At 52.3% G+C, this 113,443-nt stretch overlaps 2 protein-coding genes across 13 annotated transcripts; one reads left to right on the top strand and one right to left on the bottom strand.

Moving 5' to 3' along the window:
- The first annotated feature begins 325 nt into the window (after positions 1–325).
- On the top strand, positions 326–62,806 carry ATP2C2 (ATPase secretory pathway Ca2+ transporting 2). Of its 2 annotated transcripts, XM_027618608.2 has the most exons (27): positions 326–492; positions 19,307–19,417; positions 21,977–22,093; positions 27,919–28,008; positions 29,239–29,274; positions 29,373–29,434; positions 32,818–32,926; positions 38,958–39,107; positions 39,186–39,254; positions 39,611–39,686; positions 43,050–43,116; positions 46,871–46,995; positions 47,128–47,225; positions 48,078–48,179; positions 49,086–49,175; positions 49,816–49,917; positions 51,967–52,123; positions 53,327–53,497; positions 54,231–54,328; positions 54,421–54,471; positions 55,378–55,544; positions 56,369–56,437; positions 56,529–56,645; positions 57,784–57,931; positions 59,219–59,317; positions 59,409–59,550; positions 60,204–62,806. In XM_027618608.2, exons 1-27 carry the CDS (start codon positions 394–396, stop codon positions 60,320–60,322), a joined length of 2,841 nt encoding a protein of 946 aa, XP_027474409.1. In that variant the 5' UTR covers positions 326–393; the 3' UTR covers positions 60,323–62,806. The 2 variants fall into 2 exon arrangements, with proteins under 2 accessions (XP_027474409.1, XP_027474408.2); XM_027618607.2 differs by lacking the exon at positions 60,204–62,806 and having other exon boundaries at positions 59,409–59,954.
- MEAK7 (MTOR associated protein, eak-7 homolog) lies at positions 59,961–87,574 on the bottom strand. 11 transcript variants are annotated; one of them, XM_027618613.2, is made up of 11 exons: positions 86,906–86,942; positions 84,990–85,164; positions 83,284–83,318; positions 81,034–81,211; positions 78,571–78,801; positions 78,099–78,243; positions 75,583–76,011; positions 73,327–73,410; positions 72,756–72,874; positions 71,076–71,255; positions 65,929–70,583 (listed from the first exon to the last, which is right to left on the bottom strand). In XM_027618613.2, exons 4-11 carry the CDS (start codon positions 81,184–81,186, stop codon positions 70,470–70,472), a joined length of 1,455 nt encoding a protein of 484 aa, XP_027474414.2. In that variant the 5' UTR covers positions 81,187–81,211; positions 83,284–83,318; positions 84,990–85,164; positions 86,906–86,942; the 3' UTR covers positions 65,929–70,469. The 11 variants fall into 11 exon arrangements, 10 of the variants coding, with proteins under 10 accessions (XP_027474410.2, XP_027474417.2, XP_027474418.2 ...); XM_027618615.2 differs by lacking the exons at positions 84,990–85,164; positions 86,906–86,942 and adding an exon at positions 87,454–87,574; XM_027618612.2 differs by lacking the exon at positions 84,990–85,164 and having other exon boundaries at positions 86,906–86,956.
- Between the last annotated feature and the right edge of the window lie 25,869 nt (positions 87,575–113,443).

The raw sequence follows: 113,443 nt of genomic DNA, 5'->3' as shown, positions 1-113,443 counted from the left end.
ACCCAGTGACACAGGGTAAGGCGACGTCCGGGAATCCGCATTTTCAAGAAGTGTTCGCTCGCCCACCTCCACCCCATCCCTCGCTCCAGGTGATTCTTAGGATCTGGCAAGATTGGGAAACAGCCGGAGGTCTCAGACGCCGGCGCTAAGCCCACGGCTAGCTCCCGGGGCGGGGCCAGGTGCGCCGGGTGAGGCCGGGCGCGCCGCTCCGCCCCGCCCCGAGGGCGGGGCCCCACCTGCGGCGGGCAGGTAGGCGGCTACCTGGTAACCTAGGCCTGGCCTTGGAGGTTTGGGCGCGCGCAGCCAGTCCCGGCCACGCCAGGGACCGAGGGACGCGGGCAGGGCGGCCGCCGGCGGACGGGAGGCTGAGCGAGGGGGCTCCGCCTGGTCATCATGGTCGAAAGACGCTTTTCTCAGTTCCTGCAGAAACTCGCCTTCTCGGGCGCGGGCCACCTGTACGAGCCCCTGGAGAGGAGCGAGTTGGAAATCTTGGTGAGTCTGGGCGACCGGGCGCGGGCCGTGCGACTTGACTCTCCGCCCCACCGCAGCCCGCCCTCCCCCGGGACCCCGTCCGCGTGCTGCGGGCTGCGCTCCAGCAACTCGCCCCTCTGCCCCTGGCTCTGGAAAGAAACCGACTTCGGAGCAACGCCAGCTCTCATTTCTGCCCTGAGCCGGGCTCGCGCTATTTAACTCTCTAACGACAGCCCATTTTGTGGATTTGATACTGAGGCAGAGAGAGGTTACACGTGTCCCTTAAGACGCACCCAGCTAGCAAACGACCCAGCTAGGAACTTCACCTGGGTTTCTCTGACTCCAGACAATTTAAATTCCTAGTTCTCCGCACTAGGGCTGCTATATGGATTTTTTTTTTTTTAAGTTACTTGAATTGGAAAAAAAAAAAATCAAAGTGATGAAGAAAAAAAAAGCCAAAACACCTGGGGAACATGTTCTGGCAGTAATAGTAGTAATAATGGTGGAAATCGGGTAAAGAGCAGCCAGGCCTCCCAGCTTTGCTTCCTATATCTCCAACGCAGTTTTGAAAAGCACTCAAGTTTGTGTGTTGATTTTGAAACCTTCACGGGACCCTCTAGGATAAATCAACAGGATTATCAGGCTGGGGCGTGGGAGGGTTGGGGAGAGGAGGGGTTTCCCAGCGGCTGAACTGACACAGCTGTCCAAAAAAAGCCCTTCCACTTGGTGAAGCCAGGGTCAGTGGATGACCCGGCCCCTTTCTCCATAGCTTTGTGAGTATAAGCTTTGCATCTTGCAGGATATGAGAGCAGAGAGCACTGAATTCCTGCAGAAGCATCTCGGGGGCATTTCACTCTTTTTCTTTTCAGCCTAATCAGTCATTCAAAAATAAAATTCCTGAAATAGTGCTTTGGGTGTGCTCAGGAGAATACAGCTTTTGCCATGGCGGTCTGACTGGGGAAGGGAAACCTCTCATTACATTTACTTTTTTTTTTTACATTTACTTTTTAATGGAAAAGATCAGATGGAAAAAAAAAAACTTGATTTAAACTATTTAATTTTCCTCCCAAAGAATGAAAACAGTCAAAACGGTTTGGTGGTATGATTCCTAAATATTTGTGCATTAGAAAAATAGTATTTTATACATGAAGGTTAGCATGAGAATTCCGGCTCCCGGGTGGTAGGTCCACAGGGCTGTGTAACTAGCAGTTCTCATGTCATCTCTCTGTTTCTGAAGTGACGTGTGGGTTCAACAGGGATTGAAGGTAGAGTTTGATTATTTTGCTGAAATCGATTTCTCTACCCACGTGTCACGCCCTGGGTTCTGCTAAATGAGTTTGAAGTCAGTTTGCCAATACTGTTGCCTTTTCTTCATTACTTTTTCTATTTTTTTCTATCTTTTGGTTTTTGCATCATGCTGGGTATTTTCCAAACACTGCTGGTGTGTAGCTGGTTATGATTAGATTTAACAGGATGGCCAGGTGTCCCAGGTGTCCAGCTGTGCCAGGTATGAGGATGATGTAACATGACTAGAGATGCTGGGGTGAATTTGACCTCTGCACCAAAGTGGACTTCAGACTTCTGGATTTCTCCAGATCTTTTGCGAGGGGTCCTCGAGCGTATGGCAGGTCTTCAGCCTGAGGGGTCTCACCCATCTGGTCGTGGACCTGGATGTTCTCTGTAGCACCCTGAAGGGTGGGTGATAGGTGACATGGCAGCGGGGAGTGGAGGGGAGACTGGTGACCCAGGTGGCCGGTAGCAAAGGCTGGGTGAGAAGCAAAATGTCCTATCTCTGAAGGCTCCTGGTACAAACCCAGGAGATTGCACTGAAAGGAGCTGGGGGTGTGATGGGGTGGGGAGGCGACCTGTTTCCCACCAGCTCAGCTCAGAGCCTGAATCTTCTTTGCTCTCAAACTTACTTCCCCCCATTTCAACCTTTTTTTGCCAAGAAAAATGGAAAAAGAAGCCAAGTGTGATCACAGTGATCATTTCTACAAGAGCTGTAACTCTCTCTCATGAGCACTTGTTGTATGCAGTGTTCTGGGCAGCCTCTGAACCCCCCGCCACTTTGCCCAGCCACCTCACTTATAATACTAATTATTACTGAGAACTTGCTGTGTCTTCTTTTGGGTCTCTCTGTGCCGAGGTCACTTTTATTACTATAATCATATGATAGATGAGGACATGGAGGCTCACAGGTGGGGCCAGGCGCTAAGGATCCAGCTGTGTACAAAACTAAGTTCGTGGGGGAGGCCCACAGATGACAGAGAAACCAAGAGATGTTTAATTGGAAATCCAGGGTCTGGGGTGTGATGGGGAACAAGAAAGCAGAGTGGCCAGGCAGGGGACATGTGGTCGAGACAGGGGCCAGGGAGGACCCAGTTAGCAGCCTCAGAGGTTGAATCTGAGCTTAGTGCTCATGGCTCTGAAGATCTCCATTCTTGCCTTGTCACGACAAGGAAGGGGTTTGAGAGATCCTCTTCATTCAGCTACTGGAAAAAAACCTTCTCTGTGTTAACCTGAATGGTGGGTGAGGAGAATGTTGGACCAGAAATTCCTGCTTCCCAATGACTCGGTGCCAACTCCAGGGAAGTTATCTTTGACCCTCAGGGCTCCCATCTCTTAACCAAGTCTGGCTGGGCTCCACCCTGTGCTGCCTTCCTGGTTGGTGAACTGATTCATCCTCCTAAGGCTCTCCAGGGTGAAGATGGGGTTCCAGCAGACTGACGTGGTGGTCACCCATTCATTCAGCCCAGATTCACGGAGCATCTACTGTGTGTCGGGCCAGTGCTGCACGCCAGGGATGGGGCATAGAAGAAGCACACGCTCCCTGCTCTCCTGGTGGCAGAGATGGGGACCAAACTTCAGAGCACTGTTTAATGGTAGATGTGTAACAGCTGGGAGGGTGAGGGGTATTTAAGATTCCTAAGAGTGGCAAGGATCTGGAGGAGCGCGCTGGGAGAGGGACAGAGGTCATGGCGGTTCTGGGCCAAGGGGGTGAGGGGCAGGGGTGGGTGTGAGGATGAGGAGGTTGCAGAGGTGAACCATGAAAAGCCTCTGGACCATCATGAAGGATTTGGGCTTTATCCCTAGAGCAACAGGGAATTATTGGAGGGTTTAAACAGGTCATGACAGTCATTTCACTCATTCACAGATGCGCCAAACATTAAGAATGCAATCAACAAAACAGACACAATCCGATTTGCGTTTTGAAGAGATCACACCTGGGTTACAGGAGAATCAGGCACAGGAGGGCCTTATGAGACACACACACACAAACAAATCCTTAGTGTTTCTCAAAATCTAGCAAGATAGGACTTCTTCTTGAAGTAATGTACTGCAGCCTTCCAGTGTTGTCTTTTTTTTTTTTTTAAAGTTTTTATTTACTTATTTGACAGAGAGAGACACAACGAGAGAGGGAACACAAGCAGGGGGAGTGGGAGAGGGAGAAGCAGGCTTCCCACTGAGCAAGGAGCCCGATGCGGGGCTTGATCCCAAGACCCTGGGATCACGACCCGAGCCGAAAGCAGACGCTCAACGAATGAGCCACCCAGGCACCCCCAGTGTTGTCTTAAATTATTTGTATCAAAAAGTGACTTAAAGAAGTATAAACATAAAACTTGCAATAAATGTAGCTGTGTGTGTATAACACAACTCAAAAAATCAAACTAAGTTTATAATAAAATCACAAAGTACAAATGTAGAACTAAATTTTGATATGACTAGTAATTTTTTTCAAACTCAGCCACTGATGTTGAATGGTTGTATTGGTTATCTATTGCTGTGTAGCAAATTACTCCAAAATGCAGTGGTTTCAAACAACAAATGATCATCATCTCTCAGTTTCTGTTGGTCAGAAATCTGGGTGCATCTCAGCTGGGTGCTCATGGATCTGGTCTCTCATGAGGTTGTTGTCTAGCTGTTGCCTGGGGCTGTGGTCTCATCTGAAGGCTCACGGTGTGGAAGGGGGAAGGATTCACTTCCAAACTCATTCTTGTGGTTGTTTGCAGGCCTTGGACCCTTACTGTATGGGCCCGTTTACAGAGCTGCCTCATGGCTCAGCAGCTGGCTTCCCCAAGAGTGAATGATCCAAGAGAGATTGAGAAAGCATCCATAAAAGCCTAGAAGCCACAGGCTTTTTATAACCCAGTGTTGGAAGTGATATCTTATCACTTCTGCCATGCTCTATTCATTATAAGTGAGTCTAGGGACTCCTGACTGGTTCAGTCGATAGAACATCCAACTCTTGATTTTGGGGTCATGAGTTTGAGCCCCACATTGGGTGTAGAGATTACTTAAGTAAAAAAGAAGAAGTGAGTCTAGGTCTAGCCCATGCTTGGGGCAGGGTAAGGGTTTGGATTATACAAGTGCCTGAAGATCAAGAGGCAGGGATGGTTGAGGGTGAAGGCTGCCGGTGGTTGAAAGGAAGAGTTTCTTATATGAGATCTGTCACAGAAAAAGCAGAACCATGCCAGGTGCTTCGTCTGCTCAATAGTTATCTTTTTCTTACTGTTTTCATTGCTCTTGAATTCTAATCTTTATTTAGGCTCCTTTTGAATTTTGATTTTGATAATGCTTATGCTGAGAATGTCTAATTACATGTATGTGTACAAAATGCCATTTAAATATGTCCAGAGTTTGCTAGTTTAGGATAACCAGCCTCTTACTTAAGCACAGGGTACAGCAAGTGACCTGTGAATGTCAGTTTTCAAGGCTGTCACTTGGTAACTCTAGAATTGGCTCGTGACCTTGAAGGTAAGGTGAGTGTCGGGTATTGTGGGAAAAATATTCTTCCCTTGGTATTGATTACCACACTTGGTGCTCATCAGCTATGGCAAGTAGGTACGTTTGCAGACTGGATTCATGTCAAATCCCACTTGCAATGTGACTACACTACTCAGTGGTTCGATACTGTCAAGTTGACTTGTCAATACTGTGTGTTGTGTGATGGTTCCATTCTCCTGCCAGTTCCATTCTCTCTGAGCCGTGGAGAACCTTTCATCCCTGCAGGATGTCCTGTGATTGTTGTCACAGATGCACACATAACAGTGCTTTGTGATAAATTGGCCCCCAGAAGGTCTATATTAATTAGGGTAATCGTTGAGACACATAGTCAAAGTTCAGAAGTTCTTAGAAAACTGTGGGCTCTTGAGAATATGTCCAAAGCTGCCATCTTAGAAATCCTGCCCCAAATCCCAGTGTCATGAGCCTTGTTCTTAAGGGCGGCAGATCCTAACACCCCAGAGCTCCTCTGGGGAAGGAACTAGAAGGCTCGTGGATGGCTGTCTTCTCTCTCTGTCTTCACGTGGTCTTCTCTCCGTGTGTATGCGTCCAAATGTTCCTTTCCTACTAGGATGCCAGTCATATTGGGTTAAGGCCCATCCTAATGATTTCATTTTTACTTAATCACCTCTTTGAAGGGCTTACCTCCAAACACAGTCACAGTCTAAGGTACTAAGGGTTAGGACTTCAACCTATGAATTTTGGAGAGATACAGTTCAGCCCACAGCACTATCTATGTTCCTTATAGAATCTTGAAGGGTATTGGTGAGGAGGGACTGTGGGCCGTAATGGGGAAATATATAATCTTCTATAGGGGTTACAGATACTCTTGAAATTGTGTTATTAACTTAACCCATCTGGCCTAAGTCCCTAGGTAGGATATGGATGGACTGTGTTCTTGAAGCTCCACCATCTTCCCACTCTTCTTCCCATTGGTAGGGAACAGAGCCCAGCAAAACACATGTTTGCCCAACTTGAAACTCAAGTACACAATGGGGAAGAATTGCTCAGGATTCATGATTCCAGAGTTGCTGGGGAAAGGAAGACTTGAATCATCTGGAACAAAAGCAGGCACTACATATAATCATTCTTTATATTTCAAACCATTGAAACCAAACCACCATGTTAATTAGATCTGGTTATTTCACAGCTGACCCCAGGATTATACCACGTACTCCTCAGGAACCTCTTTTCTTTGCGGAAGGCTGAGCTTGGGGGTCCTTGTGGGTAGGGGGAAAGAATATTGACCCGGGAGACCATTCCTAACCAGGAGATCTTGGTTAGGGCTTCGACCGGGACCAGAAGCCCAGAGTTCCAGCCTGGAGTCCATTATTTATGGCAATGCAAATTAAGCATATTTCAAGTGTCATTGCCTGAAAGTGGAGACATTTGTTGTAAGAATCTGTGAAAATGTTGGATTCCCTTTCTGACTTCTAGGTTCCTCACCAGTGCCTTTCACTGGCTTTCTGTGAAGCCGATTAGATTATGTAATGTATGCAAATGCTTGACACACTTCTTGGCTCAGGAATATGCCTTCCTTCGGTGAATGTAGCGATTAAAAAAGAATAAATGAGCATTGTTTAAAACTCTCTGCATATGCCTCATCCAAAAAGTGATCATTTTTATTAAAACTCTTGGTACAATGCTTAGTTCAAAAAGTGACAGCAATTTTTATTAAGAATCTGTCACTGTCTTGGGGCACCTGGTGGCTCAGTTGGTTGAGCAACTGCCGTCAGTTCTAGTTGTGATCCCAGGGTCCTGGAATCAAGTCCTGCAACGGGCTTCCTGTTCAGCAGGGAGTCTGCTTCTCCCCCCTCCCTGCTCATGCTCTCTCTCTCTAAAAAAAAAAAAAAAAAAATCTGTCACTCTCTTGTTGTCTGACTTGGGTCAAGCGTGTGGCCCTGTGCCCAGAGAAGAGCCCAGTGTTAGGGACAGGACCGGCTCCATCATGTGTGGGGTCCAGTGCAAAAGGAAAATGGGGGGGAAATGACCAAGAATTTCAAGAGGACAACAGCAGGGCATTCCATGAAGCACACACCCTTCTGAGTACACCCATGGGGCTGGCCCTGCTGGGCGTCCCTGGGCATGAAGTCAGTAGTCAGACATGCTAACAAGTTCTTACTGTTTGGTTTCCCCCTTTTCAGCCCCCACACAGACTATACTTCTGGCTCTCCCCTACTTTTGTCCATTCTTTCTGTAAATCAGCTATTCTCCAGATGCGGTCTGGTACCCGCAATCTGAGTCTTAACAAGCCCTTGGGTGGGTCTGATGCTTGAGTTTGAAAACCACTGCTCAACACAGTTAGCTTCTCCATTCCTTGGACAGGCATCCTCCTGTTTGCCAGACCATTTTGGAGGCGCTGGAGACAAAATAGTGAGCAAAAAACACCTTACCGAGTGGAGCTTGCAGTCTGGCGGGATAGACACATCGTTCTCAAATAATTTTAGTAGTAGGCATAGAATTACAAACTGAGATAAGCCCCATGAAGGAAAGCACATGTAAGACGGGGGCTGGCCACAGCCTGTGTACGGGGGAGTGGTGGGGACTTTACTGCTGCGGTCTGGGTGCAATCCGGGGAGACTTCTCGTGGCAGGGCTTTGGAGGGTGGAGACTTGCATTCAAGCTACCACAGATTTCCCCAAGGCAAGCTGGCCTCCCTCCTCTGATCTGGGAGGTACCTGACGCCCAGGGGGATTCTGCAGAATTCTCATTCTCCAGTTTCAGGAACCCCCTCCCTGCAGCTGTCCCTCTCTCTGTCCCTCCCGCCCCCACATTCCAGCATTGAAATGTGACTGGTAGTTTGCCTTCCTTGATCACTGAAATCCGCTAATAGTAGTTGCTATTCTTTGACTATCTTTTATGAACCGGGAGCTATACATGTTTTTCTTTCCTTCCCTCCCTCTTTTTCCTTTCTAAACTTTTTTTCCCATAAGCCACAATAAAAATGTGCACAATAGAAGATGCCTCCTCCACCAGGCACTTGTTTGCTCCCACTTTCCTCCTCCTCGGTGGGGGGTGGAGGGAGGTACTGTTGGATCTGATCAGATGACTGCTTGCTTGGGCGTTGGAGGCCCCATTTGCTATGCAGTTCCTGAGAGGCTGGGTAGGAGCACTGACACCTGACCACTGACACCCGTAGCCCAGGCTACCTGCGGTAGCCTGCGTGCAAATTCTATTCTGCCACTTGCCAGGGGTGAGCCCCAGAGCAAATTCCTTAGTTTTCTGTATAGCAGTATTCACTGCAGTGATCCAGATCCGTTGTGGAAGGGAATGATTCAGTATGCGGAAAGCATTTAGGGCAGCCCCCATCTCAGTAATTATTATTTACATACAATTATGTAGCGTCTCTTTAAACAAACAAACCATAAAATCATCCTGTGCACACCATCTGCAACCCTTCCAGCCTTTCCATGCCCCTGCAGTATATACAGATGGAGAACATTCTTCAATGGGCTACATAAGTGTTTCTATGTAACCCACCCCCTGCTGATGGGCATTTAGATGGTTTCCTTTTTGTTAATGTTTAGAAGAATGTTCCAGGGAACATCTATGGGTGCACCACGTTATTTTGAATCCTTACAAAAAGCCCTGCAGAAATCTGAGGTTTGGGGAGTGCCACAGCTTGCCCGGGGTCACGCAGCTGTCCTGGGAATTGGGACCTGGGTCAGCCGGCATGTACTGGATGCTGGAGTTCTCCCACCTCCTCCTGGTCAGCTTTCTCTTCCATAAAGTTACTGACCTCCCCCATGATAGTTAGTAAGTATTTCACGGAGAGTCCTGTGAAGGCTGTGTCAGTACCCTGTTTCTCATACCTTTTCACTCTGGTTCTAGCATCTGTGGATTGTCCCTGCGGGGATCGATTACTTGCTGATCTTCTAGTTCCTTCGCTCGCTCCTTTCTTCCTTGGTGTGCTGGGAGGAGGGAGAGCTGCCCCTCTGCATGCTCGCTCACTCATTCATTCATTCATTCATTCATTCATCCATCTTATCATGAACTCACGAGTTCCTGTTTTAAGAAGTGTGCCAACATTCGTTAACACCATTTCTATTTTGATGTCCCAGATCTGGTGAATGGGAGCTTCTGCAGGGCGCCTGCTCTGCCCTCTGGATGTTCTTTCCATTGCTCTCTGAGCACGTCCCTGCTTCCTGGCATCACAAGAAAGTCTGGGCTCATTGGATAGTTTCCCTGCCAGACCCCAGAAGCAGCCATTTCTCCCCGGATTCTTGGCTTTTTTTGGTAGAAGAGTGGTCGTTACAAATCAAGCTCTGATGTCAGGTGTCCTCACGCTCCTGTGGTGTTGGGGCGGCTGGGCTCTCCCAGGGGGTGTGGTGTGTGTGTGTGTGTGTGTGTGTGTGTGTGTGTGTGTGTGTGTACACTGTGAAATCCGCATTTATAGCTCTGTGTGTACTATAAATACCTATATGTGCATCGATTCCATCCAATCCAGTGGATACCGCCAGCTTGGTGCCGCTCTTTCTAGATCCGTCACTCCCTTCCCCAGTGAGAGTGGCGGCATGTTTACTTATCGCACAATTGCCCTGCATGTACCCCTTCTCCTCCCCTTCCTGGTGGCCCCCAGTCACATTGGCCACCACCTCGCTCGGGCGTCTCCTCGTCGGGTCCCTGATCACCCTGGCCATCCCCGCAAAAGATGCGTGCGCCGTGTGTCTCGTGGGGTCACAATGCCATCCCACACACGCAGATCGCAAACACTGCCTAGATAGAATTTCAGGGGCTGGAAAATGCATCTGGCACCCACGTCGACCTGAGGCTGGGATTTAAGAACCCTGCCTCCGCAGTCCAGGGTGTGGGGTCTGATGATTCCCATCTTACAGAGGAGAAGACCGCCTCAGAGAAGTCGAGGGCCTGGCAGGGGGGCTGCACAGCTGATAGCTGGGGGAAGTAGAAGAGAGCCCAGATCAGTGAGTCGTGGGCCAAGCAGCCTTCCCTCTGCCCGGTCTGCTCATTCAGGGTTGTTTCCCCGTAACATTGAGGAGTCCTGGGCGGGCCCCTTGGGTTACCTGCCTCCGTCCTCCCCGATGTGAGAGTCCCCATGTGAGCCTCCCTTTGCTCTGTGCATCCCAGGGGGCTTGTCCTACCCGCCTGCCCAAGCCCCTGCGTGGTCTTGGATTCTCGAGCACTCCTTCCACTAGGCAGCCCCCTCTCCTCCTGCACAGGCTCTGCCCCCCAGGCTTGGTCTGAACTGCCTTTCCTCCTTTGAATCAGCATTTCAGGCTGGTGACTCAAGATTCAAGAAGGTGCAAAAGGGAGTACCTTAGGAGTCTCTGGCCAGCTCTGTCTTCCAGCCACCCCCTTCCCAGACCCAAAGGCGACCCACCCTGGTTTCCTTTCCCTTTTCATTATCTGTAGGCTAACTTAGTACTCACAGTATCATGCACCTTTGCCCCTTCTCTTGTTAATGGGACCACTGCTTGGAAAAACCGCCTGGCAGTGTCCAGCATCACTCCAGTCTCATGTGCTGATGACCCAGCATCCCACCCGGGAGAAATGAGGGCTTGTACCTGCTTACACAGACCTGCACATGACTGTTGGTGGAAGTGTCACGTGTAATAGGCCAAACCAGACACAACCGAGATGCCCAACCACATGCAAATAGTTGAGTGAATTCTGGCATATCGGATCAGTGGAATTCTGGAAATATGACAGAGCAACAAGAGAGGATGGATTACAGTTTTTCATCCCTGTCGTTCATAGAGCAACACAGGTGCATCTCGCTGCGGTAACACTGGGTAAGAGGAGGTAGACACAAGAGGACATATGTATGATTTATATTCATTTCTGTGGTGTTCCAAAACAGAGTAAGTCCACGTGGCTAGAAATCCAAATGTGGCTCATCTTCCAAGGGGCCACTGACGGAGAGTGGGCATGGGCAGCCTTCCGGGTGCCAGAGAGGTTCTCCCCTGCATCAGCGTGGGGGGGTCCCTCAGGGGTCCACGTATGCCAGAAGGCATCCAGGTGCACACTTAATATTTGTGCACACAACCATATGTAGGTCATACTTCAACATATGTTTAATATTTTCCATACAGGTAAATAAAAAGCTTTCACCATCTGATTTTAATGGCAGCACAGTGTTTCATGGACACGGGGGTTTCCAAAAGTTGGCTGTTGTGAACAGGATTGCCGTGGATGACTTTGAACAGGTACTGCGCTGCAGTTAATAAGTGGGAAAAAGAGATTGCTGGAACTGGGCAGTTTTAGAGCCCGAGACTGCCCGATTCCTTTCTGAAAGCTCTGTCCCCTGGCACCGGGTGCCAGACTTGCGCCTCCCCCAGGAGACAGGTGACGCCCTTGGGCCGTTTTCAGCCGCACTCTGGTTTTCGGTGAGTTGGAGTCTCTTTTTACATGTCGAAGTTATCGCCCCCTTTCTGGGAACTCTTAGTTAATATCCTGCGTCCCTTTTGTAAAAACATGAGCTGGTGGTCTTTTGCTCCTTCATGAGTCAGAGCTCTTGGTTTGTGCGCAGAATTATTCATCGTCAGTGTTAGGAACCACAGGTACTTTCTCCAGCGTGGTGTTTGTCTTCGGACCTTGCAGAAGACAGTCCCCTTCTGCCTTTGTCTTGTGCTCAGAAAGTCCTTTCCGTGCTGAGATTTAAAACAAAACAAAACAAAAAACATAGTCCGTGATTTCTTCTCGTACTTTTAGGGTTTCTCTTAATTGTTCCTAATTGTCCTGGTTATTCTTTGGAACCAACTTGCCTGTGTAATTCCTCGATTTAGGGCAAGGACCATGTCTGCTTTCCTGAGGTACCAGGCCTGGGTTCCTGCACACCTTGAGCGGTTGGGGAGTGGATGAGGGGACCAACAAGGGCTTGAAGAGGGGACGCTCAGCAGAGAACTCGGGCTGGATGCACGGGCCACGGTGCGGGGCATTTTCTCGGCTTCCAAGGGGAAGCCCGTCGAGTTGGGAGCACTCGTTCCGTAACGTGTGACCAGACCTCCAGCTGCTGCCCCCTTGGCCGTCCGCCCAGGCTCCTGTCCTTGGCAACCCTCCCTCCCGTCATGGCTCCCGGCGCCTGGGGGCATGGAGACCTTCCAGGCGGCTCTGCTGTGTGCCCCTTCTTCCCTCCCCGCCTCCCTCCCTCCCTCCCACAAACATTTTTGAGCACCTTTTGTTTGCAGCACTGTGCGGGGCACTTGGGTGTACACCGATCTGAGCAGCCGCTCCCCCGTGTGGCTGTGGGTCCAGTGCTGGAGGCGGGCAGGTGGATCTGCGGTGTGCAGGCTGTAGGGAGGATGGGGAGTCTGGGAGCTCAGAGCCTGGGTTCCTTGTGGGGCCCATGGTGGCTGGTGTGTCAGTGCCTTTGGGCTGCTTTAACAAATGACCACAAACAACACAAGTGGCTTAAAACAACACAAGTTCAGGGCGCCTGGGTGGCTCAGTTGGTTGAGCGACTGCCTTCGGCTCAGGTCATAATCCTGGAGTCCCGGGATCGAGTCCCGCATCGGGCTCCCTGGTCTGCTTCTCCCTCTGACCCTCCCCCCCTCTCATGTGCGCGCTCGCGCTCTCTCTCTCTCTCTCTCTCTCTCTCTCTCTCTCTCATTCTCTCTCTCTCAAATAATAAAATCTTTAAAAACACACACACACACACACACACACACACACACACACACACACACACACACAGGTTCATTGTCTCACAGTCCTGGAGGTCAGAAGTCCCACACGGGTCTCACTGGGGTAAAATCGAGGTGTGGGCAGGGCTGCGATCCTTCTGCGGGGGTTCCGGGAGGAATCTGTTCCCTTGCCTTTTTCCAGCTTCTGAGGGCGGCGCACATCCCTTGCCTCGTGGCCCTTCCTCCACCTTCAGTGCTGGGAATCCTGTTGCCTCCCCACCCCCTCCTTTCTACCCCCTGCGTCCCTCTGACAAGGACCCCGTGAGTACCTGAGGCCCGTCCGGATCATTCAGGATCACCTCCCCAGCTGAAGATCTCCTTCAGGACACCTGCAAAGTCCCATTTTCTATGTGAGGGCACATGGTCACAGGCTCCAGGGATCAGGACAGGGACATCTCTTGGGGGCATCATTCAGGCTCAGCTTCTCCCCTGCTCCCACCAGCCTCTACCCCTACTCCCCTTGGGGGTTCCAGAAAGTCGTGTTTCTCTATGTGCTTTCTCCCTTCTGCCCTTTGCTCAGCACAACTCCTGCCAAGATGTTTTCTCGTCTTTTATGGCACAGTGACAAAGTGCTGGTCTGGGAGGCGGCCAGTTTAGCCATCTCCGCATTTGTGGGATGGGGATTAAAAGTGCACCCACCTTGGGGCGCCTGGGTGGCTCAGTCGTTAAGCGTCTGCCTTCGGCTCAGGTCATGATCCCAGGGTCCTGGGATCGAGCCCCGCATCGGGCTCCCTGCTCGGCGGGAGGCCTGCTTCTCCCTCTCCCACTCCCCCTGCTTGTGTTCCCTCTCTCGCTGTGTCTCTCACTGTCAAATAAATACATAAAATCTTTAAAAAAACAAACAAACAAAAAAAGTGCACCCACCTCAAAGGGCTGCAGGGATGATTTAATGAGACTGTGGATGTCAAATGCTGGGTAAGATGTCTGATATCAAAATGTTAGCTGTTATATCTGCTGCATCATTGCATTACATGTTATTGCTGGGGTTGTGATATATTATCCTCATTATGACCTGTTAACTGTTCTCAGCCACCCCTTCCTTGGGCATCTCCTTCTCTTGTCTGCCCAACTTCTAGAAGGACGTGGGGGCACCTGCTGCCTCAGGTCTCGTCCTCACCCCTCCCCCGGGAAGCAGAAGGAACCCTCCCTGCTTGAACTGACTCCGCAGCTCTCCCAGCCCAGTGCTCCCAGTCTGGTGCTTGGTCCATTGGCCCTGGCCTTCTCTCTCTAAGATGGCAGCCCCTTAAGACCAGGACCGTATAGAATTGCTCTTTGAGTGCATCTCCCAGCTAGGCATCCTCAGCTCAGCTCTGGCTGCATATTAGAATCACCAAAAAAAAGGGGGGGGGGCTTTTAGGACTCCTGCTGGCTGAGTGCCACCCCTTAGTTGGTTGGCCTGGGGATAGGCCACAGTAATGTATTTTTACAAGACCCCAGTGGTTCTCCAACTTTGGAGTGCAGTGCTGTCCCCTGGAGAGCTTCTTAAAGCACAGATTGCAGGATCCATGCCCAGAGTTTCTGATCCATTAGATCCAGGGTAGGGCCTGAGAATCTGCCTTTCTAACATGTTCCAGGTGATGCTGGCCTGAGGACCACTCATTGAGAACCACCAGGCTAATGCATAACCGGGTAATTCACAGACATGTGCCTTAGGAGAGACCGTTGCACAAGTCTGGGAAAGAAGGAAGAATTTGCATTGAGTTGGGTCATTGGCCCCTCCTCTCAAATGTCACCTCCTTAATGACCCTGGCTGCCTGATTGTTCTTGGGTTGCTGTGACCCTTACATTGTTCCTCCCCAAGTGCCTTGATTCCAATGACTGCATCCACCCACATTATGAAATTCTTGAAGAGTCAGGGCTGTGTGGCTCCCTGGGCCCTCGACTTCCTCTCTGGCTCCCTCCCTCCCTCTGAAACCTGTCAGAGCCTCACTCTGTCACTACTTCAGGGCACTTGGGGTTCCCCAAATGGACCATTTGCTCTGCTTGGCACCTTCCCGCCTTTTCTTCCAGAGCCCAGCTGGTCCCCTCTTCCCTCCGAGGGAACTCACTCCTCTACCTTCTTCAAGGCCTGAGCCCCACCCCCACTCTGAATCGCGCCCCTGCATGTCTCCTTTCTAGAATGAGGTGTCCCCATCACAACAGTGCCACCTGGGGCATGAGTGTCTCTTGGCTTGTTCCTTCCCAGTGTCACCAGATTTGCACAGACACCCGGTTGCATTTGCATTTCTGATAAAGAGTGAGTAATGTTTTAGTATATGTGTGTCCTGTGCAATATTTGGCAAGCTCCCCTTCTTTCTGTTCACTTATGCTTCCCAGGGGCCAGACCCTGCACTTGGGGCTCCGTGTCCAGTTTTCTATTAGCCCCCGGAACCTTATGAGTCTCTGCTATTGAAACCCTCTCTTTCCAGAGGGAGAAATGGAGGCACAGGGGAGGTTTTGGACAAATATCTTAAAGAAATCAATGTCTAAGCCCTTTAAACAGGGAAGCAATCACTGGGGTCTAACGCAGTAAGTGTTTGCAATGAACTGAATCCCCTGAGCCGGACGGGAAGGCAGAGAAAGCCTGGCTTCTGGCTCAGCGTAGGCTAGTTGCCCTGCAAGGTGCCACGTGAGCACCTGCCCTGCAGTGAGCTCCCAGCTCACTCTGTCAGCCAACTCATCTTTCAGCAAATGTCATATTTGTCCTTGGTGGCTCCTCTGGAAGCCCCCCCTAGGTTAAACGTCAGCTCTGAGCCATCTTTGCTTAGTAAAAACACCCTAAGAACACTCTAAGTCCTTAAGTTCCAGACCATTTCCTTAGGGGTTGGGAAAGCCCCACATCATCACCAGCCCTGGCAGGCCCGCGTGGGTCTGTTTGCCATGGGCAAACAACACCTTGGATATCACCCAGGGGGCACAGAAGATCACATATTGTATGATTCAATTTATATGAAATACGCAGAATAGGTAAATCCCTCGAGACAGAGAGAAGGTCGGTGGCAGCAGCGAGGGGCTGGGGGAGGTGGGGGGGGTGACCAATCGATCGTGCACCCCAGCTCTCCTTTTGGGGGAATGAAAATGTCTTGGAACTTAGATGGACGGGGTGGCTGCCTAACATTGGAACTATACTAAATGCCACAGAATTGTTCCCTTTAAGATGGTTAATTTTTTTTCATTTTATTTTATTTTTTATTTTTTAATTTTTATTGTTATGTTAATCACCATACATTACATCATTAGTTTTTATGTAGTGTTCCATGATTCATTCTTTGTGCATAACACCCAGTGCTCCACGCAGAATGTGCCCTCTTTAATACCCATCGCCAGGCTAACCCATCCCCCCCACCCAAGATGGTTAATTTTATGTTATGTGAATTGCATCTTAATTAAAAAAGAGAGAATAAAGGAGAAGGGAGAGTTGCCCCCCGCATCAGGTTTGATGGGAAGCGAGGACCAGGGGTGCTCCCAGAGAGAGCGCCTGTCCTCAGTCAGGATGAGCCACTCTAGTGGCAGTGGGCACACGCTGAGATTCTCACCAGATGGACGTAGATGAGTGTGTGTTCTAGAGGGAGTGAGCCAGCCACATGTGAGCATCCCGGGCAGAGGTCCCCCGCACGCAGGTGGGGCTCAGGGGGCATGCGCTCACCCCCGTATCCAAGGGCTCTGCTTTCTGAAACTGACAGCCCCACAGCAAGATAGAGTGAGCCCTGACTGATGGTGTTCTGGTCCACACCATGCCCCAGCAGCCGCGGAACCTGGGAGGGAGCTGGCCAAAATGGGTTGGGAAGGAGATGGGAGGCCAGAAGGCGAGTGTAGACAACTCCTTCCTAAGCTCCACTATAGTGAATGAGAGAAGTGAGTGCGTACGTCTCCAATGTGTAGCCCAGAAAGGAGGTGGGTCTAGACTGCATCAAGCCCTCCACGTGCCCATGCTTGCTCGATTCTACAAAAGCACTATGAGGGAGGCATCATCATGCCCATTTTGCAGATGAGGGAATTGTGATCAGAGAGGTTGTCACTTGCCCGAGGGGACGTGCTGGCAAGTGGAGCTGGGCTGTGTGACCTGGACAACACTAGGGTGAGGGTAAACTGAGGCTTGTGGTTGAGAGCATGCATCCAGTCATCCATTCAGTGGAGCTGAGGGCGTGCGCCTTTCGAGTGGTGTCCTCTGCTATGACTGAGAAATGCTCATGGCGCACTCCCCACGTCCCCCAGGCACTGGTTGCCACCCTGCAGAGTGGCCGCACTGTCCGCGGATAGCGGCATTTCAGTGATAATCTCTTGCTGGCAGTTGTACAGGTGCCATCAGGGAGAGGTCCAGGATGCTGAGAGGGTGGAGCGGGCTCTGATCTGGCCTGGGAAGACATCAAGACAGAGTAATCTTTCCACGTCTAACACGGGGTTTCTCACCCTCCGCATTACTGAGGTTTTGTACCACGTCATTCTTTGCGTGCCCGATGCATGGAGGATGCTTGGCAGCCTGTCTGGCCTCCACTCACTCACTCTGGTCAGCAGCACCCCTGTCCCCCAGTGATGATCTCCAGACATTGCCAGAGTCTCTTGGAGACAAAGCTGCCCCTGGCTGAGAATCCCTGATTGAAAGTAACAGTGTCGTGACCATGAATGTGCCACCAGGACCCCCCGCAGGAGCCCTGGAGCAGCCTATTCCTGGGGGGCACAGGACTCCTCCAACAGGCAGCATTGTGTTTCATGGGTCTAAGAGTTAGGGTTTTAGCAGGAGGGTGGACATGAGGTGGGGTCTGCTGCAGCCATATGGAAAACCGTGGGTTTTATCCTGACAGCAAGTAGAATCTATCCAATGTTTGAAGCATGGTGCATGTGTGTGGGGTGGGGGTGGGGCAGGGGGACTGGATTTATGATTTTCAGGGTCATTCCGATGCTATATAAAAAATAAATTGGGTGTGGTTATGGCCAGAAAGAAATGGCAAGACCAGGAATGGCCAGCCGGGCAGGACTGAGTCCACGTGTGGTGTGAACAAGAACGGAGTGTCTGATTTGGGGTGATGGAACCAGAGCTTATGAACAGAAAAAAAAAGTTCTGTCTCATTTTGTGATGCACGATACTCTTAAATGCTGACCTAAGGAGAGCTCCTGAAAGTTGGGGGCGCCTGTTGAATGTAATCATGTCCGTGCTTTGTGGTCATGGCACAAGTGAGAACAATCCCAGGAAGTGGATGTGGTTGGCATAGCGTTTCTAAGCAACAAGGCATTTGGGAGACCCTACTGGGGATGGGGGGCCAGCAAGAAGGAAGAGGGGAATTTGCCATCTCTGTTCTAGCTGAAGGAAGAGGTTGGCCACTGACTCCCTCCCCTTCCTCCTTCCCAGTGCCTGACAACCTGCTGGAAAAGGAAAAGATGATTATCATGTCCTGGGGGATTGGAATACTAGGAATCACTTTGCAAAAATACCTAGCATTTTCCTGATTGAGATCTCCTGTGCTATGGTGTCTTCCCATGCCCTTCAGGTATTTCATATGAGTGCTTCCCAGGCCTGCCAGATACCCAGAACTCAGCTGGGTTCCTCCCTTCCCTTGGGTTATTGCAGATGAAACACAGAACAGGCCTTGATATCACCTATCATCATCAGGGGGCTTCCTCTACAATGTGGCACATACTTGACCAAGATCCCACAAGTTCAGGAATCAGGATTCTAAATGTGTTCATTATTGCCCTCCTCTGTCAGCTTGGTACATTCCTGCCTGTTAAATAAGTTTGCTTAAAAATAGATGCATCAGCGGGCGCCTGGGTGGCTCAGTCGTTAAGCGTCTGCCTTCGGCTCAGGTCCTGATCCCAGGGTCCTGGGATCGAGCCCCACATCAGGCTCCCTGCTCGGCGGGAGGCCTGCTTCTCCCTCTCCCACTCCCCCTGCTTGTGTTCCTGCCCTCTCTGTGTCTCTCTGTCAAATAAATAAATAAAATCTTTAAAGAAAATAGATGCATCAGTAATAACCAATAACTGGAAACAACCCAAAGGTCCATCAAGAGTAGAACATAAATAAATTGTGATAGGCTCAGTCAGTGGAATACTAAAGAGCCATGAAAATTAGCAGCCATCCCTGCGTGTAGGTCATGCGTGAATCTCACTAACACCGCCGAGTGGAAGGAGGCAGACATGGGAGAGTAGCTACTGCAGGTTACTTTTTATATATAAAGTTCAAACCTGGCCCAACCCACCTAGGGTGACAGAGACCACGACAACCGTAACCCTTCCTCCAGTGGGAGGGGAGCACGAGTTGCTTCTAGGGGCCGGTAATGTCTGTTTCTTGATCTGGAGGCTGGCTGTATGGGTCAGTTTGTGAGAATTTGCGCCGTACTTAAGATATGTGCATTTTCTCTGTGTGCATTAATACTTTGAAAATAGCATATCAGTACAAAATTACAATTCACTTAATAGCAATCCTACTTTTTTCACAGATTGGTGGGCAGTGTGAATTGAAAGCCATCGAAAAAGAGAAAACAGTTGCAGCCCTGTCACCCAAGGAGGCAAGCAAATGCCACAAAGAAGACTTGGCCAAAGCATTTTATGTAAGAATTGAATTTGCCTTTGAGGCTAGTATGGTAAGGTTTTTAGCTTCAGAAGAAAGCAACACAAATTATACATTTTTATCATCATTGCTAGAAAATGCTGCTGATGTTGACCTGTTTTGATATCCCACGTGGACTGTCGTCATCATTGTTGTCAACGGAACCAACCCTCATGGGGCCCTTGCCAGAGGACAGACACCCTCCCCCATCTCTATATCCTTGTTTCTCTTACTCGGAGACCCAGAGAACATGGGAACCCACATGGTTCCAGAGGAGCACAGTGAGACTCGAATCCAGGTGGTCTGACATGAAAGTTCAAACTTTTTAATCACCCCCTGTTCACACACTTCCTCCTTTATAATCCAGGGTGTTTGCACTTACTGAAACCAAACCCTTACATGTTTCTCAAGTGAATTTGATTTCCTGGCCAATGCAAGAAAACGTACACAGAAACACCCAACCAAACAACATCTTCCCTCCATGACGCTCTTCTCTGAGGCTAAAGAATGTTGCTTGCCTTCTGTTTTTAATTTACTTAGAAAACTGAGCATAGTGATGTGTGTGTGTATGTGTCTGTGTGTGTGTGTGTCTGTGTGTGTATTTACGCATAATCCACCACACTTTGGGAAAGCAAATAAAAATCCACTAATAAAGGGGCATAGGCCATACTCTCAAGACAATTAGAAATCAGTGTTTCGTGCCAGCCTTTTTTCCTCCCTCCCTCCCTCCCTCCCCCCTCCCCCCTCTCTCCCTCTCTCCCTCTCTCCTTCTCTCCCTCTCTCCCTCTCTCCCTCTCTCCCTCTCTCCCTCTCTCCCTCTCTCCCTCTCTCCCTCTCTCTCTCTCTCTCTCTGTCTCTTTCTTTCTTTCTTTTTTGGAGAGAGAGAGTCGGGGGGGCGGGTTGCAGAGGGAGAGAAAGAGAGTCCCCAGCAGGCTCCATACCCAGCCCAGAGCCTGATGTGGGGCTCGTTCCCACGACCCTGAGATCATGACCTGAGCCAAAAGCAAGAGTCAGACCCTTAACCGACTGAACCACCCGGGCGCCCCATCATGCCAGCGTTTTCTTGAGAGTAATTCAAACATCTGTTTAAAGTCAAGTCCTGCTTGTTAGTATTAAGGGAAGGAAATAGTCTTACCTCACCTAGATGTCTTCCCTGTCCGGCAAACAAGTTTGGGTTTCTTTCTCTCTTGAAATGAATCTAGAAACCAGTTCAGCTTTCCCTGTCATCTCTTTCACCCCGTACAACTTTCTTGTTGCCGACTTTTTAAAAACAAAGATACCTGTGCTGCAACCAGAACAACAAAGTTGCCTTACATAATTATCAATTTAATATTAGTTAGTGTAAAGGGCTTGAAATTGTATCTGGCACAGTGTATGTACGATTTAATAATTTTAGCTATTGTTTCTAAGGAGGGGCCTTTTTTCTGTTGTTTTCTTTTTAATTTTTAATTATGGTAAAATGCACAACGTAAAATCTGCCGTCTTAAGCATTGTTCATGTACAGTTCAGGAGTATTGAGCCCACTTTGTGCAGCCAGCCTCCAGAGCTCTTCGCATCTTGCAAAACTGAGGCTCTGTCCCCATGAAACAGTGACTCCCTGCTGCACACCGCGCAGCCCCTAAGCACCCGCCTCCGCCTCTTCACCTTTGGGAATCTGACTACGCCTCCTGGAAGTGGGATCGTGTAGTCCGCCTTTTCCTGACCGGTGTACTCAGCCACCACGGGGCCCCTGGGCTGTTCCCACCTCTTGGCTATTGAGAATAGCGCTGCTAGGGGCGCCTGGTGGCTCAGGTGGTTAAGCCTCTGACTTGACTCTCGGTTTCAGCTCAGATCATGATCTCAGGGTCATGGGATGGAGCCCTGTGTCGTCCGCCTCCACGCTCAGCAGGGAAATCTGCTTGAGATTCTTAACCCCCTCCTTTTCCCTCCCCCTTTGCTCCTCCCCCCATTCATACTCTCTCTCTCTCTCTCTCTCTCTGTCTCTCTCTCGTGCGCGCGCGCGCGCTAAAATAAATAAATAAAAATCTTTGGGGGAAAAAAAGAGAGAATAGCAGTCCTGTGAACATTGGTGCCCACACATCCCTTCGAGACCCACCTCTTTTGGTATCTCTTCACCAAGAAGGGTAACTGCTGCATCGTGTGGGGACCCTATTTTTAATTCTTTGAGGAATCCCCATACCATGATGTATAGCAGCTGCAGCATTTCAGGTTTCCAAGGCCTGTTTTTTTTTTTTAAAGAAGAAAATAGAAGTGTTTCTGTATTTCTGGAATTCCCTGCTACAATCCCACTCATTGAAATTTAGGCTTAAGGTTGTCTTTTCTGCTGTAATTAGAGGGCAGAAGTGCAGTCTTAATTGAGAAAGAACTGGCCTGTGGGTGTTCTGCTCTCTCTGTTCCTATTCGCTCGGGGTCTTCGAACAAGTTCCTTCTCCTTCGTGGACAGTCCAATTTCCTGGTCCATTTTGGACGCGACTGGCTTCTGAAGGGGGAGTTCTGTGAGGTGGGCACCCTGGTCGCTCAGGGCCCAACGGTGAGCCCGTGCCTAACCGTGTCATTCCAGGTGGACTTAGAAAATGGGCTGTCTGAGTTCTCGGTGTCGCAACGGAGACAGGTCCATGGCTGGAATGAATTTGTCGCTGATAACACCGACCCCGTGTGGAAGAAATATCTTGATCAGGTAGGTGTCATTCCTTGCATTGACTTGTGTAAGCCAGAGAGGGTGGAGTAGTCATTCATTCTTTAAATATTGATTGGGGGTGTCCTTGGACCAGTCTTGGGGTGCAGGGGTGCAAAGATGAAGAAGGCTCCCTGCTCATTCAGGCTGGTTTTAGCCAGCAGGAGGGATGGCCATGAGTAGATCTGTAACTACCCAGGCAGCCTTGATCATGAATAATAGTTGTTACATTCATAGAGGGTTTTTCACATGCTGGGCACCATGCTGAGTGAGTAAATAAGTAAGCATTAACTCACTTCGTCTTCCTTTTTTTTTAAGATTTTATTTATTTATTTGACAGAGAGAGACACAGCGAGAGAGGGAACACAAGCAGGGGGAGTGGCAGAGGGAGAAGCAGGCTTCCCGCGGAGCACGGATCCCGACGCGGGGCTCCATCCTAGGACCCTGGGATCATGACCTGAGCTGAAGGCAGACACTTAAAGACTGAGCCACCCAGACACCCCATCACTTCATCTTCCTCTTAACCTTCATTTTGAGATGAGGAGGGTGAACAGAGAAGTTGAAATATTTCCCCCAGGCTGTGTAGGGTTGCTAGGTTTAGCAAATAAAGATACAGAATGCCTTGTTAAGTTTGAATTTCAGATGAATACAGTTACTTTAATATAAATATATCCCAAATGTTGCATGGGACATAATTATACCAAAAAAATTGTCCCTTGTTTATCAGAAAATCAAATTTAACTGACTGTCCTGTAGTCTGTTTGGCAGCTGGAGTCTAATGTCCCACGGCAGTTAAGTGGTATGCTAGGGAGTAAAGCCAGGCAGCTGGCTCCAGAGCCGCTGCCCTTCTTGGCCTCTGCCCTCGGTGCTGGCACCGTGCCGAATGGATGGCACAAGTCGGATGCCTGGAAGCCACTGGGAGGAGGAAAGAAAAATTTGAAAGACACCTGGCTGCAAGTTCTGGTCTAGAAGTCAGTACCCCCACCACCTACCCAGGATCCATTCAGAAACCCCAGTTAATGGGCTGACTACCCCGGATACCTGAAGGCATTCAGACTGCCTCGTTTTCCCCTCCTGGTCTCCTGAACTCCCTCCCATCCCTGACACTTGTCGCTCCAGCCTGTGGTTCCCGGGCTGCCCCAGGCTTCAGCAGCCTTCCTACTGGCTCAGCGTTTAAAGCTTCGTGATTGGTCGGTTGGGGGACCAATCACAGCCCTCCTTGCGGCATCCTCCAGCTCTACTCTCCTCCAGTCCCCACGCCACTCGTTGGGTAGGTCTCTGCCCACTGGGGATGTGATTGCTTGACGCATTTGGCCCCAAATCAGCTCCCGGGCACGCAGGTGGCTCTAGCCAGCCCGCAAGCTTCCCGGAACCCCAGGGTTGGAAGGAAGCAGCGGCGGCTCCTGGAAGCTGGAGTTCACGGAAGCAAGCTGACACAGGCGGTGGGGATGGACGGTCTCCCTTCTGTCCCTGGGCCTCGGTCAGCCCTGCTCTGGCTGCCCCTTCCACCAGGACCGCTCTCCCGTTTCCGCAGCTGTGCTCCTTCCTGCCTCTGCCCTGTTTAACACTCCTTCAGACGCCAGCCAGGGCCTTTCCAGGAGTGAGATCTCTTAAATTTCTTAGAGCAGGGAACCTGCTTATTCATCTTATATTGGCATATATATATATGGCATATTCATCATTGGAAAGCTGCTCCCAATGGCCGTGTTTTTCCATCCTCGACGAGTACGGAAAATCGTCTGTGCTCACTTAGTAATTCTTTACATTCGCTGAGCCCTTGCTCTGTGCCAGGTGTTATGATCATTCTGCCCATGTCCTCCAGTGACAGGGAGCTCTCCACAAGGCTGCCCTACCTCTCTGTCTCAAGAGAATCACCACTAGGAATTCTGCCTTGGCATGACCCAAGACATGTTGCCCCAGAATCATAAGGCAGAGGTAGATTAGGGTCCAAATCCCAGTTTCTAGCCTTGTGACTTGGAGCAAGTTATTGAACCTCCCTGAGCTTCAGTTTTCCCTGTCCAGAAAATGGGTCTCATACCCACTGTTCTGAGTTTTACATGAGAAAAGGACAGCTTAGCACATGTTAAGGACTTAACAAATGTACCCCCCATGCCATGTCTATCAGTTGGCCCTAATTGAAGTGTAGCAGTTAAGAACACAGGTTTTGGATCGGGCTAACCTACGTGAATCCTTGGACAGTTCAGTTTCTTTCCGAGCCTCAGGTTGCTTGTTTTTCAAGCAGGGATACTGAACGGTACCTGTGTCATTGGGTTAGGAAGAAGCTAAGAAATGGTGCAGGTGAAGCATTTAGCACAGAGCAGGGCACATGGGAAGCGCTCAGTAAAATGTCGGTTGGCTTTATTGTTAACTGTAGCAGACCACCTTTCTGCCTGTCTTCCTTTATGTGTGGGCTTAGAAGGGCCCCAAGCCAGGAAGAGTCTAGCCATCCATGGCCAGAACGGCCCTAGTGGCATGTGGTAGGACCTTCCCGTTGGGTCTGGCATCTGTTTGCTGGGTCTCCAGGTGACTCGCTTGTGTTGGATGAGACTGGGCAGGTGCTTGGAATGGTCTGAAGATGGGGAAGGAGGGGAACTGGTGATGTCAGTATTGAAGTACTGTCCAGGTCCAGCTCAGGCGAGGGCTGAGCCTATGGGATTGGAATCGGGGTTCAAGGTGGCACTTGATCCAGGCCTGGCTAGAGACCAGCACCTGGTCCCAGCACTCAAGAGTGGCCCCAGCCAGGACTGCACACCCCTGAGCTAGCCCTGAGCCCATGGCTGGAGGGGCCTGTTGTCCAGAAATAGACCTGCTGCTCCCAGAGTCCTGGGTGGGTGTAGCCTGAAGGGAAGGGAGGGCAGGGAGCCAGGTGGCATTATGGAAGTGACCTGCACAGGAGGACTTGCACCTGTGCTGATCTCTGCTCTGCTAGGTGACCTTGAGTGGGAGCTCTCACCCCACCAAGCCTCAGGTTTCCCTGCCCCAAACTGGGTGCCTGCAATTTCATGGACTCATTCGTTCTAGGTCAGAGCTTTTCATGTTCCTGGCCATGGGCTAGGCACTGTGCAGGGAGCGGCAGCCAGACCAGCTTTGCTTTGGGGCAGATGTCATGCATCACCCAGTGAGTGTGGTGGGGAGAAACGAGTCCGGACAGGTGCTAGGAGAAGTGATCGCGGGGCAGCTGTTTTGGACTGTGTGCTCAGGGGAGCCGTTTGACTGGTTCCTGAGAGGCGGTCTTTGAGCAGAGACCTGAATGAAGTGAAGAAGGGAGCTGCGTGAGGGTCTGGAGGAAGGATATGCAGGAGGGGGAAGTGCAAAGGCCCTGAGGCAGGAGAGGCCGGGCTCATGTGAGGACAACCGAGCTTCAGAAGGTGGCGTGGAGAATCCCGGTGCCTGGTGCGTGCTGGTGTTCGGCCCCTGTTTGTGCATCTCTCACCTCACTTCTATCCAACCGGGTGGCAAGTCTGTGTTGGGCTCAGGGCTGAAATGAAACCTTATTCTTCGCTCTGCTGGACTGAGGTGTTTTTCCTCTCTGTACTAGGTTGAATAGTGTCCCCACCAAACTCATGTCGACCTGGAATTCAGAATAGCACCTCATTTGGAAATAAGGTCTTTGCAGGTGTGACTCGTTCAGATGAGGTCCTACCAGATTAGGGTGGCCCCAAATCCAATGCCTGGTGTCCTTGATAAGAAGAGGGGAGATACAGGGAGACAGCCACAGGGAGGAGAAGGCCATGTGACCACAGAGGCGGAGACTGGAGGGGTGTGTCCACAAGCCAAGAACAACATGATGGCTGGCCACCACCAGAGGCTGGAAGTTGCAGGAAGGATTCTCTCCCAGAACCACCAGAGAGAGTCTGGCCCTACCAACACCTTTATTTGGAATTCTGGCCTCGGGAAGTGTGAGAGAATCTGCCTACAATGTTCTTTTAAGCCCCCAGGCTGTGGTCATTTACCACAGCAGCCCTGGACCTAATGCACCCTCCGCTGGGCTTTCCTGAGCTCGAGTTTCCCTCTGCTCTTAGACTTCATCCTACCCGGATTTCTGAGGAAAGGGTGTGTCCACCTCCACCGGCAAGTGTGTGGCCTTGGCCGTGAGCTCCACCAGGCAGCACTGAGTGCAGCCCCTCCCTCTGCAAGCCCCCCAGACCCACTCACGTCCAGCGCTGTCGGATGCTCTCAGAACCGAAATTGGGACTTCACTGGCCAAAACCTTTTTAAAAATCTTTCATTAGGGAAATTTTCAAAAATATGCATCAGTAGAATAATATAATGACCCGCACATGTCCATTATCTGCCATTTGACCCACTTTTATCCTTCCCTTTTTCTCTGCAGCATTTTAAAACAAATTCAAGATACTCAATCCTTTTGCCATCTGTACTTTGCTATGTATCTCTATCATTAGAGGACGTGTTCCTTTTTCTTGCCTCCCCCCTTTTTTTAAACCATAACGACAATACTCTTGTCCCGCTAGTACCATTATCACTTCATTGGCCTGGTCCCCTTCACGTGCCGAGTCCGCAGTCCGTTTTCCCCACAGGCCTCAAAGACGCCGTGTTACAGTTTTGTTCAAAGCGAAGTCTGAACAAATCCTACCCTTGGCTTTTGGGTGACGTGTCCCTGAAACCGTCTTAATCTAAGGCCTTTTTCTAATCTGTGACTTCATGCTCATGGAATGCTTTACGGAGTCCACAAAATTAACTGATGGTTTATTTATATCCGGAAGCCTTCACCCTTCGGGATGGTTTATTTATATCCGGAAGTCTTCACCCTTCGGGAGAAGCCTGTAGCTACTTGAATAAGGTCCATCTCAGAAACTTTAATGCATGTTTCAAGTTCTTGATACAATCATAGAAAGATTGTAGCTAAGAAGGTGGAATGTCTTCAAGTTGTTCAGTCTTGAGGATTCAAAATAGATGCTGTGGCTAACTCAGGGCTCCTGGTGACCTTACCCCAAAATGTCCTGTCGCTCGTTCAGAGGAGATGAAGCCCAGCAAGCCTGGGGTGGGGAGTAAGGGGCATTAAATCCTTTCATGCACCACACTGGTATGACATTGATGTGCTTCTTTTCATGAGCAGCATGAATCACACATCTGATCTTGTTTCTCTTTTTGCCTTGGCTGCTGGGAAGCTCAAGGCCAAATGCACAGCCCCCTTTGAAACCACAAAAATAGGACTAGCATATTGGTATTTTAACTCCTACTTTGATCCTGATCTTTGGTCCAGTCTCTCTCTCTCCCTGTTTTTGTGAGTTTGTCTTTATGTTTCCTTTCGATGGGCTGTAACATGAGCTACTATGTAATAGATCTGTGAAATGAGGGAGTAGATACATAAGGCAATAAAGTAAAAATCCTTTTGGGAAGTTTCTGCGGCACCCGTTCTCAGGAGGGACACCCCTGGAGCCCCCAGAGGCAGTGACAGGAGCAGGTTGGTGTGATTGGGATTCATGGCCCTGGGGACCTGGTGTAGCAAAGGGGACCCCTTGGCCATGCTGGACCAGAGCTGGCAAGCCACCAGAGGGGCTGGGACCTGGAGTGTCATGGAGACGCGACAGGCTCAGTGTCGTGGAGACCAAGAACTCCAAGGCAGGGCCAGGGCTGCTGTCTGGACAGGCACAGTGTTGGAGGACCCCCCAGGAAGTCAGTGTCAATGAAACCGCGGGGGTGAGGGGAGCGGATTTCGGGTGGAGGAGAACCTTTGGAGGGGGTGGTCTTCCTCCCGAGCCCTGGGGTCGCTGTAGTGCTGGTCTTGAAGCCCGGCCCTGAGCGCAGAGCTAAGGGACTGGAAGAGAGCCCCGCACCCTTACCCGGCCACCCTGTGTTCTCTGCAGTTTAAGAACCCCCTCATCCTGCTGCTCCTGGCCTCCGCCCTGGTGAGCGTCCTCACGAAGGAGTATGAGGATGCCATCAGCATCGCCCTGGTGAGTGTGGGGGGGGGGGGTGGCGGGGCAGAGCCTGCACCGGCTCCCAGACCCCGCTGCCAGGGGCCTTGCAGAGTCTTGGCATATTTTATTATACAAGGAAAAAGAGCGTGGCTGTGGAGAAAAAAAACAGGAAATAACAGCAGGAAGAAAGGAAGGCAAATCGTCATCCTTCTGTGCGCCCCCCCCACCGCCAGAGGTGTCCTGGGTCGTTTTGCCATCACTGTCTTGGTGGATACCCCCGGGGGGCTTCTAGTGTCTTGCTTTGGGGAACAACGTTGCAGTGAAGTCCTCTTCCATGACCCCGCTGTGCATGCCGCACAAAGCTATCATTTGTAAGCCCTTCCCCAGATGTAACCGCTGAGCACCTATTTAAAAAGAATTTTTTTTTAATTTAGGTGAAAGTCACATGGTTAAAAAATTAACCATTTTAAGGTGTACAATCCAGTGGCATTTAGCACATTCACAGCGCTGTGCAACCACCACCTCTAGCTAGCGCCGAAATACTTCACGGCCCTAAAAGGAAGTCCCCCTCCCCCAGCCTACCTCCCATCCCCTTCCCCACACCCCTCCCCACCCCTCCCAGACCACCTCCCCAGACCCCTCCCCTTCTGCCTCCCCACCCCTCCCATCCCCCTCCCCACCCCTCCCAGCCCACCTCCCAGCCCCCGGTAAACCCCAGTCCGCTCTGTCTCTGTGACCTCTGTGGATATTTTATATAATGGAACCATAGAATATATGACCCTTTATATCTGGCTCCTACCGAATACCTTTCAATGACTGTCATTCCTGCTTCCCTCTGTCTGTCATGTGCTCTTTTAAAATACAAAAGCAGGCTTCTTCCAAGCAATAGTATTTGTTCCTCTGTTTAAAAGGCTGAAGCTTCGTCCATATCTTCTGATATCGTGGAACAATATTTACAATATGTTGTGTGAAAAGGCTGTTTAGAAAAGAATGTGTCTGTATCATAGGATCCTGTGTTGTATGTCTATGTGGAAAAATCTGAAAGGGTACCCTAAAATGTGAACCTTTGGATGCCAGATTTTGAGATGATTTTTCTCCTCTTTTTTGGGGGGGTGGCTCATCTGTTTTATAAATTTCTTTGTGCTTGGTTTGCAAGAAGAAAGGAAATTTATTTGGAAAGGGGAGGTGCTGTGCCCCACCTTCCATGGACTCATTCACTCACTCACCTGACAGCTGGGTGCTGACGCCTCCTCGTTTGTTCCCTAGGCCGTGATGATCGTGGTCACTGTCGCCTTCATCCAGGTGTGTAATTAGTTCCTGTGGTCTTGGTCAGGGTAACCCGGGTGTGGCAGTGTGGAGTTCCCACCCTTGATTATCATGTTTGATGTGCTGCCTGCCAGGAATACAGGTCGGAGAAATCACTAGAAGAGCTAAGCAAGCTGGTTCCTCCCGAATGTAACTGGTAAGTCAGAGTTTCCCTGGAACTTTCTGGTTCATCAGAGGAGCCGGTGGGCTGGTGAGTTTGGCAAAAGTTGGGCAAAGTTTGTGTCCCTTGTAGCGTGATGGAAGAGGACCATGTCTTTCCGGGGGTTGGGAGACCTGGTGCCTGCCCTGCCAACAGATTACTGTGTGTCCTTGGGCATGTCATTCTACCTCTCTGGGCCTCGAGTCTCCCATCAGGGTCTAATCAGGGTGCCTGGGCTGGGGCCACAGCCAGCGGGAATGGCTTGGGGAAGAGGGCGGTATGGTGGGCAAAGCTGTGCCCATTTTTCCTGCAGAGAGCATTCAGAGGTTGCAATAAATTCTCCAAGAGGGAATGAGAGGAGCTGGTGATGCAGGGCTGGAACGGGCCAAGGCTTCAGGCCGCTGGACTGTGGGGCAAGATGGCCCAAGGGTGACCGCCAGCTGGCCACGTGCCCTGCAGCCCCACCAGCCTCTTTCCTGCCTGGTCATTTCCACGGGGCCTCCTGTTATCCATCACACAGCCCTCACCAGAGATATTTAAAAAGGAGAAAGGAAGGACCAAACCGCAGTGCTGTGTGCTAGAACTTGCTGGGTTGTTCTCTAACCCGCGCTGTCTAGTGCGGCACCATTACTCACATATGACCCCCGAGGACCCGGCTGTGGCTGGGGTGACGGGGGAAGTGAGTTCTTCATCTCCCTTAGCGTAACTGGCCGGCGAGGGCTCGGGGCTGCAGTCGTGCACAGCGGAGGCTTAGAGCAGCGGCTAGGGCCCCCCACACGGAGGAGAAAGGGTTTGGTGCCTGGCTTTTTCTCCATGCAATTTCTAGTACGCCAGTAATCCACATGCTTACTCTCCTCGTAGAAATGGACTGATTTCAGAAAAGGTCCAGGTCTGCGCCCCCTCCGCTGACCAGCTCTGCTCAGGTCCGGGCTGTGTGTCTTTCCCAGATATGCACCTGTTGCTCAAAAGACAGTAACTGAAAGTATCTCACGACCCCAGGGGCTTCAGAAGGGTTTTTAAACATATGGTAACTCTGTTTCCTGAAAGGTGATGTTTGGGTTGAACCTTCACATATATTTGGATATAAATGGCACAACTGTGCCCCACGGCTGGGAATAGAAAGATCTGGTGGGATGAGTTCTACCTCTCAAGGAGCCAGCAAGCGAGGGGCGTGTGTGTGTGTGTGTGTGTGTAATACGAGGCAGAGAATAATGAATAACAGAGACAAAAAGGATGATGTGGAAGCATGAGAGAAGGTGAGTCAATTCTAGAAGGTTCACGGGGGACACTAAAAATGTCTGGGCTTAATAAGTAGACGAACAAGGCTGTCAGAAATCCAGATGTGGGATGTGTGACATCATCATACGAACAAGCAGAAATGTAAATGATTTATGTGATTTGAGGATCTGATCTTAAGTTTAAATATCAAATCTTGGCCTTTCAGGTGAATAGTACGCATTATTGATGTTCCCGGAAGTCACTTCTAAAAGATGATTTTATGTTCAAGGACAGTGGTGGCAGGCAGGCGGGTAGGGCACCGAAGATGAACAGCCTCCGCCTCGGCATCTGAGGCCTGTTGTACGAGCCAGAAGAAACACCTACCACATAGGCCCCTCCTGGGTTCCCTCCATCCTCTGTGCCCTCAGTGCATCTTTAGTGAGCGCCTGCTGTGTGCCAGGAGGAATAGTGCCGGGGTTACACGGGTGAACCAGAAGGCGAGGGCTGGGCCTTCAGAGCGCTCACATTCCTCCCAGGGGAGGCAGATAATACAGTGAAGGAGCAAGTTGCCTTTGGACTGTGGCAGGTACATTAAAGCCAAAATGGGGCCCGAGACCCGGAGCCTCAGAAAAACCTCCCGGAGATGCCGTAGCACGCGGTAGAAGAGTGGGAATGGCTCTGAAGAGCTGCTGATCGGGCTGCCCTGACCTGACGTTTGGGGAGGAACTGACATTTAGGTTGAAACCGGAGGAACAGCAGGAGACAGCCAGGGGAAGAGCTGAGAGAACAGCAGGTGAATCTCTGACGGGTGCTCTTGGCTACACGGACAGCTCAGCCGCACAAACCAGAGAAATCGTGTCATCTCATGGCAAGGGATGTGAGGTGGGAGGGCCAGTGAGGTCGGTTAGTCTGAGAAGGCACCAAGGACCAGGTCCTTTGATTTCTTCACTCTTCCATCCTCGGCTCCTTGGCTCTGTTCTCTGGCTGGCTCCCCTTGTGCTCTCAAGACCCTTGCCACAGCTCCTGGCGTCAGAGGCACACATGGAAAGCTCCAGCAGAAGAAGGGGTCGTGTGTGTGTGTGTGTGTGTGTCTACAGAATGAAGAGACCTTTCTCTTGAGCCCCCAGCAAATGTCCACTCATGTCTCAAAAACCAGTGTTACGGAACATGCCTGTGCCTAAGCCAGTCATGGGAAGGGGATGGGGTCACCCTGATGGTCTCAGTCGGTCAGGACCCCCTCCCTAGAACAGACGGCTCTGGGGGAAAGGGTGGATGTCTGAATAAGAGTCAGTTCTGTTAACAAAGAAGGAGGGAATGCCCTCTTCAAGGTCCAGGGTTGGCCGAGACCTTGAGACTAGAAAGAGCTGGGTGTGTTCAAAGGCTGGATGGCCTGACAGGGAGCAGCAAGAACAGGGGAGGAGGCAGGTCTCAGTCAAGGGGGTCTGAGCAGGGCTTTTGGGTTTGAGTCCAAGGTCATTGGAAGCCATTGGAGGTTTGGAGCAGGAGAGGGTTGTGACCTGATTTTTGCATTTTCAGAGCTCTCTGGCCACTGGGTAGGGGGCGAATCCAAGAGGGCCAGGGGTGGGGCAGGAGTCCAGCTAGCGCTGCAGCATCCGAGGGGGGGGGGACTGTAGCCGGAGCCTGTGCACAGAAGCACGTGCATTGTCCCCGGCACAGCCGGGAGGAGGGGTCATGGCCCGATGGGAAAGGAGGTCCTAGGCTCCTCCGGTACTTACGATGCTCCGCCCCCCAACCCCGGCTCTGATGAGGCTCTTCCATGCTACTCAGCTCTCCATTGCCACAGTGCTGTCTTCTTTGAGGACAGAAGGGCTGCCAGCTACTGACTCCATTAAGGAAGCTTTAGAGCCACTGACCTACACCTACAGAAGCTTCTGGAGGCCATGCGGCTCCGCCTTTTTTCCAGGCAGGGTAAACAGTAGTCACCCCATTTTTCAGATGAGGCCCGGGGTCTCCCAGAAGCCACACACGTTTCCAAAAGTCTTTCAGGGTATGTGAATTTAAAATATAATAAAACCATGAAGGCACAAGGGTTTGTCCATAACTGAAAAAGTGTGATTCTCTATTCTGTGCTCAGGTTTATTAAACTGTGCAAAAATGGGATGTGATCAGTGTGCTTTTGCCTTTTCCCATTTCAAATGCAGCATAAGAGAAGGAAAGCTCCAGCATCTGCTTGCCCGAGACCTGGTTCCCGGAGACATTGTGTCTCTTTCGATCGGAGACCGGATCCCTGCAGACATCCGTCTCACTGAGGTGAGGGGTCCCGAACCCTGGTCTGGGCGATACGCAGACTCTTAGCTTATCTGAGGCAGGTATTCTCTGTTACACACACACACACACACACACGTGTGCTGACACACATGCACATACGCAAGGCATGAAGTTAGCAAGCAAGGTCATTGTAAACACAAAGCCCCTCAAATTGTATTTCATAAAATATTTATTCCCATTTTCAGTAAAAGCCTAACAAAGTTTGGTGACGTGAGTTTCTGGTTTACAGCAGGTTGCAGTAGCAAATTAAGCCAGGCTGGGGCTGACAGATGAGGTAAGAGTTGCTTCTAGGAACAGCTACTCTGATGTCAGAAAGAGGAGACACCAGATTGCTGAATGACGAGGAGGGAAGCAGACTGATGAAGATGTAACTCGTAGCCCAAGCTTCTACAGTTGTGTAGTTTGGGGACATCAGGCGGGGTTGGGGGGCAAGCTGTTTCCCTGACCTTTGTGGGTGTCCAGGTGTCACCGGTTTACAGGACAATCCCTGAGGCTCTCAGAGATAATCCCGGATTCCCGAGAAAAGGTTAAGTCCAGGTCAGAGGGCTCTGTTGATGGGGTAATCTATTTTATGAATTCTTCCAAGAATACTAAAGAGTTGTTGAAAGTTCTCAGTGAATCAGGATTGGGCAGGTTATCTCCCCGATGTATTTCTTTCCGGAGGATGTGTTTTCAGGAACTGTAGGATCGTTGGCCTGAGTTTGAACCGAGGGCCTGTCATTCACAAGCTGGGTGACCTGGAGCAAGTTAGTTAACCTGTCTGTGCCCCGGTTTCCCCATGTGTAAGATGGGGGATGACAGTGCCTGTAGGGTGACATTACATGACGTCAGAGATGGGGAGTGCCCCGAGCAGTGCCTGACACGGGTGAGTGACGGGCATATGTTGGAAATCAGGGGGCCCTGGGTTTCACACCCTTGCCCTGCACCTCCTGGTATATGACTTTGGGGAAGGATTGGCCGCTCTGGGCCTTGGTTTCCTCATCTATGAAAGGGGACAGCATTTGTTCCACCTTGAGGAGGTAAGACCTGCAACACGCGCTCAGCCGGGTGACCGGTCATTGCGTATCAGCAGTGGCTTGCTTCACTGTGCTCTCTTCCCCGCCTCCCCAGCAGTCCCTGAAACAGCGTTTAACCCCCCAGGTAACTCTCGGTTTCAACGAGTTTTCTTCCTGACTTGCTTATGTTAAATTCTATTCTATTCTGTTAAATGCTATTGACAGCACAGAATGCTTTCTTCCTTGCCACCAGGCACAAACACTACGGATTTCCCTTTTGGCATTTTGCAGCTCCATTGAACAATCAATAGCTTTGTTTATTCACAGTGGGATATTTGTGTCAGCTATTAAATTCTGAGATCCAGGAGAGCTTTATATGTTGTGTAAAGCTATTTAAGTCCAGGAAACGGCAGGTTCAAGAACGTTCTTAAAATAAGTCCCCCAAATACTAGTGCTTTTTGCATCCTGTGGGGAGGGGGTCACAAAACATTTTTCTCTTCCCACAGTTAACCAAGGTCAAGGCCTAGGGGGCAGGCTAACCTGGACCAGCCAGTAGAGCAGGGACACTGCTCCTTCTTTTTCCTCCCCCATTTCTGGCATGAAAAGGGTATTGAATGAGATCTGTCAGGGCTCCAAGTAATGCTTTGTGTTCGAGGTGGGAGGCTGGCTGGGTGTGAGGGGCAGGAGAAGTCTTGCCTGCACATGAGCAGGAAGTGACCAGAGCGCTTAATTGTCTTCAGGTGCAACCTCCTCTGGGTGACCACTGGTATCGTGTGGGTTCTGTGCTTTGACTACTTTCAGCCACTCACCCCCTCAGCTGACATGGTGCCTGGGAGGTCACCAGAAACTACTCACAAGCACGCACGCGCACACACACACACACGCACACAACCAGCTTTGTTCCTTCTTGGTCCAGACACTCCCTCTTACTCCCTGCCTCCCTGGAGAGAACTAATGTATGTCTGTATGTATATGTGTGTGTATATGAAGTCAGGTCTGTGCTAACCATTGGGTAGAAACTCCCTCCCTCCATCTCCCAACAACCTAAGGGAACACCACTCAATTTTCTGACTTGAGCACAAGGACACAGAAGCCTGGAGAGACTGAGCAGCCGACCTGAGGTCATGCAGCCGTAAGTCGGGGAGGAGGTTTTAAATTCAGGTCTGGGGGCTGCAGAGCCCCCATCCGTCACCACCCACGTTGTGTGCTTTCCTGCTGCGATCAGCTGTTTTTTCTGACTTTTTCCAGCTCCCTGCCTCTGCCGCTGGGTTCCGCCCATCTCTGTTTCCTATGGCTATTGTAACAAATGACTACCTACAGAGTGGTGTAAGACAACACAGGTGTATTCTCCTACAGTTCTGGAGGTCAGAATGAAAATCATGTCACTGGATGGGGAAAAAAAAATCAAGGTGTTGGAATTTAAAAACAGAACGAATAAACCTGAGGAAGGGTTAAAGCTCATGTCTTGGTTTGGAAGGTTGGGGTGTTGGTCGAGTCTCAACCTATAAGATTCCTGCCCATCCCAAATGGACTTTAATGAAATATATTCAGGATTAAATATGCTTAATTGAAAGATGTTCTGCAGACCAGAATAAGCTCTGAGTCTTACCTCTGCCTATTTCCACGTGCCTACTTAGTTCCACTTACTGCCAATTCTCCTGTTCCTCCTGGCTGGCTCTTCTGCCCACGCCCCCCGCCACCCCTCATCGAGAGCCTTCCGCTGTCGCGCTTGACTTGGATCGCTTGGACCGTAGGCTTCCCATCCCATTGCGGCCAGCTACCTCTTCCAACATCTAACATGATTTTGTGACTCATTCACCCCTCTTCTCTGCTCAAGACTTTTCCTGGTGCCTCATTACTTACACGGTGCTATCCAAATTTCTTAAGCAATGCCAGATGCAGTTGAGTTCAGCCACACCTTCCACAGGTGCTCTGCTCCACGGGGACCAAGCCCCCTGTCTTCTTGCCTGTGCCCCCTCCATTCAGTGCTGCTCAAGGGCAGGGACAGCTCTCCATCCCGCCATGGCTTCACCAGGGACGCAGCCCCCACACGCCCCAAGAATCTGTACCCCAAAGAGGGTGAGTCGGTGCCCATGCTCAGCACACGGGGCTGCTGCCCTGTCAATGCTGGTGGGGTACTAGGGTAAGAGAGGTCTTCTCTTTGCCTCCCCCTCCTCTCAGTTGCTTTGACCCAGCATGTTATTACCAAGTTCGAGCATCGTCAGTCCCCCACCTTGCCTTCTTTTGCTTCCCTGTCTGATTCACTCACCGAACGTCTGGTCATCCTTCAAGACCCATTTCAAGTCCCGGCTCCCTAGGCACTCTCCTCTTCCAGATCATCCCCCCAACCCCATTCCCAAGCCTTCTGCTGCAGATCAGACCTGACAAGAACATCAGATTGTAATAATACGGCTCCCAGATTCAGTCAATAGAGGGCTTCCCTTCCCACTGTGGACTTACTGTTTTTGTTATAGGGTTACTTAAATGTGAACAAACATAAATTTAGGTACAGATTCCATGTGCTTCAGACTTTATGCAACTGTAAACCTAAGCCAGATTTTCCAAGTAAGTACAACTGATTCAAATTATCACATGTCCCATTAGACAGTGTTTTCTGGAAACCAGATCCCTGCTTTCCATGGGGATGTGCTGATTTCTGCTTCCTGCAGTCTGTGGTGTCGGCAGCCGGTGGTGCCGGGTGACTCCATCTCCCCATTTCTTCCTTCATTGTGTTAGGAGCTACTCCAGGAAGTCCTTTGACTTGCCCTTGATGTCCTGGAGATAAAAAACACAAACTCAAGATCAGTTGGTGGTTGTCTTTGTGGTTAATAGAGTTAAGAGAAATATATAGGCTTCAATGGGTCAGGGATTTACTCCTCTCTCGAATAATGAGAGACCGGAATTGGAGTGTCCAGAGCCAATATGGTGGCTCCAGCATGGAGCAAAGGGCCAGGGCTTCTCCCAGCCGCCTCATTCTGCCCTCCCATGCTTGTACCATGGCTCCTGGAGCTACTATAATGAAGGCCCAGGTCGGGAGAAGGAGGAAGCTGGAAGGGTAAACAGGGCCTGTCAACTCAGCCACCTTCACAGATCCTACCCAGGACTGTTGGTGACTTCTCCTTATGTCCCGTTGTCCAGAAGGTAGAGACACTGTGAGTTGCAAGGGAGGCTGGGAAGTAATATTGTGTGTGTGTTGGGGGGGGCACCTGGCCTCCCCCAACCCCCGATACCGTTCCCAGTGGGGGTTCTGTTAGGAAGGGGGGGCATGGTTATTATACATTCAGTGAGTAACCTTTGTCGTCCTTGGGGCCTGGGCTCCCAGGGCAGTGTGCGTATTTGTAAAAGGGGGTTATGAATTTTTAAAATTTGCGAGTGTAGAGAACTCACCAGCCCCTACTTGAATAGTGCTGATCTAACTGTTCTCTTGGGAGTTTGTAGGAAGAGGGTTTCTCTAAGTTGGTCTTCTTTGCTGAAATGGCAAGGTCCTGAGGGGCAGAGACCACCCTGGACCCCTTCTACGTCTTCCATAGTAACTGGCACAGTTCTGGTTACAGGGGACTTACCTCTTGAGTGATACCTACTGGGTCTGTGTTAGTTTTGCAAGATTGTTAAGAGTGCAGTTTCTGGAACCAGAGTCTTGGGTCACACTTCTGCTCTGACACGAAGTGGCTGTATAACCTGGAACACGTTACTTAATTGCTTCATGCCTCCGTTTTCCCATATGTAAAATGGAGAAACCAAGAGCATCTTTCTTGGAGGGGGTGGAGACTAAGAGGCCTTGTGAAGTGCTTTGTGCAAGGCCTAGCACATCATAGGAGTTCTGGAAATGGGAGCACCTCCCTCCTCCTTTCCTGGTGTGTGTGCGGGCTGTGCCCGTGTGTGGTTTCTGGTGTTAACGTAACCTCAGGCTGTCACTGAATAACCTGGTTCAGTGATGCTCAAAGCACAGGGATTGTGTGGGGGTCTTCGACGTGGGCAGGACGTGGAGTATCCGGAGAATGACACAGGTGCTTTGAAAGGTACATTCTAAAGTAACCATTGCCTAAGTTTCTTCTAACATTACGTTAAAATTTTAACTAATGTTACAGAAGATATGTTTTTCAAGAAGGGCTACACATTCAAAGCTTGTTCAGTTCCTCGAGGCATCTGAGGCCATGTTCTGATCCTGGTTCCCTGATTTCGATGTGTTCTTTGCTTAATTGTGGCAACATTTAAAACAAAAACACAAAACTTTGTTACATTCTAAAATGTGATTTGGATTACTCAGTGGCAGAACATCCTCATGAAAACAGCTATAACTTTATGGCCGAGGTTGAGGAGGGCAGTCTGGCTCACTTTCCAAACCAGACATCAGAGCCAGCGTCTCTGGAAGACAGCTGTTCGGGAAAGGCAAGCACATCTGTCCTGGGTACCAGCAGTCCCAGCTGCTCTCCAAAGGCATCTCCCGGGCCACCCCTCTGTTCGACATGGTCAATGCCAGACCAGTCATTTTGATAAATTGGCAAAATGACAGTGATTTCTCAGAACCTAAAGATCACGCTCAAATGTAAACATAGACACAAGCTTTCTTTAATGCACCTAAGAAAAATGTCTGAAGTTCCTGAATTCTATATCAAACTCAGGGGCTTCTCGTTTGTGATTTTAGAAATGACCCTTAGTATCAGGGATGGTCCCCAAGAATCTAATTTTTTCTCCCTGCCAACACAGTCTTAGGAGTTTGTTCAGGAAAGACTTCATTTGAATATCCTGCCAGGTCAGTACAGGTAACCCAGGGAAAAAGTAGTTTACCACCCAACTCTAGGTCCTAGCAGAGGGATGTTTTCTGCTTAGAGATGCATGCCTGCTATATAGATGCCCAATGGTCAGACTTCGTTCTTGGCAGTCAGGGGCACGATCTCTTATGCACAGGAGACTTTGCCCAGTTGAGAAGTTTTACAGGGGAAGGGTGGTCCATTCTGTGCTTTTAAAATCCGTTCTCAGGGTGAAGGGGCAGAGTCCATCGTCTCTTCCCCTTCTAGGTCACGGACCTCCTGGTGGACGAGTCCAGCTTCACAGGAGAAGCCGAGCCGTGCAGTAAGACAGACAGCCCGCTGACAAGTGGAGGGGACCTCACCACTCTGAGCAACATTGTCTTCATGGGGACCCTGGTGCAGTATGGGAAGGGGCAGGTAAGCCCCAGGGACCTTGGCCGCCCTCACCAGCAGGCTTCCAGCTTCACACCTCACACTCCTCTCTCCTGAACACAGGGAGTCGTGATTGGAACAGGGGAAAGGTCCCAATTCGGAGAAGTGTTCAAGATGATGCAGGCTGAAGAGGTAAGGGCCAGTGGTGGCTTTGGTTTTCTGGTAGGCTGGGGTTTGAGATTCCTCTTAGCTACCTATACCGGCCCTGCCCACTCCTTGGGAGTGAGGACGATGTGGTTAATACAAGCTCATGCTTCTCACGCTTTTAAAAATTTATTTTTATTGAACAACATTTATTAGGATTTTGTTGTCAAGATATGTTACAGACAGTAACATGCACAGCCCTCAAGTGCAGAGGTCAGTGAGTTTGTATATATGTGCCCCGCTGTGGAATTGTCACTCCACTCAAGGTATAAAGAAAGCCAGGCAGAAGCTGAGGGGCACTCCTGGGATCTCCTCTCACAAACCCATTGTTCTCATCCTTTCAGACGCCTAAAACCCCACTACAGAAAAGCATGGACAAGCTAGGGAAGCAGCTGACACTTTTCTCGTTTGGCATCATTGGTGAGTGAAGCATCTGTGCTGGGTCCGGGGGACGGAGGGGAGCCGTCCTGAGCAGCCGTGGCTGCTTCTCGAATATCTTGCTACTGACTTGGGTGAGGACCGAGGGATGGGACTGGAGACTCTGATCATACCAAGAGGTTTCTCTCTCAGCCCAGGCCAACTGTGACATGCAGCCCGACATTGTAATGGCTTCCCATGGTCAAGGTATAATTCTTGCTCTCACCACCGTCCATGGGCACGTTCCTGATTGAGTGGCTTTCCTGGGTAGGTCCCCTCTACACACCAACTCAGGATCTCAGGCCCCTACCGTATGATTGCTCTCCCTCCCTCCAGGGCCTCAGAGGCTGGCCACTCTCCCCACTTGTTCAGCCAGCAAGTGGGCAAAGTGGGAACGCAGAGGCTTGTGGGAGAAATGCTTAAGGCATGGACCCGCAAGTGAGGTCATTACCTTGGCCCATTGCCCAGTCTTGATTGGCCAGAATGGAGTCACATGGCCCACCCAACCGCAGGGGAGACTGGGAGGTGTGGTTTAGTGGTGCATCCAGCCATATTTCCCTGCTACTGAGCAGGCTATCCCTGGGCTCGTGCCTCTTGGCCTTTGGCAACACACCAAACAGCATCCACATGATGCTGCGGCCCTAAATGTAGGTCTTAAGCCTGAATATCCCCATGGGGCCACCCTGGTCCCTTCATTGACTCCTTCCTGCTATCTCCAGCTCTGGCTTTGATTCTGTGTTCTTCATTCCCAGCTTTAAAGACCCACTGGCTCCTGGCCCATGGCAGATTCTCGATCAACCAACAAACCACTGCCCGTAGCACAGGCAATGATGAGAGGCTGTACCAGTGAGTCTCCCTAAAATGTGGAGCCAGAAAAAGTTCATGGGAGAAACAGCTTTCCCTCCTGGAAGCACTTTCATTGTGCCTTGGGCCACCCAGATGCATGAATTCATTTAGCAAGTGTCTTATGACACGCTAGTCATTGGGATACGGTCAGGGGCTATCAAGATGGACCAGACACAGCTTCTGCCCTCTGAAGGACCCCAGGCCAGTAAGAGAGAGACAGCCGAACAAGCATGAATTGTGAAGGTAGTGGTTAATCTTGAGTGGGAGAGCTGGGAAGGTTCCAAGGGGAATGTGACATTAAACTGGGTCTTGGAGGATAAGTAGGAGTCTGCCAAGTGAAAAAAGAGGGAATTAAGAATTCCAGGCAGAGCAAAGGGTATACTCAAAGGCATGGAGGGGATCTGCACTCCTTTGCAACTTCTAAGAGGTAGTAAATTTTGCAGAGAAGTTAAGAGGATGTGGTCTGGAGTCAGGGCTTTCAGTTCTGCCATGCTGGGGACAGACCTGCTCGCCCTTTCTTGCCTAGGCACCCCTTCCCAAAATTGCAGCGTCTAGTCGCCTTTCCAAATTTCAGCTTTGGCTATAAGTGCTCAGAGTTGGCTAAACCACTAACTTTACCGTTGTGAAGGAGCTCTATGCCTTCTTCCCTCCTTCCCATCCTGTTTTGTCCTGGAGCCATAATGGAAGATGGGTCCTATCTTAACCTGCCAAGTCTGATCTCGACTAGTGGGGGTCTGAGCTGTGACAACATTTTGAGGTCATGCTCCTGCGTGGTGGCAAGGAGGACTGTGACAGATTCGTGATGGCTGCCATGGACACGGGTGGGGAATGAGGCCCATGCATTGCCATTCACTGGCCATCCTCGGGGTTGCATATTGACCAGACATCTCTGGAAGGGTAGAATGCCCACGCGGTCCTGGCTGCCCGGAGGCCTCTTTTGCTCTCTAGTGCAGGGATTGGAAACTCTAACTCCTGGACCAAAATGAGTTTGCCACCTGTTTTTGTATGGCCCACAAGCAAAGATATTCTTTTTTTTTTTTTTTTTTTTTTAGAGATTTTATTTGTTTGAGAGAGAGAGAACGTGCGCACACAAACGGGGAGGGGCAGAGGGAGGGAGAAGCAGACTCTGCTGAGCAGGGGGCCCGATACGGGGCTCGATCCCAGGATCCCCAGATCATGACCTGAGCCAAAGGCGGACGCTTAACCAACTGAGCCACGTAGGTGCCCTTAATAAATATTTGAAGAGCTGCTCTAGCATTGTGGGCGTTTTGGAACTGGGTTCCGCCGATCCCTGCAGGGCCCACAGGGGAGATGCAGGGAAGCTGTGGTGGGCTGGTCAGTGCTTAAGAACCGACTTTCCCAGGAGAGGAACGTTTGCCAGGCTCCGTGGTGTAAATACCCTCCACGTGGCCACTTTCAAACCACCCATGGACTGAAGTCACTGAGTGTGGGTTTGGGAAGAGATGTGCTGCGCCAGCCCTTGGGGGTCCCGTGGGCATGCTCCAGCTTCCGGCAGGGGCCTCCAGGGCAGGGTCGGGGCCCAGTGCCTGGGGCGGCAGGCTCAGCACCCCACCCCTATTTCTAATAGAGTTGCCCCTCCAGTCTCTGCATCTGGATTCATTTGGGTTCCAGCTGAGATTTCATTTGCCTACCACCACTAATTACTGTATGGAAAAAAACCCTAACAAATCAGGTCTTGTGACACCGCCCCCCAACACACACACACCCTACACACGTACACACATAGCTGTCACCCAGCACAGAACCTGCCCTGGCTTCCCGTTCCCTGTGATGTGAAGCTGCTGTTCCTTGGCAAGTCCTCCGAGGCTGAAGCTGGCGACTCCGCTCACCTTCCCGCCTCTTCCGACCGACCGCAAAGACAATAGCAGCCCCCAGGAGCTGTGCTGAGCACTTGGAGGGGATTGTTACCTCTTAAATCCCGAAACAACTCTTTGAGGAAGACATGGTCGTTATCCCCACCTTACAGATCCAGACACTGAGGCTGCACCTGGCGGCCCCAGAACTTCTCCCCATTGCCGGAACGTCCTGTGCATTTTCATGGGTCCCAGCGTGACTTGCACCCCTTCTGTGACCCGAGGGTCCCTCTCTGGCAAGTCCTCTAAGCAACGGGCCCATCTGCGCATCAGCAGGAGCACTCGTCAGCTGCCGCATCCCACGCCGTGGGGGTGTCCCCACACATGGGGCACCTGGGGAGAGCGTGGGGATCACCTGTAAACATTTGCAAACAGCCCGAGAGGAACCAACTGGCTGATCGTTTCCTTCTTGAACTGGCTTGGTCCTTGCCTGAAAAAGTGAAACGATTCTTTTTCGCAGGTGTGGAAGGTCTTAGAAACAGGAGAATGGTTACAATACTTGAGGTTCTTACTCGTCGCCTTATGCATCTAGTCCTGAACCTCTTAAGGGAATGAGTTAGAAACACGTTTGCATGTCTGAGGACGTACGCGTGTGCACATGTGTGCGTGCGTGTGTGCGCACATACACTTCTTGTCTCTTCCCCAGGCTTGATCATGTTCACTGGCTGGCTGCAAGGGAAGCAGCTCCTCAGCATGTTCACGATCGGGGTCAGGTAAGGGCACAGCGCCGACCTCGCCTCGCCAGGGTGGCAGGGAAGGTGGACCGATGGGGGAGCAGGACCCTGGCCCTGGGTCAGAATGCTGTGGGTTTGTTTGAAACTGTCTCTTCTGCTGGCTGATTCTGTGGCTCTGGGCAAGTGTGTTGGCCTAAACAGAGCGGAGGCCGGCCTACCCCACACGGTGGTGCCCTCGAGCGCGGCCTCTGGGGCAGGGCAGGAACTCTCTCGTGTGCCACCACCCCCTAGCTGGCCCCCCGGCCACTGTTCTTGGCCCTGCAGATACTCGTTGAGCGCCCGTTGACCCAGGGTGCTGGAGCCAGATCAGAGTTTTCGGGCTGGTAGAGAAAGTAAGTGTGAACGAGTCAAGTGAACGCTGATAAGGGTCATCATAGCTCACAGTCAAGGCTACAAAAGAAAAAGCTGCAGAGAGAGTAGAAGGGGGGGCAGGAAGAGACCTGTCCTGGAAGGGTGGCCGGGGAAGGTGCTTTGAGGGGTGGGAGCGGAAACGAGGAGAAGCCTGCTCGAAAAGGCAGGAAGGGGGTTCAACGGGGAGGGCCCCACCGCGATGGGGGGTGGGACCGAGCTGGGGGCCTCTGGGGACACCAGGAGGGACTGGCTGGGCTCCATGAGCAGAACTACACAGTGGAGTTGGGTAGAGGGCACATGGCGCTAGTCGCTTATGGGTCCCTTTACTCCTGATTCTAAAAAACATCAGCCGAGCCCTCCACATGGCATGCTGGGCCATTGCTACCCTTGTTTTGGAAACGTGTTGGCCATTCTTGACATGGACACAGGAGGTGACAGGGCTGTGAGCCCTAGCTGGCTGCAGCCGAGAGGGGGCCCCGGGGGGCGTGGGGAGCTGGCTGTGGAATGTGGGGTTCGAGGCCAGCACGCGCATCCTGGAAGAGTGGGTCAGTGTAGAGTAGGGGTCTCCAGAATTAGCCTAAGGATGGGAGGGTCCCGGCGAAAGTTTGTTCACTGGTGCCCTGATTCGGTGGGTCTGGGGTGGGGGAGAGGCTGAGATTCTGCATTCCTGACAAGCTCCCTGGGGTACTAATGCTGCGGTAAGTGGTGGCCCAGTTGCAGCTCCTGCAAGAGGCAGGGCCAGGGAAGAAGGTTGAGCCCCTGACAAGAGTGCTCAGGTGACTGAGCCTTCAGAGGCAGGTGTGGTGGAGGAGGGACAGAGGAGCCTGAGCCCTGGGGTGGACTTCCAGAAAAAGCAGAGCACTCAGAAGCCGTGACACCTAAGAATGTCCCCCAAATAATGGCACTTTCCATTCCCACTTTATAAACCATAGAAAGTTCTTTATGAGCCAAGATGACTGTTTTCAAGTAACAGAAAAGGCCCCCATGACCCTCCCTGCCCGCCCTTCCCAGTACCATTTGCTGGTTCCTTCTGGTTCCAGGTCTCCACGTCCCTTCCCTCCCACTTCTCCCACTAGATCCACGGTACGCTTGCCATCCAGAGAAAACTTACTCTGCCCGTTTCACTTGTGACTTTGCAAAGATGAACATTTTTAGCGGAGTCAGCTGCTCGGAATCACTGCATCAGAAGGTAGAAATAGCAGGATAGCTGGTGAGGAAGAGATTCTCCAAAAGAAGTAACTTGAGAATTGGTCTTTTAAACACTTTATCCTAATTCCCTCTGCCTCAAGTGACATTCAAGATGATCCAAAGTATACTCGCTTTTCCTGGCCCATGCTAATCTTTATTAGTTTGTAGATTAATTTTTTATTATCATGCAAGCGTCCAAGTACCTGTAAAAATGCCCTTCCCACACCATATGGGGGAAAGTCCTCGTGCTAGCCCTCTGCAAATGTTTGCTTAGCTAGTCTTGTCAACCTGTGCCATAAAACCAAGGAAGCCTTCTTGCTGTCACCATAGAAACTGGGCACAGCCCCTTGACCAAATTCAGTAATCCTGGTTCATAGAACTTGCCCCTGAATGTTCCATTGTTTCCAGAGAAAAGGCCTCCATTCATGTACCGTATTTCTTTGATTCTAAGACGCACTTTCTTTTTTCACACTTCTCTGAGGACAGACTGCCTCTTACAAATGAGGAGACAAGAGAGCGCCCTGTGTTTAATTAATTGGCAGCATTTTTTCTTTCTGAGTGGTACACAGATAATGGTCCCCTTCACCATCAGCCATGTCTTAGCTTAGATGAAACAGGATAGCCATGTGTGACACAGCCAGGCTTTCTGACGGTGAGGCGAGCCCGTAGGACACTCGTCGTGTGCTGGGCCGGCGCGGCTCTAGCCCCGTGCTGTATACGTGCAGGCATCCCTCGTTTTATGGTGCTTTGCAGATCCTGCGTTTTTCACCATGTCAAGGTCTGTAGCATGCCTGTGTTAAACAAGTCCATTGGGCCATTTTTCCCAATAGTATTAGGTCATTTCACATCTCTGTCATATTTTGGTAATTCTCGCAATATCGGAGATGTTTTCATTGTCATTTTTTATGGCAATCTGTGATCAGTGGCCCGGTGTGCTGAAAGCTCAGGTGATTGTCAGCAGTTTTTAGCAATAAAGTATTTTTAAATTAAATTCTACACATTGGGTTTTTAGACATGATGCTCTTGCACACTTAATAGATGACAGTGCAATATAAACATAACGTTTATGGCCACCGGGGACCAAAAGGTTCATCTGACTCACTGTATTGGGACAGTCACTTTATTGTGAGGGTCTGAAGCTGAACCCACAGTACCTGTGAGGCGTGCCTGTATTCACTCATTCCTATCTGTTTGTCCAGCAAATATTTGCTGAATGCCTACAGGGCTTTGCTGGATGTCCTGGTGCAGAGGGTGAGCCGTAATGGGATGTGGCTGGCCGCGCTCCCCCACAGCTCTGCCCAGAGGCACCCTCTCCAGTCTGGCCCCAAAACTCCAGCCTCCCCCACTGGCTTGAGGTCAGCCTGAAGCCCCACTGCAACTGCTCAGGGGTGTGGAATGGGAAATCAGTCTGCCATGATGTTCTGGAACCGAATCTGAGGCAGAAAGAGCCCCTCCTTAACATCCCATCACCTGTTGACAAACCTCCCACAAGAAGGGATCCACCCTCTTTATCCCAATTCAGATTCCCAAGAGAGAAGCTCACTAGTTCAGCTGGGATCGCATGTTGTCTTCTAAACCAATCAGCCGTGGCTATGTGAGGGTGGGGTCACACGGTACAGAAAGAGTTGGAGCGATAATGATGAAACGAACGGACACCCAAATGGCTCTGCTACAATAGTCAGAGGCACAGCTTTGTCACTCTACCTCCCTTCAACCTTAATTTCCTCGTTTGGCTTCCTCACCAGAAGCATCTACACAACGAGACCAGAAAAGTGAAAATCAGGGGAGTCAGGGAGGATCCTCTGAGCCAAAAAATTATATATACCACTTACTGCCTAATTCTGGAAATTTCTTTCATAGGACCCAAAAGCCTTTCTCTCTAATAAACAATAGTAATTTAAGTGCAAAAGTGCTTTAAGAGGCCAAACAACTGAGGGACTAATTTATGCTATAGTGTGGATGTCTGATAGGGGAGGTCCATTCCCAAGAGCAGGGTTTTGCAACAGGAGAACTCAGAGCCGTGGATGCTGGAGGAGACGGGTGTATCATGGGATTGGGAACAGAGACTAGAATGGGGATGTTGGGGGCACCAGAGACATGCCTCACCAGGTCAAAGTGTTGGCGACCCCAGTTGGGAATCACGTCCTCCTTCAGTGCATGTGTTAAAGGTGACCCATGTGGCCTTTTGATCCAGCCTGGCTGTGGCTGCCATTCCCGAGGGTCTGCCTATTGTCGTCACGGTTACGCTGGTCCTGGGAGTGCTGCGGATGGCCAAGAAGCGCGTCATCGTGAAGAAGTTACCAATCGTGGAGACCTTAGGTAAGGGACTCTGCTGGTTGGAATCTTGTAAGTGGGATTGAAGGAGTGGCCGTTCAGCCGGGCTGTTTCATTAGCCTGAGGATGAACAGTGCTGGTTTCTCTTTCCTCTGAACTGGGGTTGCCTCGTGCCAGGTTGCTGCAGTGTCATCTGTTCGGATAAGACAGGGACGCTGACCGCCAATGAGATGACCGTCACCCAGCTGGTGACGTCCGATGGGCTCCATGCTGAGGTGAGCCCCGTGCCGCGGACCTTTTCCTTCCTAAAAGTACACGGAATCTTCTAGAAAGCAATAAGGAAGAGACAAAAATGGGTTATTGTACAGTTTCCTTGCTACAAACAGCAGCAAGGAACGTGACCAAGTTAAGGGAGCCTACTTTATTTTTTTGCGATTATCTTTTAATAATAATCTCGTTACATGACGTAGAAGCAAAGAAGCAGTTGCCCATAACAGCCTGTGATAAACTAACCATGACGGTCCCCTGGGGTTTTTCAGTCTCTCCCCTGTGCCTCTGGCACAGTCGCAAGCCCCCGGAACGTGCTTGTGTATCCTGCGGGGCGTTTCACAGAACTTCCAGACGAAGGTGTCAGCAGTGACATCTCACGGGCCAGGGCCTGTTTTCGTAGATAGAATTTTGCCGGCCGGCTGGCGCACCCTTTGGTTTACATGTTGTCCGTCGACGGCTCCCTTTGTGCCCCAGCCACAGGGCAGCATGGCCCTGACAGGCTGCGTGGGCTGCAAAGGCTTACACATCTGCTCTCTGGCTCCCTAGGGGAAGGTTTGCCCCCCTCTGTGCTAGAACGTAAGCTCTCTTGTGTGCTATCACTTCGTTTTCTGAAGCACAATTTTCCCTGGCTCCTGAATATCCCGTTGAGGAAGCTTTCCGCGGTTTCTAAAGCATGGCCCTTTTTGAGGTTTTCTGATGAATAAAAGTGCAGGGAACATCCTCATGCTTAAAGCCTTTTTTGTGGGTAGGAGTCTGTCCCTGGGGTGGGTCCCCCAGAAAAGAGATGATAGGACAACCCCGGGGGGAAGGGTCTTATTGACACGCGGTGACATCCTCTCTGCGGCTTTGCCCTGCAGGTCAGCGGAGTTGGGTATGATGGCAAAGGGACTGTCTGTCTGTTACCCTCAAGGGAAGTCATTAAGGAGTTCAGCAACGTCTCGGTGGGGAAATTAGTAGAGGTGAGTGTCAAAAGCCCCACGGTGGAAATACGCTTTTAAGAGGAACTGATGGGGATTCGCCCTGAAGAGATGGCCAGCTGGTTCTTGGCGACACCTGGGCCACACCCCCGGGGGTCAGGTGTCCCAGTGGCCCAGAAACAGGTGGAGACCCTGGAGGTGAGAGAAGAGCTATATTCTCTGTCCTCCCTACCTGCTGGAAAAGCTTTAAAGAGACACCTGCCTAGAGAAGGTACTCAACGAAGGTTGGACAGTGAGCCGGGTTGCGTTGTCGATATGAGCAATATTAGCTGGACTCGTCCCTCCCACACGCGGGGTGCCCTCCGAGGTCCAGATCGAGATGTTGTCTAACGGGCTCATGGAGGTGACGGGAGTGTCCAGGATCACCCAGCCAGTGAGGGAGGGAGCCGGGATTCACCTCCACGCTCTTTTTGTGTGTTTCTTTCCTTTTTTTAATTATCATTTTTTATTGAGATGTAAGTCCTATAGCACAGAATTCACCCCTTTAAATTGTACTAGTCCAGTGGCTTTAGTACATTCACAAAGTTGGGCAGCCACGGCTGCGTCTAATTTCAGGATAGCTCATCACCCCAAGCGGAAACCCGTACCCATTAGTGGTCACCCCATCACTCCAGCCTCCCCACCCCCCATGATACTGCCTTACAAGGGCCTTGTGACAGTCAGCGCTCAGCAGAATCAGTAAATATTTACGGTGTTTCTTTTGAAGAGCGGGGGCTCTGATGTACTTTGAGGAGTAGATCTTGTCCTTCACCCCCAGCCCAGCCCCCGCCCCCAAAATAGGTCAAGCCTTCAGCATGTGACTTTTTCACGTGGATGAGTGAGCCCAGGACCCCAAGGGGTGCCCGCTCTGAATATTAACTACAGACGTTCAGAAATCCCCCCTTTCAGGCAGGCTGTGTGGCCAACAACGCCATCATCAGAAAAAACGCCATGATGGGACAGCCCACGGAAGGTGCGCTGATCGCCCTGGCCATGAAGGTAGGGACCCTCTGATGGTCTGCACCGGGAGTTCTTGCACTTGGGGCTGAATTAGTGGCAGAATTTGAGCTCGTGTCTGAGCAGATGAGGAATGGGGAAGCTTAGTAATAACAGGAGAGAGTGGCCTCAAACGTCCTCGGGCAGTCACTGACATGCCATGTGGTTCTGGAACATTCTCCATGCCACCCTTCCTGGCAATCCCGTACGAATCCTCGGGTGCCCTGTGGCTCAGATCCCATGGAGGTGCTGGGGAGACAGAGGAATGCAACCCACCTGGCAGCCCCTGAGCTCCCCCTCCAGGAAAGACCCCTTCCTTTTAGCACATTCGACTGATTGCAGGACTCTGAGGTCAGACCCTGAGTCTGGGACTTGGCAGAAATACCCCCACTCTGTGGCCAGTGCCACGTGCAGAATGACTACCCCTGGATGCCAAAGGGGTGGGCAGTGGGGTGGGGTGCCAGAATTTAGAATTTTTTCTCCGGGTGGGACATTTCATTTGAAAGCAAATGGCCTTTCTCTGTGAGGTTGGATTTCTCATCTGCCGGAAATGGTTTGAATCATGAATAATTTAAGTGCTGTGCACTTTGCATAGAGATTGGTTTAGGATGACTCTCTGGGAGCTTGCATGTTATTATCCTAGATGGACTTAAGTGATACTAAAGATTCATATGTGAGAAAAAAAGAGATTCCATTCAGTTCGGAGCAGAAATGGATGGCAGTAAAGTGCAGCCCCAAGAATGAGGTGAGTTTGCTTCTCTGCCCCTTCCCACCCTCTCCCCTACACCCCAGAGGAACGAAAATGCAGGCATCAAGCAGGAGAGTTTAAAGCTCCTAGCTTCTATGAAGTTTCAAATACATGAAAATACATTTGATAGCAATTAGATCATTGATTATCTTGGGTTCTCTTCTGAGATTTGTCTGAAACAGTAGTTCTCAGAGTGGGGTTTCTGGACCAGCAGCATCCCCTGGGAATTTGTTAAAAATGCAGATTCTCAGGCTCCACGCAGAACCTCAGAGTCAGAAATATCAGGAGTGCGGGGCGCCTGGGTGGTTCCTTGGTCAAGCATCTGACTCTCGTTTTTGGCTCAGATCGTGATCTCAGGGTCATGAGATTGAGTCCTCTCTCAGGCTCCACACTGAGCGCAGAGTCTGCTTGAGAGTCTTTCCCCTCTCTCCCCACTCTGCTTCTCACCCTGCTCGCAATCTCTCTTTCTCTCTCTCAAATAAATAACGAACGAACGAACGAACGAAAGAAAGAAAGAAAGATAGAGAAAGAAAGAGAAAGAAAGAGAGAGAAAATCTTTAAAAAGAAAATCAGGAGTAGAGCCAGTAACTTGTGTTTGCTGGGAATTTTGATGCACGCTCCTACCATTGACAGTGACCACCCCCCCTGCTACCTTGGGGGTTTTTTTTCACACCCTGGTGCCGAGTTCTTCACAGGTACGAGCACCTTTGATCATCACCAGGTGGGGACAGTCCTTCCTTCCTGAAGGGGGATCAGGAGGCACATCCCAGCACCCAGCACAGACAGTGTGAACAGTGAGCTCACATATCACATGGGTGCATATAGACGCGCATGTGTGTGCACCTGGTTTGAGTGACCATAGGAACATAGACCAAACTATTCATGGCTACCCTGCTTGGGGATGACAGTTGACTTCTTTTTCCCCTCTTTTTCTTTTTTAACCTTCTGTAGCTTTTCAGATCTTCTACAATAAAAGGGTTTGTTTTTTTTTTTTTTTTAGTTTTTTTGTATTGCTTTCCACCTTTTTCTCCAGCCCTTTACTTCTCTCCTATTCTTTCTGGAACCTGTCACATCTTGCTCGTGCTGAGATTCCTCCTCTGTTGTTCAGGGTAGTGGGCGGCTTGGCCAGCACGTTTCAGACCTTTGCTATGAGTAGATGGGTGTACAAATACTCTCTGCTTAAAAGGGGTTACAGATTTTTTAAATGTTTTAATAACTTCAAATCTTTTTTTTTCTCCAAAGACAATAGTAATATATTCTCATTGAAATAAATTATGGAAGTATGACTTTAAGAATGGGAGCTCCTTAAAACCCTGCCCCTCTTCTCTCCTGACCCATCACCAACCCCCCCACCCCGGACCCAGCAGTCTGGAATGGAATATTCCAGGTTCTAAATATGCACACAGCAACATATGGGGTGGTAGTTTTAAAACTAGGTCGTGCTGTAGATAGTGTTTGTAATTTGCTTTTTTTTCCCTTACGGTGATGTCTTAGACACCTTTCTGTATCCCGTTCATACAAGCTCATTCCCTGCCCGCCATGAGCATTCAGGCTCAGTGCTCATGCCGGGGACAGAGTGACCCACACTGGCACAGCACCTTCTGCCCAGAGCTTACCATCTACAGGAGATGGAGCTTAAATACACAGGAAAACAGTTAGGGGCTTGTTTGGGTTCCCTTTTATGAGCCATGGGCAGCGGTGAGCACAACAGAAATGGTACGTGCCCGTTAAATAGACATCTAGCACGCAATCCCACACATAGAGGTGTAACGGTGCCTGGGGGTTGACCGGTTCGTGAAATGCACTGACATTAACAAGGGACTTCACATAGAGTCGGGTGCGGATCAAAGATCCACCTCCATCCTTCTATGGGCTGTGTGGTATTCTGTCATGTGGCTTTCCTGTAATTTATCTAACCCATCCTGTATTGGTAAGCAATAACGGTCCACTAGAAATAGCCCCACCGTGAGCATCGCTGTGTGCACGAGGTGACAGTCACCAAGAGCTGAAGCATCCAATGACAGCGGACTTTTTTTCTTTTCCAAGGACCAGGAAGACATTTACTTCATGAAGGGGGCCTTTGAAGAAGTGATTAATTACTGTACCATGTACAACAATGGAGGCATCCCCCTGCCACTGACACCCCAACAGAGATCCTTCTGCCAGCAGGAAGAGAAGAGGATGGGGTCACTTGGCTTGCGTGGTCAGTACCTTTGGTCCCCAGCCCCGAGCTTTAAGTTCAAGTGCACCACTGACTTTAAAGTGCATTGATGCAGGGTTCTTAAGTAAGGGGATTGATCAGAGCAGCAGTCGGGTGGTGTGCTAATGAAAGTAAGGCAAAAGGGGAATTAATGGGCAGATGAAAGACAGACAGCCACCCCCCCCCCCACCCACCCCCAGCAAGCCCAGCCACCAAATGACACCTGTTAGTCCAGACGCAGCTCATGTGTGTGAGAAAGGCTGGTGCCTCCCTGCTGACGTTTCTAAGACAGATGAAGGAGGCGTACCAGAAACACTGATTTTCCTCATTGGTCTTCTTGCTCATTGCTTACCATCAGGAAAACCCAAAGCTCTTTGAAATCAAGGCAGACATTTCATTCCTTGGCCATTTCCAGTTTTCCGCACCAGGGGCAACACCTCCCCTGATGAGCCGAACATTAAAGCTCACGTTTCCCAGAGTGCCATTTGTCAGCCCGTCCACTGTCGGAGGAAGTATTTAAAAACACTCTGGAACCCTTGTCTTCTCTCTCTGGGGAAAATGAGAAGCTTTGGGCCGGGTGCCAGTTGCCTTGGTTTTTCCCTTCAGGAAAGAGACATGATAAATTGCTAGCAGCTTGCTGACAAGCGTACAAGGTGAGGATGTCCCAGTCTGCTGAGATGGAGCCAAGCAGGGTGGGGAGGGTAGCTTTGGGAAAGGGAGGAAGGGCACCATGGCCCCTCCAGTATCAGGAAAGTGACAAAGTAAGGTCATTCTCACAACACCCCCTCTGGGAGCACTGGTTCCCCAGAATCAAGGCCAGGACAAGCCAGCACACAGAGCCTGTACCCCGTAGTGCCCTCCTGCACCTTTTCTTCCCCTGCAGCTCCTCCCCTACAAGGGCAGGTGGCAACAGCAAAGACAAGAAGAGCTGTTCGGACCGTGCCATTGCATGTCAGCTCGCAGATTTCCTTCTGGTCCCTCTGGTTGGGGTGTGGTTGGGATTGATACCACCAGCGGACGAGTGTCTTACTTTCTGCTGGTCAGGTTGTCTCTACATTTCTCTCTACCTCGGGGCCAGCCATCCAGAGCCCCGGGGAGCCCCGCGCAGGCAGAGGAGGATCAGGGCTGTAGAGGGGCCGGGCTGACTGGGGACTTCACGGCCCTCGGCCCCCGGTGGACCCTCTGTGGCTCTTGGTGTCTCCTCAGTGCTGGCCCTGGCCTCTGGGCCCGAGCTGGGGAGGCTGACTTTCCTGGGGCTCGTCGGCATCATCGACCCTCCGAGGGCTGGCGTGAAGGAAGCAGTGCAGGTGCTCTGTCAGTCGGGCGTGTCGGTGAAGATGATAACGGGCGACGGCCTGGAGACCGCCTACGCCATAGGTAAGCGGGGAGGGCGGGCGGCCGGTGGGTCCTCGTCGGGACTGCGCTCGGTGACTGTGAGCTTCGAGGACCAGCGCTCCACCTTCACACGGTTGGCCCTAAAATGTTGGCAGGTCCTCCGAAGGGGGCAGAGCCTTAGTGCCCACTGACAACCTCCCGCGTGCTGGGAGCCTTTATCCCCGAGCTTGCTTCCTCTTCCCAGGCAGCGTCATTCCTGGTGTTCACTTCTGGGCTGGCTTCTGCTGCGTGCCGTGTGCCCACAAGTCACTGAACCACTCTGACCTCCAGGCTCTTCGCCTGCAGAGGGCCAGTAGCCCTCCTGTGATTCTACTTACTGATATAATGAGGGAGTCACACCTTGGTCTGCTCCCTGCCCTATCTCAAGGCACCCGGCCCCGAGAAAAGATCAGAGGCTCTGGAATCAGACAAAACCACATCTGGTTCCAGCATCACCCCTCACCAGCTCTGTGACCTTGGGGAAGTCCCTGCCCTCCCTTGCCTTGCCTTTAAAGCAGGGATAACAAGGCCTCTGTTGCAAGTTAATTGCGTGGATGGCATCGAGATCATGTGACAGGGCAGGTGCTCAGTGCATGATGCCATCATGGTTTTCTTCTCGTCATTCTCTGTGGCCCGGGCAGGGACCGGGGGGCAGGCAGGGGCAGTGAGGGGCGGGCGCGGGAGCGGTCTCAGGCTTGGGAGCAAGTGCTCAGAACGGATTCTCGGCACCGTGCAGGAAGGAACATCGGCCTTTGCAATGGGAAGCTGAGAGCCATGTCCGGGGAAGAGGTGGACAGTATGGAGCAGGAAGAGCTGACTGAGCGCGTCGGAAAGGTGGGTTCCTCCTAGGGGGTTTCACTGCGGGGGAGGGGGGGAGTTTCAGCTCCAAGTTCATGGATTCCGCTCTTCTGCGCCTCTGTGTCCAGGTATCTGTGTTCTTCAGGACCAGCCCAAAGCACAAGCTCAAAATCATAAAGGTAAGCTGGGTGCCTCATTTGTCTGTTAGGGTCAGTCCAGGACGATGGAGGGCTCTGCTCCAGGGCTGGTCCAGGGCCCAAGCTGGCGGGAGCCTCGGCCGTCCTCCAACTGTGGGGAGGAGAACAGGGGGACCTTTGCCACATACACCAAAAACAGGAGCGGGGATTGGGTGGTGCAGAGAGAAAAATAAAAAGCAGCTAGCCTCTGTTAGCCGAGTGCTCTTTGGCATCATTCTCATTACTTACTTCCAGGCCTCAGTTTCCCCATCTGTAAACAGAGGGTAGTTTGAATGATGTCAGCTAATTCCCAAGGCTGGTGAGCGGATGAGAGGAGGCCAGGCCTGGGAGTGCCTGGCGCAGCGCCTGGCACGCGGCGGGCGCCCAGCCGAGAACGGGTGTGGCTTTCTGTCGCGCAGGGAGGAGGGCCCTGCTGCTGCGCTCGGCCTCCCACCTGCACGCGCTTGGAAGATGTGCTCTGTAGCTCCGGGCCGTTTTATCCTTTATGCTATTTGGGGGGTTTTAGTTCTCGGGAGCAAATCTCTCTGCACAGTATTCCTAAGAGAAAACATTAGTACTTGGCACTGCATGGTTTCAGGGGTAAGGTGACTTTTCTTTCTTAATGGAGATGGACAACACGCATGAGCCTCACACCCGCGGTCTTACTGTCGCTCTCAGGGGAGGAGGGACAAGTTGCCCACACTTTGCCAATGGAGAAGCTGAGGCTGAGAGGTTCAGGGCTTGCCCAATTCCCACAGCTGGTGCAGGTGGGGCTGGGGTTCAGACTCCAGCCAGCTGACTCGAGAGAGGGGCTTCTGCTGTTGGCCATGCGGTGGGAGAGGCAGAGCATCCAGAGAGAAGCAAGGTTCTGGAAGGGCTGCAACCTTCACTCGCCTCTTCCTTACCAAGGCTTTGCAGGAATCGGGGGCAATCGTAGCCATGACAGGGGACGGGGTGAATGATGCGGTTGCCCTGAAGTCCGCGGACATCGGCATTGCCATGGGGCAGACGGGGACAGACGTTAGCAAAGAGGCTGCCAGCATGATCCTCGTGGACGATGACTTCTCAACCATCATGTAAGTTGCTCCGTAGGTGTTTTGTTTTGTTTTTTAGTGGCAGAAATGCCCGGCGTAACCAGCTGCCCACCCCCCAAATCTGTTCTGCTAGAGATACGGGTGTCCCAGGCACACACAGCACCTGGGGGGATGCTACAGACACGTGCAGCAGACCCTACTTGCAGCCCGAGGGTGCACCTGGCGGGAGGGCCGGGATCAGGTGCGCAGATGGAGGCACATGCCCGTGCGGTCGCTGCAGCAGCATTTATGGGGATATCCTAGACCACCCTAGCTGCCAACAGCGAGAGCAGGAGTACTCCGAGGCTATTAAAAATGATGCTTTGAGGGATGTATCAAAGACACAGAAATGCTCACACTGTAGTGTTAAGTAAAAACCACTAAAAGTGAATATGCGTGGTTTGAGTCTAGGGTCGTGTTTGCACCGACACGGATGTTTCACGCGTTGACGGAGATGAGGCAGGAATGTCTGCATTGCTGATGTGATCTCGAGCTGCCAGGATGACAAAGCACCTGTTTTCTTGCTTCACTTTTTTGTTTTCTTAAAAAAAATTTTGCCTGCCCTCTAGATCTAATTTTAATCCGTTCTAGTTAAGTCTTTCCTCATAAATGAATTGAAGTAATTGGGGGTGGGAGAGCCCGAGGGCGCCGGTCAGGACATCATTGTCCTCCGGGGGCATGGCCTGGAGCAGCGAGGGGAAACAGGAAGTGGTGCCCAAGCACGAGGCCATCTCTGGTGACATCGCTTCCTGTTGCGGCTAACGCAGGTGCCTGAACCTTTCCACCAGGGCCATCTTTGTGCATAAGCACTTTCTCCTCTCCTGCAGGAATGCGGTGGAGGAAGGCAAGGGGATTTTTCATAACATCAAAAACTTCGTCCGGTTTCAGCTGAGCACGTAAGTCGAGGCCAGCAGCTCCTAGTGCCGTCAGGTGCTGTGCGCCCGTCTCGCAAGCAGCCATCGACCGTGCCCTGTGTGTGCCCCGCAGGAGCATCTCAGCCTTGAGCCTTATCACTCTGTCCACGGTGTGCAACCTGCCCAGCCCCCTCAACGCCATGCAGATCCTGTGGATCAACATCATCATGGACGGGCCACCAGCACAGAGGTGAGGCTCCGGGTTGGCCGGGAAAGTGCGCCATTTCCACCGGGCTGCCCCCCTCTGCAGCCTCGGGCCCCTGCACAGAGTGTGGGTGCAAACACAGTCACTGTCCCCAGGAGTCCTAGAACACTTGACTATGGTGCATGAGGAAGATGGACAGCGGCATGCCCTGGGCGTGGGAGGAAGGGCCTGTGTGGGCAGCCAGGGTCGGTGGGGGATGCTGTCCCTGTACAGCTCCAGGGCTCAGCCCCTCTCTTCAGGTCACCACCTCTGAGAAGTCCTCCCTGAGTACTCTAACAAGCAGCCTCCTGGCTCTCATTCATCTCCCTGCTTTATATTTCCCTAGGGGAGAAAATATACACGTATGTCCTTGTCTCTAAGATCCGTCTCCCCTTGGGCAAGGTTTGTGGTTATGTTCCCGACAGTATCCCCAGCTCCTAGAAGAGTGCCTGGCACACACGGGCCGGCCAATGAGTGAGTTGTTGGATGGATGGATCAGAAGGGAGTGTCAGGCTAGCCGAATGGTGCAGGAGAGAGAATGACGTCTGCCGGGGCACAGTGTTGTTTCATCTGATTATATTTGATACATATTACGTTACTAATATTAATTCAGTATCACCAGTTGCAGCTGCCAAGGGCAAGAGTCCTCTTTTTATGCTAGGAATGGGGCCAGGAGTGAAGCGGGGTCCCCCCCACTGCCCTCCGCTGCTGTAGCCCCAACGCCACTGTTTCAGTCTGCTCAGTCAGTGAGGGGCTCTGTGGTGGATCCCATTTCTCCAGCCCGCTGGGGGACGCGGGGTGGTTCCAGGACTGTGGTGTGGCCAACCCCAGGGGAGGTTTTCTTCCACTGAGCTCAGGGATGGGTGGAGGGTAGGGCTGCCCGTGGGGCCCAGGCTGGGGGGGGGGGGGGGCGCGCACCATGGAAGGGGCTGGGCTGTTAGGGCCCCGGCTTGCGTGGACAGCCTGGAGGCGCTGGGCCCCAGCTCCCTGAGCCCCACAGCCCCGCTGTGCCTATGGAACTGACCAGGGAGCCTGGAAGGTTCGTGCTCCACTCCAGATGTGCTTGTTCAGCCGCTGCCCAGCTGTCTGAAGTGACTCTTCTCAGTGGTTTACGTCAGGGCGCCCCATGTCTTGTTCCGAGCAGCTTGGGGGTAGAGCCGGTGGACAGAGACACCCTCCAGCAGCCCCCACGGAACGTCAAGGACACCATCCTCGGTAGAGCCCTCATCCTTAAGATCCTCCTGTCGGCTGCCGTCATCATCAGCGGGACCCTCTTTATCTTCTGGAAAGAGGTGAGGCAAGTCCTCCCTGACTCATTAAGCCGGTATTCGCGAAGCCCCTGACTGCGAGACTCGGGGCCGGGGCTGTGGACAGTCCCTGCCCCGCCGTGGGGCACAGGCTCCGACCGGGGAGACGCGTGTACACGTACAGGGGCTGTCAGCGAGGGAAGGCAGGGGAGCAGGAGCTGTCCGCAGAGGGGGGCGGGGGGGGGGGCAGGAGGCCTCCCAGGCGTGGAAAAGAAATGAGATTTTACTCTAAACGGGACCCGATGCCGCTTTCTGTTCTCACGGCAACAACTTGAAATTTACGGAAAGGAAGTTTATTCCCTGGAGGGGATTATTTGCAGGAACTCATGGGCCACCTATTGGTGGCCCCCGTGCCAACATGCAGTGCTCTGGCTGGAGAACCGGGCAGGTGCCACGTGCAACAAGAGGGACGGGACACGGGGTCCCCCACAGATTCTCAGTTTTTCTCCAGAGGAGCGGCCCTGCTTTTTCCCAAATTCTCACCTGCCAGGCAGGTGAGGCCTCACCTTCCTCCAGCCTGTGTGCTGCACTTGGTGGGGACAGGGACCCAGGCCCTCCTGGGCTCACACAGCGGCCCTCAGCATCGGGTCCCCACAGCAGCCTCCACCTCTCCAGGACCTTGGGGGAAATGCAGATTCTTAGGCCTCCACCAGGACTCCGGAGTCGGGCTCTAACTCACATGCACCCCCCGCCACCAGGGGAGTCTGCAGAGAATCCTGGTCCAGCCGACAAGCCCAGGCAGGGAGAAGTTTGGGTGAGAATGTGCGTCTCTCTCACCTGCGGCTCCAGGCCCGGCCCTGAGAGGTCAAGGGGAACGAGACCTGCCTCAGGTCCTGAGCAGCAGTGCGCGAACCAGGGAGGGTCTCCGTTCCCTATCTTCCTCTAGGAAGGGATGTTCTGCTCAGGGGCTGAAGCTGTAGCAATGTCCCCTCCCAGGAGACAGGGTCACCTGCTGGAGGGAGGGACATTCCCTTTCTCTGCACAAGGTTTCAGCTCGGGTGTGGGAGGCAGCCAAAGTTCCTGGAGGAGGACTGCTGGCCCCCCCAGCTGTCGGGGTTGATGGGGAGGGTCCTGAGACCCATGTCCCCTGTTACATCAGCCGCTGCCAGCCCGAGGGGAGGTTCCGGTCAGTTCCCGGTAAGGGTGCTCCCCGCGGGGCAGTTCAGGCCCACGCTGGAGTTGCTGTTCCCTTGGCTCGAGGACGACGACGAGTTCATTGCGGGAAGCGCACAGCCTTCCTGGACCCGCTCAGCCCATGCCTTTGTGTTCCAGATCCCCGCAGACAGGGCCAGCACCCCACGCACCACGACCATGACCTTCACCTGCTTTGTGTTCTTTGACCTCTTCAACGCCTTGACCTGCCGCTCTCAGGTGAGCCCCGGGCTGCCTTCTCCTCCCTTCCCGGCAGGACCCAATCCTGTTCTCAGAAGCGCTGACGACACGCGCCCTCCTCCTCCCGCAGACCAAGTTGATATTTGAGATCGGTTTTCTCCGGAACCCCATGTTCCTGTACTCGGTGCTGGGGTCAATTCTGGGGCAGCTGGCCGTGATTTACATCCCGCCCCTGCAGAAGGTCTTCCAGACGGAGAACCTGGGCGCACTCGGTGAGTGGGAGGGGTCAGCACCTGCCCCCCCCGCCCCCGCCTGTGCCCTGTGGTGGGCACGGAGAGGCACCGCGGGCAGCAGGGGACGCGGCCTCCTGGCCTTGTGCCAAGGCTGGCAGCTCGGAGCATATACAGCAAGGCCCCGGGTCTGCACCGTGGGGGGCAAGTCTGGGCTCATTCTGCCCCCAGTGGCAATGGGCACCATGTTCGTACTGAAATGTTGGCAACGGGCAGCCAGGGAAGGTTCTGTGGGGTCAGGGCAAGGTCTAGGGATTGACCCACTGGAACGAGTCAGTGTGGGGTGCCCGGGGCGCCCGAAGCAGGGGTTGGGGCATCTGCCCTCATGCTGGATGAGAGGAGGGATGAGGGTCCTGTTCTGAGGTGGGTAACACCTGCCCCTCCGCCAAAGCCACCTGGAAACAGAGGGTGGTCACGGTGGAGCTTGCTCTGCCGCGTCGTGCGCGCTGGGTTGAGATCTGCTTCCGGGAAGGGAAAGGTCTGGTCCGCAGCTCCTGGGTCCTCCCTGCTCACCTCTGGGGTCTCTGTGACTAAAGACAAAATGGAGGAAAAGGAGCTCCGGGCCGAGGTTCCCGCAAGCTGGTGGGCAGAGGCCAACCTGTGCTGACTCCTTTTTTCCTTTCCCCTTTTGGCAGATTTGTTGCTTTTAACTGGATTGGCCTCATCTGTGTTCATTTTGTCAGAGCTCCTCAAACTATGTGAAAAATTCTTCTCCAGAGCCAAGAAAGCCCAGACTCACCCAGAAGACATCTAGTGGCCCCCACCTGTGTAAAATCCCTAAATCTCTATTTTTTTCATGACTGTGGCCCTTCCCCTAGCCCCTCGTCAGAGAGGTGCTCTTAGGACACCGTGCGGCCGGCCCCTCACCCGGCTCCACCCCTGGCCTCGGAGACGGGCTGGGAGCACACGGCACAGAAACACCCCGCTATTTATTAAACCACAGTGATTTGTATCAACCATCATGGGTAAGATGGGGGGCCCGGCCTAGGGGCCACGGCTTCTGCTCTGAGGCCCTGTCTCCTCACCCGTCAGGTGGGGGCTTGGAGGCGTTTTGTGGAGTGCTGGGCCCGCGCCTGGTTCGCGTTTTCCCTACAAGCAACCACGTGGGAAACCTTATGCCGCGTCTGGAAATCCACGAAGCCTGTTGTTCACAACCGCGTCCAGGGCGACCAACGGTCCAGCTCTGAGAGGCCTGAGCCAAGCCCCCGTCCTCTACGATCCACAGTAAAGGGCCTTTCCCTTGGGCCCCAGGACCCAGCACGTTTCCCAGCTGCCGGAAGATGAGAGCCAGGACTGTTTGTTCGTAAGGGAGGGCAGCAGCCAGGCAGGAAGCCACCACGGAGGAGGAGCGTCTGTGACATGAGGCCACAGCTGTGACCACCAGCCCCTGCCCCCCCCCCCCCCGTTATTAGGATGGGGACAAAGAGGAACACAGCCGTGTTCTAAGAGACCGGCTCACGCTACTGCGGGGGCTGGCGGCTCAGGAGCACGCCGCCATGGGACTCCTTCCTTCCCGGGCATCCCAGGCCTCCCTCTCAAGCCTTCAACTGAGGGGATGAGGCTCACCCATGTTATGGAGGCAACCTCTGTGATCCAAAGCCAACTGATTGAAATTCTAAGCACACCTAAAAAATCTCTCACGGGAACAGCCAGACTGGTATTTGACCAAACAGCTGGGCACCACAGCCCGGCCAAACTGACACAGAAAAGTAACCCTCTCGCCCAAAACCTGGGCTGCCTGGGGTGGTGACAGACACCTGGGCCAGACCAGGGAGAGGGAGGTCAGAGTGGACCCCTGCAGCTCCCAGGCAAAGTTTGGAATCCTTGGAAGGATGATGCATGGCCTGGGGTGACTATCCTCCCTCCACAACCCCCGCTGATGACACCAGAGCTAAAGGAAGACACACACATGGGCCATCCCTCCAAAAAGATGATCGAGGGGGCTGCCCGAGAGGAAGCCATTCGGGCAGGGGTGATACCGGCTCAGCAGCTGCCACACACGCAGCCTGCCACACACCGTGGCTCTGAGGGGCACCTCCAAGCACCATGCTGCCCCTTAAAAAATAAAAACAATCAGGGTCGACGGATACTTGCAGTAACAACATAAAAAAGTACTCAATCCTTAATAAATACCATACAGAACAGCCCAGGGTACACTGTCAAGGTCAAAGATAAAATAAAGACTAACAGGGACAGGTGAGGGACAGGTGAGATCTTACTGCCCAAGACCCAACACGCTGACCACAAAGTAAAACAGATAAATCAGACCACACCCAAATGTAAACCATCTTTTCATCAAAATATAGCAGACTTGAACACTGTTAAGCAACTTAGCTTGACTCCCATTTTTATAGAATGCTCACCCCTCAGCAGCAAAGGGACATTCACCAAAATAAAAATGGGAAACAGCAGAAATCAGTTAAGTCAAAGATTTTTGATTTTGAAAAAAATCCAAGAGCTAGTTCTTTTAAAATATCAATAAAATGGCCAGTCTTGCTAGAGGTTTATCCAAGGGAAAAAGATACAAATCGTCAACATTAGGGACGAAGGTGGTTGATCACAACAGCTCCCTCAAGATACTCCAACAGTAATACTGAAAATCGCAGGCACAGAAATTCAACAAGGAAATAAACCAATTCCTTGAAAACCACAAACTATTGCAACACATTAATATGCAGTAATCTGATTAGTCCCAAAACTTCTGAGGACAGTGATGCAGTTTAAACCATTCCCCCAAAAAGGAAATGTTGTGACTCTGGACAATTTAGAAGTTAATGAAGAAAACATCGTCATTTCAATAAATGGTGTTGGAACAGCAGAAAGAGCCACCCTCGACTCAAGCCTCATGCCTTCCACAAAAATTAACTCAAAATGAGCCACAGATCTAAACCAGAATAAAAACAGGGAAAAAAAATCTTTGGGATCTAGGATTAGGCAGAGTTCTTAGACCTGACCCCACGAGACCATCCCTGAAAGAGAAACTGAGTAAATACACCGTAGTGGAATTACTGGGTCATATGGTAATTCTGTTTTTAACTTCCTGAGGAACGAATGAAAATGAAAACACTAATTCAAAAAGATGTTTGCCCCCCTATGTTTATTGCAGCATTATTTGTAATAGCCAGAACATGAAAGCAGCCTCGCGCCCCTCCACAGATGAATGGATACAGAAGGTTAGTACATACACAATGGAATATTACTCAGCCAGAAAAAGAATGAGAGCTTGCCCTTTTTTTGAGAGAGAGCAAGTGAGCACGTGTGCTTACATGCACAGGGGAGGGGGGCAGAAGCAGGGAGTGAGCGAGCATCTTAAGCAGGCTCCACACCCGGCATGGAGCCTGACATGGGGCTCGATCTCACCACCCCGAGACCGTGACCTGAGCTGAAATCAAGAGCTGGACGCTTAACCGACTGAGCCACCCAGGGGCCCCGAGAGTATTACTCAGCTATAAAAAGAATGAGATTTGGGGGCACCTGGGGTGGCTCAATCAGTTAAGCGTCTGTCTTCGACTCAGGTCATGATCCCGGGGTCCTCAGATCGACCCCGTGCTGGGCTCCCTGCTCAGGGGGGGAGTCTCCCTCTCCGGCTCCCCCCACCCCCACCCCTGTACTCATCCTCTAATTAATAAAATTTTAAAAAATAATGAGATCTTGCCATCTGCAGAAACATGGATGGACCCAGCAAGTGTAATTCTAAGGGAAGTAAGTCAGAGAAAGACAAATGCCATATGATTTTGCTCATAAGTGCATCTAAAAAACAAAGCAAATGAACAAAAAAAAGACACAAACCAAAAAACAGGCTCTTACCTATAGAGAACACACTGATGGTTACCAGAGGGGAGGGCGTGGGGGATGGGGGTGATGGGGGGGGATGGGGATTAAGAGTGCATTTACCATGAGAACAAAGGAATGTACAGAAGTGCCAAATTACCATATCGTACACCTGAAACTGATACCACACTGTATCCTCACTATCCTGGGATTAAAAAAAATTTTTTTTAAGTACACTGCACTTAACGAACACTGAGAAATACATAGAATTGTTGAATCGTATTGTACACCTCCAACTAATATAACACTAAATTATACCTGAATTAAAAAAGTTTAAAAATCCAGGAAAAAAGAAAAGCTAATTGAATTTCATCAAAAATCAAAATGTTTTGCCCAGGAAAGTCACTATTTAAGAGAATTGGGGAAAAAAAAAAAAAGGCTGGACAAAAAATATTTTCAAATCTCATACTCAAAAATAGACTTTAATCCAGGATATTTTTTAAACACTTAAAATTTAACACTGAAAAAAAAAATAGGAACAGGGCAAAAGTCTTGACCTGAGTCTTCACCAAGGAGGACATACAGATGGTACATAAACACAGGAAATGATGTTCCGCCTCAGCCTGCAAGGAGATACACTACACACCTATTAAAGTGCTGGCGAGGACAGCAGCAGGTGCAGCTCCCGCATGTTGCTGGAGGGCAGGTGTGTGTCACGGCCACTCTGCAGAGCAGGCTGACTGTGTCCCGTCAGGTTAAACACACACTTAGCTTGTGACCCAGCAATGCTAGGTCCTAGGGTCCTACGTACGGACCCTCACGTGCACACAAAAATCTGTACATGAATGCTCAGGGCAGCTTTACTTGTACGAGCCAAATCTTAGAACAGCCCAAACATCGTTCTGTGGGGGAACGGATGGAGGAACTCGGGAGCACCCCCACGATGGACAACTCCCCGGCCATGAGAAAGAGCGGACATGGGAGTGGATGCGTGGCATCCTGGGTTGGTCTCATGGCTATCATGCCGAGTGAAGGAAACCAGTCGTACTGGTTACGTACTATATGGTTCCATTGACCTAACATTCTCTAAGTGACAATAAGGGTGACGGAGAATGGAGGAGAGGCCACCAGGATGCAGGGTTAGCAGGGCGTGCCTATAAGCAGCGGAGCAGAAGGGAGTTTTGGGGGCCATGGAAGAGTTCACCTCAACAGTAGTGATGGTCACATGAATCTATACACGAGATCAAGTTTCACAGGGCTGGTGCCGGAGGTCCCCAGGGCCACCCTCAGGCTTGGTGATTCTCTAGAAGGACTCAGGGGGAGGAGGCCCAGGAGCCCTGTTCGCGGAACACTCTCAGATTCTACCCCTGGCTCGTTCTGATTTGTACCTTTCCCTGTCATAAGCCTGACCAACAGTACAGTGGGTTTCGGTGAGTTCTTTTTAGTGAACTGTCCAACCCAAGGGTAATTTTGGGAACGCTCTGAACTAGTAGTGGGTATCAGAAGGCTTGGGCAGCTTTGCCAACCAGGGGAGGACTGTGCCCTTAGCCTTGAGTTGGCCTAAAATCAAGTGCTATGGAAAAACCGGTGGCATTCAAACAAGGTTGGTGTTTAGCTGAGAGTATTGTACCAACGCCAATGTCCTGGCTTGGGTAACTGTGCTAGGGGTAGGGAAGACGTTTTCATTAGAGGAAGCTGGGTGAGTAGTCCACAGGAACTCCCGGCACTCTATGTCAATCTACATTATTTCAAAGTTTATAAGAAAAAAACAACAAAACAGACTCAAAATCGAGCTACAATCATCAGGCAAACACCACACACACTGGGGTGACACAATGTCAGACAAGGTGAAAATCGAGGCCAAAAGCATTAGGAGAGCCAGGAAGGGAATTTAATGAGACGCAATCACCACTAAAACCTGAAGAGGCCAGGGCATGCACCAACACAGCGTCCAAATTCACAGAGCACCATGTGGAAAATGAGGCAAAGCGTACAGAAAATTCAGTAGCAGACCGACTGGCCACGTGTAAGGACACAGCTAAAACTCAATTCTTCGAATCACTAATCAGCAAAACTGAAAATCAACACCACCATTTGTAGGAAAATTCTGCAGCACACCAAAGTTTTAAACCTCCTGGGTCTAAGTAGAAATCGGAGTAAGAATGGCAGAAAATCTAGAAGCCAACCATGAACACACGCCCCTCAGAATCGACGCAGTGCCAAAGAAGACAGAGCTCGAAGAAGAAAGTAACATCTCTACTTATATACTTACTTCCACTCTTTTTTATTTAGTAATTTGACAACTCAAATTTGTAAAACAAACAAGCTGGAGAAGATACTATGCAAGCACAATTAACTTCAAAAAACAAAACTGGTACAACGTCATGTAGGAAAAGTGACAGCAATTAAAAACCCACAACTACAGAAGATTTCACGTACTTCGGTCAGTCCTACGTAATTTGAAGACTTATATAAAATGAAAAACTTACCAGGAAATTTAAAAATCTGGGACGCCTGGGTGGCTCTGTCGGTGAAGTGTCTGCCTTCAGCTCAGGTCATAATCTCAGGGTCCTGGGATTGAGCCCCGAGTTGGACTCCCTGCTAAGCGGGGAGCCTGCTTCTCCCTCTGCCTCTCCCCCTCTCCCCCTGCTCCTGCATTCTAATAAATAAATAAAAGCTTAAAAAAAAAAAAGGAAATTTAAAAATCGTCAGAATGAACCCCAGCAGACACCTAAAACCACCCAGATGATAAGAGACATGGATGAGGTTCTCAAGTGCTCACCCCTCCTTGCCCGCCAAACCAAAAAGTTCCTGCAGAAAAGGAAAGTTCTAAATTGTTTTTGTAAGCTTAGTCAGCACAACTTTAAAGCATGACTTACATAAAATCAGACCCAAACAAAACTACACACCAACTCCTTTGTACACACGGCTACAAAAGTGCCGAACACAGTCTGACTGAATTCACACATTCGAAGCGCGTCAGTTAACATACAAACGCAGCTCAGTGTTTGGCGCCCTACTGACTTGGTATTCCTTATTCAAAAACTCTGAATCAGACAATCATGGGTGTTAAAAAACTTTTTATAAAATTCAACATCTGGACAGAAACTCTTAACATAAATACAAACAAAGGATTATTTCTTTTACACGAAAACCTATCCTGCTTCGTGACAAAAGACCAGAGGCGTTTCCATTTAAGTCAGGAGTAGGAAGGGGGTGTCACTGCTACTGAAATTCTGAAAGTATTTGCTGATACAATCAATCAAGAGAAAGAAAAGGTCTAGAAATTGCAAGAGCAGGGAAGCTATCCCCACTTCCAGGTACACAATCATAGGAAGTGCACTCAACACGTTGTAGGTATCAGTTATAGCTCAGTTAGGCTGCAGGGAAAAAGAAGAAATCACGGGAGCCCAAAACCAGCAGCACCGGACCTGGGGATTCATTAGAAATGTCCACTCTCAGCTCCCTCCCCAGCCTAAGGAGTCAGAAACTCTGGGGGTGGAGCCCTGACACCTGCCCTTCAGCACGCCTTCTAGAAGATTCTGACACAGACCTAAGGTTGAAAACCCCCAGATCAAAGAATTCAGCAAAGTAGCTGGGTACAAAACTAGGTAGAAAAACTTAAAAACCTTCCTATGTTCAATCAATCATCAGGGAAAAAAGTCCACGTACGGTACCAGCAGTAACAACGAAATCTAGGTGGCACACTTAGATGTTCCCGTCCTTGGGGGCAGGAGGAAGCCACCTCTGCCAGGTGTCAGTTCTGCCTACACTGATCCACATTTAAGGCTATCTCCAAAATGCAACCATCAAACTTTTTAGAAGGGTTACCCAAGGTCAGAGAAAACAAACAGGCAAGCATAGGAAGGAAATTTCCAAAACAGAGAAGTCATCAGTGAATAGCTCTTACCTCTTTTTCTCATCAAACTCCAGTATTTAAAACATGAGGCAGAGACTGAAGTTCATATAGAAATGCAGGGGTTGAGAAAGTGGTCCTCTACTCCCTCCCCCTCCCCCTCCCCTTCTTTGGGGGTGGTGGGGAAAGAGCAGAGGGGGGGAGAGAGAAAATCCCAAGCAGGGTCCATGCCCAGTGAAGAGCCTGACATGGGGCTTGATCTCACGACCCTGAGATCATGACCTGAGCCAAAATCAAGAGTCAGAGGCTTAACCGACTGAGCCATCCAGGCGCCCCCAAGAAAGTGTACTTTAAGTCAGTGGGAAAGAAACATACCATTAAATATAAAAGATACTGGAATTCATTTGGGGGCAAGATAGAGGTACATTTTAAATTACATTGTGAATGGATCAAAAATTTAGAAGGAAAAATGGAAAGCAAAGAAGCAGAAGAAAACACAATTTTTTTTTTTTTAATCACAGAGTGGGGAAAAAAACTTTCTAAGCAAACTACAAATCTCAGAAGCCTTAAGAGGAAATGCTGATAAAAAAGGACAAAATGCGTAATTTACACATAGGAAAATAAAGCCAAACAAACTGGAAAAAACACTTAGCAAACAAATGCTTCATTTGAAAAAGCACTCTTGCAAATCAGCAAGAAGAAAACCCACATCCCAGAAAACCAGGTGAAGGGTAGGACACAGACGGCGTTTGAAACCTGAAGCCCTTCACTGTCATTCAGAGAAAATACCAGGTCCACAAAAACTAAGCTTTAACGGAGTGTCGGCATATACACGGCCAACAGGCACAGAGGGACGTCAGGAGTTATCAGCTGAACTCAAGAGGTTTGCTCATTTGTCAGCATCTAAATTAAGAAGCATCTTTTGATCCAACAATTCAACTTCTGCGAGTTCATTCTTCCGGACAAAACGCACACCGAGACACACATCCGGACCAGCCACAGACAGTCCCCGGCCGCAGAGGCTGGGCGCCAGCAACAATGGGGCGTCCGCATCCCGGGGCATGGCACGGTCCGTGACGTCAGAGAGGGAGACAGATGGGTCGCTTTGAAACCACCTCCACCAACAACAAGCAGGGCACACACCACTGTAGCAGACGCAACTCTGCTGGGCGCGCAGTGGGTCCCCTCTGGCCGGAGACCTAAGCGGTTTTCTCCTGAGTGGCTTTGCCTTTTGGGAAGGAAAATGGCTGCAGGAAGATTTATCTTTCAAGTTACATCCTTCATAGTTCAACCTTTTTTACCATGTCCACCTATGGCCATTGTTTTAATAAAGACAACATGGGTGGGGGGAGTAACGGTAGCCCTGTTTGCATCATGAGCCCCATCCCTTTACGTCTTCCTTCCGGCACCTTCCGGGGCCCTGACTGGTCTTCATTCACAGGAAAACCACTGGCCCTGAATTCTTATTTCTGTTGCATAAAAGAACCACCTCTTCACCGTTAAAACCAGCACCGCGTGTTTCCCAGGCCCGGGCGGAGGGAGGGTGGCCAGGTCTGGTGGCCTTCACCGTGGCCACACCCTTGACAGGTTTGTGTGCGGAGAACCTCACAGCGAGAGAAGCCCACTGGCAGGGCTGCACCCTCCAGGTGGCCAAGCGCCTGGGCTGGGCACCCGCCTTTCCCTGTGTGAGCGTGCCGTCCTGGGAAATGGGTCCCTGCCTGTCACCTGCCCTCTGATAAGAAGAGACACAAGGCGAGTGTGCCCACAAACAAAATCCAAGCCTCTCTGAAAGCCCTGAGCAGAGGAAGCAGCAATGGGACTTAAGGTACAAATACCAACAGGCCTGTTATTAGTGAGGTATTCAGTTGCTTTTTTAAAAAAAGAAATTCCAGAACAGATGAAAGGTGCAGGACTGACCTAACTCTCTGGATTTATGGTAAGGATCTGAGGAGCCTCACCCTCCCATCTGCTAACCCATCGGTTGGGGGGATCACACGATGTTCCCCGAGCAGCTTATTAAAAACTGGCTTTTCAGGAGGAAAATCAATTATGACTACGTCTGTGCATGTCAGTCTGCTGCCCCTCCGCATACTGCCTGGGCACGCACTTTTCTTTTTTAAAGCTCATTTGCAAGGCCTTCTGCTCAATCAGGGTTACTGCTAAGTGCCAAGTTGGGGGAGCCTCCTGGGAGAAAATGCAGCACCTGCAAAATGCAAACGGCTTGGTTTACTATGGCTTATAAGCAGGCCCATTCTATAGTAAAAGGCCCCATTCTCATCAGATGTGCAGAAGGTCCAATTTTACAGCAAAAGACCCAGGAGGCGGCGCAGGTGTCCAAGCCGAGCCCACGGCTCCGTCCATGAAGGAGGGACTTCTCACGGCGGGCTTAGATTCTCCTGCCCGGCCTCAGACACCCACCCAGGTCATCGGTCAGCATGCCGGGGTCACTCGAGTCCGTTTCAAGTGAGTCCCTGCTGTCAAATGACCCGTCACCCCTTTGGGGGCCACTGAGCCGGAGGCAGACACTGAGGAGGTGGTGCCAGGGTCAGGAACCCAGGCCAGTACGGTCAAGTTACTCACCACTAATCCATGCCACGGGATGTCTCGGAGCTTGCGAATTCCCCACATTTAGGTTAGTAACAGAACCACCTGGAACCTCCGCAGACCGTGGCACAGACTCATTTAAAAGCAGCTGAGAAAGGTGGGGGAGGAACCTTATTACAAACACCTATGCAGGACCCTCCCCCCGACGGGGACACCTGCTCTCTCGCTGTTTGTTTTTTACAAATACAGAAATTTCAGGTCGTAGGAAGCTGCTCCCAAAAGGCGTTGAGACTCACATCCCAATGCCTCTGCCCTTTATCAGCTGGAATGGAACATCAAGGCACGTTTTTAACTGCAATGGCTCGAGCAGGGGCCAGGTGACCCCCAGCAGGCAGAGCCCCGCCCTGCATGGCAGGAACGCACGTGCCCATCGGACGCTAACGCAGGTACAGGTCCTGTCCATGTCTCCGGATTTCATTGACGAAAAATGAACAGCATACAAGGATTAAGTTGCTAATGGACACTCGAGATTTCTGCAAGATGCACCCACCAATCCATACATAACATCAAAGGAATTTTACTGTGTTCTGATTCAGCATGTTCTGGACCGCCTGGACACGCACAGTGCAGCCCTGTTGAACACGTGAGATGGGGGAGGGCTCCGCAGGCTGCGCTCTGTCCAGGGGGCCAGCATCCAGCTCTAGGAAGGCCTGAGCTCGGGGGCACCTCCTCATTCTTCCTCTGGGACGTCCCGGAGCCCTTCGCTGTGGCGGCTCCGCCCACTGATTTCCAGCAGGGCCTGGGCCTCAGGGTCCACATCCAGGATGCTTTTGCTGCTCTTGGCCTTGGGAAGAAGGGAAGGGACATGAACGTCTCCCTCACAGCCAAGAACAAGCAGGGACGTCCTGCCGGTTCCAAGCTCATGACAGTAGGACCCCTACTTTTGCCACAAGGAAAACACTGTGGGGGCTCCGGCACTCTCACGGAGGTGCCCCTGACCCCGGGATACCATCATTGGGAGGTCTTGGGGTGCAGAGGGCCCAAGAATGGCTCACTACAGAACCACGGGACGAGAAGGAAGCCTGGACCTTCCTCATCTGGTAGACGGGCCATGTGCCCAGCAGCTTCCCACCTTGGGCAGGTCCCTGCCTCCAGGAGGGTCCACTCTACGAAACCCCACGGACCTCGACAGGACTCCCAGCCCTGCTGTGCACCCACTAGCATCTCTGTCCAGCAGCAACTGCTGGGCCCGAGTTTAGAACAAACTACCTCCAGACGGAGCAGTAAAAAGGTAGCCTGCAGAGAGTGGAGCAGTGCCCCACCCCACCCCGCTCACCTGCTGCGACCCTGAGCTGTCCCCCACTGCCCACACCTCCATCTTCTTAAAGCCAAAGTTCTCCTGGGCCGACAGCTGAGGGCTGTTGTATGTGGTGCACTTGGGCTTGGCCTTGCTGTGTCCTTTCCCAAAATCCACATCGATCCACAGCCCGAAGTAACCGTGTTGTCCTCCCATGCCCTGCGGGGGCAAGAGCAGGGCCGCCTCAGTCAGAGCTGCCAGACCCTCCGAGCCTGCATCAGCCGCAAGACCCAGGCTGACAGGAGGGCCAGTAAGAGGTGGACGCGGCTTTCTTCCCTTTTTTTAAACTGGAAACACACAGAGGGCTGCAATTTAAACATCCCGTCCGAGCTACTAAAATAACCAAGGCGTCCAGACGCCCACCCCACGGCTCCTTCTCCTGGGGCCACACTGGCTGAGAGCATAGGTGACAGCAGAAGACCAAAAAAAAAAAAAAGGATTCAGACCAGGGCCCAGAGACCCAAAGCATTCAACTAAGCGGGGAGAGGTCAGCACCGATCCTGACGCTGGAAAACCAGCGACTGGGCCCCCAGAGAGGGTGCTGCTCAGCCGGGAGTCACTTCCTGCGTGGGGCCAACCGCAGGGACAACCAACAGACGCAGACCTGGGGGTGACTCACACCCAATCTCTCCACCATCCATCGCTCCACTGTCACGCTCACCTGTGGCCGGCAAGACAAAACCACCGTTCAGCCTCCAGATGACCTTCCCCGATGCCCCCTCTACCACTGCCTTCTCGGGCCCCTGGCAGGCCAGGTACCGAGGTTGAGAGGGAGACCAGACCAGAAAATGACGACTCTCAGGGCGGCTTCTCTCTTGGGCTGATTACTGGCGATTCCTGAGGACCTACTGGGTGCTGTTCCTGAGGCCACCCAACTGTCCTTTCTGGGAGGTGTCCGGGGTCCTCAGGGGGCCCACAGGTGCCTTACGGTGAGCCCGGGAAGGAGCACTGGGGCCCTCTCCAACCTGACAAGCTGGACCAGCCTTCTTGGGCTCCTCGGCTCTGCAAGCACAGAGCTGGAATTTCCCAAAAGGTGCTCTGTGTTAAGCAGCAAAGGAATCGGCTGGGGTGCTGGCAGGAGACCCATGTCTCACCCAAACTAAGCAGGCTCACAGGTGCGGGGTGGGGGGTGCACACGCGGGGACACCCAACCCAGCTCCTCCCCTTGGCCCTGGCGCCCACCCCTCGCCTGCATCCTCGCCCTCTTCCTCCCGTGGCTGAGTCTCCGGGCTGCAGACGGAGCAGACGGTAGGTGCACTCACCCTGATGGGAGCCCCAGTTTTACGAGTTACGCGGGGACAACTCCGGATGGGGCCAGGGAGCCCAGATCTGGGCGTGCCCCTCTCCCAGCTCATCTCCAGCCACAAAGGCCACAGCCCAACCAGCTGACCCCAGAAAAAGTGGCGAATCCACTGTTTGCACACAAACCACAGACATGCCTCAGCAGAGCCCGACCTTGCAGGAGAGAATTCTGTCCTGTCACGTGCCATGGCACTCAGACCCAGGCAGAATGGAGTGAACACGGCCCACGCCTATAACCAAAGGCATACAGCTCCCCTGACTTGTAGGGAAGTGTCAGCCTGGGCACGTCGGGACTGACCCCGTGGCAGGAAGGACATCACGCAGGTGGGACAGCCCCTGCTCTCCCTAAGCCCTTACCAGTCCGTTCGGGATGGTCTGCTGCCCGTGATTCAGGTACATGTAGTGGTCGTTGTAACCCGTGGAGGTGTACACGGCCATGCGGGGGTAGATGGAGAACAGGAAGCATGCGTCATCTCCTGGAAGTGACCAGAGTGGGGACAAGCTCACATCAACGATCCCACACAGCACCATTTCGCACAATTCTGAGGGACCGGGGCCCGGACAAAGCAAGCCCCTTGCCACTCAGCCCAAAGCCGCGGGTCTTTCCACCGCACCGCAGAAACGGTAAACCTCAAGGAAGGGACTCCCCGGCTGCTACATCACCTCACGTCTGCAAGGTTAGGACAGCTTCCAGGCCAAACGGACTGGAAGGCGCCGAACATGACCGCATCTGTGATGCGAGGCTGCCCTCTGCTGGAATTCCACCCTCATGTCTCAGGACAGCATGGACTCAAGTTTGAAAACCTGCCAACTGTGTGTTTCCACTGTTCTTCGGGGGGAGCCTAATCCTGCTTCTTAATCTAACACTAAGACCAGCGGAGCCAACATGGAGTTAATACCCAAGGAGCTGGGAGAAGTGGAAGGTCACCTGTTAGGATTCTCCGTGCCCTAAAGCACGGCCTCCAACACTGCAGACAGCAGCTCGTCATTCCCCCATTCATGCCCCGAGACACTGTGACAAGGAAGGTGGGGGTGCAGAAGTGAGCAAACGCAGCAGGGTTGAGACGCCCCCAGAAAGGCCCCTGGGCTGGCATCTGGGACCGTGGATTCGGGGAGGGTCCCCCACTCCCAGAAATGGTAAGGGGGGCTCCCTGTGCAAACAGTGTGATTGATGCAGAACACCTGCTTTCCTCCCGGACTCTGGGATTTGGGTGCTCTCAGAGCCGGCACCCAGGAAAACCCAGGCGCTGAGCCCCTAACGGGCATCGCTGCTGAAGAACCCTGCTGGGGAATCAAGTGCGTCCTGTGTGACCCCCGGGAGAGGGCTCTGGAAGTTGGTGCCTGTCCCTCTGCCGATCTTATCCAGGTCCTCTTGCTACAATTAATCGTGGCCACGAGGGTGACTGTACCCTGAGTCCTGCAGGTCCTCCTAGGGAGTCCCCAACATGTGGGTGGTCTTGGGGATCCCGGACACAGTGGGGAAGAGCTAGTAGCAGCTACTGGATTAAAGATCTGACATATTCTGAAACCTTGGAAAAACGAAACCCTAGAAACAACAGGACCTCAGGGATTCCGCTTGATTCCCGTCCCCCAACCCGCAGCTACTATGATCTCCCTCGTAATGTCAACTCTGCACCTGGATGCGGCCTCCCGGCCTGCAGAAGCTTGCCTCGTAGAGGGAAGGTGTGCAGAGGTGTGCAGTACGACAGAGGACACACACGACACACACGGCCCTCCCAGGTCTGGGAAGGCTTCCTGGAGGAGGTGACCTTGGGCTGAGTCCCAACAAGGAGCTGGTCATGCAAACAGGTCGGGAGGAGAGAAAGCGCAGCATGTGCCAAGTCTGAGAATGAGAGGGAGCCCAGCCTGCAGGCAGTCTGAGGAGACAGAACATGGAGCACCAGGGGACAGGCGCGGGTCATGAGGCTGCGCACAGGAGTTGCGCCTCCTGCAGGCAGCACTCAGGGTCTCAAGAGAGGCCGCCCTGTCAGACGTGCTGGGATGTGGCAAATGGATTGGAGGACAAGATGGAAACCAGGGGGGCTGATTAGGAGGTCCCCACAGCAACGCAGACGGAACAGCACGAGAGAAGGTGGGGGGATGCGAGAGGACCCTCCCATTCAGACTCGCGGTCCCTGTCCCGGAGGACCCTGTGGCATTGGTCTGTCACATCTAGGGACCCGGACAGGAAGGGTATTAACCATCTGGCTCCTGGGTGTGAGAGCGGGGCTGCATCGGGTCTCAGAGCCTCTGGGAAAGGCCCCCCCATTTCACCGCTGGGGAGACTCACTGAAGACACGGGCTCGGGCAGCCAGGGCCACACACCGAGGCACCGACGGGGATGTCAGATCTGGGAAGGCAGGTACAGCTCTGAGTCCGAGAACAGCCCACTGCCCAGGGGATAAATGACCCTTGAAAAATGTTGATCAGGGGTGCCTGGGTGGCTCAGATGATTAGGCATCTGCCTTCGGCTCAGGTCATGATCCCGGGGTCCTGGGATTGAGCCCCGCACTGGGCTCCCTGCTTGGCAGGGAGCCTGCTTCTCCCTCTGCCTGTCCCCCTCTGTGCTCTCCCGCCCTGTCAAATAAATAAAGTCTTTAAAAAGAAAAGAAAAATGTTGACCGAACACATTTCTTTAAGGAAGGGCAAAAATTTACTTCTAAGACTTTCATCCAGTGCATTGAAAGCCACACAATGAGTGCTCAAATTGCAACAAAAAAACACAAGACCGGGTGACCACGGCAGAAGGGAAAGGCAGACCCTGCAGGGCAGATGCACCAGTGGAGAACAGGGCTGTCCAGGGATGGGGGGCGGCCCGCAAGAACATCCATCCATCGGACTGACCAGTGGAAGCACCACAGCCCAGCCTCCCCCGTGGCCTAGACCCTGTGTGGTTTAATAACGCCGAGCCCCCGCCTCCTCGCCTGAGACCCAGGGTGGGCCTGTCCTGTGTCCCCTCCTCTGTTGCCAGAATCACAAGAAACCCAGGAAGCGCTAGACCACACAGAGCAGCATCTCCTACTGTCCTCCCGACCGGGTCCTGAGAAGCATTCGGAGGGGCCGGAAGAAAGGCTCCGGACACGCATGCCTTCGGTCAGCTCATGGGTCCCCAGGCAGAAGCCATGAGACCGAACTCTCCAGGAGCACCGTGCGGCCGCGTGCGGGGCAGGGGACCCAGTCTCACCTTGAAACTGAGGCCTGACCTCCCAGGAGCAGGAGGCAAACCCGCCGAACACCTGGCCATCGTGGTCCTCCAACAGCAGCACGCAGGGGCCCCGGTGGGTGATGTGGCCGCAGAGCTGCGCGAAGCTGTGCCCATGGAGCTCAGACGAGAAGAGCAGGTGCCAGCGGCCCTGCTGCTCCCTGCGCAGGTGGGAGTTGATGTAGATGACCGACAGGACGTCCAGGATGCTCTCAAACACCCTCTCCTGGTCAACGTGACACTCGGGGACCAGGGTGGTCAGGTCGAGGGAGGAGCGCAGGAGGAGGAAGCCTCTGTGGATGACCACACTCAGAAACGTGGCCACGTGGGGGGCCCTGAACACCCAGTCCTCGATGGTGGCTCGGTCACACTCACAGTCCAGCTGCTGAGGCCCCAGAATCTTCTCGCCACCTAGGGGAGGGACAGACCCAAGGCGTGTGGCCACATTACCTGACATCCACTCCCTGCACCTGTGCAGCCCAACGTGGGAGCCACATGTGGCTTCTGAGGGGTTGACATCTGGCTGGTCTGGACAGAGCTGTGCAGGAAGTATAAAACACACACCCGATTCCAAAAAGCCGGTGTGAAAAAGCAAGTGTAAGATCTCCCTCATTTTTTACATTGATTGCCGATGTTCAAGTACACTTTGGACATCTTAGAAGTAATTCCCGTTCCTTTTTGCTCCTTTCATGTGGCTACTGGAGTATTTAACATTTCACACGTGGCTTGCATTGGCGCCTGCACTGATCTCAACAATTCGACATCCACACCCATCTTTTCTCTCCTCTGCAAGCTGCACGTGAGGTGCCCAGGAGACAGCCAAGCCTCACCCCTGTGCCCAGCCCTGAAGCCCTCTGCAGGTGTTCCCGAGAGAGCCACGCCAAAAAACACTCTTCAAGGGTCTTCCACCGAACACAGCCATTTCGAAAGGCCCTAGAAGCATGACACCCTCCAGGTGAGTGAGGGTGGGGGCTGTAACTTACGAGACATGCCCACCGCCAGTTATCTGGGAAGAACGGGTGTCATTAACAAAGAATTATGCTTAACCCCATAGTCTTGTTTTCTCTCTTACCCACCAAGAATGGAGGTGACACGGTGGTGGTACCAGAAGGCCGACCACTGGTATTTTACATATGTTATGTTATTCTCCTGTCCAAGTTCCAAATTCATCACTTGATTTTTGAAATAGGACCTATTTTCAAACTGCATTTTAAAATCCAGCTTTATAATAAAATAATGCTTTTATAAAAACAAATCTACTTTGCAAAGAGATTCACCACAGGTATTTTCAAATCCCAAGTAAATTCAAATGTATACGGTTTCTCCTCTAATGATAGTAGAATACACATTATTCTCAAGGGCACATGGAACATTCTCCGGAATAGATCGTACATTAGTGCATGAAGCATGCCTCAGTAAATTTTAAAGAACTAAAATCATACAAAGTATGTTCTTCAACCACAATGGTAAGAAATTATAAATCAACAAGAGGCGACTTAGGAAATTCAAACATGTAGAAGTCAAATAACACACATCTAAGTAACCAACAGACCAAAAGAGGAATCACAAATTAGAAGATACTGAGAGGGTTGAACGAACACACACACACACACACACACACACACACACACCACACCACACCACACCAAAACTTACGGGATGCAGCTAAAGCAGTGCTTAGAGGTAAATATATAGCTGTAAATACCTATATTGAAAAAGAAGAGAGATCTCAAATCAATAACCTAACCTTCAACCTCAGAACACTAGAGAAAGTAGACCTAAATGTGAAGCAACCAGAAAGTAAGAAAAGACTAGGGTGGAGAGGAATGAAGAGACAGAGAAAACCAACTATATCAAAAGTTGGCTCTCTGAAAACATCCACCAAAATCTGATAGACCTTCAGCTAGACGGATCAAGAAAATAAAAAGCCTCAAATAACTAAAATCAGAAATGAAATTGGGTGGGGGGTGCCTTGGTGGCTCAATCCATTGGCATCTGCCTTTGGCTCGGGTCATGATCTCAGGGTCCTGGGATCGGGCCCTGGGTTGGGCTCTGCACTCACTGGGGCGTCTGCTTCTCCCTCTCCCTCTGCCCTTCCCCCTACTGGTACTCTGTCTCTCTCTCTCAAATAGATAAAAGCTTAAAAAAACAAAAACAAAAACGTAACTGGGGACATCACTAATGATCTTACAGAGTTAAGTATTACAAAAAATACTAGGAACAATTATGTTAATTTCTGCATATCTGTGAATTTCCCAAATGCCTCCTTACTGATTTGTAATTTCTTTCCACTGTCATTGAAGAATCATACTCTGTATGATTTCAGTCCTTTTAAATTTATCACGAGGCATGTTTCACGGCCAAAACGATAATCAGAACAAATCGGGAGGACTCACGTATCGGATTTCAAAACCTCGCTCCAAAGCTACAGTGACCCAGACCGCGTGGTACCAGTCTACATGTCAAGGACTCAGTGGGTGAGCATGCAGGGCACTTGCCTCGGAGGTCCATCTCGGAGAAGAGCTGGGCGGCCAGCACCTGCACCCTGGAGGGGGGCCCTGGGCCTCTCTTCTGGGTCCAGCCTCTCAGCTCCTGTCTGTAGTTGAGCACATGAACCACAGAGCCAACCAGATCCTCTGTAAACTGCAAGACCACAGTTTTACCATTCGTCACATTTCCACCGTGACCCACAACCTACATCATATCAATACAGGGAAGGGCGCTTTATCTTTTCAATGCCGACTACAATGGGTCACAATGTGGGAAGAGATTACATTACTTAGGTAGGTGTTCAAGCTCTATTTCACCAAGGCCTCTATCCAGCAGTCCTGACCTCACCAGTGATGTGGTCTAGGGTCCCCGAGGGGGCATCTCCTTGTGCCTCCACCGGCTGTGCAGTCATGCCAAGTCCCCACCTTAGGATCCCAAGGCTGCTTCGCATGGCTGCAAAGGGCCTCGTGGCCTCTCTACCTTCTGGACTTCTCTTGCTTTCACAGGACATTCTGTGGCAGAAATCATTTTCAGGATCACAAGACTCTTCTCCTCCGAGTTTCCCTTCAACAAGTGGGACATGGACACGGTGAACTGCTCCTGGGAGACGCTGTCGCTGGGCCTCATGGCCTTCCCCGTCAGGTCAACCCTCCGCATGCCGTCATAGAGTCTGGTGACCATCTCCGGGGGAAGAGCTTCCCCAATGTGGCTCTGTTGGGAACAAGCGGCAGAAAAGCCTGGACGGGGTTGAGCTACACGTGGCAGGGTTGCAGGAAAAGAACCAGGGACCAAGACCAACCACTGCCGCTCCCAAATGCTTCCACCAGCCCTCAACCTTCCTAAACCCCACATATGTATCCTCTCTCCCCAACCCAAGGGAATCACATCACCCCAAAATGCACATGCCTGATGTGTCCTGGCTTGTGGCTCATCATGGCCATCAGACTCTTCCACAATCTGTTCCCATCCTGCCCTCCAAACTTTCCAGTCCCCACCCCCCCCCCCCCGACTGGCCACATCATTCCTGCCTCTGGTCACTGCCTGCTCTTCACTCTGCTCACACCTCTTCATTCTACACATTTAAATTTTAAATCTAATTCTGGTTTTTTTCTTAGATATATTTATTTACTTTACAGAGAGTGAGTGAGCAAGCGAGCATGGGGGAAGGGACAGAGGGAGAATCTCAAGCAAACTCTACGCTGACTGTGGAGCCTGACGCAGGGCTTGATCTCATGACCCTGAGATCATGATCTGAGCCAAAATCAAGAGTCAGACGCTCAACCAACTGAGCCACCCCAGGTGCCCGGATTTTAAATCTTTTTTTTTTTTTTTTAAGATTTTATTTATTTATTTGACAGAGACACAGCGAGAGAGGGAACACAAGCAGGGGGAGTGGGAGAGGGAGAAGCAGGCCTCCCGCCGAGCAGGGAGCCCGATGCAGGACTCGATCCCAGGACCCTGGGACCATGACCTGAGCTGAAGGCAGATGCTTAACGACTGAGCCACCCAGGTGCCCCTTAAATCTCCTTAATTAACATCTTGCCAGTAACGTAATGTAAATACTGTTTTCCTTTTTCACTCCAACATGCACTGTGATTTGCTCCAGGGATTACAAAAAGATGGACAGAAACAGCAAATCACAAACTGAATCATGAGCTTCCTCCGAGCAGGGTCTGAAAACCGGGTTCTTTCCAACGGCTCGCTGTGTCTGGAGTCTGGGACAGCACGGATATTCAGAGGCTCTCTAAGGCAGGTTCCCAAGCTCATTCCTATTTGTCAGTGTTTTCCAGGTTATCCTGAAAAAGCAACCTCTGCTGCTACTCCCGAAGAAACTTTCTTCAGTCACCAGGGTTTTCTGACCAACTTTTCACCCTCCGTACGGTGATACACACACATGAACACTGTTACCCACCCTGCCCTCAGGCCTTTCATTGGTCTGGCTGGTCCTGCCTGCTTCAGCTTCGTGGGTGCCTGGGTCTAGTGGAGATCCATATACACCCACATGTACACGCGCACATGCACACACCCACGTGGCTATGACCCCGATAACCTCCCTCATCTTTGAAGTGAGCATGTTGGGGGATCCCCAAGGCCCCCACCAGCTCCCACTCGGCACATTCTAGAGGCGGCGGCTACTAGATTGGCTTCCCCTGATACAGCCCTTCCCCATCACCCAGGAAGATGGGCTGGTGGAGTCTCTTTGCCACTGTCTTGCTCAGTCTGGGCACTCAAACATGCTGTTAAAAAAAATCCCATGGAGGGGCACCTAGATGGCTCAGTCAGTTAAGTGTCTGCCTTTGGCTCAGGTCCTGGGATCAAGCCCTGCATCAGGCTCCCTGCTCAGCGGAGAGTCTGCTTCTCTCTCCGCCTCTGACCCTCGTCCCTGCTTGTGCGCTCTGTCTCAGATAAATAAATAAAAATCTTAAAAAAAAAAAAAAAAAAGCCCCATGGAACAGGGTGAAAAGATGGGGGAAACAGGCAATTTTAACCCCTTGGCAGATAAAACTTAAATGTGAAACTTCATTATTTTGTTAGGAGTGCCAGAAAAATCCTAGGACATCAAACATTCACAAATACATCTGAAGGCAAAGTACACTTGAAACCGTGGTTACTGGACCCACGAACCCCGCTAAAGCAGCCGGTCACCCGGTCTCAGAGGGAAATCAGGGGACAAAGTTTTAAGAGACGGGACACAGGGCTGGCCCCTTTGGTCGATCTCAAGGTAGAAGTGTCCCCCAAAACATGGCACTACAGAGACGGAGCAGAGCAGCTGAGACAGACCCTGCATCCTGCAACACAGAAGATGCAGACCACCTGCCTTTTCCAGAGAATGCACTTGGCAGTGTTGCGTCGGACCACGACAGAGAGCTGCTTCGGGCCCGAGGGCCACAGCGCGCAGCACCTGCTCAAGACCACCCACTAAAAGCCACGTGTGGCTCTTGCCTTTAGCGCCTTCAGAGAGAAGGATCGGGGCGAGGTACTGGGGCTGTGCATCTCCGACGACAGAGCATCAAAGAGTCTATCGATCTCCGCCTGCTCCTCAGGAAGAAACCGTGAGCAAAACTTCTGCCCCGACTGGCTTCTGCTGTTCCCCATCTCTCCTCGTATCCGGCACAATTCTCTGCAGAAGACACCACATTAGAGATCAAGTTAGAGAGCTCACAGAGAATAAATGTTGGTTAGGATACATGGTCAATTACTCAATATTGAGTTAGCTGCAAAAAAGTGGCTAAAACTCATCAGAGCTACATCAGGGAGTGAATGCAAATCTGGCGAGAAAACCGGCCCCCGAGGCCTGGGGTCTCTGCAGGCACACACGTGCTCGCCAAGCAGTCTGGATTTCCTTATCTGAAAACACAATTCCTACACTAATGTACCTAAAAGGTAGAAAAATCAGTATCTTCATCGAAATACTCTTATTTTCAAAACCTAACTTGAAACAAGTCTGTAAGGCTGGCTGATCACACGTATTTGAGTAAAATCGACACCTTGAAAATACCACCTAGGAAGCAAGCGTGGGACTGGGCCAGCTCTGCCCTGTGATCCTGGCTCCGCCCCCAGCAGCTACAAGGGCTGGGGTGGGCTCCAGAAGCTTCCGTGCCTCCACGTCCTCCTGTGTGAAATGGCAATCAGCACACCCTCCGACAGAGGTCGGGGTGACCACTGGGTGAGTTAGTCCAAGCAAAGGGCTGAGAAGGTGCCCGTGACCTTCAAGGGACAGCCAGAGACAGGCACCCCAAGGCCCAGGGGCCTTGTTCATTGTCACAGACCCCATTACAGAAAGGGGTTGAGTGCTGTCAGATCTGGGAGTCAAACAGAAAAGCACAGAGAGGAAAAAAAATATCTTAAGAGGCCAAGTGCAGTGGCTTATTCCTTCCATCCTTAGACTTCACCTGGAAGCCGGCGTCGGTGAAACTGCTGGAGAGAAAAACACCTTCTCCCCCAGCCCAGGAGTGAACAGTCTCCCGCCACGTCAAGGCGGGGAGCCGGGAAGGGGAGGGCAGGCCAGCCCAGGCCCCCAAGATCTGGCTGATCAACCCCCCAAAAGGAAACGGGGTACAGTTCCAATTTTTCTTCCTTCTTACTGAGGGGAGATTCACTTAACGTGAAACTAACCACTTTAAAATCAACAATTCTGCAGCATTTAGTGCATTCACAGTGTGGTGCAACCACCACCTCTACCCAGCTCCGAAATGTTTTCGTCGCCCCCAAAGGACACCTCGTGTCCATGGCAGTCACTCCCCACCCCATCCCCCAGCCCCTGGGGCCACTCATGTGCAGTGTCTGTGGGTGTCCCCCTTCCAGACAGTCCACATACATGGAACGACACGACCTGTGGCCTTGTGGGTCTGGTCTCTTCCCATCAGCATATGGTTTTCGAGGCCCATCCATGGCCCAACCACGTTGGGTTTACCCGTTCATCTGTTGTTGGACAGTTGGGCCATCTCTACCTACCGGGTATCGTGAATAGTGCTGCCATGAACACAGGGCACACAGACTTGTTCGCGTCCCTGTTTTCAGATTGTGGGGTACAGACCTGGGAACCGAGAGGCCCCGGGTCGTACGGTAATCCAATGTTTCATTTGCGAGGAGCCACCAAACAGTGTTCCGTTTTCCATTCCCAGCAGCAAAGCACAAGGGCTCCAATCTCTCCGTATCTTGCGTGATGCTACCACCCAGCCATCCTGGCAGGGGACCCATCTGCCCTGCAGAGGACGACGCCGGCCAGGACTCAGACAGGGACCTCGGCCCACGTGCACAGGCAGCTAGAGAGGAGAGCTCACACAGGCCAGCCTGGGGCTCTCATTCACAGGCCACCTGATCTAGATGCTTCCACTCCTCAAGGTTCTCAGCAGCATGACAGCCAAGAAGAAAAACCTACAGCCCTGGGCTCAAGGGCCAGCCTGTGTGAGGCTCTCCCTGTCTCTGACACAGTGGGGACTGTGTCAGCTGGTGCTTGGTCCCCTCCAGGGGCACGGCCCAACCAACCGCCAAGAAAACACCGGATCATTGTCACCCAACTCTCCCTGGGCCCCTCGTTTTGTTATTCTGCTGAAGTCCCGAAAATGGTAAATATATAAAAATGCAACCCTAGTGATTCTATTTCACTCAGATGGGGGCTTCCTGCCAAAGATATCAACTTTTTCACTCCCAAAAAACCTTAAGGTTTGTGACCGAAGGCCCGAGACTCACCGAAACGCTAGAAGGGATGAAGGTCTCGCCAGCACCTGGGAGGGGGAAGATTTGAGAGATCAGCACAGCGTCACGTCAGAGCTGGACTCTAACGGAGGCATGTGGTCCACTCGGGACATCAGAGTCTAGTCCCCTCTCTGGCTCAGAGGGCCCTCACCGTCCACCTCTGCACACCACCACCCTACATAGCCTTCGGGTTCCAAGCCTGCTCGGTGTTCCTGACCTTCCTAGGATGGACAGTCGTCTTAACTGAAATGGGGCACAGGACCCCCCCCCCCCGACTCTTCTCGCTCTCCCCACTCCCCTCTCCAGGTTCATGCCTGACTTGCCTGCTCAAACCTGAAAGTCCCAAGAGACTCTGTCCTCCAACCACCGGCCTAGCACCTGAGCCACCTGGGGCACGCAGGCCCGGCGCCATGGCATCCCGGGCCAGCCGGTCAGGTGCACTAGCCCCTTCTCCACCTGCCTGCCGGGCTCCCATATACAAATTCCAGGCCGGCCCGGCCCCGGGTGCTGAAAGAGCCCAAGTGCTCCCCCACCGGGACCGCTCCCAACCCCTACTGCACTCAGAGGCCCCTTGGATTAGCGCCACTCGCTCAACCACCACGACCCGTCCCCCACCCAGGGATGGGCTCCAGGATGCCCTCATTCCTGCATCCCATGCCCCCACCAGGCCCAAACCACAGCAGGGGCTCCACACATGCGATTCCATGTGCTAGCGCAAAAGCCACCAGGGAGAGCCAGCGGCGAGGACGGGAGGTCCAGCCAAGCCACCTCCGGCTCGCTTTACCCCTGATGCCATCTGACCGCCTTGCCTCCCAATCCCCCAAATCCTGAGAAAGCTTCCGCCCTGCTCAAAGTCAGGGAATCGCTCTACCAGCGGGATGCCAGTCTCTTTAAGGGGGACACCTGGAGCTAAAAGACCACTCTTAGTTTCCATGTCCCAGGGGAGGGAACAGTGCACGTGGGGGCTGTGCCACTAAGGGGCCACAGATCACGCCTCCTCCAGCATGCGGGCCCTCCTGCATCTACTCCTTGCATCAGTGACTCCGTGTCCCCCAGGGCCAGGCCCCCTCACAGAGCAGAAGAGCCTCAGGCAGGCGCCGGCCTGCAGGAACGTTCCGTTCACCGGGGAGAGACAGACAAGCGCAGCTGGGTCAGTGGGGATCCAGGTCAGAACACAGGAGTCCAGAGTCGAAAATGTCCCGAAGGACACATTCCGGCTGGGTCTTCAGGCGCCCACAGGTGCCTCACCCGGGCAGTGGGGACTGTGTGCGCAAAGGGGCCGGGTGCAAACCATGATCACTGAGGCCTGGTGTGGGGAGGGGAACCAGAGGCTACAGAGCAAGGTCCCCTGGTCTGTCCCTGCCCAGCCCACCCCAACCTCCTCCGCTGACCCGCCAGAACAGGTTCCTCCAGTGTTGGCTGAAAACAGAGCAGCCTGGCCAGCCCTCCTGGGGGCCCTGATTGCTGCGGGGAAGGAGCAGGGACGGGCAAGCTGCCCACACAGACAGGGGAGGTGCAGACCATCAGAGTGGGGTGGGCACAGGGCAGCGCCAGGAGGAGACACCAGGGAAGGCTCAGGAACAGGCATGCTAGCAATCCAGGAGGGGAAGAGGGAGAGAAGCCTCAGGCAGGAGCTACGGGCCTGGAGTCAGGAGGGCAGGGAGGACAGCAGCTTCAGAGAAGGGCCCCGGGCTCCGTACCAGTGTTCCTGGCGTCCCCGGAGCGCTCGGGAGGGGGACGCAATGGCCAACAGCTCCCAGGGCAGGGGCAGGGGCAGGATGAAGGAACAGCAACTGCAGCAGGCGTCCCCACCCCCCACTTCGTCCATCCCAGCCTCAGTCACGGTGGTCCTGCCCAAAGTCTCTCCGATCAACTCTAGGGAAGAAATGAAGGCCTGTGATGCGCCCCTATGTCTCCCCAAATACAACTTCCTGAACTTTCAGTCCCTGTCAATGGTTTTCTCCTGGGACCACCCCAGGTGTGCCTCCCTAAGTAGGACAGCCCGTTTTCCTGGCAAGTTGTGCACAAAACCACCCTACGCTGGCCTGAGCCTTCTGGAAGTTTACGTATATCAAGTTCTCTTTCAGGAGGAAGCACCTCCATGTTACTTTAAGACTCCTTGCATCAGGGGTTCTCCTTCGGGGGTCGTTCTGTTCCGCAGGGCACATGCGGCCGTGAGGCTTGGTTGTGGTAACAGCATTTAGTGGGTAGAAAGCAGGGGTGCTAACTACCCTACACCACACAGGACAGCCCCCCCAGATGACCTGGCCCCAAGTGTTAGTAGGGCTTAAGGTGACAAACTGGTTTTCCAAGATGCCGAGCAGTGGGGCAGAGCTGAAGGGCGGGCACTGAAATGCACAGATGATCCTTAATGCTTGCCTCTCGGCACAGAGGCCCCGGGCTCTGCCCTCACGGTGGAAGCAAAGACGGGCAGCCCTGAGGTCAAGTTCTGACACTAGTTGGTTTGAGGACTATGGGCAAGTTACTAAGCCTTTTCCAACTTTAGTATAATGAGGAAAGTACCACCAGCCCCGTAATGAGGTAGAAGCGATTAAATCAGGTTAACGCAGGGCGTTTAATTCTGCTTTCTGGGGTCCAGAGATGGAGACAGATGGGCCCAAGCAAGGCAAGTTTGAATCCCTGCGCAGGAACAAGGGAAGCAGCCCAGCTTGGAAGCAAGCAACGCCCTCAGTGCTGGGGGAGAGCCAACAGTTTTCCTGCAGAACAGAGCTGTGGTTCCGGCTGGCGTCCTAGGATACCTGTCAGTCCTCAGAGCCTCCCCACCTGGCTCCTGTCCTCGGGGTGCTCTCCCCTCTGGCCTGCCAACATCCGAGGGGCCACTGTCCTGACCGCAGTCACCTGGCCCTCAGTGCCCCCTTTCTGCTGAGAGTTCAACCACCGTATGTGGACATCCGGACTTCAAGCAGTTTACATCCCAGCATCAGGAGCCCTTCTGCAAAGGGTCAGCTGGGGCGGGGGCAGACTCCCTGCTGGTCGAAAGGTGCTGGACCGGTCCTGCTCTCCCTCAGGCTGGCTTCCCTTCCTCCAGGGAGCCCCGCTGACTCATCTGCCCGGGTGTTAGCCTGGGAATGGTTTTGTTTTTCTCCCCTCTGTGCTAGGTTTAGCCACCAGCTCCACTCTCCTGGGACAAAACTAGTAAAATGTGATCAGTACAGCAACCCCCAACCCCACCCACAGTCCAGTATAAACCCCCTGATGCCTCCTCCCACAGATGCTCCCCAGGTCTTCCCGCGTCTATGCCGCCTCTCTCACTGCCCCTCCCCCAAACGGGCAGCAACTCTGGGAACCCTCTGATCTTGACCACGCGAAAGGCAGAAGATGCGGGGTGATTTTGAGCTCCGACTGACCACACGGGGAGACCCTCCCTCCCTCCCTCGCAGCTGTCCCGAGGGCCCCCCACCTCTCCCACCCTGGGGCCAAGAGGAGCGGGCAGCCAGGGGGGCAGGGCCAAGGCCCACTCCAGGCACCGTTCTCTCCCGTGTCTGGTGCCATCGCCCCCGATTCCCCCCCGCCTCCCCGGGATCGGCTGCTCCCTCCCGGCCACTGGGCCAGCGCCCCCGCTCAGCTCACCGCAGCCCACCGCCCCAGCACCCACCGGAATGGGCCAGTCGGGTCGCCGGCATGGATTTTCCCTTGAAGCAGCCCGCCCCCGTTGCCAGGCGAGGGCGCTGACGGGCAGCTATCTACCCCAATAGCAGACGTGGAAGCTGAGGGGGCCGAGCCCTAGAAGGAACCCAGCCAATGGCCATGCACCTCATGGGGCGGGGCGGGGCCCGCAGGCCGGAAGGAGCGCCTGGGCGGGGTGGGGTTCCCGCGGGTGCGGCTGGGGAGGAGCTGGAAGGCGGACTAGGAAAGAGAGTAGCAGCTGGGGAGAGGGGGGGAGTCTGGGCTGGGGTCGAGAGAAGCAGCTGGGCCGTGGGAACGGCTGGGACAGAGGGTAGTGGGCCCAGTGGAGACAGTGAGGGAAGAGGCGGGTAACCCGCTGCGGGACGCTCCTGCAGATCCGGACCCAGGCAGCTCTCCTGTGACACCCCTCGCCCTGCCACCTCTGGTTTTGGCCAGGGGCCCCTCCCACCTAAACAGAGTGCAGCCTCCTGAGCCGGAGCTTGCGCCCCTTCTCCTCCCCCCCCCCCGCCCCCTTACCTCCTCCGGGTAACCAGGTCCTCTGCCTGCATTCTCATCTCCTCCTTCCCAGCAGCATTTAAACGTGCCCACGGGGCGCCTGGGTGGCTCAGTCGGTTAAGCGTCCCACTCTGAGTTTCAGCTCAGGTTGTGATCTCGGGGTCTTGGGGTCAAGCCCCGCGCTCAGTGGGGAGTCCACTTCTCTCTCTCCCTCTGCTGTCCCCCAGCCCACTCTCTCTCTCTCTAAAAGAAAACAGAGAAGAAAAAAACGTGCCCACGTCTGCTCCAGCCTTGATAAAGACTCTCCCTGCCCCCCACCCCCTTCATTCCCACTTCCCTTCTCTTCATTCCTCAAACCCCTGAAACCTGGCCCCAGCAGCTTGTCCCTAAGTCCAGCAGGCACTTTCACAGTGCGCATCCTCATTATTAAAGCCCTCCTTTCTGGGCATCCGAGTCACTAGTCCCTGGCTTCTCTCTTCCTCTCTCCCAGGTAGTTTTCACCCAGGCTCCACTGGCTTCTGCTTTGCTGGAGGTCCTCCCGCTGCTCTCCCCAGGCTGCGCATCCCTCCCTAACAGCCTTCCTCATGACTTCTATTCCACCTGTCTGCTGTGCTAAGCCCCAAGCCTGCACTTTGACCCCATATGTTTGCTTATCTGGCATCTCCACAAGGCTGCACCCGAAATTCAGCCCAGCCGAAACTCAGCCTCTTCCCTCCAAAACCGCTCTTTACTTCCTTCCTTAGTGCATGTCAGCACCTCCCACGCCTCCTCCCTCTTCCTCCGGGTTCTGTTTTACTTCCAAGATAGCTCCTGCATCCACCCCCTTTCTCTCCAAGTCCCCAGGAGGCCCCTCTCCAGGCCAGACTGCAAGAACAGCCTCCTTCCTGGCCTCTTTGTCTCCTCCAGCCCATTCCCCCTGCTCCCTACTGGAGCCAATGGAGCACTTAATGCCCAAATACCTGTCCTGCCCCTAGACTGAGAGCTAGTAGCCCAAGATCAGCTGGGCTATTCATCAGGCCCCAATGACAGACGTAGGGAAAGCCAGCTGATGGTTTTTAACTGTTCCTAAAGTTCACAAGGAAGATTATTTCTCAAGGACACATGGCTGCACCTGTAAAGTATCATAACGATCCCTTTGAGTAATAAATGTTTTTTTTAAAGGTTTTATTTATTTACCTGACAGAGAGAGAGCACAAGCAGGGGAAGCGGCAGGCAGAGGGAGGGGAAGAAGCAGGCTTTCCGATGAGTGGGGAGCGGGACAAGGGGCAGATCCCAGGACCCCAGGATCATGACCCGACTGTAAGGCAGACACCTAACAGACCGAGCCACCCAAGGGCCCCGAGTAATGAATGTTTTACTGAAAAAACTTTGAACTCCAAAATCATAGATCAGCAACAACTTTGCTGTTTGACATTCCATCATTAGGAATGAAACTTCCTGCTCCCGCCTGGAGAATTTAAACCAACTTTGCCAGAGAAGAGCCTGGATTTGCAACCCAGGTGCAGAGCTCCAGAATAGCTTTGCGGTTCCCAAGAGAACAGAAGCCGGTCCACTTTGCAGGCCTGACCTGATGTTGATCCCTTCCCACATGGCCCTGCTTTGCCCCCAAGCCCGTGGAAACACTGCTTCTTTCAGCCTTCACCCAAACTCCACTTTCCACAAAATCCGATGAAAGCTCGCTCTTTACCTTTGTCAGGTGAGCTGCCTCGGGGTTCCTGGTGCGGTGGGTAAAGAAACCTGCTTAGCCAGACGCCAGGGTTAATCCTGGGGTTCTTAGGCTGGTGGAATTTCAGTCCGAAAGAGGGAGGGCAGTACTTGTCTCTCCAGTTCATAAATGCATATGGAACAGCAACAGGCTCTCAACATCTCGTGCTTCATCATCATCATCACCTGCACCTGCTGAAGGCATGTGAGGTGGGGGATGAGGATTACATTGAAGGGAGGGGCTGGCTGGGGGAGGGTCTGTAAAAGAGAGGTTTGGAACTGATCGAGGGCAAAAAACAAGCATATTGAGAGGCTATGGGGGAAACAGGTGGGAAATATACAAGGAGGTCTAGGCTTAAAAAGAACTCAAAAGCCTTCTGAACATTTTCCTTTCTTGGGTCAAAGATGTATTGCCTTTCCAAACTTTTTTTTAAATTTTATTCATTCGTTTGACAGACACAGAGAGCACAAGCAGGGGGAGCGGCAGGCAGAGGGAGAAGCAGGCTCCCTGCTTGATCCCAGGACCCTGGGATCACACCCTGAGGCGAAAGCAGATGTTTAACCGACTGAGCCACCCAGGCGCCCCTTTCCAAGCTCTTTCTGCCCATCCTTGTCTCCACCATCCCTACCAATCAGATGCTTCCTGGCCATTCTCCAACTCTTAACCTGGACATGGGAGTTCCTTCCTTCCATGGGCCCTGCCTCAGGGCTGCACCTGGCTGATAGCAGCCTGCTAGGCACGGCTTCTTGTAGCAAAACTGGTCTGAGCACCAAGGCCTATGTGCCAGGTGAGGCAGATCCAGGAAAGCCAAGTGTCCCAAAGCCCAGCCAACCCCATGTCCTGCAGAACGACGACAGTGAATGGTCCCAGCTCTCCAGCTCATTCAAGTTAGCTTTCTGCCACCTGCAGTCAAGGTGGTAGAAGGATTGGGTCCCCCTGTATTTATGCACACATGCCGGCTCAGGGGAATAAGGGGGAGACCGACGTAGTTGGTTTGATAGTGTTCTGATCTCTAAAACCAGGGACTCCCCCTGTGCCCATTGCCTGCACCTGGGACGGCGCCACCACCCCCTGCCCTGGCTGGGCCCTGGCCGGCGGGAAATCCCTTGGTAACATCCACGGTGGCTGCTCTGTCCACAAGGTCCTCCTGTTCTCCCTCACCACGAGCCGGCAAGGCTAAGCCACATCATTGATATAATTGTCCTCCACGAAAAAGGCTTTTACTGGTCTAAGCAGTAAATGAGGGGTTGGCCGGCTTACTCTGTGAAAGGCCAGATAGTAAATACTTTACATTTTTCAAGCCATTCAGCCTCTGTCACAACTACGGGATTCTGCTGTCCTTGCACAAAAACAGCCACAGACAATATACCATTGAACAAGGCTGTGTGTAGGACTTTCAGGAAGGCGGCTGAAATGTCAATTTCATGTAATTTTCACACATCCTGAAATATTCTTCTGTTGATTTTTTTCCATTTAAAATGTGAAAATCACTGGTCACTCACTGGCTATACCCAAACAGGCAGCCAGCCAGATTTGGCTTACAAGTTAGTACAGTTCCTGTTGTGTTTTAATAATATTTATATAAGCTTCAATTTTGCACATTTGTATTACATACCCTTAAAAAACTGGGGTTTTGGGGGGGAGAACTCCCAGTTTTGGCCCCCAGCACACATGGACTCCACTGCAGGCCTTCCTCTCAAGAGCAAGTTTGAAATATCTAGAATTTTCCAAACTCCCTTAGGGTGTGGCTTGGTTCTCCAGCCCCTCTTGGGGTACATTTTGTGTTAAGAGAGTGGAATTTGAAGTAAACATTGGAAACATAGTGATGCCAAAGACCAAGAAATGGACCTTGGGCTACTTGGATGACCTCATTCTGCATGACCACTCAGTTTTTGTGATTAGCAATTCTCAATGACAGAGCAGCCTAAAAGCCTTTGGAATGAATCCCAAACACACCAAGGTATGAACAGTTTTTCAATTTCTGGAATGTACTATGTAATGAAATTTGGATCCATCTTTCCCTATCTGTCGAGCTACGTGTCATGAAGAAATTTGAAAAGTTATTAAAACATGTATACCTATGATTGACTAATAAATGTAGAAGAGGCAAATCTTCCCTTCAAAAAAAAAAAAACCGTAATTTACATAGATGATCCTGAGTCAAGGAGGTGGAGCCTAAGTCCCCAGTCCTTAGGTGGGCTGGGCACAAGGACTTCCAAAGGGGACATGATGGAAACAGGGGAGGGGTTAACCCTAGAATGGACCGACAAAGTAATTGAAGAATTACTTTTCAGTGTAAGGATGACACCGACAAAAGCGACCTCAGCCGTGTGATCAAGGTCAACATCAATAGTGATGAATTGTGTTGATGCCATGGGCCCTTCTGGGCTGAGAATGCCCTTGGTCTGGGGAGTCCCCTCCCCAGGTGAGGTGAACACCTCCTCTCCCGAACCACAGCCCACCATGGGCCTGGCAAGCGCAGCTCATTCATCCAGTCAGGCTGGCCTGCGTGGCTAGGACTCCCAACCACCCCGCCAGTCTGTCCCTGTTTCAGCTTTCTCTTGGGATCTTCTACCTACTCACCCTCTCCTCCCACCGCACCAGCCTATTCTTCTTACACTGCTCCGCACCTTTGCACCCCGGTCCCTTCCGTGAGCTCATATCTCTGCTCCAGGGAGCGTTAATCCCTCCCGGAAGGAGGGTCTTAAAGGCCATGGAGAAGAGGGGAGATCTGGTGAAGTGGGGGGAGACTTGTTGGGGACACTGAAGCCATTTCCCCAGCACTACGTGGGGAGCCAGCCTCTAACCTCAGGGCCAGTGGGGGTGGCGGCCTCTCCAAGAGTGCCAGCCAATGTCCACGTCACACGTGCATTACCAGAGGTTGTCGGGGCAGCAGAGAAGGGTCTGTTCCTGACAGTGACCACCCTGCCACCCAGCTTTTCATTAGAGGGACGGAATCTAGGATAGGATTCAGAAGGCAAGGTTGGCACGGCCGCCTGGAGTCACCGTGGAAAAGACCGTCCCCAGGGCGCAGCGCCGACTGCCTGCAGGGGCATCAGCCAGCCCAGGGCAGAGGAGGAGCCCCAGAGCAAGGACGAACACTGCCCAGTCCAGGGAGTTGCGGTGGGCAAGGAAGCCTCCCAAGGACAGACAGAAGTGACCATGTGATCCACATCAGCTGTGAACACGGGCCAGCTCCAGGTGGCCGGAGCCAGCTTGCCACATGCATCCACGTTCTGATCTTGAGAACCTGTGACCTTACTGTGGCAAAATGGACTTGGCAGATGTGATTACGTTAAGGATCTTGAAAATGGGAGATAATTCTGGATGATCCAGGTGGGCCTAATGTCACCACAGGTCCTCCTGAGAGGCAGGCAGGAGGGTCAGAGGCAGACAAGGGGACACGAAGATGGAAGGGAAGACAGATGCTGGGTTACTGACTTGAAGATGGAGGAAGGATTTCTAGAAGCTGGAAAAAGCAGGGGAGAAATTCTCCTCTAGAATCTCCAGCAAGAACACAGCCCTGCTGACACCTTGACTTCAGAAGTCACCTGACCTGAAGAGAATAAGTTAATACTGTCTTAAGCCACTGAACATGTGGTAGTTTGTTACAGCAGCAATGGGAAGCTAACACACTGCTGTTCATCAAGAAAAGAATTTCTGCCCCCCCCATCTCTCCTCCCTCCCTCAGCCGTGAGCCTGCAGGGGTCAGAGACAGGCTTGCCAGATGTAGCAAAGAAAGATACAAGATACCCAGTTAAATGTTTTTTAAAGATTTTTTATTTACTCATTTGAGAGACAGAGAGCACAAGCAGGGGGAGAGGCAGAGGGAGAAGCAGACTCCCTGCTGAGCTGGGAACCTGACTAAAATCCCAGGCCTGGAGATTGTGACTTGATCCTGAGCCAAAGGCAGACATTTAACCATTTGAGCCACCCAGGCGCCCCTACCCCCAGTTAACTTTTAATTTCAGACAGTTTTTTAGTATAGTCCCCAGTATTGCATAAGACATCCTTACACTGAAAAGTAATTCTTCATTGTTCTTCTGAAACACAAATGGTACTGGGCAGCCTGGTTCTACCTGGCAACCCTAGCCAAAAAATAGCAGCTGTGGGGCGCCTGGGGGGCTCAGTCGGTTGGGCGTCTTCCTTAGGCTCGGGTCACGATCCCAGGGTCCTGGGATCAAGGCCCCCTCCTCCGCAGTCTGCTTCTTCCTCTCCCTCTGACTCTCCCCCACAACCTTGTGCTCTCTCTCACAAAATTTTTTTTTTTTAATAGCAGCCGTAAGGGAAGAAGGGAGCAAGAAGGAGGAACACCACATTCCCCTGATGTCCACAGCGGACTCCAAAAAAGAGGGGAGAAGTTTTAATATTAAATCAAGGTCCAAGCTTTATTAGCCAAGACTGGACATTTTAATTAATAAATTGAGACCACTTGCCATCCCAAGTGACCCAGGACCTAATTTCCCAGGAATGGACAGAAAAAAATCAGGGGAAAGTTCTGGACCTTTCGTCCAGGATCAAGAGGGTGGCTCTCTCCCCCCATCACCAGGGAGCATGTTCAAGGGGCCGCAGAAATGAAGGAGATGGTATGACTGCACCTGCAAGGCAGTCTTGGACCAGTGACAGTGGGACAGATGAGCTCAGTCTCTAGCCCAAGGTCAAGGTGCAAACAGTCAGCCCGGAGGAAGAGTCCTGCATTTGCTTTGCATCCTCTCCACCCCCACCCCCCACCGCCGCTGAGTTAGGAGCCACTGTTGGGCGGGGAAACAGGCTCTTCCCATTTTCCACGCATTTTCCAATGTGGCCATATTCCCACAAGGTGGCGCTCACGATCACAAGATACCTTGCTACCGTCCTTGTTTATAAAATAAAAATTTTAGGGGCACCTGACTGGCTCAGTTGGTAGAGCGTGTGACTCTTGATCTCAGGGTTGTAAGTTTGAGCCCCACATTGGGTGTAGAGATTACTTACAAATAAAATATTTAAAAAAAATAAAAATTTCAGATGCAGGTTAGATTTTAAGATTGTTGAGAATACAGAGAATTCCTGTGTGCCCTACACCCAGTGGCCCTGTGATTAACATCCTAAGTTAGTATGGCACATGTGTCCCCACTCATGAACCAATACTGATTCCTCGTTACATGAGCTCTCCGGGCTGGGACAGTTTCTCAGACTCTCCTTGGTTTTTATGACCAGGGCAGTTTGAGGTGGGCTGGCCCCTCGGCTGGGATTTGTCTGAGGTTTTTCTCACAACTAGACTAGGGTTGTGGGTTTGGGGAAATGAAGACTCCAGATGTAAAGCACCTTCTCATCCATCGTATCAAGGTCATAGGCCATCACTGTGACTTAGCTGGCCAAGGTCATGTCCATCTGGTTTCTGCATCATACAGTCTCCCCTTCACCTTCCTCCTTCTCTGAATCATGTGTTTTTCAGAGGTTTGGAGCATATGACAATTACTTGGTGTTCTAGCCGCTCCCTGCCTCTCCAGTTCTCCAAGTAACCCTTCATCAGTGTCCTCAAAGGGGTCATAGGAAGAAGGCAGCTGGAGAACAGCAGTGTGAGAAGGGTAAAGGGGTGCCGTGTGAGCATCACCCCCACACCTGTGCCCCCACACCGGGCCCTGTATCTGCCTGGCAGGAGGTGCTCGGGAGATGTCTGCTCCCCTCTCTGTCCTCGCCAGCCTCCTTGTAACGGTCAGCGAGATCCCACTAAGTCAAGTCACACCCCTCGCCTGCTTAAAGACCCTACAGTGAAGTCCACCCTCCCAAGCAGACCCCACGGCTCCCACACACCCTGAGCTTGGCCATCTCTCCCTGCACGCACGCCAAGCCACTCAGATCATGCCGAGCCCCCGGCTCTGAACCTTTGCATGGGCCCTTCCACTCGACCAGATATAAGCACCCCCACTTGCTCCACAGCCTCACCCTTCAGGCCCCGGCTCAAGTTCCAGCTCCCAGAGAACTGCCTGCCCCTCTGTAACCTCTTCCCCCCAGATGCTGGCATGAAAAATTGGAGGCAGAGGAGGTAAAGTCCTCTGAAAACAGAACCGGGTTCTAGGACAAATGGAGAAGACACCGCGGATGAGCCCTGGGGCTTGGTGGGGGGTGCGGTTTGGGGGGTTTATGCCCCATCCTGTTGACTGCCTCTCGCCACGTGGTGGTGACCTGGGGACACACACGGTCCCTTCACAGTATTCTGTAAACTCCACAGTGTTCGTTACATCCTGGTTTGACAACCCACCATTTCTCACCACGACCAAGCTGTGGTCACAGGTCTTTCTTCCTCTAAAACCATAAAAGGTGTCAAGATCTCCTCATTGCTAAAATCCTCTGTGCACACGCTCAGTTGGAGGTGCCCTTGCAGCTGAGCTGAGCAAGGCCGGGGTCACAGCCGCTCACCTGTGCACCCAGGGCTGCTCAGGGGATTGCCTTATATGGTGAAAAGCTGCCGTTCTGCTGGGAGCGCCACGGGCCTCATAAAGGAAGTCCAAAGTTTCAAAAGAGGCTTTGCACGGATTTTTTGCAGAAGGTCTGGCCTCCAAGCCCACAGCATGCTCACTAGCTTTCTGGAAGGGACACTGTATCTATGGCAACCAGGAATTAGGTGTCAAAGATACATAGGGGGTTATCCTACTTCCTGCCCAACCGTTAAAACAAGCAGAGATGCGTGGGGAACTTGGGGCTTGGGAAGGCCAGCAGAGAGAGGCAGTAGGGTGTTATAAATGGAAGGGAACCAGAGGAAGCTGCTGTTTTGGATCTCAAATACTGCAATAGTGGTGAATGTCGCCACCAGGGAGCCATGGGCCAGGCCTGTGGGAAGCGTCCAGCACTTGGCATCTCAACAACCCAGCAGGAAAAGCACCACTATTGGTCCCACTCTGCAGACAAGGCAAACTGAGGCTCAGAGGGTGGCAGTAACTTATCTAAGTGACTGGTCTACCAGATACCTGGTGAGTGGGAGGGACAGACCAAGCCTCTGAGAACCCATCCCCCATGACACTGTGCCAGAGGGAAGGAGCAAAGTTTGCAGGAGCTGTGTCCAGTGCCATGGGGCACAGGAACGCTGGCTGGTCCCAAAGTGCTGGCAGCAGGAAACCCACCAGAGTTCGGAGACCAGTTTGGGTTTTGTTTTTTCATTTTTTAAAATTGTTTAAGACAGGGGCGCCTGTTGTTAAGTGTCTGCCCTCGGCTCAGGTCATGGTCCCAGGGTCCTGGGATCGAGCCCCACATCGGGCTCCCTGCTCCGTGGGGAGTCTGCTTCTCCCCCTCCCGCTCCCCCTGCTTATGTTCCCTCTCTCGCTGTGTCTGTCTCTGTCAAATAAATAAATAAATCTTTAAAAATAAAATAAAAATAAAATTAAGACAAATATTTTAATTGTAAAATATCTCATTAAGTTTCATTTTGAAATAATTATAGGTTCACAGGAAGTTGCAAGGGCAGGACAGAGGTTCACTCAGCTTTGCCTTGGTGACACCCTCCATAATTACGGTACAGTGTCACAGCGAGGAAACGGACGTGATGTGCGTAGGATGTGTCCCTTCATCCCGCGTGTCGATGCGCGCAGCCATCATGCCATCAAGTGCAGAGCAAGTCCCTGACCACAAGGCTCTCCCTCATGCTACCTTTCCAAAATTTAAAGTGGAGATAACATGTTGAAATATCTTAGCCGTATCAGGTTAAATAGAAACTAGAATTCATGTCGCCCGTTTCTTTTCACATTTTAGAATGCAGCTACTAGAACATTTAGACGCTTCCCGTACGGGAAACAGCATCCTGTTTTCACTGGACAGCCCTGGCAGAGTTCAGACCCCAGGTCCCCGGACCTCCCCGAACCTGGCTTCTCTGGAGGAGCCCAGTTCCTTGGAGTAAGTGTGCCACCGTTCACGCACTCAACCCATTTGCTGAGTGGCCGCTGTGTGGGGGGCACTGTGCTAAGGGTGCAGACACAGAAGCAAGTCCTGCTGCTCAGAAACATCAAGTGTCCCTGCCCCCAGAGTGAGTGAAGCAGGCAGGGGGATCCCAGAAGGCCACCCCACTCCCAAAACCTCCCCGAGCTCAGACTTAGGCAAACAGCAGGCAGGGGCGCTGGGGGAAGAATTCGGTACCCTCCTGGAGAAGGTGCTGGTGTGCATCACTCTTGTTCCCAGAGCACTCAGGGGGCCCCCTGCAAACCAACACCCCTCTCATGCATCCCCCACCCCCCACCCATCTGTCTTTCCACCCATCCATTTCCAGAGGTACTTAGCCCCCACTGCCCCCTTAGACTCACCTGCAAAGATTTTTTTCATTTATTAAGAAAAAAATTTTAACATAAGGAAAAGTGGAATAAAACAAATCCTCTTATACCCACTACCTAGATACAACAATTGTTAACATTTTGCCATATTTCCTACGTGTTCATAGTATTTAAGAGGAAACCAGAGTCATCCTGACATTTACCCTTAAATAGGTCCATCTGCATCTCTTTGTGAAATAGGACCCTTTCATACCCAACCACAACACCATTAACAAAAATCCTTAGCGTCACCTGATCCTCAATCTTGGGATTCTGGTTAGAAAAGCTGGGTCTCAGTTCTTGCCCCAGACCTACTGAATCAGAATCTGTGTTCTAAGAAGCTCCCCCCAAGTAATTGGCTGCACATTACAGTTTGAAAAGCAAACTTTATGCCCAGTCTGTTATGAGCTGAATTTTTTTTTTTTTTATTTGAGAGAGAGGAGAGCAGGCAGAGGGAGAGAGAGAATCTCCAGCAGACTCCACGCTGAGTGTGGAGCCTGACACGGGGCTCGATCTCACAACCCTGAGATCACAACCTGAGCTGAAACCAAGAGTCGGAGGCTTAACTGACTGAGGCACCCAGGCTCCCGGGTGGGCCGAATTCTATCCCCTCAATTCATATGCCAAAGTCCTAACACCCGGACTCAGAATGTGACCTCATTTGGAAATGGGGTCATTGCAGATGTCATTAGTTCAGATGAGGTCACAGTGGGGCAGGGTGGGCCCCTAATCCAATAGGACAGGTGTTCCTACAAAAAGGAGATTTGGACACAGAAAGACGCACACGGGGCGGACGATGTGAGGAGATGGGGAAAAGGTGGCCGTCTACAGGCTGGGGGAGGGGGGCCTGGGACTGATCCTAGGCAGAAGGACCAGCGCTGCTGAGAGCCACCTTGATTTTGGACTCCGGGCCTCCAGAGCCAGGTGAGGATATGTGCATGCTGTTTTAGCCACGCAGCTGGGGGTACTCGGCCACAGCAGCCCTGGGACATGACGCACAACCCATACTCAAAACCTCCCCTGCAGTGTCTTTCAGCTACCCGAGGCTGAGGCCATGCTGAAAGGTTCCGGCATCGCTGATCTGGGTGCGGCTTAGGCGTGGGTGCTCCGGACACCGCCGAGGATTCTCAGCTGCAGCCTGGGCTGAAATCCTTGCTCTGTTTTCCTTGTTAACCATGAAACAGCCTAGCATGTCCCCCCCCCCGCCCCCCGGGGCTGGTTGCTTTGTGTAGAAGGGCTAGTGAATTATCTGGGGAGAGAAATACCCAACATCAGGGTAGGCACCCTCAGACCTGTGGCCCTCAATGTGGGTTCCTGAGCAAGCAGCATCCACATCACCAGGGAGCTTGTGAGAAATGCAGATGCTTGTGTCCCACACAGGCGTCAGGAATCAGAGACTGTGGTGGGGGGCCGGACAAGCTATGTTTTAAGGAACCCTCCCAGCGATTCTGATGCACACCCAAGCCTAAGAACCACAGTCTTAAAGAAGTGTGGGCCCAAACTCTGCATGTGCTCTGACAACCTCCATCTGTACCACCCCGTGGGGACTTTAAGAGCCTCAGCTCTACTGTCCAGGTGTAAAGCAGCAAAATCCCATGTCAATAGCCTCAGCCTGTGTATTTCCTTCCCGGACCTCAAACTAGCATCTCCATCCAGCTAGGGCTCCCAGAGGTTCACTTTGTCAACTTGTGTGTTGAAACATTAACACACTAACACAGTAACAATTTCAAACATCCTAAGAGAAGATATAATAAAAGGGAAATCTCGACACTCCTTCCCAGTCCTGCTCCCCAAAGGCAGCCAAGACCAGAAGCTTCTCAGGGTTTTTCCCAGAGCTGGTCTGGGAAACCGCATCCGACTTCATCTACACCCCTTAAACACACACACCAGGAGCCAACAACCAGCGGCCCACCTTGTCTCTTTCCTCCATGTACTAAACAATACGCCCCACCCTGGAGCTCACACAACCATTTTCATAACGTGCTGCCATCCAAGAATATATAATTGAGCCAAACCCTTACGGACGAGTGTTTTGGTTGCTTCCCATCTTTTGCTTCTATGGACAACCCTGCATTTTACCATTCCTGGACACACGCCTTTACACAAATGGCCGGTTGTTTCTGGACTTGTGGATTTCACAGGCCAGTTGAAACATCAAGGGGCTGCTACAATGTTAAAAGGCTGTTTAAGAATAATACTGTCTACCATTGCTTGTTTCAAGTAAAACCATTTCAACAACTAAGTCTTAGAAAAAGGAGATTTTTAAAAAACAATAAACAGAATGCATCGTTTTGTAGAATGCTCGCGTTTCTTGTGTTACTACAGACCTGGGATGACTTCACGCTGGACTGGCGGGTTCTCCACACCTTCCTCGAGGAAAGAAGGGGGCCGGAATCACACACGGGTGCTCATCCACCGACATCTCCGAGGGCACGGTTTTGTAAAGAGGGGCCCCACCAGGTTTCCCCCCATTCTGTCTTCAATGACACGACCTGCTGCTGATGTGGAGTGAGCCCTTCCATCCTCATTAGGCAGGGCCACTGAATTGCCAGAGATGGTAACTATAAGCAGGTGCCTAATGAGATTAACGAGGCAACTGGACAGCTGTTTAGTTTTCAAAACAAATCCCTTAGCAGGTGCTTATCAACTCAGTTCTGTTAAATGCCAATTGCTCCATAATTCCAGGTGCTAAAATGGCTGGAAAACAAAATGGGTTTGCCTGTGGTCTGACCCTGCCCCCCCCCCAGGGACCCCTGGTCTCTCCTCCCCTATGCGTAATTGCAGATGGACCCTGCAGATGGCTGCTAACCCATGCAGATCTGAGGGCAACGGTGTCGGCATCACCTGGAGCCAGAACTTGAGTTTTACCAGGTGATTCACGGGCACATCAACGTTTGAGAAGCTCCGACCTAAACAGAGCTAAACCCACCAAGACCCAGGGAAGGGGTGCAGTCAGATGGCATGAGCTGGGGGGCACTGTGCATTGTCACACAGCTGGCTGGGATCCCACTCTGCCACGTGTTTGTGGGACCCCGGGCAAGATGTTTTGTCACCCTGAGCCTCACTCTCCCCATCTATAAAATGGGGTAAGAACAAGAGCTGCCTCCCAGGAGCTGTTCTGAGGATTAAATACACTAATGAATATAAGGCTTTCTATCCCAGGACTTGGCACAGAATAGATGCTCAAAAAACATGGATACTGTTTTCCTTGCCTCCATCAGGAGGGGACTCAGACTCCCTCAGAGACCACTGTCTTCCCAGCTTGGACCATCGCAGAAACCCATATAGTCCTACGCACTAAATTCAGTGTCCTGCGAAGTGGTTAAACATGTGGATTCCAGGGATTGGTCCCAGAAAGTCTGAATCTGTCAGGACTGGTGCCTCGGGCCATCGTCCAGGGAGCACTCAGACACACACCATCCCAAGGCCTCTGTGCTCAGTGTGGTGCACGGACGCGCTGCGTCTCTGGGAGCCCCTTGCAAATGCAGGATCTCAGGCTTGCCCCAGACGAGTGACTCAGGACCTGCATGTTAACAAGATCCCCAGGTGACCAAGCATTGCCCTAGGCGGTCCCTGTACCTCGGGTTCACCACAGGCAAAATGCAGGGATGGTAGGTGGTTTGGCTCCAGGGTTTGGCGTCTCCCACCCCTCTCTACCTGCTCTGCCCCTTCTCAGACGGCAGGTGTCAACGATCGTCCTCCAGGGTTGAAGCTTGATTTTTCGGGCCTGGGTATTGGGCCGCTTCCGGGCTCCGCTCTAACAAAGGACCACAAGCCGGGTGGCTTCGAACTCCAGAAATGTATTTTCTCGCTGTCCCAGAGGACAGAGTCCCAAATCAACTTGGTGGGTTGGTTCCCTGTTGGGGCCCTGGGGGAGAATGCACTCCGGGCCTCTCCTGGCTTCTGGTGGCTGCCGGCTGGCCTCCAGGCCACGGCCTTGTCCACATCTGTGACTTCTCTGTCTCCTGGAAGGACACACTGGTCATTAGATTCAGGGCCTGTCCTGATCCAGGATGAGCTCATCTTGAGATCCTTCATGACATCTGCAAAACCCCTCTTTCCGAATAAGGTCACGTGCACAGGTCCCGGGAGGTTAGGGCTCAGACATGCCTTCTTGGGGGTCGCTGTCTGACCTGCCGCAGGTCCGTCTGCGGTTGGCTCCTCTCTGAGGAGTCTATGCTCATCATATCTCCCCCGCTCTGGGAGGAAGAAGGACTGTGTCCTCCAAGAGATCCCAGCCATCCGGAAGCAGGGACTGCAGCGTCCTTTCCTGCCACGTTGAGACAGCCCCGGCCAGACCACCGCCCCTGGGGCCCCGAGGGCCAGAGAGGGGCAGCCAGGTGGCAGCCTGTTTGCAAGTGCACTTCTGCCTCTGTCCCCTGGGCACCCCTTCCCAGCAGCCCTCACCTGGGGACCCTCCTCACCTCCTGCAACGCACATTTGCTTCCAGAACCCACCCTCTTTGGGGCTACTCTGCTCTCGGGTTTGTGGCGACATGGGGGTGCACTGCTCAGCTGTCCTTCCAAGACAGAACCTGGCAGTGTTCCTGACCCCAGACAATGACAGAGCCGGGAACCGCAGCACGGTCATCTTCACTCACCACGGGGCTCCCCGTGGCTTGGCTGAGCCTCGCTCCTCGCTGCCCTGCAGGCTGAGCCTCTCCCGCTTCTCCTCTCTCAGGTGTCAGAGCTGCCATGCGGGCACAAGGTTTCCCCCCTGCTGCTCTCCGTCCCCGGATCCATCACGGGGGTCACACCCCGTAAGTGTCTTCCAACTGGGCGTCTGCTTCCCACGGGACCCGAATGGGCTCAGAGCTCAAGCTGTCAGGTGGGTGTGCCCCCACGAACAGGAATGGGATTCAGGAGACATGGTGGCCACAGTGTGACAAGTGTCCTCTGTGCTCATCTCTGTCCCAGAGTCCCACCTTCTCCCACCTGTCCTGCCATTAAGCTCTGTTCCCTTGCCTGCATCTTGTCGCTGTGTCCCTTCTCATAAATGTAACCTGTTTCCCTGGTCCAAACTATCACCATCTGAGGGGGCCAATCAGTGCTACCATCAGACCCACCTGGAAGGGCAGAGAAGGACGTGCGTACCTTTTGTTGAAGTTTTGTTTACTTAAGTCCTCTCTACACCTGACACGGGGCTTGAACTCACAGCCCCGAGACCGAGAGTCACGTGCTCCTCTGGCTGAGCCAGCCAGGTGGTCCATGCATACGTTTTTGTTAATATTTTTTCCCTGTCCCACGGACAGCAACTTAGTAATTAGAATCCTTACCTCAATAACTCACTTTTTGTGTTACTCCTAAGCATCCCTTACTGGCATGGAAAAATGAAGGTCCTGGGCATTGCTGACCTTGGCCCAGACGCACCTCTGGAAGGTCCTGGTCGGCAGGGGGTCCTCAGGCTACACACGCACGGACTCGGCCTTAGAAACACCCCAGCGGCTGAGGGGGGGTGAGCAGGAGAGGGGGAAGCCACCCCCCGCCCCCCATGGCCCCCTCTCCCAGGCGAGAGCAGGGAGTGACAGCCTCCCACCAGTGGCCTGTCTGAGCAGAGAAGCGTCTCAACCCATGGGCCATGGGGGGCGGGGGGCGGGGGGTGGCTTCCCCCTCTCCTGCTCCTCCCCAGCCCCTTTCCTCCCTGCCTGCAGCCCCACTGGTCCCATGGCCCTGCTTCCATCTTTGTTCGGCTGCGCCAGCCAAGCTAAGAGCATAAGCAGGTTCTGTGCAAATGCCCCTTAGAGAGCACGGTCCGCCCTCCGGCAGCCCAGCCAGCCCAAGAGGTTGCCCCGACAGGCCAGAGGCTCCGGCTCAGCAATCATGTGACGCCCCGGAGTGGGGACAGGGGGCTGAGCCCTCCTGCACTGGCGGTGGGGACCACGGCCCTCAGAGAGCACGGGCACGCTGTCGTTTGTCAGGGCTGAGCGTTGCTGACGCCCTGTGGATACCTCCCCCAGCCCCACCGTGGAGATGGCAGTCCCAGCCCCTCAGCAGCCCTGGAGGTGGCAAACAGGCAAAGCCAGCAGCCGCGACTTTTGAGGCCGTGCTATTTAGCTACTCCAAGGGCTTTCCAACGGTGGCATGCACCAGGCGCCCGAGAAACACAATCACCCCTCCGATGTTTCCTCGGCTGTGTGAGCCTCAGATTCACTGCTTAGGAAGAATAGGCTCAGATTCAGCCATTGCTTTCGAGCCAGTATTTCTGGGGACGCTCATAGCAATCGGGTGTGGAAGGATGACACTTGATTTCACAGACATCGGAATCGGGGCTCAGAAAGATCTAGTGACTTGTGCCAAGTCACACAGTGAGGAAGGGCAGGGCCAAGGCTGAAGCCTGAGTCTCCTAGTTCCAATCAGAGCACACTGCGTGTCTGGTCCCCCAGGAACCAATTAAAAGAATTTCCCAACTGAAGTCTGTTCTTTGAGCAAATGGGGATGTTGCTATTTTAAAAGGCAATCAGACCAAGCACACAAATGGCGTTCTCTATGCGCCAAGCCCTGTTCTGAGCCCGTCACCAGCGCTGGATCATTTAATCAGACCCCAGCTCCATGAGGCCGGCTCAGGCATTAGCCAAGTCTTACTACTTCCAAGGACACTGAGGCAGAGAAAATCTCACTGACCTGCTCCAAATCCCATGAGAATGTCTGAGCCGGGATTTGCTTCTGGAATCCGTGAACTTAACCGCTGCCCTCTGCAGCAAAGACAGACCCCATAAAGAAAGGAGAAGCCCGTCCAGCTTATGAACGGTATCAAAACTCACTGAATGTAAGGGCAAAAAGGCCCTCCGCCTGCAGCATCGGATGGCTGGTTGTGATGTACGCACCATCGACTCGAGATGGCAGAGCCTCTGCGTAAAGACAGGGCACGCTGCAGACCCCCTAGTTGTGTGCCCGGGCTGCTTCTCGAACTGGCTCAGTTTCCCCATCTGTAAAATTGGGGTGGTAGTACCTACCCTGTATTCTAGGCATTAAGGACAGCTCTTAAAATGGCACCTGGCTCTCAGCGCTCAGCGGAGGTTAGCCTTTGCTGTTCCCATTTATTTGCTCATTTCGACACACCCAGCAAAGAGGCACCACTCACCCCTCGCTGCAAGCAGGGGTGAATCTGCAGAGATAATGCAGGCCCTGCCCCAGAGGCTGGCGCGGCCCACTTCGCGACAACCGCGTGTGGACCACGGCGGCTTGTGATTTCTGACTATGACTTTTTTTAAAAGGTCAGAAAGGGGTTGTAGCTGTCTCTGTGCGTAGTTTCTCTCATTTCTACACCAAAGCCAATTCCGCTGTCAGAGTCACCTACCTTCTTGTCATTCAGAGTGTGGTCGGGGACCAGCACCAGCCTGGGCCAAGAGTCTAAGAAATGCGGAGTCTCGGCCACCACCGCCCCCCCTCCCCAGACCTCTTGAGTCGGAATCTACGATTTAACGAGATCCCCCCCGGGGAATCTGCGTGGATGTCACGCAATTTTATTTATTTATTTTTTTAAAGATTTTATTTATTTATTTGAGAGAGAGAGAGAATGAGAGATAGAGAGCATGAGAGGGAAGAGGCTCAGAGGGAGAAGCAGACTCCCTGCCGAGCAGGGAGCCCGATGTGGGACTCGATCCCGGGACTCCAGGATCATGACCTGAGCCGAAGGCAGTCGCTTAACCAACTGAGCCACCCAGGCGCCCAATGTCACGCAATTTTAAAAAGTCCTGCCCTGCCTCACAGGATTCTTGGAGTAAATAAAACGTAAAGTTCCCAGGACATGATTGACTTTACGTAAAGGTTACTCCTTCCCCTGACCTTCTTTCCTGCCCACGGGAAGGTAGGAACTCCACCCTCTCTGGAACATGCGATTGTTCTGAACCTGGGCCAGGGGCAGTAAGGACAGTGCTTGCGCTTTGGATGCACAATGGGTCATCCCCACAGCGCCCCTCTGAAGGAGAAGCTGAGGCAGGCTGGGTGATGCCGGAGCCCTCGTGAGACCACCGCGCTCTCCTCCCTGCAGTCTCCCAGCCTGCGCCCCTTGGGACTCCAGGTCTGGCGCGCTGCCTGCTCCCAATCTCCACCATGGGCTTGTGTCCCCACGACTTCCACGGCCTGGGGAGGCGGCATCGTCCTGCGGGAACCGGGCCCCCTGGGGCCACCTTGGGAAGTCTGGACACACACGCGCGCCGCTCCCCCCCCACCAAGCAGACAAGCCAGAACTTGAACAAAGATACACCAAAATGTCACCAACTTGCAAATTCATGGGCAGTCGGGGCTGCCAGGTTGGCATTTTTAGCCAAGTGTCCTTTCTGCCCGCTCTGCTTGCTTAAATCACTTCCTTCTGACTCCGTCGCTCACCAGTGTAACCAGGGCGGTCCCTGGGACAGGGAATGTGATGCAATCGGTGACCCTTCCGGAACAGAAAGGCCAGTTGCCTCCGCATTCCTGAGAGGACTTCCCCAGACACGCCTTGAGAACCTTGGTGGCTAGCGTCTCTGGAAGCACCTTCCTCCACTGCTCGAAATCTCATCTCCGGATTTGGGAGTCCTGGTTTCTTGTTGGGCACAAGTTCGGTCCCTTCCCAGGGACACCCCGGCCGTCTCCTGGCTGCTGGAGAGAGGCGGGCAGGGTCCCGCCACCCTCATCACGGGGAAGGATATATGGAGCCAAGGGCCAGAAGCGGGCAGGAAGCCCCACAGCGGAGTGGCTGCTAGAAATGTCGGGTAGATGCTGCACCGAGAACCTGATCTCGTTGCCGACGTGGCATCACGGCTGCACGTTCATTCGACCATTTTCATGCATATTCATTTGTTCCTTATAAAAGTGGTATGACCACCTTCCAGAAACAAAAAGCAAGAAATCACCCACAAACCTTGTGCTGAGGGTCCCCAGGACCATGCCACCCTCAGAGATTCACTAAAAGGACGCCCATCTTCAGCATGGGGTTGTATTCATGGCTAAGATGGATTTGCAGCAATGCGGCCAGGACACACAGCCAGATCCAAAGGAAAAACCCACAGATAAGAGTGTTTCCAACTGAATGTTTGTGTCCCCTCAAAGTGCATCTGTTGAAGCCCTACCCCCATCCCTGTGCTTGGAGATGGGGGTCTTTGGGGGCTCAGGGGGGGATGGGAATATATGAACTCCTGATGGAGAAAGAACAGGGTTCAGTTGGTTCCACAGTTTTTCCAAACACAACAATCGGCACCAAAAGGCAGCCGTGCAGAAACCTTACTGAGAGGTACCAAGGGTGCTTTGTGACCCTTCTGTGTGTGCTGCTGATGGGGCCCCTTGGCTGCCCTGGGTGAAGAGAAGAGAACCTTCTCTTTTGCTCTGATCGGGTCCAGACCCAACTCTTCCCTGTCAGGCACCTATAGTCACCCCCTTTGGGGTTCTTGGGCTGCAGTGCTCTGCCCTAGAGCACTCCTCCCTGGACCCCGGGCTCTGTCTGCACACGTCCTAGTAACATGGCATGTATGGGAGTTTGCTCCCAGTTCCCACCAACCCCGCCCCCCCAGCCTGGGGGCGGGGTGCTCTCTGCCAGACATCTGCCCCCGGGGATGCCTTTTCCTCCTTGTAATCATCCTGGACTTTTCCTGTCCTCTGTGGTTCCCCTGGCCCCTGAAGTTCTAGGAGGATTCTGAAACCCCCTTCCTTTGAAAGGGAAGACCACCTTTCCAACGAGGTCTGTCTTCCTCAGGTTCCTTTAGTTGCAGGTAACAAAGGCTCGTCTCCATCAGGAGTGCGTAACCTGGCTAGTCACATGGGGCCCCGGGGCTCTGCTGTCACTCCTCTTAGTTTTCCGAGCCCTGCTTCCAGCCGCGTGAGGCCCGACCACAGTCTTGTCTTTGGGTTCTCTGACACACCCCCTGGTCCTTCCAATAAATCTCCTTTGGTAATTCGAATTTCCTGAATGGCTTTACGAAGGACCAGCTACATAATGGGTGGGGTTCAGGGCAAAAGGAAACGGTGCATCCTCTCGTTCGAACATTTTTAAGAACTCCAAGGAGCCCAGGAGGCCCCTACCCGCCTCCTCAAGGGAGACACAGGGTCGCTGGCCTCACCCAAGATTTCATCTCCTCTGTTTCAGGATCTGTCCCGCCAGCAATTTCCAGGGACAGACACTGACTGGCCCAGCTTGGGTCAGGCATCCAGTCCTGGTGCAACTGGGTCTGGCTGAGGGGTCAGGATCCCGCAGCACCAACCCAGCTCCCGTGCCGAAGCAGAAACCAGAGTCAGCAGTTGGCAAAGAACAAGCCTGCCTTGAAACTTGCAGCCAGACACATTCCATAGCCCCTTGGCTGCAGGGGCAGCCCGCGGCACACTGCTTAACCATTTCCTGCCCATCCCTCCCCACTGAGAGCCTCCCCTCCCGGAGCGAGGTCCTCAACTCAACCTTCAGTCCCTTTCCAGTTGAGCTACTGATTTAGGAAAAATCCTACGGCCTCTTGTCATTTTCCTTCTCTTGTTTAAAAACCAACCAACCAAACTGAGCAAACAAAAGCTCACAAGCAGGCTGGGAGAATGAACTATACAGGTGTTTGTGAAAATGCTATTTGGAAAGAAGCCTCACATGCACTCTCGCTTGAGTACGCACGAGCGTGCCCACCCCCCCCCCCCCCCGCCACACACACACGAATGTGCGCTTCCTAAGACTCTCAGCAAGCTCTAGATCCCTGGCCCTTCAATGTCTGATCCTTAGTAACTCATTGCAAAGCATTCTCTGGGGGGCATTCAGAGTTCTGTGCGGGACAGATAGAGGCCTCTCCAAAGGAAGTAGATTAGCCTCTGGGAGATAAATCTTCTTCGCTTCCTTCCTCTCGGAGAGGATTATGAGCAAAGTGCTCCAGCAGTCCTTGCGGGAACAAAGGCCCAGTGTCCAGCGAGGCGCCCCCACCCGACCTCTTCTGCATTACGAGTCATGACCTCATGATCATTTCACAAAGCTTTCCAGGCTCTGCAGTGGCCACTGCCATCCTCGGGCTGTGGGCCGCAGGACACCCCTGGGTGCCTCCAGACTGCCGTCCTCCCCACGGCCCCCTCTCCAGCCCCGGGGGACTGCCAACCCCCCCAGCCATAAATGCAGCCAGGCCTCCTGCTAAGGCCACCCTGGCTGTCATCCAGGCCGGGGGGGGGGGGGGGGTGGGGGGAGCCTTCTTCATGACATTCTTCTGCTTCCCCTGGATGATCGCCCTGGGCAAGGGGACCCTGCCCTGCAGGAAGGCCAGGCACCCTGAAGAGATAATGAGCACAGGCTTTCAAACCCGCCCAGTGCCCACTTCCTGGCTACCCCTCGGGAGGGTGACTTCCCCGCAACGCGCCTGTCTCCTTGTCTGCAGAGGGGGATGATGACAATAAGGCTGAGCTCCCAGGGGGGCTGAGAGGCTAAATGCAGTCACGTGTGCGGAGTGCTTGGCAGAGGGCCCGGGCCACAGCAAGTGTGGGATGAACTCTGGCCAGCAGCCGCCAGGGCAAAGGGAAACTCTGTGCCTCCTCGTTCAAAGGCAGGAAAAAACCTTTCTCCTTTCTTCTGCAACCCCCCCCCCCACCTGTCGCGGTGTTTTTCATTTATTATTTAATGACGCGCTCCTGGGGGCACAGGATGCTCTCAGACAAGTCGGTGGAGAGCAGCAGTGATCACTGGGGACGGCCAGGGAGCCGGCGGTTGCAGTGGGGGGCGGGGAGGCAGGGAGGTGGCGGCAGGCAGGGCCACCAAGCCCTCCACCCGTGCTCCACTGTCCCCATTGCATTTCACTTACAAAACACGAAGGCAAAGATTAAAATCATCAAGACTTTCAAGATAGCTGCTGCAGAGAATTAAATCCCACCAGGAATTAAACCCCAGCAGGGGGCCAAGTACCCACCGAGACACCAGCCCTGACTGTTGGCCGTGCTTTCTCTTGATCTGTCCCCCCCCCCCCCCCCGGATTCTTTGATTCCAGCAAGTCGTTCATTGGATAAACAGCTCCTGACCCTGTGGCATTATCTAGTACAGCCAAACTCAGATGCACACGAGCCATTCCACTCCTCAGGGCACACCCAGCAGGATGGGTACACGTGTAAGGACTTGTCCTGGAATGTTCTTAGCAGCACGACTCACCCTGGAAATGACCCCAATGCCCATCAACGACAGAATGGTGAGGGGAAAAAAATGTGGTCTATCCATAGCACAGAAAACCACCCAGCACAAAGCAGAGCTGACAAGTGCACAGGGCAACAGGGCTGGGTCTCACGAACGTCACGCCGAGTCAGGAGAACAGGACACAAAAGAGCACGCGGTGTGAGCACGTGCATGTGTGTGGTCTGCATCCAAAACAGGACAATGAGTCCACACTTTTAGAAGTCAGGATAATGCTTACCGCTGCAGGGGGACTCGGGGGGGGGGGCATGAGGTGGGGCTGGGGGGCTGGTAACGTCGAGCTCAATGCCAACGACGTGGTTGTGTTTGGTGCGGACATACGCGCTGCTCCGTGTATATTCTACCAACAGAAAGTAAAAGTAAAATGTAACAGCCTTTCCCAGGGGCCCACCGGGGGGATGACTTAGGGGGTCAAGGGGCTGACTCAGGGCAGCCCTCGAGGTCCTAGCTTTCCTTTGTCTCCTGTTTGGTCCTCACACTAGATGTGATTTCATGACCCTCAGAACACCTCTTAACGTGCAATAAGGGGAAGAGACAGCGGGTTCAATACTGGGAGGTACAGTGTCTCGGCATCGTCTTGGTTTGATTCATGGCCCCCGGAGAGGTTCAGCCACATTAGATGAGCACCTACTATGTGCCAGGTCCTATGGACACAAAGATAAGGAATCTCTGTCCTCGAAGAGCTCGGGGTCTGGTGACCGGCAGAGGGATGACTCTTCCTGTAGAGTTCAGTGTGTTAGGTGCTCCCCAGAGGGATTCGGGAAGATGGGAAGGCCGGCACGGTTCTAGGGGCCAGTGGGGAACGGGGTAGGCAGTACCCCAGCAGCTCAGATCCATCAGGCCTCAATCTGTGATGGGATCATGATGAGCCAATACCAGGGGTCCTGTTGCTCTACTTCCCTCCGACTTATGGCATGCAAACAGTCACACGAGAGCAAAGTTTAGCTCCAAGACTGCTCATTGCAGCATTGGATAAACAGTGAAAACATCAGAAATAACCTGTATTTCTGACAATGGAAGACTGGTCCAAAGAGGGACAGAAAAGCAAAATGAGGGAATGTTGCGCGGTCACTGGAGTAAAGCTGGGGAGGACCTCGGAGTGGCCCAGGGACCGCGGACAAGCAGAGACTACCCTGCGTGCCAGCCAATGAGCTAGCCTACCAGTTCCAAGGCTGCGGGCAGAAGACACAAGCCCTCTGGGTCAGAGGAGGGGTTCATGACTCACACCCCCGCAGCAACCCGAGCTTCAGGTCTGCATCTGTCCCCTTCGCCCCAGGCCCCTGGGGGGCGATGAGAAGTGGCCCGGCATGCTCCTCCCCACAGAGTAACCCTGAGCTCAGGAAACCCAGGCCTCTTCTGCTGAGCAGGAAGCCTGCCTGACCTCTGTCCTGGAGTGAGACTCTTGTGTCATAGTGGGCAGAAAACCACGTTGCCTTTGGCTCGGAGGAAGACACTACATCTAACAAAGCCTTTTGCTACACAAACATCCTTAAAAAGAGAGTCGGTGCTTCTGCTTGCCAGACATCCAGACACCTGAGAGAGCCATGGAGAACTGTGCCCCAAAAATGACAGAGAAACTGGGGGGTCGCCGAGAAACAGTTCACAAAACAACCCCCTTGTCGTGCATGACCTTGAGTTCTGGGGATACACACATGCATATTATAGAAGCACAAACCCTTGCACAACCTCTGAGGCAGGCGCGATGTATTATCCCCATTTTCCAGATGAAGCTAAGTGAGGCCTGGAGAGGTCCAGCTGTGCTGGATTCTGAATCCAGGTGGTGTGGCCACAGACTTCATGCCCTTTCTGGGGCTCCTGGGTGACTCAGTCGGTGAAGCGTCTGCCTTTGGCTCAGGTCATGATCCCAGGGTCCTGGACTGAGCCCTGAATCGGCCTCCTTGCTCAGCAGGCAGTCTGCTTCTCCTTCTCCCTCTGCCCCTCCCCCTGCTTGTGCTCTCTCTCTCTCAAATAAATAAAATCTTAAAAAAAAAAAAATAGGGGCACCTGGGTGGCTCGGTCATTGGGCATCTGCCTTCGGCTCAGGTCATGATCCCAGGGTCCTGGGATCGAGCCCCGCGTCGGGCTCTCTGCTCAGTGGGAGGCCTGCTTCTCCCTCTCCCACTCCCCCTGCTTATGTTCCCTCTCTCGCGGTCTCTTTCTGTTAAATAAATAAAATCTTTAAAAACAAAACAAAAAACAAAATCACTTTCCCAAAAGACCCCCGCCCCAAAAAATCAAATGAAGCTAAAACCAATCGTAGCTGGATAGGAAGACTGTGTAATAACATGCAAACGCCCAGGATTAAGTCAAAAAGGCAGCCTAATTTATGTACAGCGGTATTGCAAATCTATAAGAAACCCGTACACACACGGAGGGGAGCGCTAACATGATCTACAAGGCTACCGAGGTGCTCGTTCTCAGGCGCTGAACTCCCCGAGATGTGTCTTTCTGTTCTGTTTTCTGAATGTTCTATAATAGTTATAATTCTTTTATAATGAAAAAAGTTACACACATTTAAGATGATAAAGCACAAATGAGGCTGATTGGAAGCTATGAGGGATAAGGGAGGTCAAGTCCAACCCAGCCCAGACAGGATTCACCACTTGGCTGAATCCTGGTGTATTTATTAATTCATTAAGCTTTTATTTTTTTAAAGATTTATTCATTTGAGAGAGCGAATGCACACGTGCACGAGTCAGGGGAGGGGTGGAGGGAGAGAATCTTAAGCAGGCTCCCCACTGAGCGCAGAGCCCTATGCAGGGCTCGATCCCAGGACCCCAAGGTCATGACCTGAACCAAAACCAAGAGTCAGACGCTTAACCGACTGAGCCACCCAGGCGCCCCTTAAGATTTTACTTTTAAGTAATCTCTATACCTAACACTGGGGCTCGAACGCACAGCCCTAAGATCAGGAGTCACATGCTCTATACTAAGCCAGCCAGGCACCCCAACTGAATCCTTGTTTAAACAGATATTCATTGCTTTCTGTCACTGGAAAATAGGGAGATTTCAGATAAAAATCCATGTTTCTCGGAATACTTGCCTTGCTGACCCGGGAGTCCCACCACTGGGGTAGATTCAGTAGAAATGTGCATGCGTGCCCCCCAAAAGGTGTGGGCTAGAGTCCTCAGGGCAGCCCTACCCATTCTAGCCCCCCACCCCAAGGGACCACCCAACACCCATCAAGGTAGAAAGACTGAATATACGTGGTGTCTTCACACCATGAACTACGGTACAGAAGCTGACTGTGAATGATTTACAACTGCGCCCAACACCTGTTTGAGTTTCAGCTAGAATGCAGGGGTGGGGGGCAAGAAACCAGACACAAGGGTGCACCCTGCGTGCAAGGTGTCAGCGTAACTGTCAAAGCCACCGTGAGCACTAGAGGTCGGGACCTGGCTGGGGGGGGAGTGGGGGTTGGGGCGACAGTGATGGCTGGGGATAAGGTGCATTTGAACACCTTTTTTGGGCATGAATGTTGTACTTTAAAAACCTCAAAATGACAAAAGCCAGTATGATAAAAAATCTTAACATTAAAAAAAAAAAAAATCCAGGGACGCCTGGGTGGCTCAGTCGGTTAAGTGGCTGCCTTTGGCCCGGGTCATGATCCCAGGATCCTGGGATCGAGTCCCACATCGGGCTCCTTGCTCAGCAGGGAGCCTGCTTCCCCCTCTCTCTCCCTCTGCTTGTGCTCTCTGTGTCAAATAAATAAAATCTTTAAAAAAAAAAATCCAAAGTTGTGGTTTCTTTCAAAAAATCCGCTGTTCTAGAAACCCGAACCTTCATTTGTTCCCAGTGGTAAGGGGAGGCTAGGGGAGGCTGGCTGTGGGCCGCCCCCCCAGGGCTTACTTAGCCCAAGCACCACCTCCCTGGCACCTGTGTCTGCAGGCTGTCACTTCCCAGCAGCAGAAGCCAGGGCTTG

Source organism: Zalophus californianus, chromosome 17, assembly GCF_009762305.2.
Source record: "Zalophus californianus isolate mZalCal1 chromosome 17, mZalCal1.pri.v2, whole genome shotgun sequence".
NCBI lineage: Eukaryota > Metazoa > Chordata > Mammalia > Carnivora > Otariidae > Zalophus > Zalophus californianus.
This window is presented reverse-complemented; position numbering and strand designations above follow the sequence as displayed.

Excerpts from the sequence above, each read along its gene's own strand:
- ATP2C2 (XM_027618607.2), top strand. The coding sequence starts at position 394 with ATGGTCGAAAGACGCTTTTCTCAGTTCCTGCAGAAACTCGCCTTCTCG. Across the intron at positions 493-19,306 it reads GGAGCGAGTTGGAAATCTTG|ATTGGTGGGCAGTGTGAATT; the intron begins GTGAGTCTGGGC and ends CTTTTTTCACAG. Across the intron at positions 39,108-39,185 it reads TGCAGTATGGGAAGGGGCAG|GGAGTCGTGATTGGAACAGG; the intron begins GTAAGCCCCAGG and ends TCCTGAACACAG.
- MEAK7 (XM_027618609.2), bottom strand. The coding sequence starts at position 79,170 with ATGTGTAGAATGAAGAGGTGTGAGCAGAGTGAAGAGCAGGCAGTGACC. Across the intron at positions 78,244-78,570 it reads AAGCAAGAGAAGTCCAGAAG|TTTACAGAGGATCTGGTTGG; the intron begins GTAGAGAGGCCA and ends GTGGTCTTGCAG. Across the intron at positions 73,411-75,582 it reads GGTCAGGCCTCAGTTTCAAG|TGTCTCGGGGCATGAATGGG; the intron begins GTGAGACTGGGT and ends TCCTTGTCACAG.